The 144,179-nt window shown below is 46.3% G+C and overlaps 2 protein-coding genes across 13 annotated transcripts in view; both read right to left on the reverse strand.

Annotated features, from left to right (window-relative positions):
• Window positions 1-8,530, reverse strand: part of KANSL1L (KAT8 regulatory NSL complex subunit 1 like) — a 321,832-nt gene extending 313,302 nt beyond the window's left edge. For 3 of the 8 annotated variants that reach the window (XR_004539417.1, XM_033944250.1, XM_033944246.1), the window contains exons 1-2: window positions 8,247-8,528; window positions 4,947-6,050 (exon numbers count right to left, since the gene is read on the reverse strand). Coding sequence is in view for 6 of the 8 variants with exons in the window: in XM_033944250.1 (XP_033800141.1) it covers window positions 4,947-6,028 (1,082 nt within the window). In the remaining 2 variants the exon portion in view is untranslated. Of the gene's footprint in view, window positions 1-4,946; window positions 6,051-8,246 lie in introns of all 8 variants that reach the window. The other 5 variants (XM_033944251.1, XM_033944248.1, XR_004539416.1 and 2 more) reach the window with 4 other exon arrangements.
• A 6,795-nt stretch (window positions 8,531-15,325) lies between these two features.
• ACADL (acyl-CoA dehydrogenase long chain) lies at window positions 15,326-120,200 on the reverse strand. Of its 5 annotated transcripts, none has more exons than XM_033944256.1 (11): window positions 120,042-120,200; window positions 108,119-108,295; window positions 99,092-99,229; window positions 96,784-96,948; window positions 94,944-95,010; window positions 75,067-75,231; window positions 59,375-59,476; window positions 38,977-39,090; window positions 36,611-36,738; window positions 20,305-20,391; window positions 15,326-15,524 (listed from the first exon to the last, which is right to left on the reverse strand). In XM_033944256.1, the coding sequence occupies exons 2-11, from the start codon at window positions 108,217-108,219 to the stop codon at window positions 15,431-15,433; spliced, it is 1,161 nt and encodes a 386-aa protein (XP_033800147.1). In that variant the 5' UTR covers window positions 108,220-108,295; window positions 120,042-120,200; the 3' UTR covers window positions 15,326-15,430. The 5 variants fall into 5 exon arrangements, with proteins under 5 accessions (XP_033800147.1, XP_033800148.1, XP_033800144.1 ...); XM_033944257.1 differs by lacking the exon at window positions 120,042-120,200 and adding an exon at window positions 119,991-120,009; XM_033944253.1 differs by lacking the exon at window positions 120,042-120,200 and adding an exon at window positions 119,865-120,002.
• Between the last annotated feature and the right edge of the window lie 23,979 nt (window positions 120,201-144,179).

The raw sequence follows: 144,179 nt of genomic DNA on the forward strand, positions 1-144,179 counted from the left end.
TCCTTGAGGTCCAGGGAGCATAACCAATCGTTCTGCTCGATGAGGGGATAAAGAGAGGCAAGGGTCAGCATGCGGAACCGTTCCCTGACCAAAAACTTGTTGAGGACCCGAAGGTCCAAAATGGGACGCAGATCGCCCGTCTTCTTCGGGACCAGGAAGTACCGGGAGTAAAACCCCTGGTTTTGTTGATCCACCGGTACCGGCTCGACGGCCCGAAGCCGGAGCAAAGCCTGAGCTTCCTGGAGAAGAAGAGCGGTCTGTGTGGAGTTGGAAGGATACTCTCTTGGAGGATGGTCCGGGGGGACCCGTTGGAAATGAAGAGAGTATCCCTCTCTTACGATGGAGAGGACCCAGAGGTCCGTGGTGATCGCCTCCCATCGATGACAAAAATGATGGAGGCGACCCCCTATGGGAAAATATGGGGTAGACAGAACGAGATCGGTTATGCTCCCTGGAGGAGAGTCAAAAAGGCTGAGTAGCCTTGGGAGCAGCCGGCATCTGAGGCTTTTGCTGAGTCTTCTGAGGCGGCTGTCGCTTTGCAGGCTGTCTCGCAGGAGGGGCCTGCCTCGGTTGATAACGCCTTTGGTAGATTATAGGCGGTCTAGAAGGACGAGACTGTTGTGGTTTAGGCTTAGGCCTCATGATAGACTGGAAAGATTTTTCGTGGTCTGACAGTTTTTTAGTAACAGTCTCGACAGACTCATCGAACAGATCCGCTCCCGCACAAGGCACATTTGCAAGTCTGTCTTGGAGATTCGGATCCATATCAATGGTGCGAAGCCAAGCCAGTCGACGCATGGCGACCGAGCAGGCCGCAGCACGAGCCGAGAGCTCGAAAGCATCATAGGAGGATTGCATCAATTGGAGGCGCAACTGGGACAGGGTCGCCACCACCTCCTCAAACTCAAACCGAGCTTCAGCATCGATGAAAGGTGTGAACTTGCGGAGTACCGGCAAGAAAAAATCCAAATAGGACGAGAAGAAAAAATTGTAATTGAGCACTCGAGTCGCCATCATTGAATTTTGATAGATACGTCTACCAAACTTATCCATCGTTCTCCCTTCCCTGCCAGGAGGCACGGAAGCGTAGACTTGGGAGGGGTGCGAACGTTTAAGGGAAGACTCGACTAGGAGGGACTGATGAGAGAGTTGAGCTCCCTCAAACCCCTTGTGGTGCACGATGCGGTATCGAGCATCCAACTTGCTAGGTACCGCAGGTATGGAATATGGTGTCTCCAAACACCGCATGAGAGTCTGGTCAAGTAACTTATGCAGGGGAAGCCGAAGTGTCTCCGCCGGAGGATGAGGTAAATGCATGGTGTCCAGATACTCCTTAGAGTACTTCGACCCAGTATCTAAGGTCACATCCAAGTCATCCGCCATCTGTCTGAGAAAGGATGAAAAGGAAAGTTGGTCCGCCAAGGCCGGCCGGCGAGACGGACTAGAAGACGTGGAAGCCTCCGGTTCCAGGGAGAGCTGGGAGCGGCATGGAGAGTATGAGGTAGATGGTTCTTCATACTCCGGTCCCTCTGGCTGGGATAAATCTGAGGATGAGTATCCCATACGCTGCATTTTCTTCTGTGGAGACACCTCTGAATGACGCGAGGAGTGTCTAGAAGAATGTCGAGATCGATGCCCCTCCCGATGCCGGGATGGGGAACGTGATCTTCGATGCATCGATCGATCCCTTGAAGCCTCGAAGGAATGGATTGGACTCGATGCAGTGGAGCGCATGGGAGGCAACGATGCCGACTCACGCAGTGCCACCCAAGTCTGGTATGGAGTGCGAAAGAACTCCTCCTGCGATGCAGTATGCCCAGGACTCCGATTATCAGGGGCCGATGTAGTACCCTGGTGACGTGGAGGTGTAATGGGCTCTAAAGGCGGCATGTCAGAAAGGGAAGCCCGCCTAGTGGGTTCCGCCGCCCTCCGCCGCTCCCCCTCGTCGAGCAGGGAAATCGAACGACGAGGAGGAGGAGGAGGGGGCGGACCGCTCTCCGGGACCGGGACCGTAGTATCGCCCTGAATATTAGCGATAAGCCTCGGTCCCATCGTCCGCATGAGCTCAACAAATTGAGCTTCGAGCAGGGATTTAAGCGATGCCGATATGGAGGGATCCGCACCGAAAGGGGGTCCTCCTGCACGGTCATCGCGTTCCTTCGTGGTCGAGTGCTTCTGCTTGGTAGCTTTGGGCACTTTTATGACCACGGGAGGAACAGTGGAAGGCGGTACCTGAACCGAGGAGACGGGAGCAGGAACCGATGCTGAACTCGATGCAGAAGCCGGTGTGAACGATGCTGGCTTCACGATGCTCGATGCATGAGTCGCAGATGCAGGCTTCGAACAGACCGGTGAAACATCTGTCGAGGTCGAAGCAGATGGCTCCTTAGAAGACTCCATCTTAAACATGGACTCCCAAAGTAAGCAGCGCCGTTTAAAAGAGCGCGCTGTGAGCGTGGAACAAGGCCGGCACGATTTCGGAACGTGTTCTGGACCAAGACACTGAAGACAGCGCCGGTGTGGGTCCGTCAACGAAATCGCACGCTGGCACTTGCTGCACTTTTTAAAACCGGTGATAGGCCGGGACATAGGCCGGAAAAGTGACGTTGCTAGGTCGAAGGAGCTAGGTCGCAGCCACGAGGCCGGCCCGGCCGAACCGCCGGACGAAATAATTGTAACTTTTTTTTTTTTTTTTTTTTAAATAGAAATAAAAGTCAAAGAAAGTAAGTAAAACAATAAAACGCGGGGAAAGAAGGCAAAATACTGAAATTTCAGTCAGCGCAGAATTGAAGAGAACTTCTCAGCTCCGCGGAAAGAAAAGAACTGAGGAGACGCGCCCGGTACATCGGGCGGGAAGGCATTGGCGCATGCGCGGTGCGGGCATCTCGAAACTTCTGAGTTTCTTCAAGCAAGACATGCTTGCAAGATGTCCGTATCGGGGCTCTGTCGGATGACATCACCCACTAGTGAGAATACCTGCCTGCTTGTCCTGGGATAATTCCAATACTGTAATAGCTATCCATCATTAAAATCAACTAAGTGTATCAAAGGTAAACTGCTCCAAACTCACACACATTGCAAAATAAGTAAATGTGGAGGTAAACCGACATCAATATATGCTTCTTGTGGAGGGAAATTTAGTATCCTGTGTCCTAGAAAAGGATAGTTCACATTCCAAAAAGATTTGCACCTACTAGCTTAAGAGCCCTTTTTACAAAACAAATGAGCCAAAGCCCATAAAAACTGAATGAGTTTTGGTGCATTTTCCATGGGAGATGAGGGGAGGGGTGGAATAGATACCACAACTTTGTAAAAGAAGCCCTAAGTTAGCAAAATTTCTTGTGGCAAGTTTCAAAATATTTTCCAGCCTCAATCAGAATGTGTTGACTTGCTGAGCCCTGTTAGAATCATTCTGAACATTTTGAGCAATAGCCACAGCCCACAAAGTTGCCATACTTTATCTCAGCTTTCAATTCAAACAAAAAGGAGAGCCATAATACAGAGCAGAAGAAAGAACGCTCTCTGAAGTACTTCTTGGCAGAGAGCACTGTGGATACATAGACAATAGCAACTAAACGCTAAAGAATCTAATATAATAAAACACTAGGCCGCGCATGCGCACTCCCACCTGCGTGCTCTCATTTTCCGTGCGCTGTAGGGCATTGCAGGTAGGAGTGCGCTTGCGCACGAATCTCTCTTTCTCTCTTCCCCTGAGGCGGATGTCGGCCGCAGCGGCTGTCGGAGGCTGCAGACCTTGGCGGCTGTCGGCGACTGCAGGCCGCGGCGGGCGAGCACGGAGCCACCAGCAGCGGGTGGCGGTCAGCCCAAGAAACCCCTGACCTACAGGCCGGGGCGAAAAGACGCCTATGGGGAGTTTTAATGGATAGGCAGTCAGTAAAAGTAGGAAGGAGATAGGAAGAAAGACACAGGGGCAGGGAGAATGACAGAAAGACAGACAGACGAAGGGAGCCAGGGAGGGAGAGAGACAGAAAGATAGAGACAGGGGTAGGGAGAGAAACAGAAAGAAAGACAGACATATATTCTAGCACCAGCGGGAGGAAGGGAGACAGAAAGAAAAGAAGAAAGACACAGGGACAGACACAGAAAGACAGACAGACAAAGGAGGCCAGGGAGAGAGACAGACAGAAAGAAAGACAGCGGGACAGAGAGAGAGACATAGAAATAAAGACAGACAGACAGACATATATTCTAGCACCCGTTAATGTAATGGGCTAAAATACTAGTTCAGGTATATTTGAGAAAGGTACAGAGGAAGGCAGTAAGGACATAGGATAATCAAAAGACCAGAGATCAAATAAAGTTTGCAACAGCATACTAACAGCTAGCTACTAAAGGCTAGATTCTGTAAATGGTGCAAACAAAAATTGTGCCGTTCACGTATCAATCACGCATAGGCACCTCTTCCAGAATCATGGCTACTGTTAAACATAGGCGCCAGTAATGTAGGCCAGGGTTTTGAAGACCTACATTTACTGGCACCTATGTTTGAACTGAACTGTGTCTACAGAGGTGCCTAGCTGTGCCTAAGATCATTTCCAGCCAAAACTATGCCTGTAGACATGATTTCGGTGTCCTCTTTGTAGGCGCCTAATTTATTAACAAAATTTTAATTGGTTTTAAATGGCATGGTCAATTACCATGCCAATTAAAGCAATTAAGTTAGAGGGTGGCAAGGCGCCTACCACCACCTAACTTATGGCATTGTTTATAGAATGTGGACTTAAATGTGCATTAATGCATGCTACTGGACCTACAGTAAAATAAATCAGAGAAACGGCATTTAACGTGGTCACAGTAGCACACTTTAATAGGACACTGCATTAGCCAAAAAGGCTTCTCTCTCAGGACTACAAGGTTCTACATTTTAAACTTGACTATATAGTGTAATAAAGTTAAATCTCCAGAACAAGGCTTAGACATCTTACCCAGCTTCATTTTTTTGCATTCCCTTGTCATCCAAGTCTTCATCTGAGCTGCTACCAGTTGCATCAGAGTCCAAAGCTGACTCAACATGAGAGAGCAGGCCTGCTGCAGAAAGACCAAAGCTGTGAACTTCATGAGGTGCTGGAATAGAGAATCCATTCTTAGATTCTCTACAGGGATTTGTTTCACAGTTAGCAATGCCAGCCTCTGACTGGATTTCAGTGCTTTTGTAGATATTGCTGTCAAATGATCTATCTGGTTTGTGAAAGATTTTCATCCGTTGCAGCTGATGTTTAACAAAGCATCTCACCTGATGGCTACAATGCTCTACAACATGCTTTGCTATCAATGAGTGCAAACGTTTCTGAGCTCTTTTGGCCTGACTCAGCAATATCTGCTGTTTGTTCAGGCAGCGTTGTAGACGTGTATTCATCTCTTCTTCTTTACCATAATTGCTGCTGTTTTTGGGCACATCTGCATATCCCTGGAGGACCAGCTTAGAAGAATGGAAGTCTGCAAATTTTGGCTCAGTGGGTACTACTATGGATTTATCAAGACATCCATTTCTTTTATGCCATTTACACTTAACCTGAATTTTATCTGCACCACTGCACTCTATTTCAGTCATGTCACATACCCCATGTGCATCTGTTAACAGCTGCCTCGCACACCCTGGAAAAAGTTCTCTTTTAACCTGTGTTTCGGGCTCAGAACTATTACCAGCAAAGTGCTGACTGCTGTGTCTCAATTTACAGGTGTCTCGCTCTTCTGACTTCCTTTGCTGATTGTTTTTATTCTGCAAATTCAGCACAGAATTAGAACTCAATAACACCACTGTTTGGTATTGTGTTGATGTTGGTGCAACTGCTGTACCAAAATGTTTTAAGTTCCTAATGTCAGTACAGAGACCATTCTCAATTTTTGGATTGCAAAGTTTTGGGCAAGTACTTTGTTCTCCTGCTCTTGAGCTTTCCATGCACATTGCTGTCTCTGAACTCATAGTTCTGGATGACAATGGTGACAAATGAATTCCATGTCCCTCTGTTGATGCCTCAGTAAGTGCTGGTGTCATTATGCTTACCATAGGTGAAAAAGCTAGAGAAAACCTGAAAAGAAAAACATGTAATCATTACACAACTTATATCCATTGTTCTATTTAGCTTGGCTCACATTCCTCTGCATGGTAGTTTCAAACCCATTGGAGCTGTCTCAACCATTCTCACTGACATTTAATATCATAGAGGAGGAAGAATATGTAAAAAAAAAATCAAAAAAAAAATCTAAGGCACTAAAGGCCTTTATCTGAAGTTGCCAAGGGACTTTCTCCTAAATACAGTACAGTATATCCTCCTCCATCTAACCTAGTCACTTATTGCAGTAATAGTCACTGCAATAATCCCAAACTGCATCTTTCTTTGAAACTTCAGATCCATATAGTGGATCCCAGGTCAACAGCTGCAGAAAAACTGTACCCAATGCATATACTGCTTTCATTGCATCTATTTTCACTGAATAAATATCTCCGCTGTAAATGTACAAGCTCTTGCATTGTAAATCTGCATTGTTCTTAGCTGTATAAACACCCATGCTGAATATGTACAGTCCCCTGCATTGTAAACTGTGCTCAACTGCATATTACATTCCCTTGCATTGTATCTTCGCTGTGTATGTACAGTCTCTCTTACATTGTAAACCGCTCTGAACTGTTTGTGGTATTGCGGTATACAAAAATAAAGTTATTATTATTATTATTTCAGATTGCATGTTTACAAAATTACTTATAGACACCCAAAGCAAACACACTTCTTGCCACAGTTCAGTGTCTTGCAAACTTTATCCGCTATGGCACACCAAATTCGGGGCCATGTTTACAGGGCCTCTGAAGACGTCGGCTAGTGACATCACTTGTATGTGTGATGTCATCACATCAACATCTGCGCATGCTCAGAGGCCCTGTAGACATGCCGCTGAGCTCGAGGGCCTTCCATAACCTGGACAAACTGCTGTGTTTTGGAAATCTCTCCATTAACAGGGGAGGAAGGAGAGGCACCAGCAGTGACCGACTCATCTCTTTCACAGCATACTACTGTGTCACAGCACACAGTTTGTGATACACTGCCAGTTATCTCTAAGCTGAGCAGGAGTCCTCGAACTATAGCCCTGCTAGTAGGGGTGCTGTTTCTCCATCACATTTTCAATAGTAAGGGACAGGCAGTCTCTGCAGGCCTCCAGGGAACCTATCTATCCTTAGTGATTGAAAACAAAATATTGACATCCCCCCCTTGCAGGAATGCAACTAGAGCAGGGGTGGGCAACTCCGTTCCTCAAGGGCAGGTATCCAGTTGGGTTTTCAGGCTTTCCCCAATGCTTATGCTTGAGATCCATTTGCATGCACTGCTTTCAATGCATATTCATTAGGGAAATCCTGAAAACCTGACTGGATACCGGCCCTCGAGGACCAGAGTTGCCCACCCCTGAACTAGAGAACTCCTGCACAGCTTAGGGAGAACAAGTGCTGCTTGCCCACTCTTTATAGCTGCCAAAATTGCACTCTGTAATATCCCTTGTTACTGCCAGCTTGATTAAAAGCTCTCTCAGGGAAGGAGTCAAGATCTCCTACATGACAAGGCACATTGTCAAGGACCAAGAGGTCAACTCAAATTAATACAAACTAAGCACATATCTTTAAATTTCTCTAACACTTAGAATCCCACTAAATCTGTCAGATATTATTAAGAGCATAAGATCCCTTTTTCATATTTGAATCACTGTACTACAGATATTTTTGTATTGTTTTGCTAATCAACCTGGCTGATCGGAGTTGGATAACTGCTATTTTTTACTTTCCTATGAGAAACAGCATACACCAAGGACATATCACTTATACTAGATTCGTTTCTTACAAATCATACAGACAAGCTCCTAGATATACTGCTCCTTTAAGTCTAGCATGCGCCCCCAACTTAAAAAAATAGAGCCACACATTTCATTAAAGGCAGCCACAGCTTCTAGCACTCCTTTACAAAAGCAAGCTCCTCCCAGGACTTCAGACCCCGCCCCTCCGCAGGGTCCCAGCGCCTTCTTTTTCTGTTTATTCTTACCGTTTGGTTTGTTTTAGCTCCTGCCTGCCCTCTAGCGGCGCGCGCTTTCCGCCTAGCCGCGTGCCACCGTAACCCCCAATTCCCTCTGTTTACGGCACACCGCCCACAGCAGCTACCAACAGAAAGAACGGAGGGTGGGCGTAGGGGAGGGATGAAAGAACGGGAACAACAAACCGACGCATCTAAGAAAATCTTAACTACCTGGGCGAAATAGCTCGGGAGGGGAGCGTAGAAATCCTCAGGGAAAAGCAAGCGTCAGGTCGAAGAGTTGCTCTTACTGTCCCGTTCCAAGGGAGAAACTTCACCACGTCAGCATAAAGTAAGTACAGTGCATACTCAGAAAGGATCTTCTCTTGTCTCTCCGTGTCTTTTGATGTTATTGTTGTTTTTTCTGTAACTGTAGCGCAACAGCCTTCAACCACGCCTCTTCTTAACTGCCACCGCGGGCTAACAGTTTGTCCGTTCACCTTGTGAGCGATGGAACCACCGCTTGGAAGTGGGGACGGGGGCGGAGAGAACTGACTGACGTACAAATCTTTTGACCAATTGGAAGCAGCAAGAGGTTAAGCTATGTAAAAGTTGGGCTAGGCAGCCTGTGAAAATCATATAGCCACTCACAGGCAACGGTAGGCGTGGCTACGCAAAACTATTTGTTTTGAACCAATCCTGCTCACTGGAGGCGGGTTTAAATAAATCTCCAAACAAAGGAGGAAAGCTTATGAATGGGAGGACCAAACGTTCTAAATCTCAATTTATTCCTTAGTAACAGAAATACAAGTGCGGTATGTTTTACTGTATTCTTAGTGACTGTTGTATCTTATCCATGCGTTAGCTAGTGCTGGAAGCAGCACTTTACTTAAATATTTGGCAATTGGCATATAACAGAAGCAGAATAAGATTATGGATTTTGACACTACTCTATATTTACCTGGGGGAAGTTAGTACAATTGTTTTTAAAGTATCTCTCATCTTTTAGTATTGCTTACATCAGAGTTTCTCAACATGTACCCTTAGGGTTATGCAAGCCACTTGTTGGGAGTACAGGTCTCACACCCCCTTTTTCCTTAATGGCAGCCGAGGAACCTATGCCCTCCTTCCTGTGCTCCAGCTGCAGGCCAAAGCCGACGCAGAAGGCTTTCCACTGACATCGAAGGAAAGCCTTCCAAGTTAGGAGGGGAGCCCAGTTACCTCCTTCCAGGTGGGCTGCTCCTTCCTGCCTTCAGCCACACTTGGTGCAGGGACAGGGGCAGTGGCTCTTACATGTTGCACGTAGCTGACCCGGAAGCCTTCTCGCCATCATCAGAGCTGACATCAGAGGGAAGGCTTATGGGTCAGCCACGTGCAGTGTGGAAGAGCCACTGCCTGTGTCCCTGCCAACAAGTGCAGCTGAAGGCAGGAAGAAGCAGTCCAGCTGGATGGCCCTGAAGTGAGTGAGTGCAGTCCTGGTCAGAGCAAGTAAGGGAGAAAGGGGACATGGTCATAGGAGAAAGGAGAGGGGAAGGAGCGCGTTTGCTCATGGGAGGGGCACAAATATGGGGCATAGGCTGGAAGGTAGGGAGGGGGCATAAACATGGGAGGGAGGGAATAGAAAGGGCATGGCTGTATGAGTAAGGGAGAAAGAGATGGTGCATGGGGAAAAGGAAGAAAGGAAAATTGTTGGGCATAGGGAGAGGATTGGGGAAGCGAAAGATGAGAGGGTGAAATGTTGGATGTTGGATATGGTCATGGAAAGGGAACAGAGGGACATATTGAAGGGGAGGAATGTTGGACATAGTGAAAAATGCTGCACCTGATCTGGGGGATGAGAAAGGGAGAAATATTGGATGTTGCAGTAGAGAAGGTGGGATAGATGCACCCTGGATCTCTCTCTCACTCCACACTCCTTTTGCAGCAAGAGAGGGACTAAGAGAAAGACAGATGGACAGTGAGAGAGGGAGACATTGTCTATAGGGGTGGAGGAGAGGAAGAAAAGTTGGACTCATGGAGGGACAGTGAGAGATGTTGGTTTGGGGAAGGGAATGAGGTCCAGGAGAAGAAGCATGCAGGAGGCAGAAAGAAAGAAATATTGGATACACAGTCAGAAGGAAATGCAACCAGAGACTCATGAAAGCACCAGAAAAAAAGGTAGGAAAATGATTTTATTTTCAATTTAGTGATCAAAATGTGTAGTTTTGAGAATTTAATAAGATTGTTGTGTATATGGCAGTAGTGTAAATGGGCCTCTCAGCATTGTTGAAAGGGCAGCTCTCCTTTGTAACCTGGAAGAAGTTCTTCTGCAAGGCAGCAGCAGTTTTTAGACCTCAGCACTAGAGAGCTGCACAGGAACGGGGATGATGGGAATCCCGCGGGTTCCCCCTTCAGGTCACAGAGATCCTGTGGGGATGCCCCCTCATGATCTTGGGAATCCCGCAGGATTCGATGCAACTCGAGCCACAAGGCTCGTCTTCTTTTCCTCCCTGCCTTGCAGCACGTAGCCGACCGGAAGTCTTCCCCAATGTCAGCGCTGACGTCGGAGGGAGGGCTTTGCATCAGTTACGTGCCAGCATGTAGGGCAACGAGCCCTGCACGCTGCACTTGACTGACACAAAGCCTTCCATCCGACATCAGCGCTGACCACGGGGGAAGACTTCCAGTCGGCTACATGCTGCAGGGCAGGCAGGAAATAGAAGACATCAGGGCAGGTAGGGAAAGAAGACGAGCCTTGCGGCTTGAGCTACCTCAGAGAAAGTTGCTGGAAGATGAGGGCTGGACACAAAAGTGGGAGGGAAACGCGAGACAGAAGGGGGTCGAATATGGGAGGCAAACGCAGGACACAAAAGGGGGGAGGGAGTGCGTTTTTGGACACAAGGCATGAACTTGGGAGAGAAGATGGAGGAAGGGAGGGAAAGAGATGCTGAGGTTGGGGAGGGAATGCGTTTTTGGACACAGAAGGCATGAACTTGGGAGAGAGGAAGGGAGGGAAAGAAATGGTTGTGTACACGGGGAATGGAAGAAAGGAGGAAGGTACAGATGAGAGGGAAGAGAAAGATGAGAGGGAGAAATATTGTGGTGAAAAGGGAACAGTAAGACAGATTGAAATGGATGCAAGAGGGAGGAATGTTGGACATAGTGGTGAAGGGAATGAAGGGAGAGATGTGGCATGGTGCTGGAGAGGGGTGATAGAAGGAGAAATTTTGGGCATGGGGCTGGTGGGCAGGGGCGAAAGATGAGAAAGGGATAAATGCTGGACCATAGTAGGAGGAACCAATGGACAGCAACAGAAGATGGGAAAGCGGGAAAAAAAACTGGGATCAACTTTATGGAAAAATAAGTCTCCAGACAACAAAGGTAAAAAACGGAATTTATTGACTAAAATATGTTAGCTTTGGGAAATGTATATAGCAGATGTCTTTGTATTGTGTTCAAAAGAAAAGGAAATGCATTTCTGGTTTTATTTCTACAGTATTGAAGTACATCCTGACCCTTGCTGTGACTACCGTGAAACAGTTTCAAAAATATACTTACAACAGTACCAAAATTAAAATAACAGAAATATAATACAAGGGCCATGCTGCGGTTGTTGCAGCAGTTCCCAGAGTCCCTAGAGCTGACTCAGCTGGAGTCAGAACCAGGGCTGTGGAGTCGGTAGATAAATGTTTCGACTCCGACTCCTCAGTTTTTTGTACTTCCGACTCCGACTCCAGGTACCCGAAATTTCCTCCGACTCCGACTTCTCGACTCCGACTCCAACTCCACAGCACTGGTTAATTTTCAGATCGTTAAAATGGAATGTCAAGTTGAGAGAAATGAGCATTTTCGACATCACCTTCTTTTTGCTTTTAATCAAGGTTCTAAGGCCGCAGAAGCTGCTCGCAACATTTGTGCTGTGTATATAGTGTGTGCTATAGCTGAAAGAATCGCTTGTGATTGGTATGCCAAGTTCAAAAATGGAGTCGGTAGATAAATGTTCCGACTCCGACTCCTCAGTTTTTTGTACTTCTGACTCCGACTCTGACTCCAGGTACCCGAAATTTCCTCCGACTCTGACTCCTCGACTCCGACTCCACAGCCCTGGTCAGAACTGCCTTTTTAGCAGATTTATAGTATGATCTGGTCTGCTTAGCTTCCCACTCAGTAGTTGTTTTCATAGTTGGTCACCAGTGGTTGTAGCTCTGCCACTGGATGGCAGATGCAGCTTGGCCATCACAGCCCTTCATAATTACACTGCCTTGATAATACCAATGCCACAATCTCAACTCTCCTATTTTGTGCCAATTACTCACCTTGCCAACATGTACTCCTCCATCTCAGTCATCACAGGCCAGGGTAGATATAGTGACCTGAGTCTCCTTCCCCGCAGCAAATCTATAGCTCACAGACCCATCCACCTTAAACCTATCCCCACCACCACCCCTCACCCACACACCTCAAAATCACACTTGTAAATGAAAGATCTGTAAACAACAAAGACATTATGCTAAATCAGTGGCCAGCAAACCGCGGCTCGTGAGCTGCATGCGGCTCTTTAGCCACTTGAGTGCGGCTCTGCTGCAGAATGACACAGTGACTAACCTTGTCTCCCGCAGTTAAGGGAGGGAATGTGCGCGGTCACCGATCAGGCATCTCCCTCCCCCTTACCTTACCATGGCGATTTTCTTTATGTCTTCCAGCTGTCCGAACCGGCTTTCATCAAGTCACGTGTGGCTGGCGAAACTTCTCTGATGCATCAGAAGTTGCAGGAAGTTGCATCAGAGGAAAAGTTTCAGCAGCCACACACAACTTGATGAAAGCCAGCTTGGGCAGCAGGAAGGCAAAAAAAAAAAAAAGAAAATCACCACGAAGGTAAGGAGGAGGAAGGGAGGGGAGCTGCTGAAAGACATCTAGTAATCCTTGCAGGCTTGACTGTGCAGATTTCACCACTTTTCTATAGCACCTGACTTGTCCCTCCTAGTCCCATGCATCTATTGTATTTCTACTTAGTGTTCAGGAAACCTGGCGGCCCCGGTGTGCTTGTGGGATAAAGGAGGGAGTGGAAAAAGGAAAGGAGAGCAACATCGGTCCCGCCGCCAAACATGCAGAGAAAACTGCAAACCCCTTCTTTCATATTGGACAATATTTCCCGCTCATCATACTAATTGGCTGCTTTTAAATGACATTTACCATATCTGGTTTTATTTAATGTTAGTAGCTAGTTTAAACCAACTCCTAAAAACATGGTTCTTGAAAAGAAATTTGACTTTCAAAATAAATCTTAATCATTATACTGCTGATCTTTGGCTCTTTTGACTAATAAGTTTGCCAACCACTGTGCTAAATGATCTCCTCAGACAATAACTTTTAGCAAGCGGTTGCTATTTGGCGAGGACCTGGAGAAGCTGGTTGAAGATATGGGGGAAGCATGACCTCTCCAGCCTCCTGAGCTGTTGCAAAAAGGTTCTCAGCATTCCTTTGATTCCAAGGGGCACACTATATGGTCAGGACAATTTTGGTATGCCTGCTACACTACGACTTGAGAGTAGGCAGATCAGATCCTTTAAGCAGGGTTCTTTCAAGGCCCCTAAAAAGCTGGCCCCCTCAGTGGTGCCAGTGGAAGGCAGGCTCTCTCTCTTATGGGAAGAGTGGGCCCATATCACCTCAGATCAGTGGGTCCTAGAGGTGGTTGGCAGGGGTATTCTCTGTAGTCTGGCCTGTCCAGTGTCTGAGGCTATGTAGCAACAAGATATCACTTGCACTCTGCAGCATCTGTGTGCTCTTAGGACAGTAGAACCTGTGCCTCCAGCAGAATGCAGCCTGCAACGGATACTCCATATATTTCATGGTCATGAAGAAGGGCCCATTTGAACCTCAAAGGAGTCAACATTTGTCTTAGGGCCCAGAATTTTCAGATAGAAATGATGTGCTCAGAGATAGCCTTGGTGTGGCCGGGGGAGTTCCTGGCTTCTGTGGACCTCAAAGAGGCTTGCCTTCATAGACCCATTATGGATCATCACAGGAGATATCTGCACTTATGTACTGGGCAAGCATTTTCAGTTATTAACCAGAGTATAGCACTAAAGATTTGAATAAGTTTCAAGTTTATTTAAAAATTTGATTTGATCGCAAAATCATAATCCAATGCGAATTTACAAATAAAAATAAAATCAGGGTAAGAAAAAGAAACGTGCAATTTTAGAGCCAAGTACAATCTTCGTGAACATTTAGGGCCTGATTCTGGAAACAGGTATAGTGGTGGCAGGTGTTCTACTGCTGTTTAAAAAAAATCAGTGCGGCAAAGGATGCCTACAATGACTCGCGCGGGGGTGTCTAAGGCAGGCATAGGCATGGAATACACCAGAAATTGCCTTAGACATGAGTCAGCCACCTTAAATGTAGGCCTGTAAAATGCTGGCTTATATTTAACACAATAAGCAAAAACCCTAAGGGAAATATTCAACAATAGTACAATGTATATAATCCCCTAATGCAATTTTGGAAAAGTTGATAGCACTGACGTGTTCCAAATAGGAATATATAAAAACTAATTGTTTGTATATATGTATGTGACATCAGTGCATGAGTGAAAGCAAATGAACTGGCAAACCAGGGTTCCAGGCTTCAACAATTTAAAGGGGGTTATTTTTTTCAAGCTCCACTGTGCACCATCATAGTCTCGCATAGGTGCACTAAATCAAATACGTGAACCCCTAAAGTGAAGATTTCAAAGTGTGCCATAAACAAAAACAGTGCTGTCAACTAGTCCAAAATGCTGCTCAAAACTGGCAAGTTGCTCAGTATTTATCTTTGGATTATTCAGCGGCTCTTTGCAGCGTTATTCAGCGTTGTTCAACCCGGCCTTGGTGGTGTAAAAACTGTCTACATTTTCCAGCTCAACCAGCCCAGTTTCAGGTAAGATACCCTTCCTCAGGAGCTTTTCTTTGGCCGACTTGCTAGAGAACCAGCCAAATGAGCAATCTTCAAACACTGCCAGCACTGAGGCCACATATATACAAACAATTAGTGTTTTATATATTCCTATTCGTAACACGTCAGTGCTATCAACTTTTCCAAAATTGCATTAAGGGATTATATACATTGTACTATCGGCTTATATTTAAGGCATCTGTCTGAAAAATAAACACGATTCTGGATGTGGTGCCCACCAGTAACTGACATGTGGTAAGCACCCATTTTGTAGGCACCTACCATGGCAGTTACCGTTTCCAGAATCAGGCCCTTACTATCTGCAAAGCCAAGCATATAAGTGAAAGATAACATACACACATTTATCACTCAATACACCAATGTATTAGAAAATGTAAACATTAAATTTAAATTCTTCTTTATTGCAACCATTACAAGGAAATAAAACCTCATTCTGATAAATTTTTTTAAATGATGGATAAAAACATTCCAGATTCATCAAGTCTTCACTTTTCGCTTACAATTACTCTGGCAATGAGCTCCTTCATTATTTCATTGGTACCACCATAGATTGGCTGGACCCGAGAGTCCACAAAGGCCCTGGAAAGGCAAAAGAAACCAAATTATGAATAATGTACCTCTATTCCTCCTGGCCCCATCATGTGATGAGAATGACACAGTAGCAGAATTTATCACCAACCCCATCCCCATAGATAACCATGGGAAACCATTCCATGTCATTCTTTAGTATCTATCTCACTCTCAGTCCTTCTACACCAGCATTCTTCAATGCAAGGCTTCAGGGTTAGTATCTGTGCCCATTAGTACTCTGATTTTTCCCTCTCTCCTTAAAGGATGACATGGGGATAGTTTCCTACGGTTATCCGCAGGGATGGGGATAGTGACAAATTCTGTTGTCGTGTCATTCTCTAATTGGCAGGGTCAGTACTATCACAGAGGCAGCAGAAATTACCACCTCAGGAGAAATACCTCAATGGCGTAGTAATGGGACTGCGGTCCGCCTTGGGCGTAGTCTTCCTAAGGGCGCAGCACCCCTCCTTCTCTCCGTCCTCCCCCTGCTTTTCTCCTTACCTTGCGCACTCCTTGCCTTCCCCTGTACCCTTTTTACTTCCCCTGTGTGAGGTTGCTGCCTCCGTCAGCATCGGCACTCTCTCCGATGTCACTTCTGGGACATGCTAGGAAGTGACTTCAAAGGGCAAGCCGACACAGACAAGGGCATGCTGCTCACATCGGAGACGTTAAAAAGGTACAGGGAAAGGGAAGGGAGTGCATGCATGGTGGGGGAGGGGCACCACCACCCCAGGTGCCGCTCACCCTTACTACGCCACTGCCTCACCTCCAGACTCTCCTAGTATCGCCCCTCTTTCCAGTTTCTCCTTTTCTATTTTTCAGCAGGATATACATAGGAGATGACTACTACCAGTGAACTACTTGAGCAGCTACAAACTGTTGCCAAGTATGGGAACTATCAGGTACTCTCAGTTCTATGGTGCTTCTCCTTCTCTCCAAGGGTTTCCTTTCCAAAGAGGAAGTTTGCCAGCAAAAGAGAAACTACAACGGGAACTCACGGCAGCCATTTTGAAGACGGCTCTGCATGGGGCAGGAACATAGGAAGATCATTCCTGCCCCACATCACCGCTAGACCACCAGGTAAGGTTCATGGACGCAGGAGGGAGGTGGAGGTGGGTCAGAGCCGGCCCAAAAACTTATTTGTGATTTTTCCCTATTCGCGGGCCGGCTCTGCACCTAACCCCCGTGAATACAGAGGAAGAGTTGTACTTTCTAGTTTAAAATTAGATTAGAACAGAACTCATCCTGAATTCTTGATCACTTTGTTGTCTGGATGTTTTATTTTCCCATCATGCTGGTCCCAGTTTTTCTTTTCTGCTTTCTTATCTGTCTTCTTTCTATTGGCTGTTGTCTGTTGGTCATTTCTCCTCGCTTTCCTGGTTTGCTCCATTCTTCCATTACACATACCTCTGACACACTTTCCCTTTTAGTTCTTGCCTCCCATTTTTTCTTTTCTGCCTCTGTTCACATTCTTTCTCATCTTCCAACTATGTCCTTTTCACCTGCTGTACCTATTAATTTTCATTCTTTCTCTTACCCTCTAGCTCTCCCATGACCCATCTCACTCCTTTCCCCAGCCACCTATTTATTCCCTTCTATCATTCAACTACACTCTGTACTCACTGTACATTTCTGTACTCACTATCTTCCTCTCATTTTGTCAGCCTACATTATCTGTGGGAAACAGTCCCCTGTTAATGTTAAGGTGCATTCAACCAGAAGTGTAGATTCGTCGTGAGCAAAGGCTAGGGCAATCTCTCCAGCGGAGATTTGTAGAGCTGCCACTTTGTCCACTCTACATACCTCTGCCAAATTTTACAGAATGGATGTTGCAGCAAGAGAGGACTCAGCCTTTGGATCCTCAGTGTTACAGGTCAGCGCAGTCAGCCCATCCTAGATTTCTGGGACTGCTTATGTACATCCCACTTGTCTACAATGACACACCTATTGCACTGGAAAAAGAGATTATGGGCTAAATGGCACTAAAGATATCAACTGAATTGCTGCTGGCCGATTCTCAAGCAGCGATTGATGCGCTATCAAGTTTGCATGCAAATGATTTATTTGCATGGAGGTACAACTCATTTGCATGCAAACATGACCATCAGTCGCTCAGTGAGTGACTGACACATGCACAGGGCCCTAACAGCAATGACAGGGGAAGCAGCCTCCTGTCACTGCTGTTAGGGCTTCTTCTTTTTTTAATGGCACATCCACAATCTGCCCCGTTCAAAAAAAGGAAAAAGCCCCCCTACCCCGTGCTGAACCCCCTCCCCTGGACTCCCCCAAACCAATCCCCTCCCCTTTCCCCAAAATAGGCAGGGGGGTGCCTACTCCCTGCTGCCACGCAGAACACCCCCATGCCATGGCCCCCACTGCACCAGGCACCCCCGAGCCACCGCCCCCCCCCACAAATAAAAAAAAAAATGGCAAGAGGGATGCTCATTCCCTCCTGCCACCGGACACCCTCCCTGTACCTTTTTAAAAAGTTGGATGCAGGAAGCCCACTCTGAAGCTCCTGCTTCAGGCCGCCAGCCCTAAATGGCGAGCCTTCCCCATCGCGATGCATCATGTGATGCACAGGGAGGGGCAGATGCCTAAGCCCTGACTGGCTTGACCAATCAGGGCCTTTGGCTCCTCCCTCAGTATCCTGGCTAAAGAGGGAGGAGCCTAAAGCCTGACTGGCTCAAACATCCTTGGGAGGGGCCTTAGGCAACTGAACCAATTAAGACCTTTGCCCCTCCCTATGCATCACATGATGCACCAGGGAGGGGAAGGCCCATCATTTAAGATTGGTGGGCCCGAAGCAGGAGCTTCAGAGCAGGCTTCCTGCTTCCAACTTTTTAAAAAGGTACCAGAGAAGTTCAGGGGTGGGGGGTCCAGTGGCAAGAGGGAGTGGACATCCCTCCTGCCATTTTTGTGGGGTTTGGGAGAATGCGGCAGTGGCTCAGGGGTGCCTACTGTGAGGGTGTTCTGCATGGCAGGAAGCTCCTGCCAATTTTCTTTCATGCCGTGTTTGTTGGAGGTCATCGGGTAGGATCATTATCGGTGGTGGAAGACTTTTTTCATAGGACAGGTATGCAGACCTGCTGGTAACACAGTTACCAACAGTTCTAGTAGACCAGTCGGTTTTTCCGATTGCTAAATCCCCGTTTTTTTTTTTGAGGGGGGGGGGGTTAGCCAAGCGATGTTAGTGCATCAATCGCTTAGCTACTTTGCATGGGGTTTTAGCTAATTTGCATGGCTGGATCAGAAAATGGGCGATTGAGGGGAAAAACACGCAGTGGGCCATTTTGTGCATTGGGTCGGTAAAAGCGATCGTTGCTAAAGCTGTGAAAACAGGTTTAGTAACGATTGCTGACTTTAATGCATCTAGCCCTATGGCCTTACCTTGATAGTATATTTTCCAGTACATAGGTGTGTCATTCTGGATCCCCGCCCTGTCCTTCCTGTGCCTGCCTATTGTCTCATTCTGTGTATTCTTCTCCAAGTTTGTATCTTGAATGCCAGTCAGCCCCTTTGGGTCCTGAAGAATTCTGTATATTATGTTTATGGTATCTACAGGGGTACTAACTGAGCTACTTTAATGTTCCTGTTGGCTGTTACTTGTTCATTGACTGTTCAAGTGTTTACTATGTCTGAGCAAACAGTTGATTTCACGTCCTTACTCCACATAATTTCAATGGAGCTCTTGTTTGCTTGAGTTCTAACTGCAGGTGGCAGTACAGCTCCCAGTGAAGTAGGAGGATCACAGAAAAAAAAAATCCGGAGTGGATTCCTTTTGCATATGGCTCGAACCCATGGGGAGATAACCATGCTTGTCCAGAATGACACACCTATTTACTGGAAAACATACTATCAAAGTAAGGACATAGGGCTAGATTCACTAACCTTCTTTGTGTGCCCGATCCGTGCAGGCCCGACGAATTTACAAAACAAAAAAATTAATGAGGGTGATCGGAGGAACGTCCCCTCTCCAACAGCACGGATCGCTAGTGTGCAATCCCGACGCATGCGCAGATCATCTGTAGATGGTCTGCGCATGTGTCTAAGAGCCGTAACTTTTTTTTTTTTTACTTTTACTAGCCCAGCGAGCCCATGGTTTTAACCACTTTAAACCTGCGGGTTAAACCATGGGCTCGCATTGTGGGGAAAGGCAGGAAAGTCGGGGTGGCAGGAGAGATTCGGGGTGAGAGCAGGGTGGTGAGTCAGGGCAGCAGGTAGGAGAGATTCGGGGCAGAGCACAAGATCGAGGCAGGCAGGAGACAGGTAAACAGGGTAGAGAGCAGTGTGGCAGAAGGCAGGGCAGTCAGAAAGGACCTCAGCGACTGGTCCTCAGCAGTCGCTTATTTTGGTTTGGCCAGCCCAGTCGGTGTCGCTTTTTTTATTTTAGTGAATCGCTTCCTGTTTGCATTTGAATGCCGTTCCCCTCATTTGCAAGGGCGGATTGGAGAATGATTGGGACAGAGGTTAGTGAATCGGGTCGGAGGGAAATCGGCTCGCAAAGGGCTTGCAAACCGATCAGTGCACGATCGGTTTGCTTATTGAATCTAGCCCATAATCTCTTTTTGTTTGTAAGTAGTTGGGGGGGTGGAAATCATAGAATGTGGTGCAGACTGTACTACTTGGGAAGAGAGCTTCCCAGTCTTAATTAGCTGCAAGTGTCTTCTTTTTCTGAATTTCCCGCATCCTACTTGAATTTTGACAAAATTGACCTGTCAGGATTTGAAGGGCCCTTTACACTGATCTCTATATAATAGGGCATTCCTTTTAAAACAAGTACACTTACTTAGCAATGGGGTATTCCCACATATAGCCACATCCTCCGTGTAGTTGTACACATTGTGTAGCCACACTGTTCTGGAGGTCAGAAGCCCTAGAAGTTTAAACAAAAAGAAGAAATAGAGATCTTACATACAATGCATACATGTTACAAAATACATATTTGAACATTAGTAATTCTCTATGCTGTGTTCATGCACCAAAACTGAAAAGAAATGAAACATTTTTCTTTTTTGCTTAAAGTAACAGCATCCCCTGAAAATACTCAGAAAGTGTTTAAAATATTTTCTCTCCTTTATTTTCCATTTTTTATTCAGCAGCTCTCTTCTCTTGCTGATAAGTCCTAGCAGAAGTATGGGGCTCTAATGATTTTCACTGATTCTGTTCAGGGCATTAGTGACATCATTTCATTTCTCCTCATCTTTACTTTTTTATCTAGTATGACTTGCTTAATTCATAGAATAGCATTGACAGGGTTTTGAAAATTCACTCATCTATTTGATTAAGGCAAGTGGATTTTTACAGCTGTAAACTAGACTCAGGAGTAGTAGCAGCATGTGCCTTCCTGACATACGTTTGCATGCATAATCCCAGAGGTAATTTTATAAAAGCTCTTTAATGTAAATAAAAAAGGTCTTTGAGTGAAAAATCCTTTATAAAATTAACCCCCAAAATGTAATGAATTAGAACTATATAAACATTTCTTTCATTAGCATTCATTAGCATCATTTCTTTTCATTTTCCTATTGTGCTCCATCCTTTCAGAGGTGATCAGAAAATAAACATTGATGATATTCTATAATCATCATTGAAGCGTTACACAACTAATGACTCCAGGTTGTGCTAAAGCTTACATAAGTGATTCATACACGTGCACAACCCCCAGAAGCTTCTTTCTCCCACAGCTCCCTTCCCTTTAGGATAAGACTGTCATGTTCCTCTAAGAATACATTATATCAAGAGCTAGCACGCTCTTTGGCTACTAGCAAACCAAACCAGGCCATGATTTGGATTAGCCATCCTCTCATTGGCTATTTGAGGGTTCCTTTAATCATATTTTCAAGTTCTGCTCTTCCAAGGGAGCTGGAGTACCGTACTAATCAAACCATATTCTTTTACTTGAAAATAGAATAGATTTGATGCTTTAAGAACTATACGAGGGGGTGCTGAAATCTTAGCCCAACCAAGAAGGGAATGACATGGAGCCATGAAACTTACAAGTTATTCCACATATTCACTCCAAGTTCAACATACTTGGCACATCGTGGAAGAAGTTTCTGTAACCCTTCCAAAATGTACTCTGATGTCTGGTCACTGAAATACTGCTCCACTACTGCAATCACCTCTGAATCATTCAAAAATTGTCACCCTTTCAAACTCTTTTTAAGGTTTGGAAACAGAAAATAGTCAGATGGAACAGATCTGGTGAGCAGGGTGGATGGTCTATGCACTGAAACCCCAACTGCATCAAAATAGCCATTGTTTTGCCAGCCTTGTGAACATTGTCTTGCAAAAAAAGAACTCCTTTCCACAGCTTCCCTCTCCTTTAATCGATGCTGCAATTTACAACTGGAATCAATATGGGTTAAAATACCAGGAAGAAAGGGAACCGAGATAAAGATGGTACTGTACTACCGCCAACCTGGGCAAACAGAAGCAATAGATGAAGAACTGAGAGCCGAGTTGAGGCGAAAATATAAAAACGCAAACACCATAGTTATGGGAGATTTCAACTACCCAGGGATAGACTGGAGCCATGGAGTTTCAAAATGTTCAAAGGAATCAGAGTTCCTAGAGGCTGTACGGGACTGCTACTTGGAACAGCTTGTCACGGAACCAACGAGAGGGACAGCTATTCTGGATTTAATCCTCAATGGGCTAGGAGGACCTACCCAAGAAGTGGAAGTAGTGGGACCTTTAGGGAACAGTGACCACAACACGATCCAATTCAAAGTGGAACTAAGTATGCCAAAGGGGAGGAGAACCATTGTAACAACATTCAACTTCAGGAAAGGGAACTATGATGCCATGAGACAAATGGTAAAGCGAAAACTCAAGAAAAGCTCCAGAAAGGCACAGACGGTGGACCAAGCCTGGACCTTATTCAAGGACACGGTGAACGAGGCGCAAAACCGATATATACCCAGATTTAGAAAAGGGTGCAGAAAGAATGCCAAAGACCCAGCATGGTTAACCAAAGAAGTTAAGAAGGTGGTAGGAGTTAAGAAAAAATCCTTTAGGACGTGGAAAAAGGACAAAACCGAGGAAAATTGGAAGGAGCACAGGAAGCACCAAAAAAAAATGTCACTACATGGTCAGAACAGCAAAGAGAGAGTATGAAGAGAGACTTGCAAAGGAGGCACGGAACTTTAAACCCTTCTTTCGATATGTGAAAGGGAAACAGCTGGCGAGGGAGGAGGTGGAACTCCTGGACGAGGGTGACAGGAAAGGAGGAAAAGGAAGTAGCGGACAGATTAAACACGTTTTTCTCGTCAGTCTTCACGAAGGAGGACACAACCTGTGTTCCGGAACCGGAAAAATTCTTCAAGGGGGACCAAGAGGAAAAATTATCGTGCATGGAGGTAAGCCTCGAAGACGTACTCAAACAGATAGATAAGCTAAAAACTGACAAATCTCCGGGCCCAGACGGAATCCACCCAAGAATACTAAAAGAACTTAGAGATGAAATAGCGGAGTTACTGCAGCAGATTTGCAACCTATCCTTGAAAACAGGGGTAATACCGGAAGACTGGAGGATAGCGAATGTTACACCTATCTTCAAGAAGGGATCCAGAGGCGACCCGGGGAATTATAGACCGGTCAGCTTAACCTCAGTTCCGGGGAAGATGGCCGAATCATTAATCAAGGACAGTATCAAAATGAGCATATAGAAAAAAATAACCTGATGAGAACAAGCCAGCATGGTTTCTGTACTGGAAGATCTTGCTAAACGAACCTGCTGCACTTCTTCGAGGGGATAAGCGAACATTTGGACAAAGGTGACCCCATAGACATAGTATACCTGGACTTCCAGAAAGCCTTCGACAAGGTACCTCACGAGCGCCTACTAAGGAAACTGGAATCACGGAGTGGAAGGAGACATACACAGATGGATCAGAAACTGGCTGGCGAACAAGAAACAGAGGGTAGGAGTAAAGGGACACTATTCTGACTGGAAAGGGGTCATGAGTGGGGTCCCACAAGGGTCAGTGCTGGGACCACTGCTATTCAATATATTTATTAATGACCTGGAAACTGGGACAAAGTGCGAAGTTATAAAATTTGCGGATGATACAAAACTCTCCGGTAAGGTTAGATCTGTAGAGGAATGTAAAGAACTTCAAAGGGACCTGAACAAACTGAGTGAGTGGGCAAATAAATGGTAGATGAGCTTCAATGTAGAGAAATGTAAAGTTATGCAAGTAGGGAAAGGGAACCCGATGCACAACTATGCGATGGGAGGGAAGGGGGAAGGCAACCTAGAAAAGGACTTGGGGTTTTGGTGGATAGAACAATGAAACCAGCGGAACAATGCGCAGCGGCCTCAAAAAAGGTGAACAAAATGTTGGGCATTATCAAAAAAGGTATCACTACCACAACCAAGGAAGTTATCCTCCCGCTGTATAAGGCGATGGAGCGACCGCATCTGGAGTACTGCATTCAGTACTGGTCGCCGTACCTTAAGAAGGATATGGCGATACTCGAGAGGGTCCAGAGAAGAGCAACAAAAATGATAAAGGGCATGGAAAACTTCTCATATGCTGAGAGGCTCGAGAAGCTGGGGCTCTTTTTCCTGGAAAAGCGGAGACTTAGAGGGGATATGATAGAAACTTATAAGATCATGAAGGGTGTAGTGAAGGTAGAGAGGGACAGATTCTTCAGACTGGCAGGGGCATCAAAAACTAGAGGGCACTCAAAAAAATTGATGGGAGATAGGTTCAGAACAAATGCTAGGAAGTATTTCTTCACACAGAGGGTGGTGGACACCTGGAATGCGCTTCCAGAGGAGGTGATAGAGCAGAGTACGACTTTGGGGTTCAAAAATGGATTGGACGAGTTCCTGAAGAAAAAGGGGATCCAGGGGTACAATTAGAAGGTTATTATACAGTACAAAAGGCTGTAGAGTAAAAGAGTAGTAGAGTAATGGATCACTGCAGGTCACTGACCTGGGGGGCATGATGGGATCACTGCTGGGCATGATGGACCTATGGTCTGACTCGGCAGAGGCAATGCTTATGTGCTTATATGTGCTTATTAACTGTTTGGGCCCTTGGAAGATAGTCACTACAACACCTTCTTGAGCCTAAAAACTGTGGCCATGAACTTTCCTGCTGCCTTTTGGTTCTTGAATTTCTTTGGCCTTGAAGAACCTGAGTGCTGCCATTGCATGGACTGTTTTGTCTCAAGATCATAGTGGCATAATCATGTATCATCAATAGTTAACTAGTTCTTCCAAAAAGCTGGCACCTGCTTGTTGAAAATGCTGTAAAATCAATGTGGGAAGTTTCCACTCGACGTCGTTTCTCATCAGCATTCAAACATTTGGGCTGACAGCTTCTGCATACCCAGCTGCCCGTGGCTTATACACCCAACACATTCCATGGATATCTGTAGTGTCTCAGCAATTGTATTAGCTAATATTCACCGATCTGCCAAAATTAGGTCATGGATATGGTCAACAATTTCAGGAGTTGACACTGTTTGAGGCCTCCCAGACCTTGCTGCATCTTCGGTCTCGCAATCTCAACACTGAAAGTTTGCACTCATTTGTCACTTAATGTTTGCATCATACATTCATGGATTTCCTTTAGAGTTTTTTCTGCAGGAAAAAGAACTTCATGACGGCTCGGAGTTACACGCTTTTTATTGACATGGTTCAATCAATGATCTGAAACAACATCAAAACATAGCATTATGATTCTGCAAATTGGCACTCTCCAAAATAAAATAACACTTTTCAGCTACAGTGGCAAAATTTAGGAAGCTGGTTGGGGCGAGAACTTTTCAGCACCCCCTTGTAGTTATTTTAAAGGTCTCCTGAGTCATGAATGCAAGCTTGTTTACAACAGTGTTCTGCAACCTTTTTACACCTATGGACCGGCGGAAATAAATAAAATAATTATTTTGTGGATCAGCAAACTACTAAGACTGAAATAAAAAACCCCATCTCTGCCCTGTCTCCGTGAGCTTGGTCCCCGCAAATCATTTGATCCCATCCGCACAAACCTCAAATAGTTATGATTTTATATTGAACATATTTTATTAAAGTATAAAAAGAAACAATATTCTGTACATTTGTCATTTATAAATACAAATAATAGAGGGCAAGGATCAACAAAACCCCTGTTTCCCCTCCCCTTCACATATATCCCCTCTACTATCAAGAAAACTGAATAAGCCAAATTATTACAGAACTAGTGTTTAAGCCCGTTATATTAACAGGTGCTAGAGTAGATGTCTGTCTGTCTTTCTTTTTTTCTGTCTCTCTCCCTGCCCCATCTTTTTTTTCTTTCTTTCTCTCCTTGCCCCAGCTATCTTTCTTTCATTTTCTCTCTCTCTCTCCCGCTGTCTTTCTTTCTGTCTCTGTCCCTGCCAGACCCTCACTGAAGCCGCTTTCCAGCTGTGCCAGCTAAGGGATCCCTTGCCCTTACCTAAATCCAGCTGTGGCCAGCTGCCCGCACACACCTGTCCAGCTACACAATGGGCAAATGCATTAGAGCAGGGGTGCCCACACTTTTTTGACTCGCGAGCTACTTTTAAAATGACCTAGTCAAAATGATCTACCAACAATAAAATAAAAAAAAAACATAACGCACACTACGCATAGAATTGTTAATTATAATTCCTATTCCAGGGTTTTTTCAAAGAGGTCAAAGCAGATGACTCTATGCACTGTCACCTCAGTAACAACCATACAAAAACAGACAAATACCCACCCCCCTCCCTTTTTACTAAACCACAATAGCAGTTTTAGCGCAGGGAGCTGCACTGAATGCCCAGCGCTGCTCTCGATGCTCATAGGCTCCCTGCGCTAAAAACCACTATTGCGGTTTAGTGAAAGCGGACCATATTGTAAAATATAGACAGCAGATATAAATTCAGACACATTTTGATCACTAAATTTAAAATAAAATCATTTTTCCTACCTTGTCTGGTGATTTCATGAGTCTCTGGTTGCACTTTCTTCTTCTGACTGTGCATCCAATCTTTCTTTCAGCCTGTATGCTTCCTCTCCTCCACACCTCATTCTCTCCCCCAACTTTTTCTTCCTCTCTCCCTGACCTTTCTTTCTTTCTCTCTTCATGCCCCCTTTCTTTTTTCTGTTTCTCTTCTTTCCTTCTGTCTCCCTGCCTGCCCCCTTTCTTTTTTTCTGTTTCTCTTCTTTCCTTCTGTCTCCCTGCCTGCCCCCTTTCTTTTTTTTCTGTTTCTCTTCTTTCCTTCTGTCTCCCTACCTGCCCCCTTTCTTTTTTTCTGTTTCTCTTCTTTCCTTCTGTCTCCCTGCCTGCCCCCTTTCTTTCTTTCTCCCTGCCCTTCCCCAAGCCACTGCCGCTGCCATCGGGGAACAGGAGCCAAAACGCCATCAATGGATAACAGGCCCCAAAGCCGACACCGCCGCCGCCCCATGCTCTCCCTGCTTCGGGCTGATAAGCATTCCTCTCCCCGACGTCAATTCTGCCGTCGGAGAGGAAGTTCCGCCCAGCCAGGCAGCGATTGGCTGGCCCGAACTTCCTCTCCGACGGCAGAATTGATGTCGGGGAGAGGAAGACTGATTGGCCCGATAGATCGCCAAGGCAAAGTGAGTGCTGGGTGATCGACTCACTTTGCCTTGGTGAGCTACCGGTCGATCGCGATCGACCTATTGGGCACCCCTGCATTAGAGAATGACACGGTGACAAAATTAATTACCGTTCCTGTCCCTGCAGATAACCGTTGGAAATAATTCCATGTCATTTTCTAGTGTCTATTTCAACCTCAGTCCTTCTACACCAGCATTTTTCAAAGCAAAGCTTGCGGGTCAGTGGTTGTGACCATTCATACTCTGATTCTTCCCTCTCTCCTTAAAGAATGACATGAAGATGGTTTCCCGCGGGGATGGGAATGGTGATGAAGTTTGTCACCATGTCATTCTCTAAAATGCATCCCGTCTCCCCTCCGAACCCCGTTCACTCACCCTTGGTACTGGATCGCTGCCTGATGTTTAAATCCATTACATTAACGGGTGCTAGAATAGATGTCTGTCTGTCTTTCTTTCTTTCTTTCTTTTTCTCTCTCTCCCTGCCCTGTCTTATCTTTTTTTCTTTCTTTCTCTCTCCCTGCCCAGACCTTCACTGAAGCTGCCTTCCAGCTGTGCCAGCTAAGGGATCCCTTGCCCTTTCCTCAATCCAGCTATAGTTGCACTTTCCAGTGGCTATCCCATGTCTCTCTCCTCACCAACCCAGGCCCCAACCCAGTAGCAGCAGCTCCTGTGACTATCCCATGTCTCTCTCCTCACCAACCCAGACTCCAACCCAGTAGCAGCAGCTCCAGTGGCTATCCCATGTCTCACTCCTCACCAACCCAGACCCCAACCCAGTAGCAGCGACTCCAGTGGCTATCCCATGTCTCTCTCCTCACCAACCTAGGCCCCAACCCAGTTGTAGCGGCTCCAGAGGCTATCCCATGTTTCTCTCCTCACCAACCCAGTACCAGCGGCAGCAATCCTAACTCACCAACCCCCCCCCCATTCCTTACCCAAAGCAGCAGTGGCAGCGCTGTAAACAGGCCGTTCGCAGCCAGCCCCGACAAGGCCTTTCTTCTACCACATCTAAAGTGATGTGGTAGCTACGGATCACGGAGCTACGGATCACGGAGGTAGGAGTTTTATTATTAGTGATGGTACACAAAAATATCATGCTAACAGAATACCGCAGTCACACATGACAAGAATAGAGTTAAGGAAGTGCAAGTAGGGCAACTGCCCCCTGGTTAGACAGAGCCCTAAGCCAGCTTGAAGCTAAAGAAGCACTGCCTGGGCTTTGCAGTCCCTAGTTATGTCAAACACAAGATCTAGCAGAATACATATTTCAAATCTGATATATTTTAATCACAAAATAGAAATTATTTTTTTTCTACCTTTTGTCACCTCTGGTTTCTGCTTTCATAGTCTTTTTACTCTCTTCCTTCCAGCATCTGCCCCTTCCATCCACTGTTTCCCCTCTCCCCCTTCCATGTGGTATCTGCCTTCTTTCTATGCCCATCTCCCCTTTCCATCCAGCCTGTACCCCCTTTTTCCATTTTATGATTCATTCCAGCTTCACTGCTCTCTTCATCATTTTTCTCTCTCCTACACCAGATCTAGCATATTTGTCCTTCTCTCCTTATTTCTTTGCTGGCCCCCCTTCCCAGCATCAATCTCTCTTTACTTTCTCATTCCTCTGTCTCTCCCCTTCCCCTCCTCTGATCTCTCCATTCCATCCTGACCCCTTCCCCTCCTCTAATCTCCCTGCCAGCTGTTTCCTTCCAATTTTCCTCCTCCCCTGTCCAGCAGTAACCCTTCTTCCTTTCCTCCTCCCCTTATCCAATAGTAACTCTCTTCCCTTCCCCTCCTCCTCCCCTGTCCAGGAGTACCCCTTCTCCAGCAAATTTTTCCTCTCTCTAGCCTAGCAGCAGCTCTATGTGCTTTTAACTTCGCTACACAGCTACCCCAACAGTAGTTTAGATGTGGTTTAATCAGGCAGCCTTGGGGCTGCCGCTACTGGTCCGGGGGTGCGAAGACAAGATAAAGGCAGGAGGCATACGCGGCAGGAGTCCCGGCGAAGGCAGGAGGCATACGCGGCAGGAGTCTCAGCATATGCGATGGAAACAGGAAGTTGCAAGTCAGCTGATGCCGGCACCGGAGCCTCTCTTCCTGCCCAGTGTGCAGTTTGTGAAGCGGACCCAAATCCTTCACAGACTGCCAGAAAATTTTTGTGGATCGGCACCAGTCCACGGACCGGCAGTTGAAAAACACTGGTTTACAATGTATCAACTACCTCCATAGTATGACATCCACAGTAAGTCAGAAAGTCATCCCCTAGTCTAGTGCAATAAGGCAGACTCAGCAAAGGTTGTAAACAAACCAGGAGGACTGTGATAGAACCAAGCAGTAAAAATGAATTCTTCCATAAAAAGGGGGGGGGGGGGGGTCAAGGAAAGAAATGGAATATGAAGATTTCCTTATCTTCCTGTTAGCCCGGTCCAGACAAGTGGACTGTGCTCCTCAAATCAGCAGATGGAATCACAGACTTTTAGTGACATCATCACTTGTGTAAAGGTTGGTGTAGTCCTACAATTTGTCAGTATTCTCTGCCTCCAGCAGATGATTGCAATTTGGATTGGTATAGGAATGTGAGGGCCTAGGTCCCTGAAGCACACGTCACAACCCATGTCTCATGTTGCAACTAGTGCCTGGATGGATACTTGCAGGGTCAGTCCACAGATTTTCCCTTGCTTGGGCTCGGACGCAAGAGCCATTATAATATCATGGTTGACCCAAAGGGTCTCCCATGGAAGTCTGTTTTCAGCAGGCACTTCCACAGAACATCCTGCAGAGAGAGGGTGTAAGTAGGGGCTGAAGCAATCTGAACTTTCTCTCTCTCTCTTTCCTACATGCTCTTTCTATCTATTTTCAAGTTTTCAGTTACAAAGCCTTCAGTAAGCGCTGACCAATTGTATTACCTGATGTGTTCAAAATCTGACATGCCAAGTTGCAAGAACTCATCAGCAACTTTTTTCTACTTATAAAGAGCAGGACAATTTACAGCGGGTCTCCTGAAGCAGATTACGAAACGGGTCCACGTTGGGACCCCCAACTGCATTCAAGATAAAAGGCGTTGGTTACTTGACTTGTTTGTTACCATCACTGGCATGTATCTACTTATGTCAGGCAATATAAACAAATAAGAAGAGCATATTTCAAGTTTCAAGTTTATTTTGTATTTGATAAAATCACTTTTTTCAAAGATTACAAAGCAATGGACAATAAATTATTTTCAAATAAGGGGGACATACAATATAGGGATAGACAGACGTGCACTTTGTAGGGAAATCAGGGAAGAACTACAATTTGATATAGGAAAGAGAACAAATAAGGATAAAACAATAGGAGTTATGTTATATTCGATCAGTACTTGCCTACTTCAACTGGGATTAGTAACTTGGTTTAAGAGGCTAACTAATTAATTAAAAGCATCTCTATACAGGAAACTTTTTAGTTTTGATTTGAATTTATCGAGGTTCTTTTCTTCTTTTACCTGAGCAGGTAGTAAGTTCCACATTTGGGGAGCGGTGACAGAGAAGAGTGTGGTAAGAACATAAGAACATAAGACGTTGCCTCTGCTGGGTCCATCGCGCCCAGCAGTCCGCTCCCGCGGCAGCCCATCAGGTCCATGACCTGTAAGTGATCCTTTGTCTAAAACCCTTTAATCCCCATTTTTCTTCTATCTATACCCTTTCATGGTCATATCTCTACCTCTATCTATATCCATTGAAATCAGTGCTGCAGATCCTATAATGCACCAGGATGAGGTTGGCAGAAATCCAGGACTGGCTAAAAAGTCTCCCTGGTCACCCTAATGAGCACAGACACTCTAACTCTATTTATGACACTCAAAACTGTATGTGCAAATATGGGCGAGCACCCAATGCAATTGAATGGATAAATGACCCAATTAGCGCTGATAATTGGGCACTAATAATCTATTATCGGCTCTATTTGCCATTAATTAAAATTTGTGTGGACATTTTTAAGTGCTGGGACATGATCTAAAAAGGGGGCATGGCCTTGGAAGGAGCATGGGGGGATCAGAGGCATACCTGGATTTGCACGCAGTTATATCGAATAAGAGAGATCCATGCCTACTACTGCTAATTAACATTTCTATAGTGCTGATAGGCATATGCAGCGCTGTACAACAACATATTAAAGAGACTGTCCCTGCTCAGTAGAGCTTACAATTAAATTAACAGACAACAGGACAAGTAAGGGCTTAGGGAGTTTGTAAAATGTATATTTGTCATTCTTAATTTGTAATAGACAGTGTGCATAATACCATCAGGGTAATGTAACAGAAAGGTTTCGCTCACATGAACTCAGATCTTAGAAGGAACATTGCTACAGATGGTCATTTTTTCCTTAATGAGGGTGGGAGGAGTCCCTCCCCCGCCCCCCTGCCGCATGCGTGCACCCACCTTCCCCATACCTTCTTAACTTCAGCATGAGCAGCCACCAACTTGCCGCCCGCGGGCCCCAGAAGTGACATCAGAGAGACTGCTGAAGATGACGCAGGCAGCGGGCCGGCGGCTGCAAGTTAAAAAAGTACGGGAGAAGGGGCATGCGTGCAGCAGGAAGACAGGGGTGGAGAGGAAGAGGGCACTCAGAGCAAGATGGCACTCGGGGCGGACCACCCTCCTCCAACCATTAGTATGCCACCAGTTATAAGAACATAAGCAGTGCCTCCGCTGGGTCAGACCAGAAGTCCATCATGCCCAGCAGTCCGCCCAAGCGGCGGCCCATCAGGTCCAGGATCTGTGTAGTAATCCTCTATCCATACTCTTCTATCCCCTTTTCCTTCAGAAAATTGTCCAATCTCTTCTTGAACCCCAATACCGTACTCTGCCCTATGTGGTATGTCTAGTATTTATGATTTGTAGGGATGGAACAGTAAGTAGATTTTTATCTTTGGATCGTAGGGAGCGGATAGGAGAATACGGAATGATAACTCGGTCTAGGAATAGCAGTGTGTTGAATTGTAGAACTTTGAATGTAATGAGCACCTGTTTATAAGTTATTCAGTGATTGATATAATATTACAAAAATTGATTGAAGCAGTATAACATATGCAATGACTGGATGGTAAGCTCCTAAAAAAGGGGGGGTAGCCACTCCCCATTAGAGCTTCATATCTCTGAGCATGTGGGAACCATATCAATCAATAGCCGGTTTTAAGCAATTTTCCTAAATTATAAGAGATACTTTGTGTGTAAATTAGCCATATTAGCATACAATTTTTGTATGCTGTTTCACATCTCCTACATTTAAAATTTATCAGTACCCTGTTCAAGAACTTGTTGATTATATTTGCATCTATCTTTGGCATTAACTTAAACATTCAATTTTTCTGCTTTCTTCTCAAAATCTACTTTTTCATGTCTTATCTTCCCTTCCTATCACTCTCTCCTTCCCTTCCAGTTTCTATAGACTGACATCTCTCTCCTTCCCTCCCAGTAGTCAGACATATCTCTCCTTACCTTCCTCCTCCCAGTGGTCTGACATCTTCCTTTCCCCCATTCCCAACCTGGCATCTCTCTCCTCCCCATAATGTGGCATCTCTCTCTATAGCGTTATCAGACTCCCCCTCCTTCCCTTTCATTCCCTGGTCTGGTATTTCTCCTTTCCTTTATCTCTCCTCCCCTCAGTGTAACATTGCTCTCTTCCTTCCTTCTTTCTGGCCCCCCTCCCAATCCAACATTTCTTCCTCCTTTCCACCAGTCCAACATTTCTTTTTCTCTTCCTCCTGCATGCTTCTCTTCCGGTCCTCCTTCCCTCCCCCAAACAACATCTCTCTCTCTCTCCTCTTCCCTCCATGAGTCCAACTTTTCACTCTCTGCCCTCTCCCCCTTCTCCCAAGTGTAACATTTCTCCTTCCCTCCTTTCTATCCTCCCCATCCATCTCGCCCATGCAATAAATCCAACATTTTCTTCCTCCTGCATGCTTTCTCTCTCTCTCCTTGCCTCTTTCCTCGAGTGACATCCATCCTTCCCACCCACAACCCAACATGCTCTTTCCCCATGCACCACTTCTCCCTCTCCTCCACCCATGTCCATTTCTCCCTCTCTCATCACTCTTATTCCTCCTGCAACAATTTTCCTTCCTTCCCTCTCCCCAACCCCATTCACAACTAATATGCTCTCTCCCCATCCATTTTATCCTCCTCTCCAGCATGTAGCATCTTTCCTTTCCCTCCCCTTCTGCCAGGTTCAGCAGCACATCTTTTCTCTTCTCTTTACCTGCCCAGCAGTACCTCTTCTCCCTTCCCCTCCTCCCCATGTCCAGCAGTAACCCTTCTCCCTTCCATTTCCCTCCTTCCCTGTCCAGCAGTACCTCTCATCTCTCTAGCGGAAGCTCACTGTGTGCTTTTAACTTCGCCACACAGCTGCCGCTAGTATTAGTTTAGCTGCGGTTTAATCAGGCAGCTTCGGAGCCTTTGCTAGGCCAGCCTGCCTCTGATGAAAGAGGAAGTTGAATCATCGAAGTGGGCCAGCCTAGCAAAGGCCCCGAGGCTGACTGATGAAACCACAGCTAAACTAATGCTAGCAGCAGCTATGTGGTGAAGTTAAAAATACACTGAGCTGCCACTGCTGGTCTGAGGGTGGGGAGAGAAGACAAGGAAGGCAGAAGTCCTGGAAGATACGCGATGGCAGCAGGAAGTTGCTAGACTTGCAGTGCTGGCGCCGTACCACGTGTTGAGAACCTCTGGCACCCTATAGGACGTGCAAGTCATCTGGCACCAGCACCTCTCTTCCTCCCCAGTGTGCCGTGGCACACTTGAAATCTCAGGAGGCACACGAGTGTGCCGCGGCACAGTTTGCAATACACTGTTCTAGACCATAGGGTTATTTCCTTTTACCCGCATATACTGCAGAAGAGAACCATTCCAGGTTTTTCATTCCACCTCTAAAGTACTTCACAGGCTAGCTTAGCTCCTCCCATCAGTCAGTACACAAGCATGAAAGGACACTTACATCTGTGAAGCAGAGGCACCTGTAACGGCAGGCTAAACATTGTTCTGCTCAAAACAACTAAACAGCACCCGTAACCGCCAACATAGGCTTCAAAGGAGCTCAGGAACCACTCCCAGACCAGGGTGAACATATTTACAATTACTTCCCAGCTCCTAAGGGCTGATCGGTCTCCACAAAACAGGTTAGCAACAGAGAAGGAGACTGAAATGTGACATAAGAACATAAGAAGCGCCATCTCCAGAACAAACCATAGGTTCATCAAGTCCGGCGATCCGCACACGCGGAAGCCCCGCCAGGTGTACCCTGGCATAGTTTTGGTCCCCATATCGCTCTAAGCTCCTTGTAAAGAGAAGTGCATCTAGCTTACCCTTACCCATGTCACTTCATGCCACTCATAAGGAGATGTACATCTAACTTACCCATTGAAATCTGAAAGCAGGCACATCAAGGATAGGGAGGGGGGTCTAGAATGTCTCACCTAGCTACTGGAAAAGAGCTTACCAGCACCTAGCTACTGGAAAAGAGCTTACCAGGGTAAGTACATAATCTTCTTTTCCAGTGCAATAGGTGAGACATTCTAGACCAGGGATGCCCAAAAGGTCGATTGTGATCAACCAGTAGATCACGAAGGCAAAGCAAGTCAATCGCAGACTCCATCCCGGGCTCCGTGATAGACTCGCGTTGCCTTCACGCTCTACCTGCTTACCAATGCTGTAAAGAGGACACAGAAGTGCCAGGCTGATCAGCCTTCCCCAACCGACATCAATTCTAACATCAGAGAGGAAGTTCCAGGCCAGCCAGGCAGCGATTGGCTAGCCCGGAACTTCCACTCTGACATTAGAATTGACGTCGGTTGGGGGAAGGCTGATTGGCCCGACACTTCTGCATCCTCTTTATGGTGTCGGGAAGCAGGGAGAGCTCAGAACTCGGCGGCGGTGGCATGGGGGAGGGCAGGGAGAAAGAAGAGAAACAGAAAGAAAGGGGCATGGAGAGAGAAAGAGGCAAAGAAAGAAAGGGGGGACAGGGAGACAGAAAGAAAGGGGAGGGGGCAGGGAGAAAGGAAGAAAAAGTTGGGGGAGAGAATGAGGTCTGGAGGAGAGGAAGCATACAGAAGGCTGAAAGAAGGGAAGAAATATTGCATGCACAGTCAGAAAAACAAAGTGCAACCAGAAACTCATGAAATAACCAGACAACAAAGGTAGGAAAAATGATTTTATTTTCAATTTAGTGATCAAAATGTGTCCGTTTTGAGAATTTATATCTGCTCTTTATATTTTGCACTATGGCCCCCTTTTACTAAACCGCAATAGCGGTTTTTAGTGCAGGGAGCCAATGAGAATTGAGAGCAGCACAGGGCATTCAGTGAAGCTCCCTGCGCTAAAAATCGCTATCGCAGTTTAGTAAAAAGGGAGGGGGTATATTTGTCTATTTTTGTATAGTTTGTTACTAAAGTGACATTGCATAGAGCCATCTGCCTTGACCTCTTTGAAAAAACCCCAGAATATAAATGATAATTAACATTTTCTCTGCGTACAGTGTGCTTTGTGGGGTTTTTTTTTTTTTTTTTTAATTATTTATTTATAAATTTCAAATTTACAATCAAGATAAATCTTGTACAGAAAGTAATTACATCAAATGAATGAAAAAATAGACCTCATAAATTTACATAGAAAAATTTTTTTTGTATAATCTCTCAAGCTTTGTGGGTTTTTTAAAAAAAATTTTATTGTTGGTAGATCATTTTGACTTGATCATTTTAAAAGTAGCTCGCAAGCCCAAAAAGTGTGGGCACCCCTGTTCTAGACCAACGTCACAAGAACTACGCAAGAGCGGAGAAAATTATTTCTTGTTATGAGAGCTGAGATATTGACTCTCGGGGCAACATTTCTTTTTATCATACCCATGCAAATGTTTGATAAAATACCTGGGAGTAAAATATATTTTTTATACACTAGATCAGTTACGAGCTTTTTTGGACTTGAAAAGCCTAGCAGTTGGGAAGATTTAACAAACGGCAGTTAAATTAAGGGGTTATTGCTGTTAATCCTATGTCTTTATTGATTTTTTTTTTTCCTTTTGGAGTTTCTCTTTACTCTATGCTTTTCCTCCTCCTGAGTTAGTGGTCTAAGAAAGATTAACCTTTTTTCTCTCTCTTTTAGTTTAGCTGTATCTGTTTTTCTTGTAAAAAGAATATATTCTTGTGAATTATGTTAAAATTTCAATAAATAAAAAGTTAAAAAAAAAATAATTGAAAATAATAAATCAAATGCAGAGCACCTTCTCAGTCGCTTACAGAAGGAAAAACTGAGGGGCTGAGGCACAGCCCAGTGACATAAGGGGGCAGGTTGAATAATGTAGATGCCTTCTACAATCCTCATAGGTGAAAGGAAGGAACCCACTTGTCAAGATTAATGTTTCTTTTTTGCACTGGAAGTTGGTTTAGGTACGAGATCAAGACAAGAACATTGCAAGGGTCATACAAGTTGATAAACTCCAGAGAGGTCCCTCTACAAACACAAAAACCCTTATCTAATGGCTTCAATATACATACCAGTATTTTGCCATGGAAGCAGTGGGGGAGTCCAGACGTTTCTCTGCATGCAGCTGTAGACAGCTGTCCAAAAAGGCCCGGCTCACACAAATCTGTGTTTTCAGCTCTGCTAACTTATGCTGCACCGTCTTATTTTGATGTTGGAGGTGGGGGGGGGGGAAGGCAGAAATAAAAAGTCCAGTTTAGCTCTACGAAGAACATTTGCTTTTAAAGTACTCTATCAAAATAAAACAAAAAGATGTGATGGAACAAAACCGACCAGTAGGATTCTTTTACAGGTACTTCTTTAAAGAAGTTCTACTAGACAATCATAGCTACATGACCTGGAAAGCTAATCCATCTTCAAGCATGAATATAATGATTCAAAACAGCTGAAGTAATGGTTATTTTCAGGAAACCATGTTTGCCCTGCTTCTCATTAGAACTCTGCATTCTGAACGGAGCCAAGAGAATTATTTTCCAGCATATGTTGTCTCCCTTGCTTATTAAGCACTATCAGAAAGATTTAGCAAAGGATATGGAAGTTTTACATATGTACTGGAAAAAAAAGCAAAACTTTATACCTAGACAAAAACAGTTTTAGCGCTCAAGGTTGATTTTTTAAATATATTTTAATTTCTTTACAGTACTTGTCCCACATGTATGAGTATTTAGAATATTATGATCCTTTTTTACTTAGATTGAATTTTAGCAGTTAGGTTCAGTAAGAAATAGCAGAGCTCCAACACATCCTGATCCTAGGTGCTTAAATGTTGGGGCAAAAACTCTTTTGAAAGAGTAAACAAATACTGTAAATCCAAAATGAATTTGGAGCCAGCTTAATTACTTCTATTCCTTTCCTTTCTCATCTCTATCTTTCTCTGGTGAATATTTGCTCTATCTCTAACAAATCTGCCTACACTAACCACCCCTATCTCTCATATTCTGCATCTTGCTCCTTTGTGTGGGTTGAGGTCTAGTGATGCTGCATTGTTAGTGCTTATTGGCATTGCATAGGCTCAACTGACTTCCACATGGATGAGCACATTTTTTTTGGGTTTGCCCCATTTTGATGGGATTAACTTCCAGAGGATATTCTACTACTGCTATTTTTCATTTCTATAGCACTGAAAGACATACTCAGTGCTGCTTTAAACAGTTTAAAATGAAATTGAAACTTTATTTTTCAGAAATATTTAGGTTAACTGGCCTCTGGATGAGGGAGGAAACCAGTGACTTGTGGAGACTAAACGGGAAATTGGGGTCTGCAGTTTGTCTTTATATATAGTGGGTCCTCTAACCTGATTGGTTGGGGTTTGAAGAGACTAAGGCATGAAAGCCTATTGGTCATGAATTTGAATTTTGTCAGGAAAGTTTGTTGGTCACAAATTTGAAATTGGTGCCAACGGGGCCTCGCTCTGTGGAGGCTAACCCTTCTGAGCACTTAACAGCTTGCACACAGAAGGTACAGACAACCTTTTATATTTTTGGTATGCTGCATATATCAAGGTCACAAATTCAGGGTCAAAGACCTGACCTGGATCATCTGGAGACCTTTGTCGATCTACCACACGCCTCCTCACAAGATCTGGGGCATCCATGCAACTGCGCTTTATAGGCGATACTAAGTCGCATTTAAGGAGCTCTAACAGGGCTTTACAACCCAGACCAAAGCTTCCTGCAACTCAGGACCTGTGGAGAGATTAGAGAGGGCTAAGCCCATGGCTCTTTTGCCCCCTCCCACCTCGCATGCCCCATGGCATGTGGTACATGGAAACTTCTCAGGCAACTATCTAGTGCTATCCTGGTCTCATACAGGGGTCAAACCCCCCGAGTCATCTATTAAAATCAATTAAAATGAAAATTGAGGTGTTTTGAGGCAAATAGAGGCTTTTAACATTGGTAAGTCCAAGATGGCCGCCACAACTGCTTTTTGGTTCTAATAATTGGCCCATGGGAGAAAACCTAATTTTTCAAAAGATTTTTTGGAGGTGGGGGACCCTTAGGACAACTCCAGAAACCCTTAGTTTTGTCAAATTCACTGGATGTGGGAGCCTTAAGCACCAAACTTGAAAGGCACTACACATTAGGCAAAGATATAGAGATATTATTAATTTAGTGTAATGGCAGAGAGAAAAAAAAAAACATTTTCCAGTCTCTTTTCTGTTTTGACTCACATAATTAAAAGAAGAAGGGCACCCAAACAGAATCCAGACAAACCAAAAAAAAAACATGGCAAGAGAACATGACCAAGAAATCCTAAAATAATTAGAAAGGCAGGGTTGAAACAGGAAAGGTGGGTGAACCCTTAAAAATAGGCTCTTCGTTTCCCTAAGTATTTTTAAAAGAAAAACGAAACAATCAAAAGTTTAACAGTTCTTACCTACCTGCAAATGTGAAATGGTTTTTCCAAAAGCTTTCCTCTGTTTGACATATGCTCTAGTTTCCTCAAACATGAACTCAGAGTTGGCAAGAGCCATATCAGCAATAAGCAGTCTTTCCTACAAGGAAGAAATTAAGATGTGTCAAGATCTTCTCAATCTGTCACATATTTAAATACATGTTTTTGTAATACTACATACTATCATTTTACATAAAACAAGTAAATAAAAAAACCGCATTCTGATAGCAAGAGAGATAAACAATAAAATAGGTAACCTTAGGATAGCTAAGGAAGAAATGGCAACCAGGATGAAATGAGGAAGAGCAGGTGTGAAAGCTCACCACTAATAAGTGTATGAAGTAGATAATACCCTCACATTTATGCCCTGTACTGTTCTTGTTTTTCAAACTGCTACAGTAACACAGTAAATGACGGCAGAAAAAGACCCTCACAGTCCATCCCATCTGCTCAACAAGGTGACCAGAGCCTTGCCCACCACTTAAGTAGGCCCAGGTAACCCATGTTTTACATGCTGGTTGTGAAGTCACCACCATGACAATCATATAGACAGCCAAACATGATGGGGGTAAGTTGAATATTGTCAGCAACACACCATGTACCAGTTAAGATGCCTTCCCTTCCCTCCTAAGCAGCACAGTTCCCCCATTTGCAGTATGTGACAAATTGATCAACATACTGGAGATGTCAAACAAGTCTGTCCAGCATTGGGCTCCATTCCCCCATGCTGGATTTGGTCACTCTTCTTTGTCTCTTGCCACATGTGGGTTAAAAATCGTACAAGTCTTTCTGGCATTGGTTTCCGTTTCCCCATGCTGTATTAGAATATAAGAACATAAGAATTGCCATACTGGGACAGATCGAAGGTCCATCTAGCCCAGCATCCTGTTTCCAACTGTAGCCAACCCAGGGCCCAAGTAACTAGCTAGACCACTCTGGTCTGTCCCATATAAAATGAGACACAAAGAAATCAAGTCTGTCCAGCACCAGCCTCAGCTCTCACTATTCTTGTCCAACAGCTATGTTGCAATTTCCATGGCAACATTTTATGATTTAGAAATAAGGGGTATGAGATGTCAGGACTTCTTTTGTACTTAAGTAATTTTCCTTCCTAACAATTCTAATAAGAAAAAGAACGCCCAGAGCTTAATACATTTAGGGAGAAGAGCTATTTGTTTTTTTTAAGAGTATTTTAATGTAAAGTTGGAGTGTTAGCTTTGTAAAGAATCTATGCATACTTTCTCACCTGATATTGCTTATGTATTAATTTAGCTAGTGATGTGTCAATGGCCCTTTTTATTTATTTGGTTTTATGTCCCATCCTACCAGAAAAGCTCAAAACAGGTTACAAGTTTACATACATATTAAAGTGTATTTATACAAAATGATGACAAACATACATGGCTGGACATTGTCTGACAAAGATGGCAAAACATAGTTAAAGTATAGTAAAACATAACATGACAAAAAACATGGAATGATGAGATAAAACATGATAGGCATAGTATGGCAAAACAGCATAGCAAACAGCATAATAAACATACCTCCTCTTCTATTAAACTGCGCTAGCAGTTTTTAACGCAGAGAGCCGCGCTGCTCCCGACGCTCATAGGAACTCTATGAGCGTCGGGAGCAGCGTGGGCCATTCAGCACAGCTCACCACGCTAAAAACTGCTAGCGCAGTTTAATAGAAGAGGGGGATAGTTTTACAAGCATGGCTGACCTAGTATGACATGATAGAATGACACGTAACATGATAGAACCTAATGCGGTAAACATCACGTGATATTTAGCATGAGAATTCATAGCATGGTAGATATAGTATGGGAGATATGGTGTGATTTTGGACTGAATCTTGCAGAGTTTGCAGATCGCTTGCCTATCTGTTTTTTTTAGAATGTAAGACTGAATGGTATTTAAACTGTATAAGAAAGAAAGAAAAATTGTCACATCAATTGATATAGATGGACAGAACACCCCACCTCCATTCCATAGAATCAATTGATTAAAGGGTTCACAAGATAGCCACCACCATAGATGATTGGCGACTCAACTATTTAGGGTGACTAAGGTGGGCGAAGCTAAGATTTAAACACAGCAGGGAAGGACCCTTACCAGCTTTCCCTATCCCCAGACCTTTGTTATTGATATCAAGTACACTGAATACATTCCAGGAATTATGTTTCAAAAAAAAAAAAAAAAATCAAAATTATAAAAAACATATTCCTTAGCAACAGCAGCAGATGAATCCAGAGACCAATGGGATAGCCCACATCTACCAGCAGGCGGAGATAGAGAAACTGATTAACAGGTGGTCCTATTGGCTGGCACTCCTCCTGTATCATCAGTATGCTCTATCTCCCAGCAGGTGATGGTCTCTATTTTACTAGCTCCTGAATTCTGGCTGTATCTGGAACCTTCTTTTCTCCTGTTGAGGTTTTCTCTTCAGTGAGCTAACAATTCTATTTCTCCTGTTGAGGTTCTCTCTTCAGTGAGTCAGGGGTGTCCGACTGAACGGTGCCGGCTTTAGAGGTTATACCTGGGCCCCCCCAGGTCCCTGCCTCACCCTCCCTCCAGTGATAGAGGGTTCAACTTAGTCTCTGTTTTTCTTCTTTCCCTAATTAAAAAAAAAAAAAAAAAAAGGGACAACACAGTTGCATTTCTGCCCTGCTAGTGCTGAGCAACCGGCATTTGCCGGCATCTACCGGCACTCCTAACAAGGTTGTGAGTATATGTTTAATTCTCCTTGTATTTGAACTACGGGTGCTGTTTTGTGCTGGTGTGAGCTCAGGTGGTTCACCGTTGAGTGGTTTTTCTTTATGGAACTTTTCTTTTGTTAAACGCTGTTTTCTTGTGGGGTGAACATTTCGTTTTCTCCGGAGTGGCTTCGCTGCAGGGCTATACTCGGTTAAGGGAGCCGGTGCCTTCCCGCGTGGCAGATGCACAAGCTTCTTTTCTTTCCCTGGCAATAGAACTGCAGCGTTTGTAGATTTCTGGGGCTGTTCCTCCTCGGCGTTGCTGCAGCCGGGGGAGGGGCATAATTGAGCGGCTCCCGGTGTTGACTTGGGGAGGTGCATATTTGCACGGCTCACAGTGTGGCCGCGGGAAGGTGAGATCGGCTCCTGGTGTGTTCTTTGGTCACTGTCCAGGAGCTGTGTCTTTACTGAGCGCAAAAGCTGAGAAGCTGAGGAGGATGAATGCGCAGGTGGTCTTCTCCTTGATTCTCCCTGTGAGGGGCAAGGGCAGAGCCAGAGATGATCGAATACAGAGGGCAAACGACTGGCTGCGAGGATGATGCAAGGAGATGAACTTCGGGTTCCTGCACCATGGAGAAGCTTTGCAAGGATTACAGGGACACGACGGCCTACACCTGACCAGAAGAGGGAAGAATGTCCTTGGACACCGTCTAGCCCGCCTACTTCACAGGGCTTTAAACTAGGTAAGTCGGGGGAGGGTACAGACACAAACAACATACCTGGCAAACTAAACTACAAATACTGTTTTAAGGATGTGGTAAGTAGTCACCGAAAGTCTGGGTCAGGGGCGAGTACACACACCTTCGAGTCGGGGGTAGGTTCACATCATAAGTATGGGCCATATTGTAATTCCAGGTCTAGAGGGAGTACACATTGTAATTCTGGGTCTTTGGGGAGTACACATTGTAGTTCTGGGTCTAGGGGGAACATATATAATGCAAATATTGCTAGGTCTAGGGGGAACATATATAACGCAATTTATGCTGAAGGTGTTCAAGTAGCTCAAGCAGGTATATCCCCACTGATACGTAACAAAAATACAACATGAGGGCTATGTACGTCAACGCACACAGTTTGGGAAACAAGATCCTGGAGTTGGAAACAGAAATAATGAATGCCGACCTGGATGTGGTGGCAATATCTGAGACCTGGCTCACAGACTCCCATGGGTGGGACATGGTCATACCGGGTTACAACTTGCTTCGCCGGGACAGAGAAGGCAGATTGGGAGGAGGTGTAGCATTATATACTAAAGATGACATTAAGGTCACAAGAATCTCAGATGTCCAATACACTGGGGAATCCCTTTAGGTTAGTTTGGCCAGAGGGAAGGACAAATGCTTGTATCTTGGCGTAATTTACAGACCCCCAAGACAACAGGATGACCTGGATATGGAAATAATCGGGGATATAGAAAATATCACCTTGCGTGGGGACACAGTATTGTTGGGTGACTTCAACATGCTTGATGTGGATTGGGATACACTAACCTCTGATTCCAGCAGCAACAGGAGGCTATTAAACTCTATGAAGGGAGCTGGTCTGAAGCAACTGGTGTTGGACCCAACAAGGGATCAGGCAATACTGGACCTATTACTTACCAATGGAGAAAGTGTCACAGAGGTCTCGGTGGGTGGCACATTGGCCTCAAGTGACCACAACATGGTATGGTTCAATCTAAGGAAAGGTTTCACTAAATCTACCACGCTGACCAAGGTCCTCAAATTCAAGGACACAAACTTCCAAGACATGGGTTCCTTTGTTCACCAGGCGCTACAATGCCAAGCAAAAACCGATAGCGTGGAAGAAATGTGGTCGACTTTGAAAGCGACAAACCACTATGTTAAATTAGTAAGTAAATGGTGAAGAAAAAACAAGCCGCAATGGTTCACTGCGGAGATCTCAGACCTCATCAAGGAGAAGAAATAAGCATTCATCTCTTACAAACAATTGGGGAAACAGGACTCTAGAGCAGACTACCTGACCAAGTCAAAAGCAGTCAAAACAACAGTCAGGGAGGCTAAATTCCACATGGAGGAGTATCTGGCAAAGAACATCCAGAAGAGAGATAAATCCTTCTTCAGGTATATCAGTGACAGAAGTAAAAACTCAGGCGGGATTGTACGTCTTAGGAAACCAGACGGAGACTATGTGGAAAAGGATTCCGAAAAAGCCCAACTATTAAATGAATACTTCAGCTCAGTCTTCACCCGTGAAGCGCCGGGGCTTGGCCCTCAGCTACAGACAAGGGCTGACTCAGTTGACCCGTTTAGTAACTTCGAGTTTACGCCCAGCAGTGTCTACGGTGAGCTGTCAAAACTCAAGATTAACAAGGCAATGGGGCCTGACAACTTACATCCCAGGGTGCTTAGGGAGCTGAGTGATGTCTTGGCGGAGCCACTGTCAGCGCTCTTCAACCTCTCCCTTAGTACAGGCAGCGTCCCGTTGGACTGGAGAACGGCTAATGTCATTCCACTCCACAAGAAAGGCTCAAAGATGGAGACAGCAAACTACAGACCAGTGAGTCTAACATCAATAGTGAGCAAACTAATGGAAACTCTAATCAAACACCAATTGGATAAGATCCTGGATGAGGAAAATCTACGGGACCCCCGTCAACATGGATTTACTAAGGGGAGATCATGCCAATCCAACCTGATCAGCTTCTTTGACTGGGTGACGGGGAAGCTGGATGTTGGGGAGTCCCTGGACATCGTGTACCTGGACTTTAGCAAAGCATTCGATAGCGTACCACACCGCAGGTTGCTGAGCAAAATGAGTTCTATAGGATTAGGTGACACATTGACGAAATGGGTTGGGAACTGGCTTGGTGGTAGGCTTCAAAGGGTAGTGGTGAACGGCACCCCCTCCGAAATGACGGAGGTGATCAGTGGAGTGCCACAGGGCTCGGTCTTGGGCCCGACCCTATTCAACATCTTTATAAGAGACTTGGCAGAAGGGCTTAGAGGTAAAATAGCATTATTCGCCGATGACGCCAAATTAAGTAATGTAGTGGGCAAATGCACAACGGATGAAGATTCAATGCCCGACAACATGATGCACGACCTACTCCTACTGGAGCGCTGGTCTAGGACCTGGCAACTTAGCTTCAATGCCAAAAAATGCAAAGTCATGCACCTAGGCAACCATAATCCATACAAGACTTATACCCTTAATGGTGAGATCCTAACAAGAACGGTAGCAGAACGAGACTTGGGGGTGATCGTCAGTGAGGACATGAAGGCTGCCAGTCAGGTAGAACAGGCCTCATCCAAGGCAAGATAAATCCTAGGTTGCATACGCAGGGGTTTCGTCAGCCGTAAGCCGGAAGTCATTATGCCATTGTATAGATCCATGGTGAGGCCCCACCTGGAATACTGTGTGCAATTCTGGAGGCCACATTATCGCAAAGATGTGCCGAGACTGGAGTCGGTTCAGAGAATGGCCACCCGGATGGTCTCAGGACTCAAAGATCTCCCGTACGACGAACGGTTAGACAAACTGCAGCTATACTCGCTCGAGGAGCGCAGAGAGAGGGGGGACATGATCGAGATGTTCAAGTATCTCACGGGCCGCATCGAAGCAGAAGAAGATATCTTCTTTTTCAAGGGACCCACGGCAACAAGAGGGCATCCGTGGAAAATCAGAGGCGGGAAACTACGAGGTGACACCAGGAAATTCTTTTTCACTGAAAGGGTGGTTGATCGTTGGAACAGTCTTCCACTGCAGGTGATTGAGGCCAGCAGCATGCCTGATTTTAAGGCCAAATGGGATCGACACGTGGGATCTATTCACTAGGCAAAGGTAGGGGAGGGTCATTAGGGTGGGCAGACTAGATGGGCCGTGGCCCTTATCTGCCGTCTATTTCTATGTTTCTAAAAGGCGCACGCTTGTTCTCAAACGCTGTTGAGACCAAGCACCTTTGATTCATTTCCTCCCCAAGGTGAATTTTCAAAATTTAGGCCACGGCTATGTGTGTCTGTTTCATCGCGGGGCTCCGGGTCTGTTTTTGCAGCGCTGTTCTAGGAGCCGGCATATTTTGGCGCGAAGCTTCCCGCGCTTGGGTCTCCTATGCAAGCGGGAACACCGCAGTGTTCAGGGAGCTATTTTATACTGCTGACTTTCTCAGCGTGTACCATGGCTTCTCCTTTTCGTGGTCTGATACATCGGGGATGTTAAGACAGCTTTGACCATTGTGGTGGTGCTCAAGTTTGGTGTGTGTGTATTCCACTAGCTTCACTTGAAGATAGGCAGCTAATTTTCTTGGGTCTGTTCTGTTATGTCTCAAGGGACTTAAAATGGAAGATTCTGCCGTGTGTGGCCGCCTACGCTCAGTTTTTCTACATCATGGGTGGTCAGTAGGCACAGTGAAGTGCCCGGAGAGTTCCCGTGTTTCACACAGGTAATTCATTGTCTCTCTCGGGGTCCCTGAAGGGTGGAGCTATGTATGTTGGAGGTTTCATTGATCTTTCTTCCTATGTGCAGTGCTGCGTGTGTCCGGTAGCGTTATAGAACTACTTCTTCAACATATTTTGTCTGGATTCCAAGTGAGGGGACTCTCTTGGGGCTGGTTGACACTTCCCTTATTCCTGGGGGTGTGGATGTAATGTAATGTAATTTATTTCTTATATACCGCTAAACTCCGTTAGGATTCTAAGCGGTTTACAGAAAAATAGACAATAGGATGCATTAAAATTATAAGTAAAATAGGTATTTAGAAATTCCCTTACTGTCCCGAAGGCTCACAATCTAACTAAAGATGTCTCCGAGGTCTGCAAGTTTTTAAGGCTTATCTCGTGGAGGTCGCTATCTACTCCTGGCGCGTGCTAGGCAGCCCTCCAATCTAGCAATAAGGTGACTAGGTGCAAGTTTCCTCTTCTTCCACATGCTTAGGGTGTCATACGCTATATGCCTGTTGACATCGTCCCTGATTCTTCTCATGGCACATGCTAGACGGATCCCCCGACCAGACAGGGCTGTACAGCTCCTTCTCACCAGGAGCCAGTTACCTATTCTATAAAACCCGCGGAGGAGCACGCACTATGTGGCTGTTAGTCTCATCCCAGAAGCTCTCATTAGCGATGTGAGCTTTGTCTGATACCTGTTAGGATGCTGTTGTTTTCCATAGGGTGGTAGATGCAGCATCTTGATTGCGTCTCGTAAGTATTCACTTTAAAGGACAAGCGTATTTCACTCACGTTGCATGGAGTTAGTACTGTTTTCATGATTCCAGTATACTCCTCTTTACATTGCGTAACTTGATTTTTCCTCGGAGAGTTTCTTTCTTCTTGCGGATCCTACAGTTTTCATCCTGCCGTTCCCTAACCTTCTGCACTTCATTCTGAGGGGATTTTGACTTCTTCCAATGACTCTTCAGGCTTTCTCATGAGGGGGAAGACGCTATAATGTCAGGTCAGGGGGCTGTGAACACTTTTTCAGGATGCTTGCAACTTTGCATCCTCCTCAGGTTTCCGGTTCGTTCTTGGAGTCTCTATGTTTTGTGTTTCACTAAGTGTTACATTTTCACTATGGACTCAGACTCAGAACTAGGTTGGCTTGCCTCTCTTGGAGCAGCGCTTTTGGTTTTGGCACATGCCATTTCACCTACCCAAGGCTTCACGAACATCTTAGAAAAGGTGGGCAGTGGTACCGTTGTGGCACTACCAGGCGATTCACCTACTTTCTTCCTGATGGACTGCTTGATTCGGACGTCTTCCAGTCGGGCCATTTAACTGACACGAAAAGGGTGGTTTCTGTTCCTCAGTTCTTTGGACGTGAATCTTCGAATTTGCACAGCGCTCTTTTCTCTTGTACTATTTATAGGTATATCGGGGAGTTGTTTTTATTCATATAGGAGAGAAATGTGTTTCTTCCCAGAGACTAGGGCAATGGGTCACAGTCTCACGTTTGCATTCTTCTTCGGTCACAGTGACCAAGAGTATGGGATTCTGTACAGGTTCTAGGATCCATGTTGCTGACTCCTCTGGGAACTTCGGCTTGCTTTCCCGTTATAATGCTACAGCAGTCGCTTTTGTTCCGGTGGTTCCCGGTATCTCAGGGCTCCCGTTATTTGGTAGGCTCCTCAAGCATTGCTCAGTATGATTTGGTGGCTCAGCGTGATTTCTCTTTTCAAAGGCATGCCTCGATTTTGCTGGACTGGCTCCTGGTCACCAAACATCCCAGGCTGGAGGGTTGGGGGGGCTCGGTGCCTTCCATCCTCAGATCTACGAGTTTGGTCTTGAGAGGCGACTTAGTACTTGTTCATTCTTCTTCTCTTGAGCATGGTAAGGCTAACGTTTCTGGAGCTTCAGACCATTCTTCCAGTATTACGCTGAAGGTCTTTTCAGTCAGTATTATGATGGTACTTTTTCTCTGTAGCCTGGGCAGTAGGTGATGTACTCAATTGGCGGGTAACGTCATGGTTCTACTTCCATGGGTGGCCCTCATCTGCCTCTTCGGTTAGCAGATCATTTTACGAGTCAGGAAATGAGTTTGGATAGACATTCTCTCCGTGAAATCTGAGCATGGCCCATTTATTGTATGTGACAGTGTACTGCGCTGTGTAAGCTCTAGAAAGTGTGAAGGTTAGTAATAGTGAAATCTTCTACATCCTGGATATTGTGAATTTTAGCTCAGGCATTCCGGCTCTTTGTATGGAAGTGAGATCTCCTGGAACTAAACCTCATGGCCTCGTCTCGAAATTTCAAGCTTCCTAGTTTCTTCGGCGGACACAGGGAGTGGAAGTTAGAGGGGGTAGTAGCGTGGCTTCTTTCTCGCCTCTGGTTTCTCTTTTTTTTTTCAGCGTTTCCCCTGGCTGATGATGACTTGGCTTGGCCATCTCATGCTCGCTTTCAGGGTGCAGTATTTGTAGAATCTCTGGATTGGCTGCGCCATTCTTGCTATGCGGCTCTGATGAGTCATAGAAACATAGAAACATAGAAAAAAGCAGCAGAAAAGGGCTATAGCCCACCAAGTCTGCCCATTCCAAGTATCCCCTCCCCTGAATTTACTCCCTTAAAGATCCCACGTGAGTATCCCATTTTCTCTTAAAATCCGTCACGCTGCTGGCCTTTATCACCTGGAGTGGGAGTCTGTTCCAATGATCCACTACTCTTTCGGTGAAGAAGTACTTCCTGGAGTCGCCATGAAACTTCCCTCCCCTGATTTTCAGCGGATGCCCTCTGGTGGTCGAGGGTCCCATGAGCCAGAAGATATCATCTTCTGACTCGATGTGTCCCGTGATGTACTTATATGTTTCAATCATATCTCCCCGTTCTCTTCTTTCCTCAAGTGAGTACAGCCGCAATTTTTTAAATCTTTCTTCATACGTGAGATCCTTGAGCCCCAAGACCATCCTGGTGGCCGTTCGCTGAACCGACTCGATCCTCAGCACGTCCTTTCGGTAGTGTGGTCTCCAAAACTGAACACAGTACTCCAAGTGAGGCCTCACCATGGCTCTGTATAACGGCATCATAACTTCAGGTCTCCTGCTGACGAAACCTTTGCGGATACACCCCATCATTTGTCTTGCCCTGGAGGAAGCCTTCTCCACTTGATTGGCAACCTTCATGTCCTCACTAATGATCACCCCTAGGTCGCGTTCCGCCGTGGTCCTAACCAAGGTCTCACCATTTAGTACATAAGTTCTACGCGGGTTTCTCTTACCCAGATGCATTATCTTGCATTTTTTAGCATTGAAGCCTAGCTGCCAAGTAGTTGACCATTGTTCCAGCAACAGTAGGTCGTGTGTCATATTATCAGGTAATAAGCTTTTGCCTACTATGTTGCAAAGTTTGGCGTCGTCGGCGAACAGTGATACCCTTCCTCTAAGTCCTTGCGTCATATCTCTTATGAATAAGTTAAATAGAATCGGGCCCAGGACCGAGCCCTGCGGCACTCCACTGATCACGTCCAATGCTTCGGATGGGGTACCGTTCACCACCACCTTCTGAAGTCTACCGCTCAGCCAATCCCCAACCCATGTAGTTAGAGTGTCTCCTAATCCTATCGATTTCAGCTTGTTCAGTAATCTTCGATGAGGGACGCTATCAAATGCTTTACTGAAGTCCAAATATACCACGTCCAGTGACTCTCCGGCGTCCAGTTGTCTAGTAACCCAGTCAAAAAAGCTAATCAGATTAGATTGGCAGGATCTACCCTGGGTGAACCCGTGTTGGTGTGGATCACGCAGTTTTTCTTCGTCTAGGATTGTGTCAAGATTCTGTTTGATCAGTGTTTTCATGAGTTTACACACTATAGACGTGAGACTCACTGGTCTGTAGTTTGCTGTCTCTGTCCTGCAGCCCTTTTTGTGGAGTGGGATTACATTGGCGGTTTTCCAGTCCAAGGGGACCCTTCCTGTGCTTAGGGAAAGATTGAAAAGAACAGATAATGGTTCTGCCAGGACTTCCCTTAACTCCCTGAGCATTCTGGGGTGTAGGTTATCCGGTCCCATGGCTTTGTTTACCTTGAGTCTTGATAGTTCATAGAAACATAGAAATAGACGGCAGATAAGGGCCAAGGCCCATCCAGTCTGCCCACCCTAATGTCCCTCCCCTACCATTGCCCTGTGAATAGATCCCTCCTCTTCCTTTGCCCTGTGAATAGATCACAAGTGACGATCCCATCTGGCCTTAAAATCAGGCACGCTGCTGGCCTCGATCACATGTAGTGGAAGACTATTCCAGCGATCAACCACCCTTTCTGTGAAAAAGAATTTCCTGATGTCAGCTCGTAGTTTCCCTCCCCTAATTTTCCACGGATGCCCTCTTGTTGTCGTGGGACCCTTGAAGAGGAAGATATCTTCCTCCGTCTCTATGCGGCCCGAGAGATACTTGAACGTCTCGATCATGTCCCCCCTCTCTCTGCGCTCCTCGAGTGAGTATAGCTGCAATTTGTTTAACCGTTCCTCGTATGGGAGATCCTTGAGTCCTGAGACCATCCGAGTGGCCATTCTCTGAACCGACTCCAGTCTCAGCACATCCTTGCGATAATGCGGTCTCCAGAATTGCACACAGTATTCCAGGTGGGGGCCTCACCATGGATCTATACAATGGCATAATGACTTCCGGCTTTCGGCTGACGAAGCCTCTGCGTATGCAACCTATGACTTGTCTTGCTTTGGATGAAGCTTGCTCCACTTGATTGGCAGCCTTCATGTCCTCACTGACGATCACCCCTAGGTCACGTTCTGCTTCAGTTCTTGTTAGGATCTCGCCATTTAGGGTGTAAGTCTTGCATGGATTTTGGCTGCCCAGGTGCATAACTTTGCATTTTTTGGCATTGAAGCTGAGTTGCCAGGACCTAGACCAGCGCTCCAGTAGGAGTAGGTCGAGCATCATGTTGTCGGGCATTGAAACATCATCTATTGTGCATTTGCCCACTACATTACTTAGTTTGGCGTCATCGGCGAATAATGTTATTTTACCCCTAAGCCCTTCTGCCAAGTCTCTTATAAAGATGTTGAATAGGATTGGGCCCAAGACCGAGCCCTGTGGCACTCCACTGATCACCTCCGTCATTTCAGAGGGTGTGCCGTTCACCACCACCCTTTGAAGCCTACCTCCAAGCTAGTTCCCAACCCATTTCGTCAATGTGTCACCTAATCCTATAGAACTCATCTTGCTCAGCAACCTGCGGTGTGGTACGCTATCAAATGCTTTGCTAAAGTCCAGGTACACGATGTCTAGGGACTCCCCAATATCTAGCTTCCCCGTCACCCAGTCAAAGAAGCTGATCAAGTTGGATTGGCACGATCTCCCTTTTGTAAATCCATGTTGACGGGCATCCCGTAGATTCTCCTCATCCAGGATCTTATCCAATTGGTGTTTTATTAGAGTTTCCATTAGTTTGCTTACTATCGATGTTAGACTCACTGGTCTGTAGTTTGCTGTCTCCATCTTGGAGCCTTTCTTGTGGAGTGGAATGACGTTAGCCGTCCTCCAGTCTGACGGAACGCTGCCTTTGCTAAGGGAGAGGTTGAAGAGCTTGGACAGTGGCTCTGCCAGGACATCACACAGCTCCCTTAGCACCCTGGGGTGTAGGTTGTCAGGCCCCATTGCCTTGTTAACCTTGAGCCTTGATAGCTCACTGTAGACACTGCTGGTCATAGTTCGTCATAGACGCTACTGGGCGTAAATTCAAAATCTTGAAACGGGTCTTTCTGGTTATCTCCCGTCTGCAGCTGTGGACCAGCTCCCGGCGCTTCGCGGGTGAACACTGAACAGAAGTATTTGTTTAGTAGTTCTGCCTTCTCAGAATCTGATTCCGCAAAGTTACCGTCCGATTGCTTCAGGCGTACTATCCCATCTTTGTTTCTTTTCCTGTCACTAATATAGCTGAAGAAAGATTTATCCCCTTTCTTAATTTTCCGTGCTAGCTCTTCCTCCATTCGGAGTTTGGCTTCTCTGACTGCTGTTTTGACAGCTTTAGATCTGTCTAGATAGTCCTCTTTCGCCCCATCTCTGCCTAAATGTTTGTAGGTGATAAATGTGTCTTTTTTCTGTTTAACTAGGTCTGAAATTTCTTTACTGAACCATTGGGGTCTTTTGTTTCTCCTGCGTTTACTTACTGTCTTTATGTATCGTCTGTTGCTTCGTGTAGGATGGACTTCAGAGACGACCACATATCCTCCACATTGTCAGATATTGCTTGTTTATGTAGCTCCTGATGGACAAAATCTCCCATGCGGTTGAAGTCTGTGCCTCTAAAGTTGAGAACCCTTGTTGCTGTGTTTGTCTTAGGGAAACCTTTCTTGAGATTGAGCCATACCATATTATGGTCGCTGGAGGCCAGTGTGTCTCCTACTGAGACTTCCGTGACGCTATCTCCGTTGGTGAGAACTAGGTCTAGTAACGCCTGGTCCCTGGTGGGCTCCAATACCAATTGCTTGAGACGTGCACCCTTTATGGAGGTTAATATTCTTTTGCTGCTACCCGTAGTCGCGGAGAGTGTGTTCCAATCTGCATCTGGCATGTTGAAGTCTCCTAGCATTACTGTGTCCCCGCGCAGTGTGATGTTCTCTATGTCCTCGATTAATTCCATGTCTTTTTCCTCCTATTGCCTGAGAGGTCTATATATCACCCCAAGGTATAGGCATTTTTCATTCCCTCTGGCCAGGTTCACCCAGAGGGATTCCCCGGTGTATCTAACATCTGTGATTCTGGTGGTTTTGATGCTTTCCTTAGTGTATAGCGCTACTCCTCCTCCCAATTTACCCTCTCGGTCGCAACGAAGTAGGTTGTACCCTGGTATAACCATATCCCACCCATGCGATTCCGTGAACCAGGTTTCGGATATCGCTATCACGTCAAGATCGGCGTTTGTTATCTCAGTCTCTAATGCTAGAATTTTATTGCCCAAGCTGTGTGCATTAACATACATAGCCCTCCATATCTGTGAAGAGATTCCTTTACGAGCTAGTGTGGCTCCTAAATTATCAGTGATATTTCTCCCTGAATTATTGTGGATATCATTGGTACTTACCTTAGACTTGGTAGTGTGAGTGCGACTTGCCTCCTCAGGGTGGTTTCTTACTGCTCTAGGATATAAGTATGTACCCTCCCCCAACTTACCTAGTTTAAAGCCCTAGTTTAAAGTCTTTCGACAACCGGACTGTTGAGTTTCCTGGTATCTCCGGATTGCTCACCTAGGGTCCGATCAACATGCTTATTCATACTATTTTGGTATTACAACCTAGCTTTTGAAAAATCTTGGCTGACGTATATGGGTTATGTGATGCAGGTTGTTTCTTCTCCTATCCTGGCAATACAGGCGTATTCAACTGTGGCTTCTGCTTCCTTTTGGAGGTTTTTCCTTTCTTGGGTACTTCTCTCAACAGTTGCACCCTTCCAGGGTTCCTTTTTGGCCCAAGTGTATTGCCAAGAGCTTAGCGTTCAATTCCCTTCAGCTTCAAGGGTCATTCTTAGCTTGTTACAAGGGCTAGGTATCTTGCTCTTCGCTTACTTTTCAGCTTCATGTAGTTCAGTTCCTAAACGGAGTACGGTATATTTGTACACCTCTTAGAAAGCCCTGTCTGGAGTATAGTCTTAAGGTACTTCTTCGCAGTTTACCGAAGGCTTCATTTCATCCTTGTCTTTTGAAACGTTAAAAGGCTGTGCCGTTGAACACTGGGTTTCTTGTGGCCATGGCTTCAGCTCGGCGGTTTTCTGAGTTGGAGGCCTTGTTCGGCGGGGATCCCTATTTCTGATTTACAAAATCTGGGGTGTCAGTTCGGACGGTACCACAATTTCTTTCTAAGGAGGTGTCATCCTTTCTTTTATGACCTCTCACTTTTCCTTCCTTCTTCCTGGGAGAAATGGGGAGACGTGCTTTTATTCACTGCATTTTTTGAAAGTGGGTAGCGTTCTCCGCGAGCTAGGTTTCTAACGACATTTCGTTGTTTAGATCGCCTTTTTGTATTCTTCACAGCGTCCAAAGCCTCCATCGCTCGATGGGTCCAGGAGGACATTATCTATGCTTGCTTGATTGCAGGGAAGCGGTTGGCGAAAGAACTTCATGACCATTCCGCCAGAGCGCTGGTTACTTCTTGGACTCGGTCCAGAGGTTTTTTCCTTGGAGGAGTTTTGTCTCGCAGCTACTTGGTCTTCCGAGAGTGCTTTATCTCAGCATTACCGGTTGGATGTGGGGGCGCATGCGGTGGATGCGTTTCGTGCTTCGGTTGTTGTGGAGGCGACGTTTGCTTCCCACCCAGATTGAGGATTGCTTTGCTACATCCCATTGGTCTCTGGATTCATCTGCTGCTGTTGCTAAGGAAGGAAAAATTATGTTCTTACCTGTTAATTTTCTTTCCTTTAGACGCAGCAGATGAATCCAGAGCCCCCACCCTTTCTGGATATTGTCTGTCGGTTTTTTCTTTTGCAACTTTCAGAGTTTGTTATTGTTGATGGTTGTATTCTGTATTATTGCCTTTTGTGATTTGTTACAGAAAAGAAGTTTTTTACATGCTATGCCTATTGATGGTTAAGGATGCTTGGGCAAGGAGCTATACTGATGATACAGGAGGAGTGCCAGCCAATAGGACCACCTGTTAATCAGTTTCTCTATCTCCGCCTGGTGGTAGATGTGGGCTATCCCATTGGTCTCTGGCTTCATCTGCTGCGTCTAAAGGAAAGAAAATTAACAGGTAAGAACATAATTTTTCCTTTGCAGGTACTTTAACATATTCTGATCAGCCCTAGCTCCCAAGCATATTCCTGATGGCCAGGTTAATGGTGATGTTCAGCAAAACTAACAGAAATCCCTGAGGTTACTGGCAAGTATAAATAATTTGCTATCAGTGTTTTTGGTAGATTGTCAAATGCCCACCAGGTTTCATATCTGCTAGCCTTTAGTTTACAGCTGAGTTACCAAACATGCTTGGAATAGATGTTACCGGAATTAGATCAGCAGGCTGACATAACCATGGAAGTCAGGGTTCAAATTCCACTGCCTCACCTTGGAGAAGTCATTTAACTTTCTATTGCCTCAGGTGCAAAAAAAAAAAAAAAAACCAAGTAGGAAAATGCCTACTGTACCTGAACATAACTGGACAAGCTACTCCTCAAAAAGATATGATCCAAATCCCAGTATAAGGTAATACAAAACACTACAAATGTCACTCAGGGTTTCTAGAGCAATCCTACTATACCATATCAACACTAACTTCTGGAAGTCACTGAACAAGGCTTTAGTTTGAACGGGCAGCACTGTAAACACTGCAGTGGGTATTAAAATGTCGATGTACATACTGAAAAACTAAACAAGTCTCATTAATACAGCTTGACCCCACACAAACACAGAACCTATTACTAAGGATAAGTAATAGACAAAAATTAAAACTGAGCTCCCAAGAAATCAGACACTACATCTAATGGAGCAACCAATTAAAGAGAAACAGTGATGTATATCCCCCTGTACTATGCAAAAGATGCCAGATGTAAATTTCAAAAACTGGCATATATAGTGGAACCTTGGTTTACGAGCATAATTCGTTCCAGAAGCATGCTCGTAAACCAAAATAATCGTATATCAAAGCAAGTTTCACCATAGGAAGTACGGGAAACTCACTTGATTGGTTCCACCTCCCCTCCCCTCCCAGCCACCGGCGCTGCTCCACCCCACCACATCCCAAAAGACCCCCCCCACCCTCGAGGCCACTGGTGCGCTTCCACATCCCCCCCATGAACCGGCATCGCCCTCCCCAGAAAACCGGCATTGCCCCCCTCGCGAATGCTAGCCCCCCCGCCCTGCCCCCCTTCCCTGTGTGAACCGGCATCTCCCGCCCGCCCAAACTGAATGCTTACCCCTAATGTGGCACCAGCACTCAGCACCAACCCACAGGAGGTTCCGGTGCCCGAAGATCGTGCCTCTCCCCCGACTGGGCCTTGAGCATCTGCACATGCTCAAGGCCTTCTGGCTCTCATTTTCTACCGCTGGCCTAGGGAGACAAGTACGGCTGCCTAGGTCTGCCTAAGGCTACTTCCAGGCCAAACCACGTCCATGCCTAGCCTTAGGCAAGCTTAAGCAGGCTTGTGCACCTCCTTAGGCTCCCGGAGGCACCTCCAATGTAGGCAGCCTGCCTCGGAAGTTTTTTTTTTTTTTTTTAAGGAAACGTACATCCCAATTGGCTGGTTAAGCAGCAGTTGGCCGCCTACAATCAGGACGCCGTTTATAGAATCTGGGCCTTAATGTCTAGACAGTAATTATTTTCAAACTGTGTTGTTCCCAGTCCTCGATTTCTACTTTCCTGTCTTAACTTTCTTGACAGAATTTTCCTGTGCTGCTGTCTTCTCCACATCCTGTACTACATCCATCAACATTGATGTTTTCCCTTCAGCTTTCTTCCATTTATTTTTTGTCTCTCTATCCAGATTTCATTTATTCTTACTAGCCAGTCTTTAATTTCCTTCTTTTTACTATATTTACCTACAGCTTTTCCATCTCTTTTCCTCACCCCAGCTCTCCCATTTTCCTTCCTTTTTTCCCCCACTTTCACCATCCTTTCCCCTTATATTCATCATCTCCCCTCTGCTATACTCCATTTTCATCCAACATCTCTCTCTCTCCCTTCTATTCAGCATATTTTCTCTATCATCAAGTTTTCAAGTTTTAAGTTTATTAAAAAAAATTTTAAGCCGCTTAATCAAATTTTAAGCGGTGTACAATATAAAATTTACATAAAAACAGATTAAAAATCAGGGGTACCAGATAAAACCAAAACATCTTAATAAAACACATAATAAGACAAATGGACTTACTTCAAACTATAGGAAAGAAAGGGAAGAACTACAATTGTAAAAGAGAAAGCGAAACGAAAAAGGAAAATACAATAGGTTAGGGTAAAAAGCAATAAAATTTGTTTGGTTGGGTTTTTTTGTCCTTAAGAGGACAGTTATTGTCCAAAGGCATCCTGGAACAAAAATGTTTTTAATTTGGATTTGAATTGTTTTATTTCAGATTCACTGCGCAAATGATTTGGTAGTGAATTCCAGAGAGTAGGGGCAGTGACAGCAAAGTTATTGAAACGCAACGTGTTGATTAATTTTAAAGAAGGTATGACGAGAAGATTTTGTGATATTGAATGAAGTGATTTTAAAGAATTATAAGGAATTAAAAGTCTGTTAATAAACTCCGGTTGATTATTTAGTCTTGTTGTAAAGGTTAAAAGTAGGATTTTATAACTAATTCTATGTTCAATGGGTAACCAATGTGCATTGAATAAGAGAGGTGAGACATGATCATATTTCTTAGTGCCACAAATAATCTTGATTGCTGTGTTTTGCACAATCTGAAGCCATCTAATTTCCTTTTTTTATAATGCCTTTATAAAGGGCGTTACAGTAGTCTATACAAGAAATTACTAGAGCATGGATCAATGTATTCAAAGAAGCTGGTTCTAATAACTTCGCAAGAGAACGAATCATTCTAAGACAATAAAAACATTTCTGAACAACCGTGCTAATGTGATTGTGATAAGAAAATTTACTATCAAAAGCGACTCCTAACAGTTTTACAGTAGGGACAACTTTGATAGGGAGCGATTCGAACTTCAGGGGAGCCTGAAGTGTTATTCCTTCTTTGAAAGGAAAGATCATAAGTTTCGATTTGTTGATGTTAAGAGACAATTTGTTTGAGTCTAACCATGTTTTAATTTTTTCTAATTTATGGTTTATGGATACAACCTCCTCTATATTGTTAAGATCAATGGGATGGATTAATTGCACATCGTCGGCATAAACAAACGTAGTAAAGCCAATAGATTGGCCCACTGTCAGAAGTGGCGACATAAAGATGTTAAACAGCAACGGTAACAAAATGGAACCTTGCGGGATCCCGTGTTTGGTGGTAAAAGGTTCGGACGACGCACCATTGAACATAACCTTAGATGATCTGTCTGAAAAATAAGAAATGAACCAGTCCATAACCTGGTCAGATATACCGATTTCATCCCCATCTACTCCTAACATCTTTTTATCTCTGTTCCGTCTAGCATCTGCCCTCTCTCTACCCCCTTTAACTAGCATTTCTCCTCTTTCACCCAGCATCCCTCTTCACCTTACTCCCCTCTTTTCCCCTCCTTTTTTTCTGGCAACTCACTCCTTCACCCCCTTTTGTCTATTATCTCCCCTCTCTCACCTTCTTCCAATTCAAATTGCTTCTTTTCCTTCCATCCAGCATCTCTCCTCTCTATTTTCCCCTTTTCCATCTAGCATGTCTTCTACCCCTCCTTTCTATGCAGCATTTCTCCTCTCATCCCATTTCCATCCATCATCTGCCTTCTCCCCCCTTTTCATCCAGTATCTCCCTCCTCTCTCTCTGTCCTTTACAGCCAATGACTCTCCCTCTCTCTTCCCTTCCAACTAGTATTTCTTCTCTTTCTTCTTACATCCAGCATCTCCCCCTCTCTAGCCAGTTTCTTCCTATTCTTCACCATTCTAGCCAACTATCTCCCTTCTTTTCACTCTTTCCAACCAGCATCTACCCCCTCTCTCTATCAACCACCCCTCCTGCTGAAACCATACCCAGAATAACAATGGCAAATTTTTTTTAAAAGCACAGAGCCTCTGTCATCATATGCTCAGCTGCCATTCAATTTCTGTTGGCCCAGTCCTGTCCCTCCAGAACATGAAGCTGACATCAAAGGGGGTGAGATTGGAAGACTCAGCTGCCATGTGAATTGAAGCTGCTGCCCAACGCCAGTTTTATTTGCTGCTGTTGCAGCAGTTGCGATGATGGCGGGAGTGAAGTGTGAAAAGACATCACTGCTACTGGAGAAGCCAAGCTACTTATGGAGAAACATTTGGGTTCTCCCACAGTAGCTTTCCTAGCTTGGCAGCAACCCAGGGCACAGCACCCACTCCTCAGGAAGGAGGAGTGTGTGGATTGGTTCAGGGTCGCATGCGGCCATCAGCTCTGCCGGTCCCCTGTCCCAGAATGGGAGATTCAGGTTACAGGGGGCAGGGGCTGGCGAAGCCAATGGCCATCCCTGATATGCTAGAGGTTCTCCATGTGTCCTTATTAGCAGTGGCTCTTTATCAGAAAATGGCTTATTTTTAGGAGAAATGCCAAAACATCCTGATGGATTGATTCTGGGATCCCCAAATCATTAAACATTTGAGCCAGACTTACTTGTGGGAGTTCAGCCATCAGATAATAAAAACCTTTGTTCTCCTCACCCATCAAGGCATCAGCTGGTAGACGAACATCTTCAAAAAACAGCTCTGCTGTATCCTAAAATAGAAATCACAGATCTTCACTGAAACATAAAAAAAGATTTACCAATATTTTGAAGAACTCACAAAAAATGAACAATAATGCATAGCAACACTCAAAGCCCAAGAGAACATTTTGGAATGGCACACCAGAGTCCAGAGAAGAGCAACTAAGCTAATAAAAGGTATGGAAAACCTCTCATATACTGACAGACTGAAAAAGCTGGGGCTGTTCTCCCTGGAGAAGCGGAGACTTAGAGGAAACATGATAGAAACCTTCAAAATTCTGAAGGGCATAGAAAAAGTAGACAGGGACAGATTTTTCAAATTATGGGGAGCCACAAGCACAAGGGGGCACTAAGAAAAATTGAAAGGGGACAGGTTTAGAACAAACGCTAGGAAGTTTTTTTTCACCCAGAGAGTGGTGGATACATGGAACGCGCTTCCGGAGGCTGTGATAGGCAGGAACACATTACAGGGCTTCAAAGAAGGTTTGGATAGGTTCCTAGAGGACAAAGGGCTTGAAGGGTACAGATGGAATAGGGGTAGGTTATAGGGATAGGAGTAAGAGGCAAGCTATAGAAATAGTCAGGGACCACTGCTCAGGCAATAGGCCTGATGGGCCGCCGCAGGAGCGGACCGCTGGGCGAGATGGACCTCTGGTCTGCCTCAGCGGAGGCAACTTCTTATGTTCTTATGTTCTTAATATAAAATAAAACCTGACCAATGCTACTACATAAAGGAAACAAGGGATGGAACACGTGTTTTGTTTTTAAGAAATTGCAAGACTGAAGGTTAGGAAGTGTAGGCAAAAGTCAGTTGTACAAGCACAGAACAGCCAAATCTAGTTTGTGGGTATGTGCAAGTACCACTACCAGGCATCTTGAAAACAGTGGGAGTGGACCAAAAACGTAACGAGAGGACACTATAAAGGAAAATAGGGGAAATGAAAGGAAATCATGAGGTGGTTTTGCAAACGAATTCAATGAAATAATTGTGCATACAAATTTTGGACCCTCCCTTCCTATACATATCTTATTATTTTTGTTGATTGTGGGAAGGAGAGAGGGGTCATTTTATGCCTCGCCTTTCCAAACTTCCTCGAACCTAGCGATAAAACTCGGTCATACTACATCTCTTTTTTATAAAGAACTCAGATCACATTTGTACCCTAGATCTAAAAGATCCACAGATGTATGGTTTTCTTACTCCACTTGGTACGGAGATGATCAGGACTGGGACCATTATTTTAGCAGAATAATTCGCCCAACTGCCTCAGCAAGCTTATCCCAGTCACTATATTTCCTAGCTTACAAAGTTTTTTGGACTCCAAACAAGATGTATATGGCTGGCTTAAGAGACTCCAATAGGTGCTGGCATTGTGCTTTGGAATTAGGGGATCTTCATCATATGATTTATGCATGTCCTATCCTTCAGGACTTCTGGATGCAAATATGACGTCTCATTCAACGTATTCTCCCTATTTCATCTGGTTTCTCCTTTGATATTTTGCTTTATAGAGCATTAGCTGTGTCGGATCCCCTCTCCATCAGTCAACAAGCCCTTCTCAATATTTTAATTGCATTAACCATTCAAATGATTCTGAACAACTGGAAATCCGCAGATTTGCTTAATGTTGTTTTCTGGTGGAACACAGTCCTCATGATTCATTCCTATGAACTTAAAGCTGCTGAATTTACAAATCGATTGCAACGTGTCTCCAAGATTTGGGATCCTATCCGACACTACTCTCCTTAACCGTTGTCTTTCCTCTACTTTCTTTTGATTTTGCTCAGTCCACTTTTTTTTCTCTCCTTTTCTTCTCTAACCATTCTTGTAGGCTGACATGGGATGTCCACCCCGTATTTCTCAACCATCTCCCAAGTTCTATACTTAATATTTTTCACTCATTCCTACTTCATTATGGTTCATCTTTTCCTTTTTCCATTTTCTTCCTGAACCACGTCTTTCTCCTCTCTTTCTATTTCTCCTCCTCCTCTCTCTCTTTCTCCTCTCCAGGTTCTTTAGTGGGTTCTTTTGAACCTCCAGGTTCTCTTGGGTTTTTTCTCTCTTGTAATGACAAGTGTTAACATCATATCATATGTATTCTGTATTACGCATTCTTCTATTATCTGGTTGGTTCTGTTGAACCTCATTGCTCATTTATTCATTATACTTTTCTGTTTCCTTTTTGTATTTTGTTCTGGTTCTTTAAAATTCAATAAATATATTTGAAATCATTTTTATTTCATCATTGAGATCACCACTTCAAACGTTTGTTAGCCAACAAAAAGAATCAACCCTGTACCATTTCCTTTAATGGAAAAGAATCTAGAACAGACCCTTTCCTTTCTGGCTTGGGGAGAAAGATGAAATTTTTTTTATATGTTGAATGAACAATGATGAAGGCTGATGTGGAGGATAACTGTTGAAAAGGTAGACTAACAGTTGGACTCAATGGAATCTGAGCAATAGGTAGCCGACTGTAGGAGATATTCTTGATAATAAAAATAGTCCTGTGATGGCAATAGGCAGAGCAATAGTAGTTGAGGAGGTTATAGCTGAGGAGGTAGAGGGGTGTATTTCAGTGAAAGAGAAAACTGTAGCAGTGAAGAATGACTACTATCTTGTCTCTTGCATTTTTTTTTTTTTTGGGGGGGAAAGGATTTCTAGTGCAAGGATTACTAAAAGTTTGTAAGGAGAATTTCATGCACAGCACAGTTTGCAGTCTTGTAGGGCGCATGTTTAGAAATGGTGAGGCAGAAAATTGTGGCTGAAGTTGTGAATATCTATAGCAAATTGTTGAACCCGATAAGTGCCACAGTTATTGGTCTTTACTGAAATAAGAAATCATGCCAAAAATGAGAAACAATGGTTAGGGAGCATACACCCTCAATTCTCTTTCAGCCTGACTGGCCATACTGTTTATATAGCCCTCAGTATGGCACTGCCCTGTTCATCAACCAAAAAAAGCATCATCCAGAATCTGGATAAAACTTTATTGTTGGACCCGACGGTCCATGTTTCGGCATAAAGACACCTGCCTCAAGGGTCCATAAAACTTGAAACAGCCAATGTGGAATACCTTGAGGTCTCAAAAACAAACTCTAAAGAACATTAGAATATAAGCTGAATGAGAGTGAGATTATTGGTAAGGAGCACGTGGATTTGAATGCATAGCCCGGGAAATGCCATCAAGCATTTACACTGATCTCCATCTTTATGCTCCCAGGATCAAAAATTGGCTCACTATTCATCTTTTGCAAATACTAGGCTTTTGCTTGGCCCAGCCCTGTTAATTTTCCTTTCCCACTCTCTCAGGATGGAAATAAATTTTTAAATGTACATGTTCTCCAAGGCACTCAAGGGTTGTTAACCAGGGTACTTTGGAGGAGTGTAGCGATATAGCCATGGAAAGATATTCTTTTTTCTTTTCTCGACTACCTCAACCACTTATTATATTTTAATTTATAAATTTAATAATTATTTATATTCAGGTTTTTTTCCAAAGAGATCAAGGCAGATGACTTTAAAATATGCAATGTCATCTCAGAAACAACTAAAGAAAAATAGACAAATACAGTGCAAAAAACAGACAGCAGATGTAAATTCTCAAAACACACATTTCGATCACTAAATTTAAAATAAAATAATTTTTCCTACCTTTGTTGTCTAGTGCAGTGTTTTTCAACCGCTGTTCCGCGGCACGAGATGTTGCCTGGTGTGCCGTACGGTGCAGACACTGATTAGGCCTCAGGCCGGGTCCCGCACGCGCTCCCATGAGACTCCCCCGGTCCCCGCTGCTGTTCAGTTTCGATCTTCTGCTCTGACGCAACCGGAAACAGGAAGTTGCAGCAGAGCAGAAGATTGAACACTGAGCAGCCGCGCGTGCGCGGCTCTTTGGGAAAGCGTGCATGTCGCCGAAAAACAAAACCTACAAACTAAGGTGAGGCGAAGGGAGAGAGCTGGCTAAACAGTAGGATCGATTGGGCAGGCGAGTGGTGGCTGCGGGGACCGTGCGATCGCTCGTGTTCCCGGCTCAAATTGGAAGGAGGGAGTAAAAGGGAAAAGGATTCTGGGCCAAGGGGATGAAGACGGAAAGAAAAAACCACAGCAGGAAAGAAAGGGAAGGACAGGCAGGTGAGCCAGATGCTAGAAGCAGGGGGGGGGAAGAAAGAGGGAAAAAAGCTAGATGGGGTTGAAAAGAAGAGACACACTGGTATGGAAGAGGAAGATAGGGGAAATCTGGACACAGGAAGGTAACAGAAAGAGGGGAAATTATGTGCATGGGGCATAGGGACAGAGACATAAAAGGGACATGCCATGGGGATGGTATATGGACACAGGGGGGGGGGCAATGACAGATACATTAGATATTAGAAATGGAGAAAATAGGAGCACAGAAGCGAGATGGTTTGTGGGGATGGGACAGGGACCGAGCTCGCAGGCTCCAGTGGCTTGCACAAATTACATTGTAACGTGCCATGAAAATAAGAGGGAGGAAGGTAGATAGATAAGCCACGTGAGAGGAGCTGAAGGGTAGTAGAAAGGAACAGATGGTAAAGGAGGGAGGGAAGGGTGGTGGTGGAAAGGAATAGGACAGACATTGAAGGAGGGTGGAGAGGAACAGACCCCGAAGGGAAATGTGGAAGACACAGTGGGAAGAAGACAGATGCCAGACTATGGGGGAGCGGAGGGAAGAAGATGGGTGCTAGACCAATTGGGGGGGAGGGGTGAAGGGAGAGGCACAGTAACAGCAAATGGAAGACGTAGAGAGAAGACACAGTGGATGGAAGGAATTGAATGAGAAGATGTGGAAAGCAGAAACCAGACAACAAAGGTAGAAAAAAAAATTATATTTATTTATTTATTTTTTGCTATAGGATAAAATAGTATATTAGTTGTGTTGATAAAAATTTATAAACAAAGCCCTGCCAGCTGAACATTTCTTTCTCTAGTTCAGCAGCAGGAACTTTGATTTATAAGAAAGGAATAAGCTAAATATTACAGTACTAAGGCTTATATGGATGCAGCGGGGACGGGGACGGTGACGGGGCGGTGAATGGGATGGCAGTGGCGGTGACGGGGTGGTGAAAGGGATGGCAGTGACGGTGACGGGGCGGTGAAGGGAACGGCTGTTGACGAAGAGCTACGTGTGTGTCTTTCTTCGATTCCAGCCAGAATATCAGCTTTGTGTTCAGCCAAACAGGCCCAGGTTTCGCACTGAATAAAGTATTTTATAATTTTTCACTATTCTGTTTACTTAATATTTCATAATAAAGTAATTATAAAATACTTTCTTTGTGTTTATTTGATTCCTATTCAAGAGAATTACTTTATATATAGTCAATATAGGCACAGAGTTAAATTTTTTAACATTTTCTAATGGTGGTGTGCCTCGTAATTTTTTTCATGAAACAAGTGTGCCTTTGACCAAAAAAGGTTGAAAAACACTGGTCTAGTGATTTCAAGAGTCTCTGGTTGCACTTCCTTCTGACTGTGCATCGAATATTTCTTTCTGCCTCCTGCATGATTTCTCTCCTCCGGATTTCATTCCGTTCCCCAACCAATATTTCTCTGTCCCTCCATGATTCCAACTTTTCTTCCTCTCTCCTCTACCCCTATTGGCAACATTTCTCTCTCATGCCCCGGATCATGTGCAGTATTTTTCACCACTGTCCACCAGCCCCATGCCCTTTACTCCATCACCCCTCTCCAGCATCATGTCACATCTCTCCCTCCATTACTATGTCCAACATTTCTCCCCATTGCAACCCCTTCAATTTGTCCTTCTGTTCCCTCTCCACCACCATATCCAATATTTCTCCCTCTCATCCTTCTATTCCCCATGCATCTTTACCTCACTTTTCTATGCCCAATTTTCCTTTCTTCCTTTCCCTATATGCACCATCTCTTTCCCTCTCACTCACACACTCATGCCAAACAATTCTCCCTTTCTATTCCCTACCTTCTGTGTCCCAAGTTAGTGCCCTCTTCTTCCCTCCCATTTGTCAAGTTCATGCCCCCTCCCTTCCTTCTGTGTCCCAAGTTTGTGCCCCCATCCTTGCCTTTGTCCCAAAATCGTGCCCCTCCCATGTCCCAACACACTCCTTTCCCCACCCCCACCCCTTTTCACCAAGATCATGTCCCCTCTCTCCCTACTTGCTCGCTCCAGGGTGTGACAAACCCATGGCCAGCTTTGTCCCTGTGATTAATAAAAGCAGAATACGGTCCCTGGTCAGGAGAGCTGACCAGGTTAAAAGTAATGATATAGAAATGGCTGACTACCCCTCAGACAGTGAGATAGAGCAGGAAGGGTATGAGCCTAAGGATATTCAGCAGAATGTGCCATACCAGAGTAAATATACCAGAAAGCACAGTTACTTACCGTAACAGGTGTTATCCAGGGACAGCAGGCAGATATTCTTTACGCATGGGTGACGTCACCGACGGAGCCCACGGTACGGACCTTTTTACTAGAAAGTTCTAGTTGGCCGCACCGCGCGTGCGCGAGTGCCTTCCCGCCCGACGGAGGAGTGCGTGGTCCCCAGTTAGTATAAGCCAGCTAAGAAGCCAACCCGGGGAGGAGGGTGGGACGTAAGAATATCTGCCTGCTGTCCCTGGATAACACCTGTTACGGTAAGTAACTGTGCTTTATCCCAGGACAAGCAGGCAGCATATTCTTTACGCATGGGTGACCTCCAAGCTAACAAAGAGGGAGGAGGGATGGTTGGCCATTAGGAAAACAAATTCTGAAGTACAGATTGGCCGAAGTGCCCATCCCGTCTGGAGAAAGCATCCAGACAGTAGTGAGTAGTGAATGTGTGAACTGAGGACCAGGTGGCCGCCTTGCAGATTTCCTCAATGGGTGTGGAACGGAGGAAAGCAACAGAAGCGGCCATAGCTCTTACCCTGTGGGCCGTGACAGCACCGTCTAGTGACAGACCGGCCCGAGCGTAACAGAACGCAATGCAAGCTGCAAGCCAGTTGGATAGCGTTCGTTTAGAGACCGGTCGACCCAAACGATTCGGGTCGAAGGTCAGGAAGAGCTGAGGGGACAAGCGGTGAGCTCTTGTACGATCAAGATAGTAAGCCAGGGCACGCTTGCAGTCAAGACTGTGCAATGCCTGTTCTCCGGGATGTGAATGAGGTTTCGGGAAGAACACAGGCAAAACAATGGACTGGTTGAGGTGAAAAGCTGAGACCACCTTTGGAAGGAACTTAGGATGGGTGCGCAGAACCACCTTGTCATGGTGAAAAATAGTGAACGGTGGATCGGCAACCAGTGCATGAAGCTCACTAACCCTCCTGGCAGAGGTGATGGCAATGAGGAAAAGAACCTTCCATGTCAGAAATTTGAGCGAAGTTGTGGCAAGTGGCTCAAAGGGAGGTTTCATGAGGGCAGACAAAACCACATTCAGGTCCCAGACGACCGGAGGGGGCTTCAGAGGTGGTTTGATGTTGAAGAGGCCCCTCATGAATCGGGAAACCAGAGGGTGAGCCGTGAGAGGTTTTCCTAGGACAGGCTCATGAAATGCTGTGATGGCACTGAGATGGACTCTGATTGAGGTAGATTTGAGGCCTGCGTTGGACAGGGAGAGTAAGTAGTCCAGAACAGTTTCCACCGCTAAGGAGGTGGGATTGTGATGATGACGGAGGCACCAAGAGGAGAACCTGGTCCACTTCTGATGGTAACATTGGAGGGTGGCCGGTTTCCTGGAGGCGTCCAAAATGAGACGGACAGGCTGAGACAGATTTCCTGGAGAGGTCAGCCCGAGAGAAACCAAGCTGTCAGGTGGAGGGAAGACAGATTGGGATGTAGTAGAGACTGATGTTGCTGTGTAAGTAGAGTAGGAAACACAGGTAGAGGAATGGGCTCCCTGGAGCTGAGTTGAAGTAGAAGGGAGAACCAGTGTTGACGAGGCCACCGGGGAGCTATGAGGATCATGGTGGCTCCGTCCCTGCGGAGTTTGGATAAAGTCCGCAACATCAGAGGTAGAGGAGGAAAGGCATAGAGGAACCGATCCGTCCAGTCGAGAAGGAATGCATCCGGGGCCAGACGATGAGGAGAGAAGAGTCTGGAGCAGAACTGGGGCAGCTGATGGTTGTGAGGAGCTGCGAATAGGTCCACCTGCGGAGTGCCCCAGCGAGCAAAGATGGAGTGGAGCGTGGGAGGGTCCAAAGTCCACTCGTGAGGTTGAAGGATGCGGCTGAGATTGTCGGCCAGGGAGTTCTGCTCGCCCTGGATGTAGACAGCCTTGAGGAAGAGACTGCGGGCCGTGGCCCAGGTCCAAATGCGAAGAGCCTCCTGACAAAGGAGGCGAGATCCGGTGCCGCCCTGTTTGTTGATGTAGTACATGGCAACTTGGTTGTCCGTGCACAGGAGCAGAACCTGAGGGCAAAGAAGGTGCTGGAAGGCCTTGAGAGCATAGAACATGGCTCGTAGTTCCAGGAAGTTGATATGATGAAGACGCTCCTGCGGGGTCCAAAGACCCTGGGTGCGTAGGTCCCCCAGGTGAGCTCCCCATGCATAAGGGGAGGCATCCGTGGTGATGATCATGGAATGCGGGGGCAGATGAAAAAGAAGGCCCCTGGAAAGATTTGAGGAGTCCAACCACCATTGTAGAGATCGCTGAAGAGACGATGTTACAGAGATGGGATGAGAAAGAAGATTCGAGGTCTGTGACCACTGGTTGGCCAGAGTCCATTGAGGTGTCCTGAGGTGGAGTCGTGCCAGGGGAAGCACATGCACCGTCGAGGCCATGTGGCCCAGGAGGACCATCATTTGTCTGGCAGAAATGGAGTGATGAAGGAGCACCTGACGACACAGGCGGAGCAGAGTTCGCTGACGATCGGAGGGGAGAAACGCCCTCATTAGGGTGGTGTCGAGAACGGCTCCGATGAACTGAAGTCGCTGTGTGGGAAGCAGATGTGACTTGGGGTAGTTGATCTCGAACCCCAGAAGATGGAGGAGAGAGATGGTATGATGAGTGGCTTGTAGCACAAGTGGAGACGTAGGTGCTTTCACCAACCAATCGTCCAAGTAGGGAAACACCTGGAGGTTGTGAGACCGGAGGAAGGCCGCCGCCACAATCAGGCATTTGGTGAACACTCTGGGTGATGAGGCCAGGCCAAAAGGTAGCACCTTGTACTGATAATGGCGATGGTGCACCTGGAATCGTAGGTAGCGACGTGAGGACGGATTGATTGGGATGTGAGTGTAGGCCTCCTTGAGGTCCAGGGAACATAGCCAGTCGTTCCGAGAGAGATGAGGATACAGTGTGGCAAGGGAGAGCATTCTGAACTTCTCCTTGACGAGACACTTGTTTAGGTCCCGGAGGTCGAGAATGGGACGCAGGTCTCCTGTCTTTTTTGGAACTAGAAAGTAACGGGAGTAGAATCCCCGGCCCCTTTGTTCCAGAGGTACTTCTTCGATGGCATTGAGAAGAAGGAGGGATTGGACCTCCCTCAGGAGGAGGGGGGTTTGAGCTGAAAGAGAAGCAGACTCTACGGGAGGATTGTCTGGTGGAAGAGTCTGGAAGTTGAGAGAGTAGCCGTGGCGGATGATGTTTAGGACCCACTGGTCCGATGTGATGACCTCCCAACGGCTGACGAAGATGCGGAGCCTGCCTCCGATTGGCTGAGGAAGAGGCAATGAGGGTGGAAGACTGGCTAAGCCCTGGAGAGAGGAGTCAAAAGGGCTGAGAGGGTTTGGCAGGAGGAAGAGCCTTGGCCGGTTGGTTAGACTGGGCCCGAGCCTGGGCGTGCTGGTGTTGGCGGGCCCGCCTAGGTTGTTGTGGAGGTGGATTGAGCGGCCTAGCGGAGAACCTGCGCTGGTATGAGGTCTGTGGCCTGTAAGGACGAGCAGGTGGAGCCTTTTTCTTAGGTTTAATAAGAGTGTCCCATCTGGTTTCGTGGGCAGAGAGTTTTTGCGTGGTGGTATCCAGGGACTCTCCGAACAATTCATCACCAAGGCATGGGGCGTTGGCTAATCGGTCTTGATGGTTTACATCCAGATCAGAGACCCTGAGCCAGGCCAGACGGCGCATAGCCACAGCGATGGCCGATGCACGGGAGGTGAGCTCAAAAGAGTCATAGATAGAGCGCACCATAAATTTTCTCAGTTGAAGCAGGCTGGAGACATGCTGTTGGAAAAGTGGAACTTTATGCTCTGGCATGTACTTTTGCATGGCGGAGAGTTGCATTACCAGATGTTTGAGGTAGAAAGAAAAATGGAACGAGTAGTTATTCGCCCTGTTGGCAAGCATGGCATTCTGATAGAGCCGCTTGCCAAACTTGTCCATAGTTTTGCCCTCTCTGCCAGGAGGGGTGGAGGCATAAACACTGGAGCCCTGAGTCTTTTTTAAAGTGGACTCCACCAGGAGAGACTCATGAGGGAGTTGGGGTTTATCAAATCCTGGGATTGGTATAACCCTATAGAGGCTGTCTAATTTACGGGGGGCCCCAGGCACAGTTAGCGGATTCTCCCAATTTTTATAAAAAGTTTCCCGTAAGATATCATGCACGGGCAACTTTAGGAACTCTTTGGGAGGTTGATCGAAATCTAATGCCTCCAGGAAAGCCTGTGACTTCTTAGAGTCAGATTCTAGTGGCAAAGACAAAGCACCCGACAACTCCCTGAGAAATTTTGAGAAGGAAGATTGTTCAGGTTTAGATGCGGTATCGGGTGCCGAAGGCTCCTCGTCCGACGACGATGCATCCTCCTCGGTACCGGTAGGGGATTGTTCCCATAGGTCCGGGTCTCTGACATCGGTATGTGCGTGTCGAGAGACTGGAGTGGAAGGCTCGGCATGGTGAGTTTTAGACAAAGATTTGCCTGAGCGTACCGAGACGTTACCGGGTGATGCAGACCTGTGTCTGTCTCGGTCCCGGGAAGTACGGTGCCGGTCAGAGTCGTGGGGAGACCGGTGTCCTGCTCGGTCCCGAGGAGGATCGGTCGTCGTCAAGGCCATAGTCTCGGCATGGGAATGGAGATGCGGTGCCGAGAGAATTGGCATGGAGGAGTCCATAGGTACCGATGGAGTGGATACCGGTTGGACGGTGTGGGACTCGGGCCGGTCTGGTACCGAGAGCAGCGGTGCCAAGATAGAGGGTAAGAGCTGCTTAAGTTGCTTGTGGAGTTGGTCCTGCAACTGGTTCTGGAGGATGGCCGCAATGCGGTCATCCAGGGGAGGCACCGGAACCACTTTTTTCTTCTTTGGTTCCATGGGTGCCGCTCTACACTCCGGCGATGAGGGGGCCGATGACGAGGCACTCACCGAAATCGGAGTGGAGCGTTTTTTGGCTCGGCGTGGAGCCGAAAGGACTGGCGTCGTCCCCGAGGTGGGAGGGCGCTCAAGGGTGGAAGGCTTCTTAGCCGGCTTACCTGGCGCCGGAGGCGCCGATGTCGACTCAGGCGGTGTCGAAGTGGTCGGTGTCGATTTCGACGGTGCCGCAGATGAAGAGGTCGAATCCATAATCGGGCCGGTGCCGAACAGTAGATTTTGTTGGATTTGACGATTCTTTAAAGTGCGTTTTTTAAGAGTGGCACAGCGGGTGCAGGAATCCGCCCGATGTTCCGGTCCCAAGCACTGTAAGCACCAGTTGTGTGGATCAGTGAGGGAGATCGGGCGTGCACACCGCTGGCACTTCTTAAAACCGGGCTGCGGGGGCATGAATGGGAACACGGCCTCCGCAAAATCAAACCCCGAGGCCTGGATCGTGCCAACAGGCCCCGCCGGGGCAGAAACGAAAAATAAAGCAAAAAGAATGAAAATTTTTTTTTTTTTTTTTTTTTGAAATGAAAGAAAAAAGCACCCGAAGGTGAAAAAAACCGAAAAAAGAACGCGAGCGGGAAGGCAAAAGGAGGATTTCAACGACGTTGAAAAACACACGTCTTCTTCGCTCCGCGGAAACGAAGAAACTGGGGACCACGCACTCCTCCGTCGGGCGGGAAGGCACTCGCGCACGCGCGGTGCGGCCAACTAGAACTTTCTAGTAAAAAGGTCCGTACCGTGGGCTCCGTCGGTGACGTCACCCATGCGTAAAGAATATGCTGCCTGCTTGTCCTGGGATAAAGCCTGTTAGGACTTTTACTGAGAAGTGGAGATCTGCTCCTGCAGCGTAGTCACACTATCATCAGCCTAGGAGATATTTATTTCCCTAGGGATTTTCATCCCAACCGCAACCCTCCCTTCCTCCTAGGAGAGAGGGGTGGGACTATGACACACATAAAAGCAGAGCTCTGAATCACAGTAGGGGACAGACAGAAGCAGGAGAAGCAAGGCAGAGGCACCAGCAGCAGTGCAACCAGAAAGGGAAGGGGAGGAGTCTCTCTCCTCAACCTCACAGAGTGAGGATGTAGAAATGACTGAGGACTTCTCTAACCAGAGACCCACTTCTGAGAGCTGGGTAGGAGAAGAGGCAATGGAAGTTTTTGACTTGCCTTCAGATGCCAGCTGGAATCAGAATATAATGGAGGTTAGTTCCTAAGCTAAAGGGAAGAAAAGAACTTGTCTGAGTAAACTATGCTTGTGTGCTGGCTCTCTGCAAGCAGAGACCAGGTGACTCTAATGGAGGAGAGAAGGAAAAAGCCTCTCCGTTTTCTCCGTGATTGTTCTGATGCTTTGTTTGCTGAGAAGCTGTAAATTTAAACCTGTGAAATTTCTATGATAAAGCCTCTGCAGCAATAGTAACTTATCTAAAGCACTCTGCTGTGCTACGTCTACAGAAAAGCTCAACTGTTGCTGATAAGCCCTGTTAACCACCGGAGCTTTGAATGGAGCAAGGGCTGAGAGCTGGACACTATACCTCACATGTTAAGCTGGGGACTTGTGGCTTTATCTCCAACTAGTCTTATAGCCCATTACATTAACGGGTGCTAGAATATATGTGTGTATGTCTGTCTTTATTTCTTTTTCTCTCTCTCTCCTTAGCCGCTTTCTGTATTTCTGCCTTTCTGTCTTTTTTTTTTTCTTTGGCTGTCCACCACCACCCCTTGCCTGCTCCCCCTATCCATTCTCCCTTCCTTTTACCTCCCCTGTATCCACCATCACCCCTTCACTGCTCCCCTTATCCAGCAGCAACCCTTCTCCCTTTGTTTTACCTCCCGCTGTCCAGCAGTAGGCCTCCCTTCCTTTTTCTTCCCCCCCTGTCCATGAGCACCTCTTCCCTTGTCCATCAACCCCTCTTTCCTGCTCCCCATCCAGCAGTATGCCTCCCTTCCTTTTTCTGCCCCCCCCCCCGGTCCATCAGCACCTCTTCCCCTGTCCATCAGCACCCCTTACCTCCTTTAGCATCTGCCCTCACCAGCGCCTCTCTGTCAAGCCTTATCAGAAGGGGGAAGGGGCATGGCGCAGGGGCTCTGCAACCTGGTAGAGCATTTAGCAGCGACAGGAGGCCCCTGTTCCAGCAGGCAGTCCCCACAGGTGACAGCTCCTCATTCATTGTCTCTCCCTTCCCTCCCATATCCTCTCTGCTAGAATCAGGCTCCTCTGGCTACGGGTTTGCCGTTTTTAAAGCTATCCTGCACCCTGTAGGGGGGGGGGGGGGTAATTGCATTTCGGGCTGAGCTGCACCCGTGCCTTCTTTGAGCTGTTCATATCGCTGTCTGTGCCTTTGCTTTTATTTTTGGGGTACTGGGCAGTTTCACCCTGAGCGCAGTGGTGGCCACTGTGGCTGGCAATCGGGGCAGTGAGTATGCAGCTCAGGAGACCGAGAAGGCGTTAGCATCTGCCCTCAGCCGACTCCACCGACATCCGCCTCAAGCCGCCGCGGCCTACAGGCACCGACAGCCTCTGTGGCCTGCCCCACACCCTCCTCGCCATCGCACGCCTTTCCCCCCCACCCATCTCGGGAAGCTTTGTGCGTTTCCGCCGCAGCTTCGGCAGCCCGTCTGTACGCACACATCTGCAGGAGGAGGAGGAGGCTAGGGATGGCGGGGAGGCCAAGGTTGCGCGGAGCAGCAACGGCAGCAGCTCGGCCTTGCAGCCAGCGCTAGAGCCAGGGTCGGGCATGGACCTTGCGCCGCCCGGGCCGGCTCCTCACTTCGCTCGTGGAGGCGATCGGCGGCTGGCTGTGGTCCCTGGCCCGCTTTCAAAGTTCATTTTTTAGTTCAAAGCCAACGCTGCAGCTCCTCTCTCGATTCCCGCCTGGTGCGGTTCGAGAGGAGCTGCGGCGGCAGCTTGAGCTAAAAAATGAACTTTGTCAGGTAATTGCAAGTGTTGAAGCCCGCTGCGAGAGAGAGATAGATGGTGGTAAGCGCGCATGCACACTCTTGTGGCCACATCCCGACAGATCAGGACTCAGGGAACACGGGATAAGAGTGGGCATGCGCGCTTAGCATTTTATTATTATAGATGTTTTGCTATGGTGTTTGCCTTCCATGTTTTGCAATTTTCTGTTCCTGTATGGTTATTTTGCATGGTTATTTCTACTTACCTGAATCCTGGTGAAGAGGACTGTCTTTAACCAGAGAAAGTCCAGGGGAATTATAGTGCATGCCATACTTGAACTTTGGACATTTCTGACAGCTGTGTGAATCATCTTTATTTTTGCCTGATTTATGAATTACATGATTGTGGCTGATGGTGCTCAGACCACTTACCAAATAAAGCCTAGAGTTGAAGACAAAACACAAATTTTCAGCTTTCACAGATAGTACATGGTCTGTTTCAGTTGAAAACAAAACCATGGCCATAGCCTTTTAGCCAAAACTGAAACCAGATATGCACTGAAATTCAGTTGGCCTCTAGGTTTGTATATTAATACTTTCCAAATATTTGAATGTCTGTATCATATCTGTATATCTGTATATCTCTTCTTTCCTCCAGAGTAAACATCTTCAGGTCCTCAAGTATTTCCTCATACATCTTGTGGTGCAGACCCATACCATTTTTAGTGCTTTTCTCTGAATTGCTTCAAGTCTTTAGGTCCTTGGCAAAATATAGCCTTCAAAATTAAACATAATAATCCAAGTAGGACCTCACCAACAACTTCAATAAGGGCATCACCAACTCCTTTCTTCTGCTGGTTATACCTCCTCTCTATGCAGCCTAGCATCATTCTGGCCATGGCCACCACCTTGTCATATTGTTTCATCACTTTGAGATCCTCAGACACCATCACCCCAAGGTACCTCTCCTAAGTTGTGTTCATCAAATCTTTCGCCTCCTATCTTCTACATCTCCTTTGGATTTCTGCACTACTTCGCATTAAATTTTAACTAGCAGACCTTAGACCATTCTTTTAATTTTGGAGATCTCAACAACTTTGAGTTTGTGATTTTTCAGTTGCATCAAATACTGATGCCATGTCAAGCATGTTTTTTGTTTATCTCCAAATGTGTGTAAGAAATCAAAGACCGACAGCATTTTCTCAGTGCTGTATCCTCTCCAAAACCTAAGAAACCCTTCTCCTTGAACCTCCAAACTCTAAGAACTGCCAAAGTACATATTTTTTTCAAACACTTACCATTTCAGGAAATTTGAAAACTAATGAAATTTACTGGTAGAGACAAATCCAGCCACCCCTTTAATAAAGGGAAAAATGTTTAACCTTGTCTCCCAGACAGAAAGCAAAAGCATGAGCAGGGTTTCTTTAGAGACTCACCTGTGCCTTCAACCCAATCTTTTCCAGCTTGTGACCCTTAACGAAGCCATTCATTCCATTATCAACCAAAAAGAGGCTGGTCCCATGAGCTATGGAGCTTGCATCCCGGTTTGTCACAGCCACAACAATCACCACATCACACATCCAGCCATTGGTGATGAACATCTATGAAGAGAATGCAGAAAGAGTCGATATATTGCAAAAAAGACAAAAAAGCAGAGACACTTTATAAGAAAAGGCAATACTGCAAGTCAAGCTCTACTCACTGAAGCATTTGTACATGCCAATTGCTACATTCAACTTCTATGATCACTTAATTTACACGGAGGTCAAAAATATGGCCACCCAGAACTACAGACCCATTAGGCTCACACAAATGTTTTTCAATGTTCAAGGCAAATGCTGCGTTGAGGATCTTTTAATAAAGATTAGTACATGATATTTACCACAGGAGCTATTTTGCTTCTATGGGCCCTGCTGCAAATAACATGCCTTAATCTTTAGGTCTTTTTTTAAAAAATACCTTTAAGTTTGCAATATTTTTTGATCTGGATAAGAGGAATGAATACCAAGAACTTTTCCTTCAGAGGATTTACTTTCCTTGGACACAAATTTACAATACTTTTGTATAGTCAAGTGATGAAGGTATGTTTTCCGAAACACAGACCATGTTGGGTCCCCTGGTTTTAACGTGTTGTTTTTAACCACTTTTGAGTTCAATTTGTTTATTTAAGTAATAAAGAAAAGGAAAAAATTACATCATACAACAAAAACAGTGTACAAAAATTGGCATTAGACAATATAGCATTGCAGAAAACAGAACATCCAAATGTACAGTAATAAGGTAATGTAAAATCATTGAATTAAAGAGATTGTAAGTATTCGTCAATGGGTATCCAAATATCACGGGTTTTGATACAATAAACTTAGCCTACATCATTGTACGGGTTTCTGCAGTTTTCCTTTGTTTTGCTTTCGTATCCTTCACTGCAGAATCAGTTGGTTCTTCTCCCTTGTTTTCTCTCTACTTCTATTTAGGTGCCACAGTAACATAGAATGAGAGCCTATTCTATAGAGATACTTGGGTGCCCAAATGTCCTTATTGAATATTAGTGTACATTTAGAAGACACCATTTATATCTACCATAGGTCCTCTCAAGGAGCATCACTCTCTGTACCCTCATCAAAAAAAAATTGTACAATCTGATACCTGCCAGCGAGTCTTCTCAGGAGCAGCTCCACGCTCAAATTTATTCCCAGAGGGGCTACATCTAACTCCAGACTACCTCTTCTTCAGGAAGCAGGTGAAAGCTTGGCTCTTCACCCAAACTTTTAATACATAGGGTGATTGACTATATACTCATTCTGCACCAGGCCTAGCTTGCTACACTGTAACTAAATCAGTTCCTTATACCTTATAATCAGTTCCTTATAATCAACTTTGCTGAGTTAAGCCTCCCATTTGTTTATCCCAACAGACACTGTATCATCTATCTTGTCCCCATCTAATATCTGCACCTGGCCCTCGACTATAGGATAAACTGTATTATGGAAAGAGATTGAAATTATGTTCTTACCTTGATAATATATTTTTCAGTAGATAAGTGTGTCATTCTGGACAAGTGGATTATCTCCCCAGGGCTGCGAGCCATATGCAGAAAGAATCCACGATGGATTTTTTTCTGCACCTCTCCTACTTCACCGGGAGCTCTAGTGCCACCTGCAGTTAGTACCCAAGTCTGCAAGGGCTCCATCAAAATTTATGTGAAGTAAGAGACAATAGAAAGCTTTCCAAAACCAATAAACTGTTCTGCTCGAACATAATAACACTTGAACAATCAATGAACAGCTAACAGCCAACAGAAGCATCAAAGGAGCTCAGGTAGTACTCCTGTAGCCGCTAAAACATATTATACAGCATTCTTCAGGGCCCAAGTGGCATCCAAGACACATAGTTGGAGAAGAATAAACACAATGAGACAATAGGCAGGTGCAGGAAAGATAGGGTAGGGGTCTAAAATGACACACCCATCTACTGGAAAAGATATCATCAAGATAAGAAAATAATATATTTTTCTAGTCCAATAGGTGTGTCAATCTGGAGAAGCGCGACATACAAAAGAAATCCCAGAAATCTAGGATGGGCTGACAGTGCCTGCTCGTAACACTGAGTAGCCAAAGGCAGAGACCTCTCTTGCTGCAACATCCACCCTGTAAAACTTGGCAAAGGAATGAAGAGTGGACCAAATTGCAGCTCTACAAATGTCCGCTCAAGTGACTGCCCTAGCCTCTGCCATGCCCAAGATACACTTCTTGTCAAATGCACCTTAACAGAAACAAGGGACTGTTTCCCACAGATAAGGTAGGTTATCGAAATGGCCTTACGGATCCATCTGGAAATCGAGGCCTTGGAAGCGAAAGCAATGTTACTTACCGTAACAGTTGTTATCCAGGGACAGCAGGCAGCTATTCTCACTAGTGGGTGATGTCATCCGAAAGAGCCCCGATACGGACGTCTCACAAGCATATTTTGCTTGAAGAAACTCAGAAGTTTCGAGATGCCCGCACCGCGCATGCGCCAGTGCCTTCCCGCCCGATGCTCCGGGCGTGTCTCCTCAGTTCAGGTAGCTAGCAGAGAAGCCAACCCAGGGGAGGTGGGTGGGACGTGAGAATAGCTGCCTGCTGTCCCTGGATAACAACTGTTACGGTAAGTAACATTGCTTTATCCCAGGACAAGCAGGCAGGTATTCTCACTAGTGGGTGACCTCCAAGCTAACCTCAATGGGATGGTGGGAGAGTTGGCAACTTAGGAGAATAAATTTTGTAACACTGTTTGGCCAAACTGTCCATCCCGTCTGGAGAAAGTATCCAGACAATAATGAGAGGTGAATGTATGAACCGAGGACCAAGTGGCAGCCTTACAAATCTCCTCAATTGGTGTCGATCTGAGGAAGGCTACAGAGGCTGCCATTGCTCTGACCTTATGGGCTGTGACCTTACAGGGAAGGGGTAATCCAGCCTGGGCATAGCAGAAAGAGATACAAGCCGCCATCCAGATGGAGATGGTACGCTTCGATACAGGTCGTCCCAACTTGTTTGGATCAAAGGAGACGAAAAGTTGAGGAGCAGTTCTGTGTGGTTTGGTGCGATCCAGGTAGAAAGCCAAAGCACGTTTACAGTCCAGAGTATGAAGAGCTGATTCTCCAGGATGAGAATGAGGCTTTGGAAAAAACACTGGAAGTACAATAGATTGGTTGAGATGAAATTCAGAGACCACCTTAGGCAGGAATTTCGGATGAGTGCGAAGGACCACCTTGTCATGATGGAATACTGTGAAAGGTGGATAAGAACATAAGAACATAAGCAGTGCCTCCGCCGGGTCAGACCACAGGTCCATCCTGCCCAGCAGTCCGCTCCCGCGGCGGCCCAAACAGGTCACGACCTGTCTAAATCACCAGAAGGGGCCCCCATGCCGCCTTGGTTTCCCTTCCTAGCCCTCCGGTCTTGCACATGCACGACCTGGGTTTCTATACTTATTTTCTGGTTAGCTTTCTCAATATCCCATGATCCCTTTATCCTTCAGGAATCCGTCCAGTCTCTGTTTGAATCCTTGTACCGTACTCTGCCTGATCACTTCCTCCGGTAGCGCATTCCAAGTGTCCACGACCCTTTGGGTGAAGAAAAACTTTCTTGCATTCATTTTGAACCTATCTCCCTTCAGTTTCTCCGAATGCCCTCTCGTACCTGTTGTCCCCTTCAGCCTGAAGAATCTGTCCCTATCCACCCTCTCTATGCCCCTCATGATTTTGAAGGTCTCTATCATGTCACCCCTGAGCCTCCTCTTTTCCAGAGAGAAGAGCCCCAGCCTATCCAACCTCTCGGCGTATGGGCAGTGTTCCAGCCCTTTTACCAGTTTCGTTGCTCTCCTTTGGACTCTCTCAAGTATCGCCATGTCCTTCTTGAGGTGTGGCGACCAATACTGAACGCAGTATTCCAGATGTGGACGCACCATCGCTCGATACAATGGCATGATGACTTCCCGCGTCCTGGTTGTTATGCCCCTCTTTATGATGCCCAGCATCCTGTTGGCTTTTTTCGAGGCTGCTGCGCACTGTGCAGATGGCTTCAGTGATGCATCCACCAGCACACCCAAGTCTCTCTCAAGTCTGCTGTCTCCCATCAATGCCCCCCCCAATTTGTAGTTGAACAACGGGTTCTTTTTCCCTATATGCATGACCTTGCATTTTTCCACGTTAAAGCGCATTTGCCATTTGTTTGCCCAGTCTTCCAGCTTGTCCAGGTCCCTTTGCAGGTCCTCACACTCCTCCCTGGAGCTAACTCTTCCGCACAGTGGATCCGCCACTAAGGCCTGAAGCTCACTGACCCTGCGAGCAGACGTGAGGGCCACTAGAAAAACCACTTTCCAAGTGAGAAACTTTAGCGGAGCCTTGCTGAGAGGCTCAAAAGGAGGTTTCATAAGCTGTGAAAGGACAACATTGAGATCCCAAACCACTGGAGGAGGTTTGAGAGGAGGATTGACATGGAAAAGTCCTTTCATAAATCTGGAAACCACAGGATGAGCAGAGAGAGGTTTCCCTTGTAGAGGCTGATGGAAAGCCGCAATAGCACTCAGGTGGACTCGTATAGATGTCGACTTGAGACCAGACTGAGACAGGTGTAGAAGATAGTCCAATACAGAGGACAGGGAGGCTCGTTGAGGCTCCTTAGAATTGGAAACATACCAGGAAGAAAATCTAGTCCATTTTTGGGAGTAGCATTGCCGAGTAGCAGGCTTCCTGGAAGCCTCCAAGACATCCCTCACCACCTGTGAAAACTGGTGAGGAGTTACGTTGAGAGTAACCAAGCTGTCAGGTGGAGAGACTGCAGGTTGGGATGAAGCAGTGATCCTTGATGTTGAGAAAGTAGTGAAGGAAACACTGGAAGAAGGACCGGCTCCCTGCTGCTGAGTTGACGTAGAAGGGAGAACCAAGGTTGTCTGGGCCACCGAGGAGCTATCAGAATCATGGTGGCATGGTCGGACTTCAGCTTGACCAGAGTCTTTTGAATGAGAGGAAATGGAGGAAACGCATACAGAAAGCGATTCCCCCAATCCAGCAGAAAGGCATCTGCCTCGAGGCGATGAGGAGTGTAGATCCTGGAGCAAAACTGAGGCAGTTTGAAGTTGTGGGGAGCCGCAAAGAGGTCTATCTGAGGCGTCCCCCACTGTGCAAAGATCTGATGAAGGGGGTGGAATGGAGAGTCCATTCGTGAGGCTGGAGTAGACGACTCAAGTTGTCTGCCAAGACATTGTCCTTCCCCTGAATGTAGACAGCTTTGAGGAAGGCGTTGTGGCGAACCGCCCAATCCCAGACCCTGAGAGCTTCCTGGCAGAGGGAGGCCGAGCCCGTGCCCCCCTGCTTGTTGACATAATACATGGCGACCTGGTTGTCTGTTCGAATGAGGACCACCATGTCATGCAGCAGATGTTGAAAAGCTTGAAGAGCATAGAAGATGGCTCTGAGCTCCAGAAGATTGATTTGATGGAGTCGGTCCGCACTGGTCCAGAATCCCTGAGTGCGAAGCCCATCCAGATGAGCCCCCCAAGCATAGGTCGAGGAATCGGTTGTGAGAACCTTCTGGTGGGGAGGAGTGTGAAACAGCAAACCTCTGGATAGATTAGAAGAGGTCATCCACCAAAGTAGAGACTGCCGAAGAGCAGGAGTGACCATGATGTGTCGAGTCAACGGGTCCGACACCTGAGTCCATTGAGAAGCCAGGGTCCACTGAGGAATTCTGAGATGGAGTCTGGCAAAAGGCGTCACATGAACTGTAGAGGCCATGTGGCCCAGGAGGACCATCATGTGTCTCGCTGAGATAGACTGGCGAGAAGACACCGACTGGCAGAGATGAAGAAGAGCATCCATGCGCTGAGGAGGAAGGAATGCTCGGAGTCGAATGGTATCCAGGACCGCCCCGATGAAGGGGAGAGACTGGGTGGGCTGTAGATGAGATTTGGGGAAGTTGATCTCGAAGCCCAAACTCTTCAGGAAGCAAATCGTGGCCAGGGTCGCCAAAATGACCTCTGGGGCTGAGGGGGCTTTGATGAGCCAGTCGTCGAGGTAGGGAAAAACCTGAAGACCCCTGTTCCGGAGTGCAGCGGCCACGACCACCAGACACTTCGTGAAGACTCTGGGAGACGAGGACAGGCCGAATGGAAACATAGAAACATAGAAATAGACGGCAGATAAGGGCCCACGGCCCATCTAGTCTGCCCACCTTAATGTCCCTCCCCTACCTTTGCCCTGTGAATAGATCCCATGTGCCGATCCCATTTGGCCTTAAAATCAGGCACGCTGCTGGCCTCAATCACCTGTAGTGGAAGACTATTCCAGCGATCAACCACTCTTTCAGTGAAAAAGAATTTCCTGGTGTCACCTCGTAGTTTCCCGCCCCTGATTTTCAACGGATGCCCTCTTGTTGTCGTGGGACCCTTGAAAAAGAAGATATCTTCCTCCGCCTCGATGCGGCCCGTAATATACTTGAACGTCTCAATCATGTCCCCCCTCTCTCTGCGCTCCTCGAGCGAGTATAGCTGTAATTTGTCAAGCCGTTTTTCGTATGGTAGATCCTTGAGTCCTGAGACCATCCGGGTGGCCATTCTTTGCACCGACTCCAGTCTCAGCACATCCTTGCGATAATGCGGCCTCCAGAATTGCACACAGTATTCCAGGTGGGGCCTCACCATGGATCTATACAATGGCATAATGACTTCCGCCTTACGACTGACAAAACCCCTTCGTATGCAGCCCATGATTTGTCTTGCCTTGCACGAAGCCTGCTCCACTTGATTGTCAGACTTCATGTCCTCACTGATGATTACCCCCAAGTCTCGTTCTGCTACTGCAGATGTAGATGTCCCACCCGAAATCTGAGGAACTGGCGGGAGGCTGGATGAATGGGAATGTGAGTATAGGCCTCCTTGAGATCCAGAGAGCATAACCAGTCGTTCTGCTCGAGGAGGGGGTAGAGAGAAGCAAGGGTCAGCATGCGAAACCTCTCCTTGACCAAGAATTTGTTGAGGACCCGAAGGTCCAGGATGGGTCGCAGGTCGCCCGTCTTCTTCGGGACAAGGAAGTACCGGGAGTAGAACCCCCGGTTGTGTTGGTCCACAGGGACCGGCTCGACGGCCCGAAGCCGGAGCAGAGCCTGAGTTTCCTGAAGGAGAAGGGCGGTCTGAGTCAAGTTGGAAGGATACTCTCTTGGAGGGTGGTCCGGAGGTACCCAATGGAATTGAAGAGAGTACCCCTCCCTGATGATAGTAAGGACCCAGAGGTCGGTGGTGACAGCCTCCCATCGATGATAAAAGTGATGGAGGCGCCCTCCGATGGGAAAAATAGGAGGAGGCAGAACGAGGTTGGTTATGCTCTCTAAGAGACAGTCAAAAAGGCTGAGGAGCCTTGGGGACAGTAGATGGCTGAGGCTTTTGCTGAGCTTTCGGAGGAGGCTGCCGCTTCGATGGTTGCCTCGCAGGTGGAGCTTGCCTCGGTTGATAACGCCGTTGATAAATCAAGGGCGGTCGAGAGGGTCGAGACTGCTGAGGCTTAGGCTTCGGCCGAAGAATGGACTGAAAGGACTTTTCATGATCAGACAATTTCTTCGTGACTGTCTCGATGGATTCGTCAAAAAGATCCGCCCCAGCACACGGAACGTTTGCCAGTCGGTCCTCAAGATTCGGGTCCATGTCAATGGTACGTAGCCAGGCCAAACGGCGCATCGCCACAGAGCAGGCAGCAGCCCAGGCCGAGAGCTCGAAGGCATCATAGGAAGATTGCATCAACTGAAGACGAAGCTGGGACAGCGAAGCAACTACCTCCTCGAACTCAAAACGAGCCTGGGACTCGATGTAGGGCGTAAACTTCCGAAGCACAGGAAGAAAAAATTCCAAATAAGTAGCAAAGTGGAAATTATAATTCAGAACTCGGGACGCCATCATAGAATTCTAATAGATGCGTCGTCCAAACTTATCCATGGTTCGGCCCTCACGGCCCGGAGGCAATGAAGCATATCCCTGGGCCGGATGAGACCAGGAGGGACTGATGTGAAAGCTGAGGACCCTCGAAGCCTTTATGATGCACCGTGCGGTACCGAGCATCCAATTTTCCAGGGACTGCAGGGATAGAGTAAGGAGACTCAAAACATCTCATGAAGGTCTGGTCAAGGAGCCTATGCAGAGGCAGGCGCAGGGACTTGGCTGGGGGATGAGGCAAGTGCATGGTATCGAGGTACTCCTTGGAGTATCGAGAACCAGAATCGAGGGTAATGTCCAGATCATCCGCCATTTGTCTCAGAAAAGAGGAAAAAGACAGTTGGTCCGCCAGCGCCGGTCTTCGAGAAGGAATGGAAGAAGTCGAGGCCTCGGGCTCTACAGAGGCCTGCGAACAACAGAGTGAGTGAAAAACCTCGGGGTCCTCGAACTCCGGTCCCGGAGGAGGAGACCCAGCCGAAGCAGAGTACCCCATACGAGGCAATTTCTTTTGAGGAGAGACGGTCGAGTGCTGAGAGGAATGCCTCGAAGAGTGCCTGGATCGATGCCCCTCTCGATGCCTGGAGGGGGATCGAGACCGTCAGTGAGTATACTGGTCCCCAGAAGCCTCTAAAGAGCAGATAGGGCTCGAAGCCGTAGATCAGAGAGGCGGAAGATTCGACGCCTCCCGAGACGCCGCCCAGGCTTGATAGGGTGTTCGGAAGAACTCGTCATGTTTCCTGCTATGCCCAGGACTGGGAGGCCCCGAGGGTGGATGCCACACCGTGTCATGGGGAGGGGTAATAGGCTCCAAGGGAGGCAAGTCACTAAGGGAGGCCTGCCTCGAGGGAATAGGCTCCAAGGGAGGCATGTCACTAAAGGAGGCCTTCCTCGAGGGGCCGGCCACCGACCGTTGCTCCTCCTCGCCGAGCAACGAGGTCGTGCGGCGCAGAGGAGGAGGAGGGGGGGCGGCCCGCCCCTCGGAATCGGAACTGGGAGGTCACCCTGGATCATGGCAATCAGCCGGGGTCCCATGGTGGTCATGAGTTCCACAAACTGAGCCTCCAAGATGGACCGCAACAAAGCCGATATGGAGGGATCCGCACCAAAAGGGGGCCCTTCCGCACAGTCTCCGCGCTCTTTCGGTGCCGAGTGCTTTTGCTTGCCAGCCTTCGGCACTTTGAGCACCACCGGTGGAACTGTAGGGGTCGGTACCTGTTCCGAGGAGACGGAGGGAGGCACCGGCGCCGAAGCCGAAACCGGTGTAAACGAAGCCGGTTTCTGAAGGCCCGAAGCCGCAGGGGAGGCAGAGGGCTACGCAGACGGAGTCGAAGCACCAGTCGATGTCGAAGCCGAAGGATCCAACGCAGCTTCCATCTTGAACATCGACTCCCACAAAAAGCAACGGCGCTTAAACGCCCGCGCTGTGAGAGTGGAGCAAGGCCGGCACGATTTCGGAAAGTGGTCCGGACCCAGACACTGCAGGCAGCGTCGATGCGGGTCCGTGAGCGAAATCGCGCGCTGGCACTTGCTACACTTTTTAAAACCGGTGATCGACCGGGACATAGGCCGGAAAAGCTCCGCCGCAAGGTCGAAGGCGCGGGGCCCAAGCCACGCGGCCGACCCGGTGTCGGAAGGAAAAATTTTTTTTTTTTTTTTTTAAAGAAACAAACGCACGGCAAGAACAAAAGAACTCAAACCGAGGCGATGCAGAAGGCAAAAAAACGGGTTCAATTGGCGCAGAATTGAAGTAAACTTCTCAGCTCCGCGGAAGAAAAAGAACTGAGGAGACACGCCCAGAGCATCGGGCGGGAAGGCACTGGCGCATGCGCGGTGCGGGCATCTCGAAACTTCTGAGTTTCTTCAAGCAAAATATGCTTGTGAGACGTCCGTATCGGGGCTCTGTCGGATGACATCACCCACTAGTGAGAATACCTGCCTGCTTGTCCTGGGATAATGCACCTTACTTAGTCGAATGAGACAGTACAAACAGATGGTCAAAGTCTAAACTCGTTGGTGACCTCCAGATAATGAAGAAGAACTCTTCTCACGTCCAACTTCTTCAAAATGTGGTCCTGTTTCTTAGAACCTGTGGACTAGAATACAGGTAAGCAGACTTCCTGATTAACTTGAAATGCCAAAACCATCTTCAGCAGAAAAGAAGGAACAGTGCTTAGGGAGACTCCAGTCTCCAAGATTTTAAGGAAAGGCTCTCTACAAGAAAGAGCCTGGAGCTCCGAGACTCGTCTCACTGAGGTCACAGCTACCAGAAAAACCGCCTCTATTGTCAAGTTGAAGAGGGATGCTTCTTCTAGCAGCTCGAAAGGAGCTTTGGGTAAGACCTTGCAGAATCACATTAAGGTCCAATGAAGGAAATGGTGGTTTGATTGGTGGACTGATGTGGAGAGCACCCTTAAGAAATCTGGTGATGTCTGGATGAGACACCGGTGTAGGTTTGCTGTCCCAAGCCCTGCTACTTGGATCTGAAGGGAACCCACTGTGAGGCCCTTGTCAAGGCCGGCTTGAAGAAAAACTACCACCACCAAAACTGGAGCTGAAATGGCTCCTACTGTTCTTGGGCACAACAATGCTGGAAAATATTTCATGCTTTAGCATAGACAGATACAGTGGTCGACTTCTTAGACCTGAGAAGTGTAGCAGTGACCACATCGGAATATCCTTTGCACTCTAACACTTTGTATTCAAAGAGCAAAGCGATCCAGATCCTCCATGCATACTGGACACTATGAATGGAGGTCTGGATGTACCTGCAACCTGTTTGAAGCTGCATCAGATCTGTGTTCCATGGCCTTTGAGGACAATCTGGAGCCACCAGAATGACCCTTCCTTGATGAGCTGCAATCGGTTGAAAGATACGGCCTATCATGGGCCAGGGAGGAAAGATGACCAACAGGAGGTCCTGAGACCATGGCTACACTAAAGCGTCTAGACCAGGGGTGGGCAACTACGGTGCTTGAGGGCTGGAATCCAGTCAGGTCTCACGAGACTACAGCGGGAACTCACAGCAGCCATTTTTGTTGACGGCTCTGCACAGGGCAGGAGCGTAGGAAGAGCGCTCCTGCCCCGCTTCACCACTAGACCACCAGGTAAGGTGTGGAGAGGTCCGGAAGGCAGGAGGGAGGTGGAGGGTGGGTCAGAGTCGGCCCTAAAAGTTATTCGCATTTTTTCAATATTCGCAGGGCGGCTCTAATCCCTGTGAATATTGAGGAGGGGGAATATATTCTGCAATTTCACCAGAGCCAACCGAATAGCATGCCGTTCTAGTCTGTTAATCAACCAATTCTACGGCACACCGTCAAAAGGACGCCGGACATCGGCACGCCAATAATCACGGCCCAACATTTGTGCAGACAAATGCGTGCTGCCGCTCTAACTGCTCTGAGGCCTTCCAGTTTGCACTGTGGGGGGGGATCCCCTCACTACATTTACAACTTCTCGCCCTCCCATTCCCCCCTCCTCGTCCCCCCACACCTCCCCTCAGAGCGGAAGAGTGGGTTTCAGGAGGAGAGCGGGACTTAAGTGTAGTGGGGGGGTTCCCCCCCCCACACACACACACACCCTTAGAGTGCAAAGGGGGAAGGCCTGAGATCGGTCAGAGTGTGGTACGCATTTGTCCTGCACGCAAAATTGTCAGGGCGTGATTGTCGGCGCGCCGATGTTCTGCACGCTTTTGACAGGTTAACAATTCTACTACCTAGGAGACTGACATTTATTGTTACGACCACCCAGGAAGCAATCTAAAGAGGTATGCCCTTGGAGAAGGACTGAGGACGGAGCCACCAATCCATGCTGGCTCGAGCCTCTAGTGTCCAGGGTATACACTTCTGTAACACAGCCATCTGTGGAGATCAGCATGAGCGTAACAAGTACTGGAGAGGACGCATGTGGGCTTTTGCCCAAGGCACCACATCTATTGTGGCTACCATGGACCCCAGGACTTGAAGATAGTCCCACGCCGACAGAGCTGACTTGTCAAAGAGGCAAGAAATCTGACAGCACAGCTTCTGTCTCCATGCCTCTGGTAGATAGACTTGGACAGCAGCCATATCAAATAAGGCTACCAAGTACTCCAGGGATTCAGTCAGTGTCAAATTGCTCTTTCGGTAATTTACTATACAACCTCCAGAACTCGGATCACCTGATCCACTGTGCGTCGACCCTCAGACAACATGGGGGCTCTGATCAGCCATTCATCCACGTAGGGATGAACTTGCAGTAGCAGGAGGGAGTGGGTATCTCTCCTGCCAATATACGGTGTGTGTGTTGGGGGGGGTCCCTCTGCCGCAGCCAGCTCAGCTGATCGCAGCAGGTGTATTTTTCCCGAGATCAACTGAACTAGCAGGACTCTCCAAAGCAAAGCTTCGGGGAGTCCTGCCAGCTCCGCTGATCGGAGATTCCCTTGCCGCGGTCAGCTCAGCCAGCCATGTCTACTTTTAACATTTGCAAAAAAAAAAAGGGGGTATTATGGATAATTAAAAAATTTTTGAAAAAGATCTTTCTACACACTAGTGTCACAATTTATAAATGACTCAATGTAATATGTAATTTATTCTGTTTTCATACCACAGGAAACAACAAATCTCAAAAACAAGGAAAAAGCTAAAGCTAAAAAATATATCTGTATCTATAGAAGGAACAGCAACACTTATCTCAATGGCCATTTGCCAATGCCAACGTTGGTTAGTATTTCAATACCCGACGCTCTACTTCATCCAGAGCATTTCCGCTACAAGCCAGACTTCATCAGGGGATAATATAGCTGTTGCTGAACTTCATGTTTTAACTTTCAGCGCGCTACTGCTGCAATGGTTTCAAACATTGAGATACATGTTGCTGTTCCTTCTATCGATCTATAGATACAGCTTTAGCTTTTTCTTGTTCCTTGTTTTTGAGAATCAGCTTTAAAATTTAATAAAGTTAAATAGCATGGATGTGTAAAAATCCCCAGGTGAAAAAAGCTATGGTTTCTAGCCAAGGTCCCTATATCTTTGAACGCAGGGTAGGCTCTTTGTGAAAAAGCATCCTATAAGTTTAATTACTCAGATGAAATACAGAATCTTCAACACTTGCCCCTTAATACAATGCTGGGCATTGCTTCAATATTACTGAAGAGGAAGGAGGGAAGTGGCCCCCTACTGCAACTACATATTTTTATAGCGCTACCAGATGCACATAGTGCTGTACATTAAACACACAAGAGACGGTCCCCGATCAAAGGAGCTTACAGTCTAATTATGAAAGACACACTGGACAAAAAAGCAATGTTACTTACCGTAACAGTTGTTATCCAGGGACAGCAGGCAGCTATTCTCACTAGTGGGTGATGTCATCCGACAGAGCCCCGATACGGACATCTTGCAAGCATGTCTTGCTTGAAGAAACTCAGAAGTTTCGAGATGCCCGCACCGCGCATGCGCCAGTGCCTTCCCGCCCGATGTACCGGGCGCGTCTCCTCAGTTCAGGTAGCTAGCCTGAGAAGCCAACCCAGGGGAGGTGGGTGGGACGTGAGAATAGCTGCCTGCTGTCCCTGGATAACAACTGTTACGGTAAGTAACATTGCTTTATCCCAGGACAAGCAGGCAGGTATTCTCACTAGTGGGTGACCTCCAAGCTAACCCCAATGGGATGGTGGGAGAGTTGGCAACTTAAGAGAACAAATTTTGTAACACTGTTTGGCCAAACTGTCCATCCCGTCTGGAGAAAGTATCCAGACAATAATGAGAGGTGAATGTATGAACCGAGGACCAAGTGGCAGCCTTACAAATCTCCTCAATCGGTGTCGATCTGAGGAAGGCTACAGAGGCTGCCATTGCTCTGACCTTATGGGCTGTGACCTTACAGGGAAGGGATAATCCAGCCTGGGCATAGCAGGAAGAGATACAAGCCGCCATCCAGTTGGAGATGGTGCGCTTCGATACCGGTCGTCCCAACTTGTTTGGATCAAAGGAGACGAAAAGTTGAGGAGCAGTTCTGTGTGGCTTTGTGCGATCCAAGTAGAAAGCTAGAGCACGTTTACAGTCCAGAGTGTGCAAAGCAGATTCCCCAGGATGAGAATGAGGCTTTGGAAAGAACACCGGAAGCACGATGGATTGGTTGATGTGAAATTCAGAGACCACTTTAGGTAAGAATTTTGGATGAGTACGGAGAACCACCTTGTCATGATGGAATACAGTGAACGGTGGATCCGCCACTAGGGCCTGAAGCTCACTGACTCGACGAGCTGACGTGAGGGCCACTAGAAAAACCACCTTCCAGGTGAGATACTTGAGTGGAGCCGTGTTGAGAGGTTCAAACGGAGGCTTCATAAGATGAGAGAGGACAACATTGAGATCCCAAACCACAGGAGGAGGTTTGAGAGGAGGGTTGACATGAAAAAGTCCTTTCATAAATTTGGAAACCACAGGATGAGCAGACAAAGGTTTCCCTTGTAGAGGCTGATGGAAAGCCGCAATAGCACTCAGGTGGACTCGTATAGAGGTAGACTTGAGGCCAGACTGGGACAGGTGTAGAAGATAATCCAATACAGAAGATAGGGAAGCTCGCTGAGGTTCCGTGGCATTGGAAATACACCAGGAAGAGAATCTAGTCCATTTTTGGGAATAGCATTGTCGAGTAGCAGGCTTCCTGGAAGCCTCCAAGACCTCCCTCACTGCTTGAGAGAACTGGTGAGGAGTTATGTTGAAAGGAACCAAGCTGTCAGGTGGAGGGACTGCAGATTGGGATGAAGTAGTGAACCTTGATGTTGAGTGAGTAGTGAAGGAAACACTGGAAGAAGTACTGGCTCCCTGCTGCTGAGTTGAAGTAGAAGGGAGAACCAAGGTTGTCTGGGCCACCGAGGAGCAATCAGAATCATGGTGGCATGGTCTAATCTCAATTTGACTAGAGTCTTTTGAATGAGAGGAAAAGGAGGAAACGCATATAGGAAACGTTTGCTCCAATCCAGCAGAAAAGCATCTGCCTCCAGGCGATGAGGAGTGTAGATCCTGGAGCAAAATTGAGGCAGCTTGAAGTTGTGGGGGGCTGCAAAGAGGTCGATCTGAGGTGTCCCCCACTGAGCAAAAATCTGATGAAGGGGGTCGGAGTGGAGCGTCCATTCGTGAGGCTGAAGTAGACGACTCAATTTGTCCGCCAAGACGTTGTCCTTCCCCTGAGGAAGGTGTTGTGGCGAACCGCCCAATCCCAGACTCGAAGAGCTTCCTGACAAAGAGGGGCCGAGCCCGTGCCCCCTTGTTTGTTGACATAATACATGGCGACCTGATTGTCTGTGCGAATAAGGACCACCATGTCGTGAAGCAGATGTTGAAAAGCTTGGAGGGCATTGAAGATGGCCCTGAGCTCCAGAAGATTGATTTGATGGAGTCGTTCCGCACTGGTCCAGAACCCCTGAGTGCGAAGACCATCCAGATGGGCCCCCCATGCATAGTTCGATGAATCGGTCGTTAGAACTTTCTGATGGGGAGGAGAATGAAACAGCAAACCTCTGGATAGATTCGAAGAGGTCATCCACCAGAGAAGAGACTGCCGTAGAGCAGGAGTGACCACAATGTGACGAGATAACGGGTCGGACACCTGAGTCCACTGAGATGCCAGAGTCCATTGAGGGATCCTGAGATGTAGTCTGGCAAAAGGCGTCACATGAACTGTAGATGCCATGTGGCCTAAAAGGACCATCATGTGCCTCGCTGAGATGGATTGGCGAGAAGACACTGACTGGCAGAGTAGAAGGAGAGCATGTAAGCGTGGAGGAGGAAGGAATGCTCGAAGTTGAATGGTATCCAGGACAGCCCCTATGAAGGGGAGAGACTGGGTGGGCTGAAGATGAGACTTTGGAAAGTTGATCTCGAAGCCCAAGCTCTGCAGAAAACAAATGGTGGTCAAGGTCGCCGAAATGACCTTGGGAGCGGACGGGGCCTTGATGAGCCAGTCGTCGAGGTAAGGGAACACCTGGAGACCCATGTTCCGGAGTGCAGCGGCCACCACTACCAGACACTTCGTGAAGACTCTGGGCGACGAAGATAGGCCGAAGGGAAGCACTCGATACTGCAGATGCAGATGTCCCACCCGGAATCTGAGGAACTTGCGGGAGGCCGGATGAATCGGGATGTGAGTGTAGGCCTCCTTGAGATCCAGAGAGCATAACCAATCGTTCTGCTCGATGAGGGGATAAAGAGAGGCAAGGGTCAGCATGCGGAACCGTTCCCTGACCAAAAACTTGTTGAGGACCCGAAGGTCCAAAATGGGACGCAGATCGCCCGTCTTCTTCGGGACCAGGAAGTACCGGGAGTAAAACCCCTGGTTTTGTTGATCCACCGGTACCGGCTCGACGGCCCGAAGCCGGAGCAAAGCCTGAGCTTCCTGGAGAAGAAGAGCGGTCTGTGTGGAGTTGGAAGGATACTCTCTTGGAGGATGGTCCGGGGGGACCCGTTGGAAATGAAGAGAGTATCCCTCTCTTACGATGGAGAGGACCCAGAGGTCCGTGGTGATCGCCTCCCATCGATGACAAAAATGATGGAGGCGACCCCCTATGGGAAAATATGGGGTAGACAGAACGAGATCGGTTATGCTCCCTGGAGGAGAGTCAAAAAGGCTGAGTAGCCTTGGGAGCAGCCGGCATCTGAGGCTTTTGCTGAGTCTTCTGAGGCGGCTGTCGCTTTGCAGGCTGTCTCGCAGGAGGGGCCTGCCTCGGTTGATAACGCCTTTGGTAGATTATAGGCGGTCGAGAAGGACGAGACTGTTGTGGTTTAGGCTTAGGCCTCATGATAGACTGGAAAGATTTTTCGTGGTCTGACAGTTTTTTAGTAACAGTCTCGACAGACTCATCGAACAGATCCGCTCCCGCACAAGGCACATTTGCAAGTCTGTCTTGGAGATTCGGATCCATATCAATGGTGCGAAGCCAAGCCAGTCGACGCATGGCGACCGAGCAGGCCGCAGCACGAGCCGAGAGCTCGAAAGCATCATAGGAGGATTGCATCAATTGGAGGCGCAACTGGGACAGGGTCGCCACCACCTCCTCAAACTCAAACCGAGCCTCAGCATCGATGAAAGGTGTGAACTTGCGGAGGACCGGCAAGAAAAAATCCAAATAGGACGAGAAGAAAAAATTGTAATTGAGCACTCGAGTCGCCATCATTGAATTCTGATAGATACGTCTACCAAACTTATCCATCGTTCTCCCCTCCCTGCCAGGAGGCACGGAAGCGTAGACTTGGGAGGGGTGCGAACGTTTAAGGGAAGACTCGACTAGGAGGGACTGATGAGAGAGTTGAGCTCCCTCAAACCCCTTGTGGTGCACGATGCGGTATCGAGCATCCAACTTGCTAGGCACCGCAGGTATGGAATACGGTGTCTCCAAACACCGCATGAGAGTCTGGTCAAGTAACTTATGCAGGGGAAGCCGAAGTGTCTCCGCCGGAGGATGAGGTAAATGCATGGTGTCCAGATACTCCTTAGAGTACTTCGACCCAGTATCTAAGGTCACATCTAAGTCATCCGCCATCTGTCTGAGAAAGGATGAAAAGGAAAGTTGGTCCGCCAAGGCCGGCCGGCGAGACGGACTAGAAGACGTGGAAGCCTCCGGTTCCAGGGAGAGCTGAGAGCGGCATGGAGAGTATGAGGTAGATGGTTCTTCATACTCCGGTCCCTCTGGCTGGGATAAATCTGAGGATGAGTATCCCATACGCTGCATTTTCTTCTGTGGAGACACCTCCGAATGACGCGAGGAGTGTCTAGAAGAATGTCGAGATCGATGCCCCTCCCGATGCCGGGATGGGGAACGTGATCTTCGATGCATCGATCGATCCCTTGAAGCCTCGAAGGAATGGATTGGACTCGATGCAGTGGAGCGCATGGGAGGCAACGATGCCGATTCACGCAGTGCCACCCAAGTCTGGTATGGAGTGCGAAAGAACTCCTCCTGCGATGCAGTATGCCCAGGACTCCGATTATCAGGGGCCGATGTAGTACCCTGGTGACGTGGAGGTGTAATGGGCTCTAAAGGCGGCATGTCAGAAAGGGAAGCCCGCCTAGTGGGTTCCGCCGCCCTCCGCCGCTCCCCCTCGTCGAGCAGGGAAATCGAACGACGAGGAGGAGGAGGAGGGGGCGGACCGCTCTCCGGGACCGGGACCGTAGTATCGCCCTGAATATTAGCGATAAGCCTCGGTCCCATCGTCCGCATGAGCTCAACAAATTGAGCTTCGAGCAGGGATTTAAGCGATGCCGATATGGAGGGATCCGCACCGAAAGGGGGTCCTCCTGCACGGTCATCGCGTTCCTTCGTGGTCGAGTGCTTCTGCTTGGTAGCTTTGGGCACTTTAATGACCACGGGAGGAACAGTGGAAGGCGGTACCTGAACCGAGGAGACGGGAGCAGGAACCGATGCTGAACTCGATGCAGAAGCCGGTGTGAACGATGCTGGCTTCACGATGCTCGATGCATGAGTCGCAGATGCAGGCTTCGAACAGACCGGTGAAACATCTGTCGAAGTCGAAGTCAAAGCAGATGGCTCCTTAGAAGACTCCATCTTAAACATGGACTCCCAAAGTAAGCAGCGCCGTTTAAAAGAGCGCGCTGTGAGCGTGGAACAAGGCCGGCACGATTTCGGAACGTGTTCTGGACCAAGACACTGAAGACAGCGCCGGTGTGGGTCCGTCAACGAAATCGCACGCTGGCACTTGCTGCACTTTTTAAAACCGGTGATAGGCCGGGACATAGGCCGGAAAAGTGACGTTGCTAGGTCGAAGGAGCTAGGTCGCAGCCACGAGGCCGGCCCGGCCGAACCGCCGGACGAAATAATTGTAACTTTTTTTAACTTTTTTTTTTTTTTTTTTAAATAGAAATAAAAGTTCAAAGAAAGTAAGTAAAACAATAAAACGCGGGGAAAGAAGGCAAAATACTGAAATTTCAGTCAGCGCAGAATTGAAGAGAACTTCTCAGCTCCGCGGAAAGAAAAGAACTGAGGAGACGCGCCCGGTACATCGGGCGGGAAGGCACTGGCGCATGCGCGGTGCGGGCATCTCGAAACTTCTGAGTTTCTTCAAGCAAGACATGCTTGCAAGATGTCCGTATCGGGGCTCTGTCGGATGACATCACCCACTAGTGAGAATACCTGCCTGCTTGTCCTGGGATAAATGATGATATGCTACTCATGTAGAGAAATACAAAGGGAGAAGAGGTAGCGAGGGTAGGGGGATACAGAGGGTATGACAAACAAATGTGGTGCTTTACAAATTGGAAGGGTTAAGACACAGTTTCAAAAAAAGTGGGCCTTCAGTCTGGAACTGAATATCACCAGAGACAAAGCACAATGTACAGAATCAAGCAGGTTGTTCCAGGAATATGGCGCAACAAGGTAGAAGGGATGGAGTCAGGAGTTGGTAATAGAGGAGAAGGGTACAGACATGAGACTTACCCGATGAACAAAGTTCCCAAGTCAGAGTATAGGGAGAGATAAGAGAGGAGAGATATTGAAGACCCACAGAGTGAATACACTTGTAGGTTAGTAAGAGGAGTCTGAACCTCATGCAGAAGAGAACAGGGAGACAATGAAGCAAACTGAGGAGAGCAATAACGTGAGCATAAATACCCTGGCAGAATACAAGGTGTAAAAAATTCTGAACAGATTGAAAGGGAGCGAGATGGCTTAGCGGAAGACCTGCAAGATGTACATTGCAGTAATCTAGGAGAGAGGTGACAATAGCATGGATGAGGGCAACGTGATCAGAAAGGAAAGTCTGAATTTTAGGGATATTATATAGAAAGAAGTGACAAGTTTTGGCGGTCTGTTGGATATGCAAAAAGAAGGAGAGAGATGAGTTAAAGATCCTCTACCTACCTTACTGCCATTCAGAATCCAGTCTTGTCCATCTTTTTTGGCATTTGTACGTATTCCTTGCAAATCACTAGGATCATAAGAATAACAAAAACAAACTATCAGCTCACATGACACATCCTCGAATTGCACTACTGCTGGTGTTCACTGCCAATTGGTTGGCATGTTGTACTAAACTATTTACGTGTGAAGACAAATTATTTATTTCATAAGCTATGTCCTTCTTCATCACTGTAGGATTTTACAATCTAAGAATCCTGACAGATACACACATTTTATATCCGCTATAATAAAACCCTTAGCGCCCATGCGCACTTCAAACTCCGTGCATCCGTGATCCATGCCCCGCTCAGCTGATTTCCTGCCTTGAACTCCGATGCCGGCTGACTTTCTGCCTTTTGACTACGCTGCCAGGACGCCTCTTCTTCTCACCCCTGGACCAGCAACAGCCGCGGTTTCATCCAGCAGCCGCGGGGCATTTGCTAGGCTGGCCCACTTCGATAATGCGAGGCAGGCCGGCCTAGCAAAAGCCCCAAGGCTGCCCGGGCTAGTGGATGCTGGACAGGGGGAGCAGGGAAGGGAGAAGGGGTACTATTGGACAGGGGGGAGGTAAAAGGATGGGAGAAGGGCTACTACTGGACAGGGGGGAGGTAAAAGGATGGGAGAAGGGCTACTGCTGGACAGGGGGAGCAGGGAAGTGGTGCTGCTGGACAGGGGGAGAGAGAGAGACAGACAGACAGACAGGGGGGAGAGAGAGAGAGAGACAGACATACAGACAGGGGGGGAGAGAGAGAGACAGACATACAGACAGGGGGGGAGAGAGAGAGACAGACATACAGACAGGGGGGGAGAGAGAGAGACAGACAAACAGACAGGGGGAGAGACAGACAGACAGGGGGAGAGACAGACAGACAGGGGGAGAGACAGAGACAGACAGACAGGGGGGAGAAAGAGAGAGAGAGAGAGACAGAGACAGACAGACGGGGGGGAGAAAGAGAGCGAGACAGACAGACAGACAGGGGGGAGAAAGAGAGACAGACAGACAGACAGACAGGGGGGAGAAAGAGAGAGAGACAGACAGGGGGGAGAAAGAGAGAGACAGACAGACAGGTGGAGAGAGACAGACAGACAGACAAGGGGGAGAAAGAGAGAAAGACAGACAGAAATAAAGAAAAAATGCCTAAGTCTACACATCTATTCTAGAACCCGTTAATTCATTAAAAGCTTGAGTTGTTTTTCTCAGTCTTTGATTAGTATTATGCCCTGGCAATATGAGCCCTTTTGTAGAAGTAGCATCAAGGAATGAATGCTGCATTTCCAACTGGTAGGATGTTATCCCTTCAATTTTAAGTAATTGATAGGGCCTCTTCTATCAAACTGCACTAGCTGTTTTTAGTGCAGAGAGCTGCGCTGAATGGCCCGCAGTGCTCCCGACGTTCATAGGAACTCTATGAGCATCGAGAGCAGCACGAGTCATTCAGCGCAGCTCACTGCGCTACAAACTGCTAGTGCAGTTTGACAGAAGAGACCCTAAGTGTTTTATTTTTTCCAATTTATTTGGTATGGATACTAAAATCCCACATATATGTATAAGTGTGTGTGTGTGTACACACACACACACACACACACACACACATATTTATACATATACAATACACGCACAAATATATTAATCAGCCTATTCCTGAGATTAAGTAATGTGATTGAAAGAGCCTTTTAAGTCTACCTGGAATAATTTTAAAATGAAATATGAAACATCTAATCAGAAGGAGATATTTTTTAGTGCTGGTAAGAATATAAGAATAAAATGAAGAACTAAACTCTTTTGCTGAACTTTGCTCACCTTCCAGCTCCAGGCTCTGTCATGGCTATAGCTCCAATGCATTGTCCAGCTGCCATTTTTGGGATATAGCGCTCAATTTGGCTTTTGCTGCCATATTTTGCGATGTAAGGCATGACAATGTCTGAATGGAGACTAAATCCTGGTCCTGAGCAGTTTACATACATCCTTAAAAAAGAAAAGCAAATGAACAAGTGGGATAAGCATGTGAAGCATGGCCAATTAAATTTTTCCAACATCTGTGTGTTTATGTCTATATGTGTGTCTGACCAGCAGAGAAAAACAAAGCAAAAAAAGGAGACAAGCAAGATGTCAAAATCCAACCAGTTATTTTATTATTGTGCAGAGTCTAAAAACAAAAGGTTCCCAACTAGGATCCCAGTTTCAGTATCTGTGGATGCCTTCCTCAGGGGGCTAACGATACTAAACAAAATGAAAGAAAGTATGAGAATAAGAGAAGTAAAATCAAACGTAAACAAAAACATTAAATTAACTAAACACATCATAAGCATTTCAGAACATCTGAAAAAATGTAAACAAATAAACACACTTTAAGCATATCAAAAACATTTAAAGAAATATAAAAATGATTAAATACATCATGAACATTTCAAAACATCTAAAAATGTATAATAAAACAATATAAATGGATAAATATATCTTATAAATGTATCAAACCATATGATAAAATTAAAAAAAAAAAAAATCTATGAACAACATAAATTTGAGAAAAGTGTCTTTCGGAGACGGAACCTAATAATTGTAAGAGAGGAACAAACTGCACCATAAAGATCAGCAACATATAAATGCCATGTAGATAAAACATAAAAAATAAATGAATACAATTAATAAAAGAATACAATTAATAAATAATCCCTAAATAAGCATTTCTAGCCATCTAAACAAATATAAACAAGCACCTTAAGGCCATCTTCTATCAAACTGCGATAGCAGTTTTTAGCGCAGGGAGCCACGCTGAATGGCCTGCACTGCTCCCGACGCTCATTGAGTTCCTATGAGTGTCAGGAGCAGCACAGGCCATTCAGCGTGGCTCCCCGCGCTAAAAACTGCTATCACAGTTTGATAGATGAGGGCCTAAGTATTTCAAGTCATTTTAAAACATAATTAAAAGCAATATAAATGAACAGGTTCTTCATAAATGTACCAAACCATATGATGAAGAATATTGAAGACAACAAAAAATTAATAAATAAGCAACAAACTATACAACATAAAAAATAGATACATATGACAGACCAATAAGCTAAAACCATAGAGATAAATGAATACAATGAGTATTAGGGCATTAACAAAGCATATAATGCAAATGAAACATGAAAGATACAGAATCCATAGTAAAGAAAGCGAGGTAAACAAAATACGCTACCATCTTTAGAAATAAATGGATAAGTAGTATTAGACAGGAAGTGTAAAACAATGCTGACGTATATAAAGGAGGGTATAAAGGTAAACCAATAATAAATTAATCGACCCATATGGAATGGAATAGGATTAAACGTGCATGCTAATCCAAAGCAAGGATAAGATAAAAAATCATTGTGCAGACTCAAATGGGAAAAGGCGCGAACATTAGTGCATTATATGGTTAAAACAGTAAGCCATGGTAATTGCGTAGAAATGGTTGGAACTCAGGCAGGCTAAATAAAAACACAGTAAGGCAAAAAATATGTGCATACCGTAAGTTGCAGACTCAGACAAAAAGTCAATAAATACAGGGGAGGCAAGAAAAAGGGGAGTCATATAAGGGCATTAAAAACAGCGAAAAAGAACAAAAGGAACTAAATACTGGACAGAAGAACTGAAACTAACCTTGTCGGCATCTTCAACAAGAATTGTGCCCAAAAAAGTAGTAGCGTGCATGCGTGTTGTGCTTAAATTTATTGCCGGTCAGAGCAGAGAATTTAAAAAGATAGTACCTCGCTTAAGTTCATGTTTTATGCACCTAAATTTGAGTTTAGTGATATTCTGAGTAAGAATCTACTCAGCCCTAGTAAAGTTTCAAAAAGGCTATTTTATGAGCATAATTCATTTGAATATGGATCACAAGTTCTTTTCAGGCAAGCTATTGGTTTATCTAGTTTATGAAATTTATATTTTGTCTAGAATCTAAGAAACTTTTTTTTTTCTTGCTATAGCCAAACTATACCAGACATTTGGTTATTTTATCACATATGTTTTATTATTATGTTTATTTTTGTATTGTTGTGATTTGCATAATGTGTTTGTGACTAAGCTAGTCAAGTTCCATATTCTAAGAAGGCTTATGCTCAAACAGGCATTTAAAACTTACTGTTCCTCCCAGACCACCGCTGCAGAAAGAAGGTCCCCACCAATGCCACCATGTTCTTCACGAGTATTCACTCCTAGCAGTCCTTGCTGTCCAGCTTTCTCCCAGATTTCTCGGCTCACTTGCCCATCCTTCTCCCATCTGCAAGCATAAAAAGCAGAGTAAGCAGGGCACAGCAGCATAATTATATACATTGCCCGATATTTTCATAGTTTTGTTCACTTAGCCCAGGAATCAGCAAGACAAGCATTTTCTAAGGGATCAGTAACAAATTTGTTTCACACCAAGTTGCATTAAGTAGCCAAATATACATACAGTGGAACCTTGGTTTACGAGCATAATTTGTTCCAGAAGCATGCTCGTAAACCAAATTGCTCGTATATCAAAGCGAGTTTCCCCATAAGAAGTAAGGGAAACTCGCTTTGATTGGTTCCACCTCCTCCTCTCCCCCCCCCCGAGGCTACCGGTGCTACTCCATCACCGCCCCCCCCACCCACAAACGCCCCCCCCCCGGCGAGAACCGCATCGTACCCCTGTGCTGGAAGCGGCATCCATCCACCCGCCCGCCCACCCAAACAAGTTCCTTCACCCATCTGCTGCGTGCCAGTGCCATTTAAGGAAAGATCTCACCTCTTTCCTGAGCTGGGCCTTGAGCATGCGCATATATATTGTACAGGCCAGCAAAGTCCAAATGCTTGACCCGGGGGTTTGGGTTCATAGACAACCCCGCTAAAGACAAAGGCGCGCGCCGACAACTGAGCGCAAGACGGAGGCGCGCGCCAAAGAAAATTACAGTTTTTAGGGGCTCCGACGGGGGGTTTTGTTGGAGAGCCCCCCCAATTTACTTAATAGAGATCGCGCCGGCGTTGTGGGGGGTTTGGGGGGTTGTAACCCTCCACATTTTACTGTAAACTTAACAACCCCCCACAACGCCCCCACAACGTGGCGCGACCTCTATTAAGTAAAGTGGGGGGGTTCCCCCCCACACCCCTCCCGTCGGAGCCGTAAAAACTGTAATTTTCTGCGGCGCGTGCCTCCGCGCTCCGCTCAATTGTCTGCGCGCGCCTTTGTCCCAGCGCGCTTTTGACCTGACACCGGGGGTTTGGGGGGAGGTTTTTTAGCATTAAATCTTAGCTGCCAAATTCTGCAGTATTCTTCAAGCTTCACTAAGTCCTTCCTCATGTTATCCACACCATTAGGAATGCTTACTCTATTGTAGATTTTGGTATCATCCACAGAGAAGCAAATCAACCAAACAGTCCCTCCACAATATTGCTTATAAAAATGTTTAAAAAAAGAACAAGAACAATAACTGATCCTTATGGCACACCATTTGAAAGATGTGCCATAAGCAAGCTCTGTGTACCACTGCCCTTTGTCTCTTTCCACTCAACCAGTTCCTAACTTAGTCAGTCACTTTAGGGCTCATACCCAAGATATTCAAGTTCATTTATAAATCATCTATGTGGAATTGTGTCAAAGGGTTTGCTAACATCTAAAGTACACCATGTTGCCTCAGGTCATGCGATCCACTGGATTCCAGAAACCTCATTATTCTCTTTTTTAGAAGTAGTTTCCATTAATTTAACTTACCACAGAAGACAGACTAAATCTAACTGTTGTTCCCAACTTCCTCCTTACTTCTGCGGTGGGCAATCACATCCACCCTTTTTAAGTCCTCCAGGACCATTGACTCTAGAGAAGCACTGAAAAAAGGTCAGACAGTGGAACCACCAGAACCTCTTTAAGTTCCTTCAGAACTCATCCAGCTCCATTTCTTTGTCCACCTTTTAATTTAGTTAGCTCCTCATGAACACAGTCCTCTGAAAATTGTTCAATGGCTACCACACTTCCATTTCTATTTGTATTATCTTCTGTGGTCTTTTCATCAGTGAACAGAAATATATGTTAAGCAATCAACTTCTACACATTTCTCCCCTTTACTCTTCAGTCTCTCACAATGCCACTTTTGTACTTCCTCCTACCACTAGCATTTTTTTCTTCCATTAGCATCTTTGCTTTTATGATTGTCTTTTTCTTTCTGTGAGCTCTCGTAGTATATGAAGTCTAATCTCTTTCTGCTTACCTTTTCATGCTTTTGAGAATCAAAGTATCCTTTTTCACTTACTTTTACTTTTCATAAAAAGGTTTCTTGCTCTTACAATAGCTCCTTTAAGTTGTGTTAACAGTTTTTCTGCTTCTCCCAGGTGTTCCCAACCAGCCAGCAACCCCTTAAGGTAGGGGTGTCAAATTCAGGCCCACGGGCCAAATCTGGCCCGCAGTGTAATTATATTTGGCCCGCGAGAAAATACCAATTGTCTACTAGAGCTGGCCCGCCGGGTATGTCAATCTTCAGCTATACTATCTTCACGATGTGTGTCAGTTGTTTTTAGACCTTTCACATTTATTTATTTTTAATCAGGTTTTAATTCATCTTGTGACCATCGATTTCTTTATTATCTAACCTTTTTATTCAGATATTTGGGCGGATTTTTTGTGCCACTTTTTGCTTATGATTACGGTTGTGACTATGGCACTTGGCATGTGACCCCCTTTTTAAATTGCTGATCTTTGAGCCGGTTTTACTTTTGGTTTGCTCAGCTCAGAGCGCTACAGATTGACTCTACTAGGTAAGAGCCACCATGGCTATTTCAATCTTCCTTTTTATTTTTAACGTGCACAGTTAATTTTAAGTTATCTTAAGTTACCATAAAATATTAACTGATGGCTTTTATGTTTTCTATACTCTATTGCCACACTGAGACGTTTTGTTAGTGCAGGACAGCTATACTTTTTTCACACTCTGCAGCAGACTTTTTATTTATGCATTTTTTAACTTTTCCGCACGCAAGGTTTTATTATTTTTCACTATTTATATTATATTTTTTGTTGGGTTTTAGTTTATTACGTGAACGTAATGTTTCTTTGGTCACTTTTATGTTTACACTCTTTTAGTCTTGTACTTTTGTACTCTTGTACTTTTAATCTGTACTTTTGGCTTCCTCAATTGTAGACATTTTTTTCAATAAATATCAAGGTTGGCCCACAACTTTGTCCAAATGTATTTGAGTTTGACACCCCTGCCTTACCAGCAAATCAAAACCATTTGTCTTTTTGGTATAAACTTGGAAAGGAGTTCCAGGGAGACAAACACTTGCAGCATCTGGTGGATGATTGGGCATTAGACCTGGCCCTTCCTGTCACAGTTACTGATCTATGTAGCCAATTTCAAGGACTTTACACTCATGCTAAAACTACCACTATGCAGGAAACCCAGTTTAAAATTAAACTAAACTAAAACTTAGTTTTATAGACCGGGTCTTCAACCAGAAGGAACTTGACCCAGTTAATAATAAAGTAAACATAATACATAAACATAAGAAGAATGTAACTAAAATAACAATTTCCAAAATGTTTAGAAAACAAAAAAGTTTTCAGAGCTTTCTGGAATATGACGAAGGGGACTAAACTTCTCAGTGTAAGTGGTAACTCATTCCAGAACTCAGTTAGCTTGAAGACAAAAGAATGACTGAATCTCTTGAAAGATCTGTTTTTACCTCTAAGGGAAGGAAATGTAAGTTTTAATATTTAGTGCTTCTAACAAGGTGAGATCTGTGCACCTTCCAGTCTAAAGGGATCATAGTGACAAAGATGCCAAATAGGATCTTAAATGCAATACAAACGCACTTAAATTGGATTCTAAGTTACACTGGAAGCCAATGTAATTTCTTAAGCAATGGGGTTATGTGGTCGAATATACTCTTACCGAAAATAAGCTTATCAGCGATATTCTGTATCAACTGAAGCCTCTGCAAACTTACCTTTGAAAGACCCAGATACATTGAGTTACAGTAATCCAACCTTAACGAGATAATTGACTGAACCAATACCAAGAAGTGTTAATTTTATCTGACTAGAGAGAGATTGTGACCCTCGGACGCCTGCTTATGGTGCAAGACCAATAATGTACTCTGATCCTTCTCTGGAATGAGATTTTCAAGACACTGGAGGCTGTGCTAAGGCTTAAACTGGAATGTGATTACTATGTCCTTTTGTTGGGAGATCAACAGGTTTTTGTGGACCAGGGTCTCCCATTTGAAGCCCGAAGATTTTTATATATCAATATTATCCTTCTTAAGCAATCTATACAGCCCTCTTGGATCTACCCTCAGGCTCCTACCTATTAGGATTAGGAGATGCATGCTACTGTTACTGCAACTTTTGAACTATGGGTGTATAGGGATTGAAACAGATCAGAATGGGTTAATTATAAAACATTCTGGAAGAGGTTACTTACCCTCTTAAAAAATGCTTCAATGTCGTCATAGCCAGTTGTATCAGACAGATCGGATATTACATATCTTGCCAAGTCTAGTTCAACCAATCCTGCATAGTCTTTTAGGTTTCCTATGCTTTCTGTTTTTTTCTTTTCCTTTTTGTGGTACAGGGAGAGAGAGTTTTTCTGACATCAGAACAATAGGCTTCTTTCTGTGTGCTGGTCTGTGGTCCTCCCTTCGCCTTGGTGCCACCCATGACATTCTTGGGGCTCTGTGGGGTGGAGGGGAAGGATATAGAGTGGGATATTGTGACCAGCCAGATATTCTCCCGGCTCAGGTCCCAGTTAGGATAGAGGAGAAAGGAGAAGAAAAGAAATCCTGGAGAGGAATTGGGAAGGGACAGGTAGTTCCTGAACATAATAATAACACTGTCCACCGGGGGAGCCCAAGAGGCCCTTGGAACACTGCCAGGGCTGACAAAGCAGGGCGTTTCCCCAAGGTACTTAAACCTGTGTGTAAGAACAGAGAGGGAAGCCAGCTAGGGAGGAGGTTTAATCCTTTTCTCCCTAAAGAGTCCTCTCAGCCAAGCAGGAGCAATGGCCCCGTTCCAATGGAGGTGCTAGAGGAAGGTCAGGTTGAAGATCCTGTGTTCCCTGGAGAGCTACCTATGGAATTGGAGGAAGGTTGGTCAGAATTTGCTCCTCAAGTCCCTGAAGCAATGCAGGTGGACTTTGCCTCCATTTCTAAACAGTGAGTGTGATTTAGGATGCTGGACTGTTTAGAGAATGTTTTTTTTTCTTTTTGTGTTCTTGCTATTTTTCTTTTTACAAGCTTGGGAGTGATTAATGGGGAGAGGTTTTGCTGTTATCCTGGGTGGGAATTGTAAGAGTCAAACTAATGACTGTTTGTGTGCAAAACCTATCACTCCCTCGTTTCCTGGCAATATATGGAACTAGCCAGAGGCTTGTAGAGACTGTGGTGCTTCTGTGAGGTGAAGATAATTACCTAAGACTGTATTGTTGTTTTTTTGTGTTTTTTTTTTTGGTGATTTTGAAAATTGCCTGCTTTTGTAGCAGCCAGTGTTTGGGTTTGAGTTGGACTACAAACGCTGAACTCAGCTGAAGTGGCCTCAGTTCTGGAGGCAAGGCAAAGACTGGTTTGTATGCTGGCTTTGTACTATGTGAGTTGTTTCTCATTGTTGATGCAGCTGTTTGAACATTCTGACCAATGTAGCAGTCGTCTAGAGAAAACTACTTACCTGAATTCAGGAAGAATAAATATGTTTATGTTTTTTTGAAGAAATAGATGATAATGACTTTGTGTTGTTTTTGATTCCATCTTGGAATCCGGTCCTGCAGGGTGGCTCCAGTCCGGGCCACACGTCTGGGTGCTATTAGTGAGAGGTGCCATTGTGATGGATATACAGAACTGTTTTGCATTACAGTGGGCCACAATATATGCTATACTGAGAATGTAAAATTGTTTACTTCAGATTATTTTACTGGTGGATTTAGCTGGTCATGTTCGACTTATCCTCTGTTCTACAGATTCTTTGGTGTATCTAAATATGGATTTTTTTCTGCAGTTATACTTATGAATGTTACATCTTTGTCCTTTGATATGCGTAGTTGGTTTTCCAACTTCTATGTTTATTTTTGGTTTTGATTCCATGCTTTAGAGTTCAAAGATTTTGTTGTTAATTTTTTTTTACTTTAGATTATACTTTAATATTTCTACTTGTATCTTTTGCATTTAATAAACAGAGCATGGAAAAAAATAAAACCGAACAATTACCCAAAACGGAACTATAAACATCGACCGGAAAAGGAATCCAAAAATCCATGCATAATCCCAAAAATCCGAGACAGGGTGGGACTCTGGATTCATCTGCTGCATTTAAAGGAAAGAAAATTATCATCAGGTATGAAACATAATTTTTCCTTCTTTAGCATCAGCAGCAGATGAATCCAGAGACAAGTGGAATGTAGTAAAGCAGTCCTAAAACAGGGAGGGAAGAAACCAATGCCCCTGCAAAAACTGAAGCCCCAAAGAAACGTTATAACAAGCTGCCCCAGTCAGTCTACAACCTCTCAAGACAGCATACAACGAAGACCAATTAGTCACGCTAGCAAGTTCATTCAATAAAAACACGTAGTCTCCACTCAAGAAGTTGTCCCCTTAACTGGAAAACCAACTATGCATATCAAAGAAACATAGAAACATGATGGCAGATGAAGGCTAAATGGCCCATCTAGTCTGCCCATCCGCAGAAACCACTTTCTCTTTCTCTCTCTGAGAGAAATCATGTGCCTATCCCAAGCCCTTTTGAATTCAGACACAGTCTCTGTCTCCACCACCTCTTCTGGGAGACTGTTTCACGCATCTATCATCCTTTCTGTAAAAAATTATTTTCTTAGATTACTCCGGAGCCTATCACCTCTTAACTTCATCCTATACCTTCTCATTGCAGAGTTTCCTTTCAAATGAAAGAGGCTCAACTCATGCGCATTTACATTACATATCTCTATCATAACTCTCCTCTCCCGCATTTCCTCCAAAATATACAGATTGAGATCTTTAAGTCTGTACCCATACGCCTTATGATGAAGACCACATACCATTTTAGTAGCCTTTCTCTGGACTGAATCCATCCTTTTTATATCTTTTTGAAGGTGCGGCCTCCAGAATTGTACACAATATTTTAAATGAGGTCTCACCAAAGTCTTATACAGGGGTATCAATACCTCCTTCTTCCTACTGCCATACCTCTCTCTATGCAACCTAGCATCCTTCTAGCTTTCGCCATCACCTTTTCAACCTGTTTGGCCACCTTAAGATCATCACATACAATCACACCCAAGCCCCACTCTTCTGTCGTGCACATAAGTTCTTCACCCCCTAAATTATACCGTTCCCTTGGGTTTTTGCAGCCCAAATGCATGACCTTACATTTCTTAGCATTAAATTTTAGCTGCCAACTTTCAGACCATTCTTCAAGCTTCGCCAGGTCTTTCTTCATGTTATTCATACCATCCAGCGTGTTTACTCTATTGAAGATTTTGGTATCATACGCATAGAGGCAAATCTTACCCGACAACTCTTTACCAATATCATTTATAAAAATGTTAAAAAGAACAGGCTCAAGAACAGAACTTTAAGACACACAACTGGTAACATCCCTTTCCTCAGAGCGATTTCCATTGATCACTATCCTCTGTCACCTTCCACTCAACCAGTTCTTGACCCAGCCCATCACTTTGGGGCCCATCCCGAGGGCATTCAGTTTATTTATTAGACGTCTGTGTGGAACTGTCAAAGGCTTTGCTAAAATCTAGGCGATGGGACAATCACGCGCCAGAAACCAGCGCGCCGACAATCGAGCGCTGACAATTTGGCACAAGACAGTAGCATGCCGCGGGAAAACTTAATTTTAAAGAGCTCCGACAGGGGGTGTGGGGGGGAACACTTTACTGCATACTGTTCGCGCTGCCATTGGGTGTGTGTGGGGGGGGGATGCAACCTCCCACATTATAGAGAAAATTGAACTTTTACAGAAAAAAAAAAAAATAGGAAAAAGTTCCGTTTTCTCTACAATGGATAGTTCCAAACCCCCCCCCCCCTCCCAACAGCAGTGCGAACACTGCAGTAAAGTGGGGGGGGTTCTCCACTTACACCCCGCTTCGGAGCTCTTTAGAACTAAGTTTTCCCACGGCGTGCTGGTGTCTTGTGCTGAACTGTCTGCCCTCCATTGTCAGCGGGCGACTGACTATGAACCAAAATCTAAATACACCACATCTAGCGCACATCCTCTATCCAATTCTATGGTCACCCAGTCAAAGAAATTGATCAGATTTTCCTGACAAGACCTACCTCTAGTGATTCCATGTTGCCTCTGGTCTTGTAATCCATAGGATTCCAGAAACTTGACCATTCTCTGTTTTAAAAGTGTTTCTATTAATTTGCTTACCACAGAAGTCAGACTTTCTGGTCTGTAATTCCCTACTTCTTTCTTACTTCCACTTTTGTGGAGAGGCACCACATCCACCCCTCTCCAGTCCTCCAGTACCACTCCTGACTCTAGAGATTCGTTGAAAAATTCAGTCAGCGGAGCTACCAGAACTTCCCCAAGCTCCTTAAGCACGCTAGGATATACACCATCCGGCCCCATCACTTTGTCTACCTTTATTTTAACTAGCTCCTCAAGAATACAACCCTCTGAAAATCAATAAGGGTCTATTACTCCTCCATCCCTATTCACATTTGTTTTCTGCAGTCCCGTTCCCGGCGTGAACACAGAACAGAAATATTTGTTAAGGACAAAGATATAACATTCATAACTGAAGAAAAAAATCCAGATTTAGATACACCAAAGAATCTGTAGAGTCGAACATGTCCCCTTAACTGGTAGATTGTGCCCTAAATGTAAGCTAAGTAATAAAAAAGCATATCAGCTGAAACAATCTCCTAAAAAATCCATCGCGCAACTAAATTGATCAAAGCCTGGATAGGAGCCAACAAGCAGAAACCAGAACACATCTATCAGCCTTCTGGAGTATACTGGTTGACCAGGAGGCTGTACATTCAATAAGGCCAAGTTCAACTCAGTACTCTATCTCCACCTACTGGTAGAAGGACACAACCCACTTGTCTCTTGATTCCTCTGCTGCTGGCGCTAAGAAATTGCAGATAAGGTACAAGAATTTAAAATTTGGAAAGGACAGCACAAACATGATGTTTTGCACAAAGTTCTTACTGTGTATGATGTGGAGCCACTTCTTCCTGGAAGAACCTCCGCACACTCTGTCTGAATATGTCGTGGTCTGTAGAGAAGATCCGCCGTGTTCCTATGTCCATCAAAGTTCTTGCAGATGAAGTTTCCAAGCGGTTTGTTCTCTTAGCCTCATCTTGATGATTCTGAGAGTGCTGAAACCTGTGCATAATAAAATAATATTAGGCTATACCATAGGACATATCTGTTACTGACTAGAGCACCATGAAAATATTGTAAAGCCCACTAAGTTCTCTGTCTAAATCAATCTCTCTACTCATCAATTTCACACTACTCCAAAATCCATCTCCCAACTGGTTTCGAATATGAAGTCCAAGCACCTAAGGCAGGAATTGGCAACCTTGGTGCTTCAGGGTCAAAACCCAGTCACAGTTTCATGATTTCTTCAATGAATATGCATGAGATCTATTTGCATATAGTGGAATCAGTGCATGCAAATAGATCCTGTTCATATTCATTGGGAAAATCCTGAAAACCTGACTGGGGTACGGCCCTCAAGCGCCAAGGGTCTCTCTCTCCTCTCACACCTGATCAATTTTATCCACAAAACTGCTATCCTAAGTTTACAAAAGATCAGCCTAGTTCTCTGAGCATCAACAACCTCTGATCCCAGGCCTCAATAAGAAAGGGACCCACATACAATGGCAGCACCAGCTTTCTGGTGAGCAATTCCTCAAGAAAACCTCTTAATTCTTGGTCTACCACCAAAAAGCACAGTTACTTACCGTAACAGGTGTTATCCAGGGACAGCAGGCATATATTCTCACATGTGGGTGACGTCATCTACGGAGCCCCGATGCGGACAGCATTTCAAGCAAACTTGATTGAAGATTCAAGCTTGCTGTGCTGCACCATGCATGTGTGCCTCCTGCTCCACTAGAGGGCGCATCCCCTCCTTGTGGTCTCCAGTTCACATATCCAGCAAAGAAGCCAACCCCGGGGAGGTGGGCGGGTTGTGAGAATATATGCCTGCTGTCCCTGGATAACACCTGTTACGGTAAGTAACTGTGCTTTATCCCAGGACAAGCAGTCATGATATTCTCACATGTGGGTGACCTCCAAGCTAATGAAAAAGGGGCGGAGGGAAGTTGGCAATTTAAGAAAACAGATTACGTAAAACCGATTGGCCAAACCGGCCATCGTTCCTGGACAGTGTATCCAGGCAGTAGTGTGAGGTGAAAGTATGATCCGAAGACCACGTGGCAGCCTTGCAGATATCCTCAATAGGCGTGGACCTGAGGAAAGCTACCGAAGCTGCCATCGCTCGGACCTTATGTCCCGTAACTCGACCATGCAGCGCGAGATCAGCCTGAGCGTAGCAGAAGGAGATACAAGCCGCTACCCAGTTGGACAGGGTGCGCTTGGAAACTGGGCGCCCCAACCTGTTAGGGTCAAAGGACAAAAACAATTGGGGGACCATCCGATGAGATTGAGTGCGTTGAAGGTAAAAAGCCAACGCCCTCTTGCAGTCAAGAGTGTGGAGCGCCACCTCTCCAGGATGAGAGTGGGGCTTGGGAAAGAACACTGGTAGAACAATGGACTGGTTGAGATGAAAACCAGACACCACTTTAGGTAAAAACTTAGGGTGAGTGCGGAGAACCACCTTGTCATGATGGAATACAGTGAAAGGTGGGTCCGCCACCAAAGCCTGCAGCTCGCTAACTCTTCGAGCGGACGTGAGGGCGAGTAGGAATATCACTTTCCAAGTGAGAAATTTAAGATGACACTTGTCCATAGGCTCAAAGGGGGGTTTCATCAGTTGAGCCAGGACCACATTAAGATCCCAAACCACAGGAGGAGGTTTGAGGGGAGGGTGAACATTCACAAGACCCTTCATGAAACGAGAAACCAAGGGATGGAGTGAAAGAGCCTTCCCTTCCAGGGGTTGATGAAAGGCCGCAATCGCACTAAGGTGCACTCGAATGGAATTGGTCTTCAGGCCAGAGTGAGATAAATGAAGCAAATACTCCAGAACCAAAGATACAGGGACCGACACCGGGTCCTGGCGGTAAGAGGAGCACCAGGATGAGAATCTAGTCCACTTCTGAGAATAGCAGAGTCTAGTTGAGACTTTCCGGGAAGCCTCCAACACTTCCCTGACCGACTGAGATACAGGGAAGGAAGTCAAGGGGAAAGAAACCAAGCAGTCAGATGAAGAGACTGAAGATTGGGATGTAACAGTGAACCCCGACCCTGAGATAGCAGAGAGGGAAAGACAGGCAGAAGTAGAGGTTCCCTGACACTGAGTTGAAGTAGTAGGGAAAACCAAGGCTGGCGGGGCCATCGAGGAGCGATCAAGATCAGAGTGGCCCTCAGCGATCTTAGATGAACCAGCGTCCTCAGAATCAGAGGAAACGGCGGGAACGCATAGAGGAACTTCCCCTCCCAATCTAGGAGGAAGGCATCGGCCTCGAGACGGTCCGGGAAGTATATCCTTGAACAGAAGAGAGGTAGTTTTTGATTGTCGGGGGAGGCGAACAGATCTATCTGGGGAGTCCCCCACGTGTCAAACACCTGTCGCAGCACCTGAGCTTGTCCGCCAGGCAGTTTTGTTCTCCTTGGATGTAAATCGCTCGAAGGGAGATGTTTTGGGAGACCGCCCACTTCCAGAGCCGCAAGGCCTCTTGGCTGAGGAACCAAGATCCCGTCCCTCCTTGTTTGTTTACGTAGTACATCGCCACTTGGTTGTCTGTGCGAATGAGAACCACCCGGTCGTGAAGCAGGTGTTGAAAGGCCACCGCGGCGAGGTAAATGGCCCGAAGCTCCAGCACGTTGATGTGGCAGCGACGGTCCTCTGTGGACCACAGACCTTGAGTGCGGAGACCGTCTACATGAGCCCCCCAAGCGTACTCCAACGAGTCCGTGGTTAGGACCTTGTGGTGCGGAGGGGCGAGAAAGAGCAAACCCTTGGAAAGATTCGAAGAGTCGGCCCACCAACGGAGCGATCTTTGCAAGGAAGGAGTCACTGTCACGAGGCGGTTGATCGGGTCCCGATCCTGATGCCATTGTGATGCCAAAGTCCACTGTGGTAACCACAGATGAAGACGGGCAAGCGGGGTAACGTGGACTGTGGAGGCCATATGGCCGAGGAGCGTCATCATCTGTCGTGCCGAGACCGAGGTCGATCTCGAGACTTGTCGGCTCAGATTTACCAACGCCTCCCGATGCTGAGGAGGGAGGAAGGAACGAAGACGGACCGTGTCCAGCAAGGCCCCGATGAATTGTAAGGACTGAGAGGGGCATAGCTGGGATTTTGGAAAGTTTATCTCGAAACCTAGACACTGAAGAGAAGTAATAGTCTGTCGGGTCGCTGAGATAACCCCCTCCCTGGTCGGGGCTTTGATCAACCAATCGTCCAGGTAGGGGAACACTTGCAGACCCTGGGAGCGTAAGGCAGCCGCGACCACTACGAGGCACTTCGTGAAGACTCGGGGGGACGAGGACAGGCCGAAGGGGAGGACCCGGTATTGTAGTTGGAGGTCCCCCACCTGAAAGCGGAGGAATCTGCGACAAGCAGGGTGCACCGGAACATGGGTGTAGGCCTCCTTCAGATTGAGAGAGCAGAGCCAATCGCCCTCGTTGATCAGGGGGTAAAGAATCGGAAGGGAAAGCATCCGAAACTTTTCCCGCATCAGAAATTTGTTCAGGCGCCTCAAATCCAGGATCGGGTGCAGGTCTCCGGTCTTCTTCGGTACCAGGAAGTATCAGGAGTAAAACCCTTGGCCCCTTTGATTTTGGGGGACCGGTTCCACCGCCCGCAGGTGAAGGAGGTCCTGTGCCTCTGAGAGGAGGAGGGAAAACTGCGCTCGATTGGGAGGACACGCACTCGGTGGGCTGTCGGGAGGAACCTCCCGAAAGTTGAGCGAGTACCCTGATGAGATCACGCCAAGGACCCATGAGTCCGACGTTATGGCTTCCCAGCGAGGGTAGTAGGCTCGCAGGCGGCCCCCGATGGGAAGGAGGCCAGGCGGAGGTGCGGAGGGGGCCCGCCCCCATCCGCTCTTCCCGTCAAAAGGACGGAGACGGCTTTGCAGGCGCAGTGGACTGTGATTTTGGTGGAGCCCTAGAGTGAGCCTGGGGGCGTCGCGGCGACGGTCTGGAAAAGGCCCGGGTAGATTTCTGGGGGTAGCGGCGAGGCAATCCCCGGAAAGGGCGAGAGGTCTGCGGTTTAGGTTTTTGCCGGACAAGAGACGCGAAGGAACATTCGTGCTCCGACAACCGTTTCGTAGCTGCCTCGATGGTGTCGTCAAACAGTTCCTTCCCGATGCAAGGGAGGTTAGCTAACCGATCTTGCAGGTTAGGGTCCATGGAAACACATGAAAACAACCGAAGCATGGAAAAAACATAAAGATGATCAGAAGAAATGTCACAAGGCGGTAAGGGATGCCAAAAAGGACTATGAGGAAAAAATAGCGCAAGAGGCCAAAAACTTCAAGCCCTTCTTTAGATACGTGAAAGGGAAAAAACCCGCAAAAGAGGCGGTGGGACCCCTGGACGACCAGGGAAGAAAAGGGTACATTAAGGAAGATAAACAAATTGCGGACAAACTAAATTCCTTCTTTGCGTCCGTCTTTACGGAGGAGGATACCACAAAAATACCAGAAGCAGTGAAAGTGTTTAGTGAAGTAATAGAAGACAGCCTCACCACAGTTGAAGTGGAGTTGGACCAGATATACTACGAGATCGACAAACTTAAAAGTGACAAATCCCCTGGACCGGATGGAATTCACCCGAGAGTCTTAAAGGAATTGAAGGTTGAAATCGGAGAGTTATTGCAAAAACTCGCCAATCTGACAATCAGAACTGGACAGATACCAGATGACTGGAAGATAGCGAACGTCACGCCAATTTTCAAAAAAGGATCGAGAGGAGAACCGGGCAACTACAGACCTGTGAGCCTTACGTCTGTCCCTGGAAAGATGGTTGAAGCACTGATCAAGGATAGCATAGTCCGGCACTTAGATACACACAACTTGCTGAAACCCAGTCAATATGGGTTCAGGAAAGGGAAATCATGTTTAACGAATTTACTTCAATTTTTTGAGATTGTGAACAAGCAAATTGATAGTGGAATGCCGGTGGACATAATATATTTGGACTTCCAGAAAGCATTCGACAAAGTTCCACATGAAAGACTTCTCAGGAAACTACAAAGCCATGGAATAGAGGGAGATATACAAAGGTGGATAGGCAAATGGCTGGAAAACAGGAAGCAGAGAGTGGGCATAAATGGGAAGTTCTCAGACTGGGAGAAAGTGACTAGTGGTGTGCCCCAGGGCTCGGTACTTGGGCCGATCCTATTTAATATTTATATCAATGACCTGGAAGACGGAATATCCAGTGAGATCATTAAGTTTGCAGACGACACAAAGCTATGCCGGGCAATCAGATCGCAGGAAGATAGCGAGGAACTCCAGAGCGACTTGTATCAGTTAGAGAAATGGGCAGAGCAATGGCAGATGAAGTTCAACGTGGAGAAATGCAAAGTAATGCATTTAGGTAGTAAGAATAAGGAACACGAGTATAGAATGTCAGGCGCAACTCTGGGTAAGAGCGAACAAGAAAAGGACCTGGGTGTACTGATAGATAGGACCCTGAAGTCATCGGCACAATGCGCGGCAGCAGCAAAGAAAGCAAACAGAATGTTAGGCATGATAAAGAAAGGAATCACGAGAAGATCGAAGAAAGTCATAATGCCGCTTTATAGAGCAATGGTCAGACCACACTTGGAATACTGTGTCCAACATTGGTCTCCCAACCTAAAGAAGGATATAAAACTGTTGGAGAGGGTGCAGAGACGAGCAACAAAGCTAATAAGAGGTATGGAGAACTTGGAATATGAGGAACGACTCAAGAAACTGGGACTGTTCTCCCTTGAGAAGAGGAGGCTGCGAGGGGACATGATAGAGACGTTCAAAATACTTTAAGACATCGATAAAATAGAGCAGAAAAACAAATTATTTACATTGTCCAACGTGACACGGACAAGAGGACATGGTTTGAAGCTAAGGGGGGACAAGTCCAGGACAAATGTCAGGAAGTTCTGCTTCACGCAGCGAGTGGTGGACGCCTGGAATGCTCTTCCAAAGGAGGTTATTAAGGAATCCACTGTGCTAGGATTCAAAGGCAAATTAGATGCACATCTCCTTACGAGAGGCATAGAGGGATATGGGTGATTAAAACTACATCAGGTGTATACCTGACTGGGCCTCCGCATGTGCGGATCGCCGGACTCGATGGACCATGGGTCTGATCCGGAGATGGCAGTTCTTATGTTCTTATATCAACGAGCCGTAGCCACGCCAGTCGGCGCATGGCCACCGCGAAGGCTGCGACCTTGGAAGACAGTTCAAAGCCGTCGTAAGCGGCATGGAACAAGTGCAGTCGGAGATTGGAAAAATCCTCGAGGAGGAGGCCAAACGCTGCCTGACGAGGGGCAGGTAAATCCCCCGAGAAGGAGGCCAGCAGCCTATGAGGTGTTTCAGGTAGGAGGAAAAGGTGAAATTGTAGTTCAGGACCCTAGAGGCCATCATAGAGTTCTGATACAAACGGTGTCCGAATTTGTCTAGGGTCCGGCCTTCGCGTCCCGGAGGAACCGCCGCGGACACCCTAGAGGGGTGAGCTTTCTTCAGAGAAGACTCCACCAGTAAGGATTGGTGGGACAACTGTGGTTGCTCAAACCCCGGGCAAGGCACCGTTCGGTACTTAGACTCCATTTTAGATGGGACCGCCGTCACCATGTAGGGAGTCTCGAGGTTCCTGATAAGGGTCTGCCGGAGTACCGGGTTCAGCGGTAGCTGGAGGGACTCTCGGGGCGGGGAAGGCATATCCAGCTCCGCCAGGTACTCCTTGGAGTACCTCGAGTCAGATTGTAAGTCCAAGTCAAGGGCACGTCCCATGTCCTGGACGAACCTTGTGAAGGAAGGTCGGTGGTATCCCGTGGCCCCTTGTGGGGACGGTGACCGTGACCTACGTTTCGCCGAGAATGAAGGGGAAGCCTCCCTCGAGTAGCGAGGTTCTCGCTCGGACCCTCGATCCGACACCGGGGACGCGCTATGGAAACGCTCCAGGGTCGAGGACCTGCGTCGCCTCGAGGAGCCCCTCGGGGACAACGCCGGGGTACGGGGTACCGACCGATGTCGGGTCGGGGACCCCTCCCCGGACTCCCTCGGCGAAAGCCTAGAGCCTCGGACTGGAGCCCCGGACCGAGGGGGAGTCAGTAGAAGCTTTGAGTTAGTGAGCGACAGCTCGGTAACCCGTAGCGGTCCCCCCGATCGAGTCGAGGGGGAGCTGCCTCGAGCCAGAGGGGAACTCCGAGCCTTTTTAGAGAGGGGCTTCGATCTTCGTTTCGCCCCGCGGTGCTACGCCGGGGACGCGCGCCTCGAGTGCCTCGGAGAGGAATCCGAGGAAGAAGAGAGACGGCGAAAACAGCGCATTTCCCCGAGGGGTCTCGACGCGTTGCTCAGGCTGGTCCGGCGCACGCGAGGTCGAGGTCGGTTGAAGGTGAGCCATGGCAGCGGATAGCTCCGTTGTGATCATCGCTCGGAGCAGCTCTTGGAATACCGGCACGGACAACATCGACGGCATGTCCGAGGCCGCGGTGCACTCCACCGGGGGCGATCTCGATTCAGAGCATTCCCGAGTGGTGGAGGCACGTCCCGAGGTCTTCGGGGGTTTCGCCGGGGCCGTGGGCAAGGAACTCCCCCCTTGTCCGGCCATTGTCCCCGAGGTTGGCTTCTTTGGAGGTATGGAACCTGAGGAAGGAAGAGGGGACTTACCCGGGGCCGAAGAATTCAGAGAGCTCGGGGTCTTCGAAGTCAAGTCCCGAGGCGGGGCCGAGGTACCCGAGGCCGAGATCAAGGCCGGGGCCGAAGCCGGTCTCGAGGCCGAGTTCGGGGGTTGATCGGCAGCAAATAGGTCCGCCATGCGGGCCCGTCGGCGGCGGAGCGCCCGGTGTTGGAAGGTTGCGCACCGGGGGCAAGTTTCTGTTGGATGATCGGCCCCCAGGCAGAGGATGCACCAGCGATGCGGGTCTGTGAGTGATAGAAGACGCTCGCACCCGGTGCACTTTTTAAAGCCCGTAACGGGCCGGGACATAGGAAATCCAGGCGACCGTGGCCAATCAGGCCACGCGGCCGCGACGACCCGGGAGCCCCCGGATCACGAGAAAAAAGCGCGAAAAGCGCGATGAGCAGGAAGAAGAAAAAATTTTGTACGCACAGCGACTTTTAACGAAGAAAAACAATAAATCGCGGTGCAAAGAAGGCACTGGGGCAGAGTTAAGAAAAAACGTGTCTTCTTAGCACAGCGGAAAAAAACAAACTGGAGACCACGAGGAGGGGATGCACCCTCTAGTGGAGCAGGAGGCACACATGCGTGGTGCAGCACAGCAAGCTTGAATCTTCAATCAAGTTTGCTTGAAATGCTGTCCGCATCGGGGCTCCGTAGATGACGTCACCCACATGTGAGAATATCATGCCTGCTTGTCCTGGGATAATGCCCAGTTCTCCTAATCATTTGCCTTCTGCTGCCTCTAACTGCTTTAGAAGTGACATCCATTCCTTGCTGGCCTCCAAGATGTATCCTCCAGCTCTGCCAATCTGAGCTGGAATGCCTTCAAGTCTGTCTGGACAGACTCCATTCGTTTGTCAAAGGTTTGTACAGCACCTGGAATTTATCCCTCAAATCACTCCATAAGCGCTACTACCTCCCGAGAGATTTTGCACACCCCCAGAGAGCTCACAGGCATTTCAGGTGAACAGACTGCATCTGCCATCTTTAGGTCCATCCCATGGGGCTTGTCCCAGTTGCGTTTTGGGGTCTTAGAAGCCACAAAAATAAAAGTTTGGTGATATCTGGCTCTTCTCAGTCACCTCCTTCTACCTTCCCCCAAGTGTTACGTCTAAAATTGGTGTTCTAGGCAGATATAGAGCATGTTCAGGGGTCCAGGACCTGGAAGCTAAGTAGTTACCCTCCTGCTCATCCTCATGATATCACTGGAAGTACCCATCAGCATACATTTTTTTAATACTACTTGCACGTTAACACCTGCCCACATATCCTTTCTGCATTGCTTTCAACTAACAATGAAACCTTTGGTAACCCTGCAGCTAAGTCTGCAGTTGCTTTCTGCATAGGCTATATGGAGAGCATGGTTCAAAATAATCTGTAGCTGAGGGAAGGTATGCTGAAGAAAGAGTGAAGTGTTGAACTGTTGATAAAAGGCTATCAGCACTAGGACTGCATGCACATACATCTGCACATTCTAGCACATTCTAGCATGCTATTATGTGCATAAATACCAGGCTGATACAAATTTGTGCTCAAGGTAATTTCCACTAGCATAGATCCATGTGCAACTGCTTCTGGTGTGTCTCCCATGTTGGTGCACATGCTATTTGCTTACAGAATTGAGGTACAAAATTTTTTGTGTTACCCTGTTAGCTCAAACGCAAGGTAACTATCAGCCCTTCAATGTTTCAAAGGTCAGTCAGATTATTTTAGTCTTCTGCAATTTTTCTTCAATTTGTTAAACCAGTGGTTCCCAAACCCTGTCCTGGGGGACCCCCAGCCAGTTGGGTTTTCAAGATATCCCTCATGAATATGCATGAGAGAGATTTGCATATAATGGAAGTGACAGGTATGCAAATCTCTCTCATGCATATTCATGAGGGATATCTTGAAAACCCGACTGGCTGGGGGTCCCCCAGGACAGGGTTTGGGAACCACTGTGTTAAACCATATGTTTTATGTAATTTTCTTTCTGCTCCTCTGCAAAGTAGGTTTAGTTCAAAATGCATTCACTGTTGCAATCAACTATATATGTGAAAGTTTTGTCCTTCCTTTGAAGTTCAAGGTCCACTATGTTCAATTTATAAGTATGACCAGTAAACATTTCATAAATAGCTTAACTGCTAACAGCACTAACTAAATTACTGCTGATCACAGAGCACCTGGTAGTGCCAATTTCTTTCTTCTAAAAGCCTTTAATGTCCAGTTGGTGATCTTGGAAACACTAATAGTTTTTCCTTGCTGAGCTGATGGCACTTTGAAAAGCAAAATACCACATATCAAGTTAAGACAGGAGTGTTTTTACCAACCCAATTTGTAATGCTCTGGCTTGAATTACACTGACAATCCTCAGAGTCTTAAAATAAGCACTTTTACATATGAAGTCTACAGATAGATGATGCAGTGATAGTTAAGAAAATCTATTCTGCATCTGCACATAGTAAAGTGAATGACCTTTCCTAGAACTGCAGGTGCATTGTCAGCTGTTACTAGGACAAGTATTTTCAAAGTGTCATCAATATCCTGTAGGGATAAACAACAACAAAGTTCTAATAAATATCTTGCCAGGTGCTTTGCCAGTTACCAATACAACTGCCATCTTATCTTCTTTTATGCTGCAATACCTTGACAGCAATGCGCCAAGAAACATCTAGTATTTCAGCTGATCCATTAGTTTGTAGGCAGAAATATTTATAATGCAACAAATGCTAGCATATAAGAAGACTTTTTGCTATTGCTTTTCTTCACTATATAACAGAATTTTAAGAGAACTGTACCTACAATTTCTGAAGCCACAAGCTGGAGTGGGGGTGACATCCTGGTGTTTAGGCCCAGTCCAGTGACCATCACTGCAATGAACAAACCAGGTTCTAGCCCTGATTCCAGTACCAAGAGGCAAAAAGAAAAAACTGATATGCCCTAAAAAGCGTGTATGTTAATGGCCACTTGCTAATTTTCCCATTAGTGTGTTAGCCACTATAGGAACATCTATAATATCTGTTAATGGTGCTTCAGTATGGAATAATCTAACAGGACAGCGGAAGATGCTTTCTAATATTCAAAAGTTTAAGAAACTATTGAAAACAACTTTATTTGTGGAGGCATTCTCTTGATTGACCTAGGATCTTGATTGAAGATGTTTCAGATATGTTTGTTTACTTATTTGTATATTGGTTACATGATGATTCCGTTTGTATTTTTGTAAAGCACTTAGGTCTAGGCAGGTTAGAAATTTTTTTTTAAATAAATAAATATATAGCCCCTACCACCACCTATTTTGTATACAATAAGGTCTCTAGTGCTAAACTGTTAACATGTGACAATCAAGGTAGCTGCATTAACTTATTAATGCAGAACATGCTTAAACCATATCCCCCACTGCTAAAAAATAATTTCTAAATTTTTAGCACATGAGTAGCACACACACATACATATCCAAAAGTTACTGTGGGACACCCGGACACATCCCACTGTAAGCCATTTTGGGTGCAAAATGCATGCATTCGTAATTACTGTAGCTTAGTAAAATACCCTTGGTGTTCTAAACTTCTTTTCTTTATACATTTCTACAAGTATGAATATCAGAAATGGCTTTCAGTGAAGTTTCTGAGCCTTCAAAAGTTATGACACAGAAAAGCATTCTTTTAGCTTAAGGGGAGGGGGACCGAGAGAAAGCAACCGGTACAGGATCCACAACTTAAGCCTTCACACACCACGAGGGGAGCGACTATCCCGTGAAACCGACACCCTCACAGACACTTTTGCCTTCCTTAATTGCAGACTCCTCGCGTTGGCCATTTACCCTTTCACCCAGGAAGAATCCTCCGCCATAAAGGGTCCTGCGTGGCGGAAGAGTCCCCTCTCAGATACCGCGACAAGCGGCCCAGACCCAGCCTAGCCCGGTGCCCACAGCGCTCACCTGACCCCAATGCCGGCCCAGCTGGGGAGGATCGGGTTCCATGGGCGGAGGGGAAAGCGACCGAGCGAGCGCCGGAGTAGTACTGCGGCCATATCATCCCTGAGGAAGATCGGCAAATAAGCTTACTAAGTGCTCAGCCGCTGCTTAGCGCCCTCTGCAGGCGCGTTTCTTTCTTACCTGCTTCATCAAGAAGCTGGGGCTTTGAGCCGCCTGTTGCGTTTTAAAGTGGGATAAACCTGCAAGTTCGCTGCACTATAGAAAGAGAAGTGCAGTTTCGGGAAATGCGGCCTGTTATTTTTCTCAGCGTGGGCAGAAAAGTGCCAATACTATACTTTGAGTATATGTTTATAAACCATCTTCTTTTCAAAATGTTATGTTTTTTTTATGGACAAGTAGTGATGCTGCTTCCCTAACAAACTTGTAACTTGGCTAAATTCAGTTGATTCTAATTTACATTTTACTGTGTCTAATCATCTAACCAGTGGTTCCCAACCCTGTCCTGGAGGACCATCAGGCCAGTCGGGTTTTTGGGATAGCCCTAATGAATATGTATGAGAGAGATTTGCATATAGCTGAGGTGACAGGCATGCAAATCTGCACCATGCATATTCATTAGGGCTATCCCAAAAATCCGACTGGCCTGGTGGTCCTCAAGGACAGGGTTGGGAACCACTGATCTAAACCAGTGGTTCCCAACCCTGTCCTGGAGGACCATCAGGCCAGTCGGGTTTTTGGGATAGCCCTAATGAATATGTATGAGAGAGATTTGCATATAGCTGAGGTGACAGGCATGCAAATCTGCACCATGCATATTCATTAGGGCTATCCCAAAAATCCGACTGGCCTGGTGTTCCTCCAGGACAGGGTTGGGAATCACTGATCTAAACCAGTGGTTCCCAACCCTGTCCTGGAGGACCATCAGGCCAGTCGGGTTTTTGGGATAGCCCTAATGAATATGTATGAGAGAGATTTGCATATAGCTGAGGTGACAGGCATGCAAATCTGCACCATGCATATTCATTAGGACTATCCCAAAAATCCGACTGGCCTTGTGGTCCTCCAGGACAGGGTTGGGAACCACTGATCTAACTTTTGGATCAAACTTTTGGATATGTCACATATGTGGATTATAAAATCTATGGGGAGATTAATAACTACTTCATATTAGAAATTTGAAAAACAGCAATTTTCTTGCATTTTGGGAGTTTCGTCCATATAAGTCAGGGGTGTCAAAAGTCCATCCAGTCGGGTTTTCAAGATTTCCCCAATGAATTTGCATGAGATCTATTTGCATGCACTGCTTTCATTGTATGCTAATAGATCTCATGCATATTCATTGGGGAAATCCTGAGGCCCTCGAGGAGGGACTTTGACACCCCTGATATAAGTTAAACTTTAGGGCCTCTTTTATCAAGCTGTGCTGTGCCTGGTAAATGCTCCAACACTCATAGAATTCCTGAGTATTGGAGCACTTATCTCACTGGCCCATGCTAAAAAAAAACAAACCTAGTGCATCTTGATAAAAGGGGGGGGGGGGGTAATTTATAACCCAATTCATGGGATTATGATGTTTGTATACTAGTTTAAAGGAATTTAAGCTTCATTCAGAGCAATTAAAATAGATTACTTAGGACTACCCCATGAAGGCTATAAGATAAGCATATTTGAGAGCGTGTTTTGCATAAAAAAAGATCTGCTATTACAGGAGAAAATTCAAGTTAAGGAAGATTGCCTGACCTGTGTTCTACCTTTTTCATTTATAGCAAAAATACTGGTGCAGTAAATCAGAAAATTTTGGCATACTACTGTATACTCAAAATTTAGAAGCCCCTGTAGTATTGTTTGGAAAAGGGCCATTCAATTCATGATATATGGTGGAGATTACAATCGTATGCTAAATTGTAAAGAACAAAACTGGATCTTTTGTTTAAACTCTATTCAGCCTCATAGTTTAAATTTAGAAATAGAATGGATGGGGGTCACGTGATGGCTGGAACCTGAACGGACGCCTGATCACGGAGCTCCGTCCTCCCTCCACCATTAAGCTCCCTTTTCTCTAGCCACCGCCGGTAATCTTTTGACTTTTTCGGCTCCTGATCTTGCGGGTTCACTGCCGCTGGGCTGCGGATCATCCGACGCGCGTCTCACAGTGGCGGCGCGTGGAATGCCGACTCGATCTCTGAAGGCCCCAAGAAGCAGCGTGGCCCAGGCATTTAAAATGGCGGGGACCCAAACAGAGGTGGCGGTGGAACGCAATTCGGACGAGGTACTACATGTATCCATGCGGAATCTATCCCAACTTCTGGATGACAAGCTGGCTAAGCTGCACGCTTCCATTGACGAACTTAAAGATGTGCTGGCTGGCCACGCGACACAGATCCATCAGGTGGAGGAACGTGTTTTGGCGCAAGAAGATAGAGCAACGATCGCGGATGGTCGGCTTGATTCTCTGGAGACCCGAGTGTGTCAACTGCTTGAGAGAGTTGAGGACCAGGAGAACAGGGCCCGTAGAAAGAATCTCCGTTTCATAGGGCTCCCGGAATCAGTGAAAGATTCTGAACTTCTACACGTGGTGGAAAGCTGGATGCCGAGGGAGCTGGGCCTGCCAGAGCAAGTTGGCCCTGTAGTGGTAGAGCGGGTCCATCGTGTTGGTCAGCGCCACGATGGTGATGGGCCGGGCCGCCCGAGGCCAGTGCTGGCCAGATTCCATAATTATGCAGTCAAAGCGTGCCTGTTGGACCTGTTCAAGAAAACTAGATCTCTGTCCTACGAAGGGGCTAAGCTCATGCTGTTCCAAGATTTCTTTACCAAAGTTGCGGAGCAGCGCAGGGCCCTTACACCGTATTGCTCGCAGCTGGTCACGAGGGGGATAAGATTTGCTTTTCTTTACCCTGCCAAGGTGAGGTTCACCCATGAAAATCGGACTCTTACCCTGAGCACGGCGGAAGATCTGAAGAAGTTCCTTGAGAAGTTGCCGGCACCCTAGGATTGTTGCTGGGTGCCTGTCATGAGCTCTCTGGTGGTTTTTCTACAATCAAGATGTCTTGGCCTTCTGGTAGTGTGGTGCTGTTTCTGTTCTGCCCGGTGCTGCTGGGGGCATCTGCTTTGTCTCCACCTATGTGATCTGCTTGCATGGAATGTCCCCAGTCCGTACATTCTCCCTGATTTTGTGGATGCCACACTGCCTTGACTTCCAGTGGGAGAGGAGGCCTGCATTGCGAGGTCTTATGGCCTCTAGACACTTGGTTTGAGACTATGTTGAGTGCATATTTTAGAGATTTGCCAGTTTGAGGTTTTTGCAGTTCTCTTTGCACTGGTTTGATGTGTTTACCATATGCCTGGGCTCCTTCACCCTTTAGTTCCTTGTGGGGGGGTTCATACTTTAGTTTTCTTTCGGGAGGTTTGGTGGTGGGAGGGGGGACGAGAGTGTTCGTGTGTGAGGGAAAGAGTAGGATGGAGGTTGTGCTGGGGTTTTGGATGTATGTGTGGGGGATGTTTGGTTTGAGAATGTTTGAGTTGCGTGGGGAAACTGGGGGTAGTGCTGCGGGGATGGGGGAGGATGGGATTGGGGAGGGAGGGGGGTTCTGGAGGGCTGGGGAGGGGGGTGGGATGCACCTGGGGTCTCTGATCGGTACTGTAATACCATTTCAGTGGGTGGCGTGTCGGTTTGGCTGGGAAGCCGACGCTGCTGCCCCGCAGGCCTGTTTTGGGGGGGACTTAGTTCATACCAGTTGTTCTTGTGAGCTCTGTTAAGATAGCCAGCTTCAATATTGATGGTTTGCACTCCCCGGTGAAGTGCAGTAAACTGCTTCAATACTGTAAGAAATTAAAAGTAGATGTTTTACTGCTCCAGGAGACTCCTTAGTGTGTCAGAACATGTTAAACTGAAGAGGGATTGGGTGGGGGAAGTGGCTTCTGCTTCATATAATTCCAGGCAACCTGGTGTTGCTATCCTCTTCCATAAAATATCCCTGTACTATGCACAGAGTGATACAAGACCCTGAGGGCCGATATGTGATCTGGGCTGGAGTTTTCCTGGGGAAGAAATATGTGTTTTGTTCTCTTTATGCTCCTAATGTCTACTCTCATAGATTTTTCTCTGTATTAGTGGCGGCTCTGACGCCTTTCTCTGAATACCAGTTAGTCTTAGGTGGGGATTTTAATATTACAGCAGACCCACTTATTGATTGTAAGCCTCCTAAGCCTCGGCCGAAAGGAGGTGACCAAAAAGGGGTGAACTTTGTGATGCAACAGCTGGGTTTGGTTGATGTGTGGCGTACACTTCATCCTACTGAATCTGACTTCACTTTTCACTCTCTAGTGCATGATGTTCACAGTCGCTTGGACTATCTGCTGGTGGCTCCTCCTCTGCTGGCGGGTATTCCCCGAGTGGTGATTGAGGACGGTGTTTTGTCGGATCACCACTTGGTTTGGCTGGAGCTCATTGATAGGCAGGGGTCCCAGGGGTCGACTAATGGTTGGCGTATGAATCCCACGTTGTATGAAGATGCTGAGTTTAAAGATTTCCTGGAATAACAATGGGATTACTTTGTTTCTGAAAACCCTGCTTCTGATGTATCAGAGGTGGTGTTTTGGGAGGCTAGCAAAGCGGTCTTGCGTGGTAAAATTCTTGAGTATACTACCCGCAAGCGCAGAGCCCAAGATAAGAGACTGTTGGACTTGGCACAGCGTTTGGGCGTGGTGCGTGGGAGTTTACATGCTCCGGGTACCACGGCAGCTCGGTCCCAATATTTTGATTTACGTAGGCAAATTAATGACTTATTGGCAGATAGAGCCCTTAGAGATATCAGAATGTACAAATATCGCCTCCACCGGTGGGGAAACAAAGCAGGTAAACTGCTGGCATCCTTGGTTACGTCACAGGCTCCGAGGCGCATTATTTCGCGGATTCGGGCGCCTGATGAAAGTGAGGTAACTGCCCAGGCCGGGATACAGCAGAGCTTTGTTGATTTTTACAGGGCTCTGTATGATAAGGGGACTTGTGACACAGCACAGAGGACGACTTTCTTTCAAGACCTTCAGCTTCCGTCCCTGGGGCAAGAGCAGCGAGAAGTGTTAAATGCCCCGGTGCGAGGGTTGGAAATACAACAAGCTATTCGGGCCTTAAAATTGGCCAAAGCACCTGGGCCGGATGGGCTGGGTTCTGAATATTATAAGCTGTTGGGGGTACGAGTGGTGGGCTCTTTTCAAGCTTTGTGCGGGGCCTTTTGTAGGGGTGACCTGCCTCCGCATAGACTAACTCACGCTCATATTGTGGTTCTTCCGAAACCGGGTCGGGCGGAAGATCAGTTGGGATCCTACAGACCTATTTCTTTGCTCAATCAAGATATCAAGTTGTTTGCTGCTATTATGGCGGCTCGCCTGGGTCGGGTCTTGCCCAGCTTGGTTCATTCGGATCAGGCAGGTTTTGTGCCGGGCCGCTATTCATCTGCTAACGTGCTGCGGGCGCTTTCGGTGCTGCAGAATCCTGGACTTGTTGGGCAACACCCGGGACAGAAGAACGCTCTTATAGTTAGTCTAGACGCTGAAAAAGCGTTCGATAAAGTGTTGTGGGATAATCTTTTTTGGGTTCTGCCTCAGTTTGGCATTATGGGGAGCTTTCTGGCTGGGATTCGCTCGTTGTATGCTCATCCCACTGCCCAGATCTTGGTTAATGGGGAGCTTACCTCTTCTTTCGTACTAGAGAGAGGGATGCGTCAGGGCTGTCCCCTCTTCCCGATGCTTTTTGTTTTGGCTCTAGAGCCTCTCGCGGCTCAGCTTCGTCAGAGCCCCGGTGTGCGTGGCATTCGGTTGGGTTCCCAGGAATTTAAAATTAATTTGTTTGCGGATGATATGCTCATCTTTCTGGGGGATGCCGAAGAGGGGGTTCCTCGCTTAATAGATCTTATACATCGATTTGGAGCTTTTTCTGGGTTGCGCATTAATTTTGATAAGTCGGAGGCTCTGGCGGTCCGCCCCCCGTGTGCTCTGTGGCATGATCCTTCCTTTCCATTGCAATGGTCTAAGGGTACGCTTAAGTATCTGGGAGTTTATTTGCACGCAGATCCGGGGGTGGTTTATCGGAAGAACATACTTGATAAATTGGATGCAGTCCGAGCCATGTGTAAGAGGTGGATGGAATTTCCCCTCTCATTCATGAGGCGCGTTGCCCTTATTAAAATGGTCCTCTTGCCGAAGCTCCTGTACCCACTGCAAATGGTGCCCCTTTGGATCAAAAGAAAGATGTGCAGGCTTATAAGGGGGTTATTTCGTCTTTTATATGGCGATCCTGCCGGGCGAAAATTGGATATAATAAATTGATTCGGGGGCGCGAGCAAGGGGGTGTGAATTTGCCCGATTTGCGTCTTTATAATGTCGCCGCTCTGTTGAGATGGGTGCATGAATTATATACGGGTGTTGATAAGTTTGCCCTGGTGGGATTCTGGTACCTTTTGTCAGCTCCGGTGTCGGTTTTTAACCTCCTGTGGCTTGGGGCGGGACCCTGTCCTTCTATGCTTCGACCCCTGCATATGGCCTGGTGCTGGTGGCGTTCCTTGTTGGGGGGCGCGGTGGGTCCTTCGCCTTTTACGGAATTTGTGGGCAACCCTAAGTTTCCTGCTGGATCATTGCATGCATTTTTTGCCTCAGTTCGGCAGTCTGGGTGTCGTTTTGTGGGGCAGGTTGCTGACGTGGGGTCGGGAACAGCTCCCTCTTTTCTGGCATGTCGGGACCGCTGGGGTTGGACTGCAGGGTCTATGTTTGCTTATCTGCAGTTGCGTAGTTACTGTTTGGCGCTTCGTTCGCCGGCAGGCAGCTTGCCCACTTTTACTTCTTTGGATCATCAGTTTTTGTCCGCCCCCTCTGAATTTAACACGCTTTCAGAGTGGTATAAAGTGGGGAAGGAGCGACGGTCTGGAAAGATTCTCGATGCTATGGCGACAGATTGGACTCTTGCTTTGGGAGAGCAGGTTTCCGCTGCCGAATTGGCTCTGTGTTTTCAGGAATGTGCCTCCCATAATGTGAGTTTACTTGAAGTACATATGCAGTTCCTGCACCAATCTTATTTGACGAGATGTAAGGGGCGACAGATGGGGTTATGGCCTGATGACTGTTGCCCCCGCTGTCCAGCTCGTCGGGACACTTTGGTACACCATTTTTTGGAATGTTCCCACGTAGGGCCCTTGTGGATATTTGTGCTTCGGGAGTTGGAGAAAGTTATAGGGCAATCTATAGATTGATCTTACAAGACTTTACTGTTGGGTGTCACAAGTCCCGTGGTGGAGGCGGGCATTGGCGAACCTGGGAGGCGCTTTCTTTTAGTGGCCTTAGGAATCACAAAAAAACTAATTCTTCGCCACTGGATTGGCACCACGCGGCCAACAGTCCAACAGTGGCGAACTCATATCTCTGATGGCTGGTTGGGAGCGGCAACATCGCCGGGGGGCTGCGAGCTGGAAATCTATAACCTATCTGGATTATTGGAGTTCCTTTTAGTGCTGGTTAGAGATCTGGGGTGCGCAGGGTGGGGGGGGATGATGCATGGGAGATGATGTGTTGTGGATTTGCTTATTTTTGTTTGTTATTTGCATGAAACCTTGACTTCTGTACTTTGCTGTCTTTTTCGCATGGTTACATTTTGTATATTCTCGTATGCATTGATCCTTTAATAAAAATATTTTCAAAAAAAAAAAAGAAATAGAATGGATGATGCTGACCTGAAGTTTTGATATCTGTACTGTGATTGATATAGTCACAGAGCACAAACATCTATTTTCAAAAAAACAAGATAGATGTTTTGCAGTTTTGAAAATGGGCATGTTTGGTACTGGATTTTTGTGCTTGTTCTGTAAAACATTTAAACTCGGATTTAAACACATCAAAAACTCCCTTCTATATCAACCAGCTCACCTTTCTCCACATGTTTATTCACACCTTCAAAGACATAAAACAAATTGTTCATCAGAGATGCCAAGTTATCCAGTTTCATACTGGAGTCAATTTGGCTAGTATTGGTTTTGAACTTACATCCCTAAACAGTCTGGGAGTTGTATTGCTTGATCTTACCCACTGAAATCAGTGCTTCAAGTCCCAGAATATACCAAGACTGGGTAGTCAGGAATTCAGGACGGTCCTAAAATCTCCAGCCTGGAACTGGGTAACTTGGCATTTCTGGATCAGAGACCCTACAACCTTAGAACTGCCAAACTATCCCAATCCATGAGGATTTCTTGTCACCTTACCTGCTCAACCTTTACAGCGAAGCCATCTTCAGAAAAGCTAATTTGGAAGAAGAGAGCGTTGGTTTCAAAATTGGTGACCAAAATATAAACAACCTGCGCAGTGCAGATGATACAATGTTCATCACCAGCAGCAAAAAAGACATGCTGTATCTACTGAGAAAAATCAAAGGCGAAAATCATAGAATGAGATTAGAAGTGAACATAAACAAGCTGAAGATCATGAACATGGAAAATTATGAAGATTTTGAGCCAGGTATAGCCGGCTCTCCCAACTTCCTCACCTACCTCCTTCCCGGACCTGGCCGCTGTAATTGAATCTTTGGGCAGCAGCGAGGTAAGCCCACTGCCACCAGCCTACCCTGGAAGCTGCCTCTGCAAGTCCTGCTTATGGAGGAACAGGAAGTTACAGCAGAGAGGCAGCTTCCAGGGCAGACTGGCGTTAACGGGCTTACCTCATTACTGATGTCGGCCGCCCAAAGATTCAATTACAGCAGTCAGGCCCGGGGAGGAGGTAGATGGGGGGAATAGGGAGCTAGAGAGGTAATGAAGGGAAGCAGCATTAGAAGAGAGAAGGGGATGGGAGGGCTGGAGAAACAGCATGGAGGAATGGAAGGCTGGAAAACAGCATGACTAAAAGGAGAAACAGCATGGAGGGGGGCTGGAGAAACAGTATGAAGGGAGAAAGGAGAGATGGCTGGATAAGTATTATGGAAAGGAGAAAGCTGGAGAAAAGAACATGGAGTAGAGTAGTATTGGATGGGAGGTGTTGGAAGAAAAGAGGGGCAATCATGGGAGGTTGGGGGTTGGAAGGAGAGAGAGAAGCACACATAGAAGAGGAGAATTAAGGAAGGGATAGAGAGAAGCACACATGGAAGAGGAGGGTCGAGGAAGGGAGAGAAAGAGAAGCACTAAACGGGTACAGAAGTTGGGAAGGAGGACCAAGGAAATGGGAGGAGTGTGGGTGGAGTTGCGTGTTGAGTATGGGTGGGGTCATGTGTCCTCTTTTTGTCTTCACAAATATGGTAACCCTACATACCTGTCTTTGCTCCAGCCATCACATTCACCCTTCATCAACCCCCCTCAAACACTCTCCCCCCCCCCTCCCTCCAATGGTCTGGACAGGATTAACCATCAGCCTGAAATTCCAAAAAATGTCCCCAAAGTGCCATATAATATTTTCTTTCTGGGTGCTGCAAGTTCTTGTATGTATGAATCTCAGATTTAGCTAGTTCTTGTATTCCGGCCAGGAACCATCTTCTGATAACCAATGAATCAGTATCATCTTCTTGATAAGCAAGATCACATTGTAAATAAAGCATCGCTGAGGAGCAGAAACACTCTGTGCCATTAATGTATTTTGCATACCTAGGTGTAACAATCCATGCAGAGGTTTATTTGGACTTTTACTTAATCATTTGGACTTTTACTTAATCCACGAGTTTTTATCATAGGACCGAGAGGGACCCCTAAGTAAGACTGTATTGTCGAAACACAAACCGTGTTGGGTCCAGAGTTCCCAGTGTATCGGTCCTTGGTATTTTTATGTGGATTATCGAGAATCATTTCTAAATAAAACCTACATCTTGAACATCAGCACTCCACAGAGTCTTTAGTTTTTGCTGGATTTGTATCTGTGGTGCAACCAGGGTCAATTTTCTGGCTTGTGCTTTTGCTCACAAGTTGCCATTACAGCCTATTATTTCTTTTTCAAGGACGGGAAGAGATGTCTTTTTCTGATGGCCTCAAGGCCTTGCTTAAGGCTATGATATTAGCTAAAAAGACAATACTTATGGGTTGGTGTCTTACTACCACCCCACTATTATCACATTGGTAAACGTTTCTGTTTGATTTGTTGCTGTTAGAAAGAAGAAATGCTGGCAATGGGGAGTCTCAAAAAATGGTAAAGTTTCAAAGATATATATATAGGAATTGTAATGGGATCTTCTCTCTCATAAAGATTGGAGCCTTGGTTTGAATAGATGACATACTAATTGCCTGATGCTATTAAGTAATATGTAATTACTAGTTTTTTTAGCCTGTTACATTAACGGATGCTAGAATAGATGTTTAGACTTAGGTCTTTCTTTCTTTTTTCTTTCTTTCTGTATGTCTGTCTTTCTTTCTCTCTCCCTGCCCCCTTTCTTTCTTTATGTCTGTCTTTATTTCTGTCTCTCCCTTCCTTTTACCTTTATTTCTGTCTCTCTCCCTTCATTTTACCTCCCCCTGTCCAGCAGCACCCCTTCCCTGCTCCCCCTGTCCAGCAGTAGCCCTTCTCCTTTCCTTTTACCTCCTCCCTGTCCAGCAGCACCCCTTCTCTGCTCTCCCTGTCCTACAGTAGCCGTTTTCCCTTCATTTTACCTCCCCCGTCAAGCAGAACCCTTTCCCTGCTCCCTCTGTCCAGCAGTAGCCCTTCTCCCTTCCTTTTACCTTCCCCCTGTCCAGCAGCACCCCTTCTCTGCTCCCCCTGCAGTAGCAGTTCTCCCTTCATTTTACCTGCTCCGTCAAGCAGCACTCCTTCCCTGCTCCCCTTGTCCAGCAGCACCTTCTCTCTTCCCTGCTCTCCCTGTCCAGCATCAACGCACGCTTGTTCACAGTTTCCTCGGCACACTTATTTTCGCCGAAGCAAAGCAAATTTGCTTCCTTCTCCGCTTTGGCAGGGCCTGCCGCAGGGATTTTTTTTTTAGCTGTGGAAACCGCCGCAGGTAAACCTGAATTGCCGCAGGTTGTTAGCTATGGCAGGGGCCTGCCAAAGGCTTCTTTTTTAGTTTTTGAAACCAGAGCATGAAAATCTCAACCGCCGTAGGCTTCCGCCATAGGAAAAAGTCAATCGTCGCTGTGGAAACCTGCCACGCGCAAACTGCCAGAGGCTAGTTCTACTGCGCATGCAGAGGCATGGCACCACGGATCACGGACCCACCGATTTTGAAGTGCGCATGCGCACTAAGGGTTTTATTATAGCAGATGATGTCTGTATAATACATCTACTGTGCTGATGTGTCAGATATATTCTGAGAAGAGTGGTCTGGTTTTTACTGCTTCAGGGTCCGAGTATGCACTTTTAGTCGCTATCGTCAGGATTCTGTAAACAGCACCTAAACAGGCCGGTACCTAGAAAAATGGTGCCAGTCATGTGTCAAGCTCGCTATGGTGCCATTCACAGAATCGCACCTAGCGGTGTCTATGTAAAAACTTAGGCACTGGAAATGTAGGTGAGGTTTTTAAAGGCCTACATTTCAGGCACCTAAATTTTTAGAGATTCACACTTAATGGCGCCTAAGTCATGCTCCGCCCATAGAAATGCCCACTTAGCTGTTAGGCTTCGCCACATACTATGTGATAGGCGCCTATATTTTATAGAAATGGATAGGCACCTATTTCCCAATTAATTTTTTCCCAATTACTGAGGCTATTAAGGATATTTTGCCAATTAAGTTAGGTGCCTAGTTTTAGGTTTCGTTTATAGAATCTGGCTCTGTTCTTATCTATATTGTTATCCATGCCATTCTTCTTTTTATTACTTTCCCTAGTTACTTTTCAAATTTTATTTTCCTTTATTTGTGGCATTAATTTTATCTGTAATCATAGAGTGGACCCTATACTGGTTGCCATTATATTGTTGGGGAGAGGGGTTCAGTAGTTGGGATTTGGTCTTCAGAGACCCCTTTTACAAAGCCATGGTAGCAATTCTCCAGTGGCAAATGCATCTCTGGTCACAAATACCTGCCAAAATCCCAAGGAGTAAAACAGATTTTATGCAGTTTATCCTAGAAATAAGCAGTGGATTTCCTGAAGTAGATCTTAATAATAGCTTATTGACTTCTCTTTTAGGAAGTTATCCAAACCTTTTGTAAACCCTGCTAAGCTAACTGCTTTCACCACATCCTCTGGCAACAACTTCCAGAGTTTAATTACATGTTGAGGGAAGAAATATTTTCTTCTGTTTCTTTTAAATTTACTACTTAGTAGGTTCATTTCATGCCCCCTAGTCCTAGAGCTCCTTTTACTAAGCTGCGATAGCGGTTTTAGCACGTGCTTAGTGTGCACTGAATTGCTGCGTGCGCTAGACCTTAACGCCAGCATTGAGCTGGCATTAGTTCTAGCCGTATAGCGCGTGTTTAGCGCGAGCTAAAATCCTGCCTGCGCTAAAACCGCTATCGCAGCTTAGTAAAAGGAGCCCCTAGTATATTTGGAAAGAGAAAACAAGTGATTCATATCTACCTTTTCCACTCTTCCCAGTATTTATAGACCTCTTTCATATCTCCCCTGAGCCATCTCTTCTTCAGGCTGAAGAGCCCTAGCCATTTTAGCCTTTTTTCATAGGGTAGTCATCCCATTATTTTTATCGCCTCTCTGTGTACCTTTTCTAATTTTGCTCTATCTATTTTTGAGATGCAGCGACCAGAATTGAATACAATATTTGAGGTGCAAACAATACAAAGGCATTATAACATTCACATCTTTTGTTTTCCATTCCTTTCCTGATAATTCATAACATTTTATTTGCTTTCTAAGCCGCTGCTGCACACTGAGCTGATGGTTTCACCATATCCTCAACAATGACACCTAAATCCTTTTCCTGGGTGATGACTCCTAACGTGGAACCTTGCATCACGTAGCTATAGTTCAGGTTTCTCTTTCCCACATGCATCACTTTGTATTTGCTTACAATAAACCCCTCTTCTATTAAACTGCGCTAGCAGTTTTTAGCGCAGAGAGACACACTGAATGGCCTGCGCTGCTCTCGACGCTCCTCCGAACTCTATGAGCATTGGGAGCAGCAAGGACCATTCAGCGCGGCTCACTGTGCTACAAACTGATAGCACAGTTTAATAGAAGAGGCCCTAAATGTCATCTGCCATTTTGATGCGCAGTCTACCAGTATCAAATCCTCTTGTGATTTAATAACTATGTGTCATCAGCAAATCTAATTATCTCACTAGTTATTCCCATCTCGTCGGGCGAATACTTTATCGCATACGGCACATTGCACTAAGGCACTTTAGAAGAAGTTTTTAAGATAAGTGCACTTTTTGCTGATATTTATTTATTGAGCATAATATAATAATACAGATGATTTAAATGAATGAGTGAGAGGTTTTGGTCGATGAACGAGAATCCAACCTGCATTTGTTATTCCAATGTTCATTCGTTGAACGGAGCAGGATTTCTGAGACCTTTCCTCTCAATATAGACGTGGAGGGGCATAAACGATAAGTCGTATAAAGGCTCTATGCGTTGGCGGCGTAAAACGTCCAGGGAAAGGTGTCGATAAACGAAAGACGTCCAAGCCGGTCGATTATCGGCACGTAACATGTCCACCAGAAACACGTCCACATGCGCTATACCGAAACGTCCAACTTTACCTACCAAAATGTCACTCGTCCAAACAGGACGTACAACTATTTTCGCCACGTTCCGCTAGATGATTTGCTAGTCGTGTAGCGCTCTTTATCTATTAGTTGGCCTGGCACATGTCCCACTGATGTCCCACTGTCCCCAACAACGTCCTGCATGCCCATATATAAACCACCACGTGGAAGTGCGACACTTGAGCGTGTAGTAGGAGTTTAGTGAGGAGTAGGAGAGTGGTTGGAGTTTGGTGGAGGTTAGGAGAGTTTAAATTAATTACTGAGTGGGATCGAGTGATTGGAGAGTATTTCTGTGAGTGTGTGTGTGAGAGCAAGTGAGAGAGATTGTAAGGGAGACAGGAGCGACAGTGTGAGTGATTGTGGGAGTGAGATATAGTATAGTGAGGAAGGGCGTGCCAGGAAGAGTGTGTGGCCACCAGGGTGAGTGTGGGAGAAGGTGTGGGAGTGTGTGTGTGAGAGCTTCTGTGAGTGCGTGCGGATGTGATGGTGGAGCATAGGGAGCCCAACTACTCCCTAGCGGAGACAGAGTCATTAGTGGAGTTCTGTCTCCAGTATGAGGCACGGGTGTTTGGCCACAATGGCAGGAGGCCACCCCACAACGTTGCCATGAGGGCCTGGGCCAGAATACGGGACACCCTGCATAGGTGAGAACCCTCCCAGTACCTATCACTATGTAGCCAGTGTGTCCTAGTCACTAAACCTGTCACTTATTGCTCCCACCATCTTTCAAGGAACTGCTTGCTTATATACAGGAAACATAGATAGATATATTGGAGGTGCCCAATAAATAGGCCAGCTCTAGGCACAACTAAAAGACTTCCCCCCTTACTCTAACACTGTACGCAAATTCCCCTCCTATTGGTTTTTTTTCCCCATATGTATCTTATTTACTATGATGTGCTTTATGATGTATACAAACTACTAGGGAGAAAACTTGATATTACTCTGTGATGAATTGACTTTAATCACATTTATATCACAGTTGTGCCTTATGATGTAGACATATGTGTCTTATTTACATAGATAGATAATGAAGGATAACAATATGTTGGCAGGCAGATGTTTAATATCTGGATATGTTCCTACGTCATCAGAATATACATGACAGATGTGATGTGCTCAGTGCCCTCATAATGCTGCATATGTTTGATAAGGACTGTCACCTGACCCTATTCTCCACCATATCTTTCTTCCAGGCGATATGGCATGTACCGGGACCTCGAGTCACTGAGGCACAGGGTCCACCGTGAAAACCCAGCCCTCATCCGGCGCACCAGGCACCACCTCCGAGCTGGAGGTAAGTGGCAGCCCCCCCCAAACAAAAAAGTCAGTAGCACAGGTATGACAGCTGCTATGTAAGAAATACCAGATATCCTGAAACGTGTAGGTGACTATCAGATGCTAATCTATATATATAAAATCGGAGGTATGTGTGTATGTGCCTCGATCACGCAAAAACGGCTTGACCGATTTGAACGAAACTTGGTATGCAGATCCCTCACTACCTGGGATGATATGTTCTGGGGGTCTCGCGGCCCACCTGCACACGTGGGCGGAGCTACAAACAGAAAATCAGATTTCACCCATTCATGTCAATGGAAAAGATGTAAAAAGCTGCCATTCTCACAGTAATTCAAAAACGGCTTGACCGATTTGAACGAAACTTGGTATGCAGATCCCTCACTACCTGGGGTGATATGTTCTGGGGGTCTCGCGGCCCACCTGCACACGTGGGCGGAGCTACAAACAGAAAATACATTTCACCCATTCATGTCAATGGAAAAAATGTAAAAAGATGCCATTCTCACATTAATTCAAAAACGGCTTGACCGATTTGAACGAAACTTGGTATGCAGATCCCTCACTACCTGGGGTGATATGTTCTGGGGGTCTCGCGGCTCACCTGCACACATGGGTGGAGCTACAAACAGAAAATCGGATTTCACCCATTCATGTCAATGGAAAAAATGTAAAACGCTGTGGGACCGATTTGAACGAAAATTGGTATGCAGATCCCTCACTACCGGGGGTGATATGTTCTGGGGGTCTCGCGGCCCACATGCACATGTGGGCGGAGCTACAAACAGAAAATCAGATTTCACCCATTCAAGTCAATGGAAAAAATGTAAAAAGCTGTGGGACCGATTTGAACGAAAATTGGTATGCAGATCCTTCACTACCGGGGGTGATATGTTCTGGGGGTCTCGCGGCCCACCTGCACACGTGGGCGGAGCTACAAACAGAAAATCAGATTTCACCCATTCAAGTCAATGGAAAAAATGTAAAAAGCTGTGGGACCGATTTGAACGAAACTTGGTATGCAGATCCCTCACTACCTGGGGTGATATGTTCTGGGGGTCTCGCGGCCCACCTGCACATGTGGGCGGAGCTACAAACAGAAAATCAGATTTCACCCATTCAAGTCAATGGAAAAAATGTAAAAAGCTGTGGGACCGATTTGAACGAAAATTGGTATGCAGATCCCTCACTACCGGGGGTGATATGTTCTGGGGGTCTCGCGACCCACCTGCACACGTGGGCGGAGCTACAAACAGAAAATCAGATTTCACCCATTCAAGTCAATGGAAAAAATGTAAAAAGCTGTGGGACCGATTTGAACGAAACTTGGTATGCAGATCCCTCACTACCTGGGGTGATATGTTCTGGGGGTCTCGCGGCCCACCTGCACATGTGGGCGGAGCTACAAACAGAAAATCAGATTTCACCCATTCAAGTCAATGGAAAAAATGTAAAAAGCTGTGGGACCGCTTTGAACTTAAATTGGTATGCAGATCCCTCACTACCTGAGGTGATATGTTCTGGGGGTCTCGTGGCCCACCTGCACACGTGGGCGGAGCTACAAACAGAAAATCAGATTTCACCCATTCAAGTCAATGGAAAAAATGTAAAAAGATGTGGGACCGATTTGAACGAAACTTGGTATGCAGATCCCTCTCTACCTGGGGTGATATGTTCTGGGGGTCTCGCGGCCCACCTGCACACGTGGGAAGGGTGGGTTCACCCAAGAATGTATATGTTCTTGCTCCTGGAGGTGAAACTAAAAATGTTGTTTATAATCAAGTTTTGTGTTAGTTGTATTGTATTCATTTTGTCAAATATTTCACATTATAATTTGATTATTGTACTTTTTATAAAGCTGTAAAAAAATATTTTCATTCACCACTATAAAGTATCTTTATTTGAATCCATTTACAGTGTTATTGCTATAATTAAATACCCGTGCAACGCCAGGGCATCGGCTAGTAAGCTATAATAGAGGAACAGGAGATAATGGTCAGAGCAATGAATATCTCTCCAGTTGATATCGGCGCTGGTAGCATACTGAGTGCTCATTCTCTGAAGCCCCTCTCTGCAATGAACTGCATTGTCAAGGAGGCATACCTGAACATGGGATATACATCTCAGAGGCTGGAGGTCACCCTCATACCCCCAGACCCGTGTCAGGCCTGCTGTTGTGGAAGCATATATCCCTTGTTCAGGTATGCCTCCCTGACAATGCAGTTCATTGCAGAGAAGGGCTGCAGAGAGACAAGATCAGATTCTAAGCATCATGTGTGCTGCATAGTTGCACCTGTCACCCTCTATCCTATGTCATCTCATGTCTGCTACCTCTCAAAGCTCACCTTCTTGTCAATGTGCTCTTCCTTGGCAGCTGTTCTGGTTTACAACCTATTGCAATCCACAATGTGGGTGATGACATACCGGTCAGTCCACTGTGTAAACATATACATCAAGGCCATTCAGTGTCACCTGCATAAGCCGGCCTCCTTTTGTTTAGATGTATACCAGTGTCACTGAACACAGAAAATAGTTTACATATGTGTTCACACACTGGCCTGACCTGTCTCCCACCTAGTCTCAATGGGTTGGGTGGGGGTGGGGGGATAGCTAATTGTGTATGTAGTATAAAAGCAATGCACGCTATGGTAACCCTAACATCATATTCTGATCACACACAGGTCGTGCACAGCATGCTGCGGAGGGCCTAGCCCAGGAGGTGGTGCAGGATATGTGCCTCGAGGCCGCCAGGGAGACAGTGGCAGAGGCAGAGGCTGCAGATGAGGAGGAAGGCTACTCTGCATCTGAGGAGAGTCTGCCACATGACAATATAGTGGAGGTGTCGGATGTGGAGGAGGAGGGCCAGGTGGCAGAGGTGCAGGATGTGGCACAGGGCGTGGTGGAGGTGGTGCCGGAGCACGTGGTGGAGGAGCAGGGAGCATGGGAGGTCCCTGATGTCTATGCAGACATGCTCCCTCTTGAAGGGGATGAGGAGGTGGCGATGGAGGCAGCAGGGCAGGCCCCAGGCCACGATGTGCAACCAGCAGCCCCCAATTGTTTCTCCCCCTCCTGAGGCCTATGAACAACTCATGAACGTTGTGGCCGATATGCACACCGAACTGCAGGAGGGGAGGCGGGAGATGATGGAGGCCCTGGCAGAGATTGTCAGGCTCCTGCGCCATCTGGTAGGCATATTCCAGGAGCCTGTGTAGGTGCCTCTTCCCCCCACTCTTCTTCTATACGCTGTTTCACACAGCCTTTCCAGAGGGTGACCAGCAACGTGAGCCCCAGACATTACTATGAGCATTCCAAACATCATAGATGAAGCAGGAATACTTGCTTACCTGAATACAGCCACAGGCTTGAAAAGGCAGCCCATGTAATGTGTAACATCCAGCAAATGAGTGCGGATTGCAACAGTAGATAGGAAGGTGTCTCCGAACAGACAGGAGACGGAAGTTCGTGGTGATGTAGACGTATCACGGTCCTCAGAATTTAAACGTACCAAGGAATGTGGGCTAGATGTCTTTCGGATTTGTCCATAACCGACCAGATGAACGTATTACGTCAGGTCGTCTAACTTACGGCTTGTTGGACGTGCTTAATTGTGTATAAATACGTCTAACTTCATATTATCAAAAGTGTGGGTACTTTGACACCATGGCTCCCAAAGCACAGAAACCTATGGCGAGAAAACCCAACTTCACCCATGCTGAGACCAAACTGCTGGTGCAGGAGGTCCACACTCACCACCAGCGCCTCTTCTCACCCCAGGGAGAAAGACTCAGGGCATACTCCAAGAGCAAGCTGTGGACCGAAATTGCTCACCGCCTCAATGCAGTCCACCACCATAAACGGGATGTGGAGGACTGCAAAAAGAAATGGTGAGCCATTAAAAGGAAGGTGCGAGCAAAGGTGGGGAACCGGCCTCTGGATGCAGACATGTCAGACCTCAGCCCCATGGAGCAGCTGGTGCTGAGCTTTGTATCACTATCCTCCACCTATGGTGTGGGCACCCAGGACACCTCAGCTGCCCCACCTGCACAGCCTTCTGGTAAGTACCTGTCCTCATCCCCAGTCTCACAGCTATGTCCCATATTCTGAGAGCCCTCTCTTTCATCCGCCTTCCTCTACCCCTCTAATGGGCCAGTGAGTACACCTGCTGTTTAGTCCTTCATATAACACCTATTTGGTACTGCTGATGCCACACCATGGAATTTGAGTCCACCACCCTTATACTCACAAATTGGAGCATTTGCTATGATCAGCAGGTGTCTGCACATACACTGCGTTCATCCCCTTCATACTGTCACCAACACACCGCCCTATGGTTGCTGGCTATGTGGTACTACACCTGGCAAAGAAAGCAGAGCTCATTACAGGCTAAACAGGCTCCAGCCCAGCGGTCAACCCACACCCCCTCCCTCCAGGGATTGAGACAGGTGGTGAAATAGCTCACTCATGCCACACAATAGAGACCACAGTGTATGAGTAAGCTGTAATAGATGTAAGAGAATGAGCTGGTGATGGTAATAGGAGGTAGGATGAGAGAGGGTTGTTTGCAGAGGTGGATGAAACGTGGGGTGACACACAGCAGTGAGAACATACGTGGGGAGGTTGAGATAGAAATGGTGGGAGCTAGGGGGTATGCAGACACGATATTACACACTCTTCCCTTACCTGTAGACTGCATGACACACGCTGGAATAGCTTAGATGTTGTGAAAGCAGGTCTAAATCAAAACGCTACTTTGAACGTACTGAGCAAACTGATGTGGCTTTGGTTATCGTATTTGTACGTTTCGGGCCTAAACCCGCCCTCAGACCACCCCCGGAATGCCCCCATTTTGGACGACTTACGTTCGACGTTTTGCGGCGTGGGACGTGCAGCCGGCCGACCTTTGATTATGGTTACTTGTACATTTTGCCGAGTAATACGTCCAAATCCCGACTTGTGCGCTTTTTTAGACGTTTTTCTGTTTTGATTATTACCCCCATAACTTTTAAGTTGTGTTATAGAAACCTGTTTTTTGTATTGAATGTTTATTCTTAGAGGCTTCTTCCAATTTTTACAATCCTCTTGTGATTTAACAACTATGTGTCATCAGAAAATCTAATTATCTCACTAGTTATTCCCATCTCAAGATCATTGATAAATATGTTAAAAAGCACAGACCCTTGGGGAAACCCACTATTCGCCCAACATCTCTGGCAACATCATTGCATGCAAAGAGGTATTCATAATCACTACCAGCCTACATATCACCTCCATGCTATGCAAGATGTACGAATGGTACCCATTGTCAGAGTTATAGTGAGCTACATATGTGTGAGCAGTGAAGCCTCACAGGGCATAAGAAAGGTGGGGGCTCCAAAACTGTGGCTTGTCCATTGCCTTCCCTGCTTGGCTGTTATGCAGTGGACAGGATAAAAGCTGGGAGGGGGAAGGGGTGTTTATTGCTTAGGACAGTCCTGCCTAGTGTTCTGAGTGCCAATAGGGTCTGACCAGATCAACCAGCATCAGACCTGGCACAAAGGAAGCATCAGGATTTGGCACCGTCCTTTCTGGCACCACAGGAGAGCAGGTGTGTTAGGTCAAGCACTGTTCTGTTGCTCTTCAGAAAATTAATTTGATGTGGCAGATGGCAGCCCATCTGCAATGTCACATTCATTTTTTTTAAGAATCATGGTCACATAGTAAATGACAGCAGATAATGACCTGTGTGGTCCATCCAGTTTGCCTAATAGTCTCATTCGTTTCTGAGGCAATGTTAAACCAGCAATCCAGTAATTATTCATTTTACTTGCTAAGTTCCATTTTATTTGCCAAGTTTCACTATAAGATGTTTTTCCCTCTCCCCTGAGATAACCATACGAATGTGTTAAAAATGTGCATTCTTACTCCTGTTCCGTATTGCTACACACGGGACACAGACTGCAGAAGTCCGCCCAGCCTCGGCCACACTGCCCCTACATTATTATTTGTATACCGCATAACCTTAATTTAGTTCTATGCGGTTCACATTTTAAGAATCTGGGACAATCTCAGGAATTACAACAAAATAACGTATTGTTAAATCCTGATCTTATATTACAGAAATTTATCGAATAGATAAGTTTTCTGAAATGTTTATACGATACAGCAGAGGTGTCCAGCCCGAGGGCCGCAAGTGGCCCAGTGAAGTATTTTGTGCGGCCCTGGTCAAGGGCGATGCAGTGTTTTCCTCTGCTGCCCCTGAGTGTTTACTGTCTTGCTGGCTCCCTCCTCTGTCTTGCTGCAGCGTTTGCGCATTTGTGCGGCCCCAGAAACATTTTTTTCAGCCAATGCGGCCCAGGGAAGCCAAAAGGTTGGATACCCCTGCGATACAGCATTGGCTATTAACCGACTAAGGGGTCCTTTTACCAAGGCGCGCTAGCCGTTTTAGTGTGTGCTGAAACGGCTAGCACCTTATTAAAAGGACCCCTAAGTTCCTTGTCTCTGCCTGCTGCTTGAAACAAGAATAACCTATCAAAGTATTTTTTATATCGACATTCCTTAACAGAAAGTAAAGTAAAGTATGTTAAAAGACATTGGCACCATTTAGATACATCCAGTTCAAAATGTTCCTTCAGATAATTTGGAGTAAGGCCAAACAACACACTAATGTGTAGTGCGGGTTTTAGCGCCAGCAGCGGCGTTAGTAAAGGAGGGGGTTTATAACATAATGATCCAAATCTGAAAACGACCCTGGCTTCAATCAAAAGCCAGTGCAGTTTCCGATAAAAATGAGTAACACGATTCAATTTTTTCAGATTGAAAATTAACCTGACAGCTGTATTCTGAATCAATTGCAATTTGCGCAGGTTGCTCTTAAGACTGGCATAATAAATGATGTTACAGTAGTCAAGGGAACTGAGAAGCAGGGACTGACTACACTGGTAATCTGAAAACTGAGTGGTCAAAATAGGAACGTAACTTCCAAAGTGTATAAAAGCATTTCAGAACAAACTGATTAGTGTGTTTTTTCATGATAGATCTTGATCTAATGGAATTCCTAAGATCTTAATCATTGAACTTAACAGATAGGAAATACCATCTAACAATATACTTTGATCAAATATTATTTTTACAAGGGGTTCCATAGAAAAATTTTGTTTTATCCTTATTGAGTTTTAGTTTAAATTCCTGCATCCAACGTTCTATTGACAACAATACTGCAGAAGATAACCCAAAATTGGAAGAATTACGATCATCTAAATTTCCCTTTCTGGTGGGCAAATCTGTGCTCCACCTATAGATATGAAAGAATGAATGCCGATATTTTGGGGCACAGTAATGTATTTAAATCAGTTTGGGGCCCGTTGACATATCACTTCACTATAGTAGGTCTTTGATCATGAATCAGTTTTTGTTTATTTTCGTACACATCCAGGGAGAGGTGAAAGGGGGGTTATTTCTATACTAATTTGATCTTTAAGTATTTACAATTGGGGTGGATGGGAGGATGGAAAGGTATTATTTATTTGAATAGGGTAAGGTTATTGGGAAAATTTATATTTCTGTATTTTATTGAATAAATATTGGGTGAGAGAAAATGGTTTGGTTAGGTATATACGTAAGTTGTATGTGCTTTTGTTGATTAATTGTATGTTATATATCTGTATATTGCACTAATGCAGTTTGGAAAATCAATAAAGAATTTTTAAAAAACAAACAATACTGCAGATGTTAACTGAGATATTTGTAACAACGTAGTTGGAACAATGATTACCAAAGTTATATCGTCAGCAAACTGTAGAAATTAACATTCAAGTCAGAAAATCTACAGTAGAGCCAAGAGAACTTAAATGAACATTAAAAAGAAAAGGAGAGAGAGGGGTGTCCTGTGGAACTCCACATCGATTACTCCATACACCAGAAAGAATATCACCAAAATACACTTGATATGTGCGTGTTGTCAAAAATTCCTGAAACCTATTAAAGACTGTACCAGAAATTCCCATCCCAAAGTTCTCAATAATATATCATGGCCCACCAGACCACCACTGGAGTCACCGTCCAAGCTAACTGCAGCTTTTCCCAATCCACCTTGCCACATACTGGTCCCAGACCATAGAAGTCCTTCCGGCCTCGGCACCACTCCTGCACATTATTGCTCATCATTGAATGAAGTTATAGCTCTTGATCCGTAGAGTTTTGTGTCAATAATATCTTCTTTTTATTCAGGGATCCTTTGTATCTATTCCACTCATTTTTGAAGTCCTCCACTGTTTTTGCCTCTACCATCTCTCCATGGAGGGCATTCCAGGCATCCACCACCCTCCTCATGAAAGAGTATTTGCTAACATTCCTCTTGAGTGTACCTCCCCCCCCACCTTGCAATCTCATTTTATGTCATCTAATATTACTGTATCACCTCTGGAATCGACACCAAATTTTAAAGACATGGGGGGAGGGAATAAATTAAAGATACTAAAATACAGTGGAACCTTGGTTTACAAGCATAATTCATTGCAGAAGCATGCTCGTAAACCAAAGTATTCGTATATCAAAGCGAGTTTCCCCAAAGGAACTATATACAAGAATCTCGAGAGCGAGAACTAGAAGGTCTTGAGCATTCACAGATGCTCAAGGCCCAGCAAAAGGAAGACAGCAGATCTTCGGGCACCGGCACCGGCATGTCCTGTGCGTTGGTGCTGGTGCCGGTGTCAGATGGGGGTAAGCCAATGTGTTTGGGTGGGTGGGTGCATGGTGGATGCCAGATCGTGGCGGGGGCGACGCAAGTGGGGGGATACCGGATCGCAGGGGAGATGCCGGATCGCAGGGGGGATGTGGAGCAGCTCCGCTGACCTCGGGGGCTGGGGATGGGTGGGAACGTATCAAGCAAGTTTCCCTTAGTTCCTAAGGGGAAACTCGCTTTGATATACGAGTACTTTGGTTTACGATCATGCTTCTGGAATGAATTATGCTCGTAAACCAAGGTTCCACTGTTTTTATTTATTTAAAAAAATTATATACAGTAGACCCCCACAAATTCATGGTTCGCAAGTCATAGACTCAGTCATTCATAGTATTTTCTGACTGCCTCTTCTGGTCAGAAGATACATGGAAAGATTGAGTCCGCGAATCAGCCTTCGGGTACCACGGATAGAAAGTGATGTCAGAGGGAAAGCCGGCAGGGTTGCCAGGAGCACATTGTTGACCACGGTAAGCAATAACTTCGACTAGAAGTACAAGGGAAGGGGATGGGGCGTGTGGCAGGTGCGATCAAGGAAGGAACGGGGGTGCTGAGACGGGGTGGAGGAGGAGCACCTCTTACCCTTGCTTTTCCACTGGCAGGAATATTTTTTTCTTGGATCTATATTTATGTAGAAACTGTCATACACATGTGCTTCCCAGAAAGTTTTGCTCTATTAGGTCTAGTTTTG

Source organism: Geotrypetes seraphini, chromosome 5, assembly GCF_902459505.1.
Source record: "Geotrypetes seraphini chromosome 5, aGeoSer1.1, whole genome shotgun sequence".
Taxonomy (NCBI): Eukaryota; Metazoa; Chordata; class Amphibia; order Gymnophiona; family Dermophiidae; genus Geotrypetes; species Geotrypetes seraphini.

What these genes read in the sequence shown, in the direction of transcription:
- ACADL (XM_033944253.1), bottom strand. Translation starts at nt 119,956, where the DNA reads ATGGCCGCAGTACTACTCCGGCGCTCGCTCGGTCGCTTTCCCCTCCGC. An exon ending in GTGGCTCCACATCATACACA is followed by an intron (nt 99,230 to 108,118) that starts GTAAGAACTTTG and finishes TTATGCTTGCAG; the next exon opens with ATGGGAGAAGGATGGGCAAG. An exon ending in ACAGAGCCTGGAGCTGGAAG is followed by an intron (nt 95,011 to 96,783) that starts GTGAGCAAAGTT and finishes TTATGATCCTAG; the next exon opens with TGATTTGCAAGGAATACGTA.